General features: G+C 47.3%; 2 protein-coding genes across 2 annotated transcripts; both read left to right on the top strand.

The window, feature by feature from the left end:
* The first annotated feature begins 10,034 nt into the window (after positions 1–10,034).
* Positions 10,035–10,916, top strand: LOC146181374 (alpha-crystallin A chain-like). The gene has a single exon (XM_084576421.1). It carries the CDS (start codon positions 10,145–10,147, stop codon positions 10,679–10,681), a length of 537 nt encoding a protein of 178 aa, XP_084432547.1. The 5' UTR covers positions 10,035–10,144; the 3' UTR covers positions 10,682–10,916.
* A 36,226-nt stretch (positions 10,917–47,142) lies between these two features.
* On the top strand, positions 47,143–113,865 carry LOC146181373 (5'-3' exoribonuclease 2-like). The gene is made up of 28 exons (XM_084575775.1): positions 47,143–47,217; positions 49,115–49,242; positions 52,688–52,799; positions 53,476–53,640; positions 58,397–58,559; positions 62,746–62,796; positions 63,669–63,776; positions 65,026–65,075; positions 65,394–65,522; positions 66,477–66,556; positions 67,519–67,576; positions 68,142–68,199; positions 69,565–69,614; positions 69,695–69,739; positions 72,875–72,907; positions 73,085–73,153; positions 73,837–73,931; positions 76,703–76,787; positions 78,271–78,321; positions 79,072–79,179; positions 83,671–83,760; positions 101,706–101,778; positions 102,900–102,983; positions 103,094–103,197; positions 105,613–105,692; positions 108,089–108,145; positions 111,715–111,767; positions 113,550–113,865. Exons 1-27 carry the CDS (start codon positions 47,143–47,145, stop codon positions 111,737–111,739), a joined length of 2,226 nt encoding a protein of 741 aa, XP_084431901.1. The 3' UTR covers positions 111,740–111,767; positions 113,550–113,865.
* The last annotated feature ends 8,817 nt before the right edge of the window (positions 113,866–122,682 follow it).

The raw sequence follows: 122,682 nt of genomic DNA, 5'->3' as shown, positions 1-122,682 counted from the left end.
CACTTGGACTGAACATCGCACAGCAAGCGGACGCAATTGCGTTTCGCTTCCATCAAAACGCGGTCGGGTTCAAACCCGCAGGAACCCCGCTCATCCTTTCAATCGAGTCACATGCGCGTCGAAGTCGAAAGTTCTCGAAAGTTCCGCTCTCTCTCAAACTGGCTGACACGACACGGACGCCGCTTTTTATATTTTTTTTTTGCCGCCAAGGCCGGCACTAATTTAGGGGAGGGTTGCGAAAATAGAAAGCGCGGATGGCAGAAGTAAATAAACAAAGTGAAGCGATGCGTGGTGCGCGCCGTCAACTGTGCAGCGGCGCATTTAATTTGTTACTCGCGACCCAGCCGCTACGTGATTTATTATTTGTGCTGCGTAGAACACTCCAGAACACTACTTGTGCGTGCCTGAAACGCGCTATGCAAGAATAGTTTCGGCGTTTTCGGCACCAAGGATCCGGATATACCGCTCATTGACTTGCGCTCACATTTTCGAAAGTTATACAGTAAAATACCACTTGAATGAACCTCACTTAAACGAAGCATTCAGTTGTACAATCTTTAATAAATTCCCCCGCCGAAGCTCCATTGAACGCTCTGCAAGCGCCCTTCATTTTAACGAAATTAAATTGTTGCTCATTTCAGTTCTACAAACATTTTCTATAGTGTCATCCTGTCTCTCCCACGTCATACTGAGTATTTCAAACAGAACAACGTGTACTTTTTCCTGAATATTTTTACATTGAGAAACATATTTTATTAGTGTGTGACGAAAACTGGCCGTCATTTAGCTCTAAGTTTAACTGGCTATCTAAACAAGCTTGTATACAGCGGACTCACGAGCTAGCTTTGCATGCTTAATTGAATCCACAGTCATAACCACCCCTAGCCACAACTTCAGCCCTACAAAAGCCTCTTAGCTTCAAGAAAGGCGTGCGTATGCATGCTGGTTAATCGTGATTTGCTGAAAGAATGATCTGCTTGGAGGAAATGAATGCCTCTGCTGCCCAGTAGACCGCTGTGCCGGACGAGGTTCACATGAGCTTGCAAATAGTGACTGAGGCCAAGAACACTGCAGTCCCAAGTTCAAAAGTGCTGCAAAAGGCGACTGCATTACGAGTATAATATTTACCACAAAACGGCTTCATGGTGCTAATGGAAATACGCTTCCACACACCTATTTTAGTTCAGTGAACTTTCACTTCAATTTCCTAAGGTCCCTTGAAGTTCGTTCAACTGAAGTTTCACTGTAGTACTAAGGGGAAAGCCTTTAATGGCTCATGCTGTCGTGGACAAAGTGTGTCCCGCTTTTGCGGCGTTCTGATTGACCGAGGCGAGATGATGTCATAGAGGTCTAGACCAATCACAGAGCACCACCACAGTATGCGCGAATGCTTGCCTTATATGGCCATATGTCAATCAATAAATTATAATTAATAAATGACCAACTGACAACTAATTAAATAATTCACTAGATCATTAATTAATGATTATATGATTATGCAATCAATCATAATTACCTACTTGGCTAATAATTAATTGTTCACTAAACAATTAATTAATTACTAGTTAGTGCCCGATGCGTAGCAGAATGCGGCACTCAGGTTTTCGCCTTTCACTACTTTAGTCGCTAAAGCTCCTCATAATGAGTTTTTTATATCCAGAATGACGCTCACGCTATTTATATGGAGACAAAAGGTTGTCAGATGTATTTAATTATTATATCGATGGCGACAAATATCTTCCCATTTTTGTTGACCTGGCCGTCTCACCGGCGCGTAGGAAATATTTTTGGGTGGAAGCCGTTAACTTTGGTCGCGGTCGAAAGCTTCACAAACTATTTATATGCTCCATATATTATACCTGAATAATACGTGCAGTATATATGAAGTTTTTTTTTTTTTCGAAAAGAACCAAATCCACCCTTGCAGAAACCAAGCAAAATGCGCAAATTTTATTTGTCCACAGCAGCATACTGGAAGCTCAATTTTGATAGTTTATGAAAGCAAGAATATCTGGGCTAACAACGGTTACAACTCAACTTCACCTAAATTTTGGTGGGCGGATTTGGCACTTTCAGATAAAAAAAAAGAACGCTTTTCATATGTATATATTATCGGACAAAAAAAAAACTTGACACATTACTATGTACTGTAAGCTATACGTTATGTACCACAGAACGCGTTGTGAGGTTAGCTGCTGCATCACGATGTGTGCAATGAAAAAAAGTATATATATATATATATATATATATATATATATATATATATATATATATATATATATATATATATACACACAAACACGCACGGCCGTCAGCTTCCACGTTTTCACGCCGTGCTTAAAGAAAAAAATAACACATAAAGGAAAATGACAGCTCTGAATTTCTCTTCATTATCTACCTTTGTTTTAAAATCATTTATCAGACCTACCCCAGCTACAGCAGTGCAGTAAAGCTCTAATACCTCCAATGGAGTTCGGCCTCTCTAGTGTAGCTGGCACAAGTAAAGAGCGGCCGTAATTATTACCAAATTGTACCACCTTTCAAGAGTGGATTCAGGACCACGTTTCCTTAGAATGCCGAGATGACATTCTCGTTTGCGGCATATGTGACGCGTTGCTGTTTATCCATGAACTTAAAAACAAAATTGTATAATAAAACACATGCGGATAGTGCAGCCCCTGAACACTAAATGTTGGCGATGAATTACTGCAGCTACTCTGCTCTTCTTCTTATTCCAGGAGTTTCTCCAAAGAGGAAAACAGAGGAAACTTTACTACAATGGATTTTTAACTTCAAGGGCGGGCCACTTAAAACCAAGTTCTGGCTACAGCTATGGTTTCTTTTTTTTTTTTTTTGTATGTTACTCATCGCTATTCCTGAAAATGCTACTTTGATGGGTTAGTTTGTTTGGTTTATGGCTTACGGGCTTAACGTCTCAAAGCGACTCAGGCTATGAGAGACGCCGTAGTGGAGGGCTCTGAAAATGTAGACCACCTGGGGTTCTTTAACGTGCACTGACATCGCACAGCACACGGGCGCCTTGCTTTTCGCCTCCATATAGCGGCCGCCACAGCCGGTATATTGAACCAGCATCCTTTGGCTCGGTAACTGAGAGGTTGCCTGAACCCTTGAGTCCTGACCCATATACACCGTAGCGGTTGGTGGGTTAGTTGGGTTTATGGTATACATCTAGTGAACCAACACATGGACGAATAGGAAAGGAAAGTTCACTTTTCTTCTGCCAAGCTCTGACTGGCGAAACCTATACGCCTATTCATGCGAAGAATCGAGAGAGAAAGAAAAAAGAGAGAGATAAAGATAGATAGATAGATAGATAGATAGATAGATAGATAGATAGATAGATAGATAGATAGATAGATAGATAGATAGATAGATAGATAGATAGATAGATAGATAGATAGATAGATAGATAGATAGATAGATAGATAGATAGATAGATAGATAGATAGATAGATAGATAGATAGATAGATAGATAGATAGATAGATAGATAGATAGATAGATAGATAGATAGATAGATAGATAGATAGATAGATAGATAGATAGATAGATAGATAGATAGATAGATAGATAGATAGATAGATAGATAGATAGATAGATAGATAGATAGATAGATAGATAGATAGATAGATAGATAGATAGATAGATAGATAGATAGATAGATAGATAGATAGATAGAGAGAGAGAGAGAGAGAGAGAGAAAATGCAGAGTCCAGCCTGAGCTAATCGTTATCCAAACCGCAACTCCGCTGTGGGGTAAGTGAAAGAGAAGAACAAGCTTATATTGAATGCACTGCGCGGTATCTCTTTGGCCATGTGCGCAACTTGCGCTTGCAAAAACACGTTTCTCTTGAACGTTAATTATTAATTATTAATTAAAAGTTTTCTCTCTCTCTCTCTCTCTCTTGAACGCTATTCATGCAAGTGAGGTGGTGTAGGGCTGAACGAAGAAAATGTAAAGGAATGCGGATACTTAGTTATGCTGAATTCCATGCAATAATAATAGTAAAACATTTGCAACCGGTTCCATATATTAGCAGCGTAGCACTGGTGCCAGCCGTGGTTCATCGCCGTCGCTGAGAGCCGTGGCGTCTGGAGTGCAGAGGCATTGATTTGCTGAGCAAAACTGTAACAGCCTCTTGGGACGCATGACGCGGGCAAACCCTGCAAAGCGTCCTTGGCTGGCCCAGTATAGCAACAGTAGCAGCGACAAGGGAGCGCATTACTGTGCATTCCAACACTGTGGGCCAGGGGGTCGTAAAACAGTGAAGGAGCGATCCGTGACGTCCTTGAGCGTGAATACGTGTCGTCTGCTGCGAACACTGGCTCACTTTTCAGACCTACTGCTGCATGCGGAGAATTTAAAGTGATTTTAAAAAGCGAAAAAGAAAAAAAAAACACGTATACGCACCCGAATGAGATTAGGTTCCCGATATCTGCTCTTGCCAGCGCTGTCTGCAGTGAAACATGGCATACTTAATGTGGTGCACAGTTGAAGACATGGAATCCAACTTCCTGGTGGTGAAATTGTTTTGAAAAGGCGGTGTGAATGACGCTATTGCGGTGCGGACCCCCCCCCCCCCCCCCCCCCGCTATCTAGAAGCATTAAATCAAAACTCTCGCAGGAGGTAATAAATAGATAAAAAAAAATGCATCAACTAGTAGTGTTGATGGAAACCTTATATGCAAAGTCAGAGGGAAAGTCAGGCGAATGAGAGAGACATGCTTACATGCCGCCATTTGGAGGAACGGGTCGGAGCTCTCTGCTCCATATTTTCTATATTGTGATATAGCTTTCGGACAGCAACTCCACATGATGTCAGTGAGGTTGACTGCCTGAAGGCAGAATTTGCATACGCCCGTGAATCAATCTGGATAATGTGCGACCATAGTGGGAGGTGAGGTAGGATAGTTTGCTGCGCGCCGCTGGCTTTTCTGCGGATATGCATGTGTTCTACATTGCCTCATCCTATGGGATGCATATCTCTACTGCGCGCGCTAGCCTAATTCCGGAATATGGGCTTATCCCTTGAGTACACGAATCTTATCGGGAAAAAGCCGGGGGGGGGGGGGGGGCTGGAAAGATAATCTGTCGCCAGCTGTGAGCACTTTTGGTTGATTCGTAAGGTACGTCTATAGTGTGCGAATGTACATTTCATGACATAAAAAGTTTGTACAAAACAGAAAAACCAACTGTCGGTTTCTTGCGCTTGTCCAGATATCTTGCCTGCTACGTGCGCAGAATATTAGAACGTAGCCATAATACTTAGGGCGAAACCGAATTTTGCCTCGCTGGGTCCGAATGCCGTTGATATAATTGTCCACCGAAAAGTGAGACAGATACTGCGCCTTCCTTCCTCAAAAACAAACTTGAACAAAAATAACGTCTTTTATTAAAAATGTTTAAATATTTCAGGGCAGCACTTGTCACCTTACGTGCAGCAAAGCGAAAGCATTTTGGCCGCCCTGATGCGATCAAATCAAGATCCTTTTTCTTCGCTTTTCTTCTCCCTTTCCCCTTCACCAGTGCAGAGTAACAGGTCAAATTTTAATTGTCCCGGTTAACCTCTCTGTCTTTGCTATAATTAAACCCATATATCTATCTATCTGCTGCGATCCTTGGAATGCCCCTGATTCCGATATATATATATATATATATATATATATATATATATATATATATATAGAGAGAGAGAGAGAGAGAGAGAGTCTCTGTAATTCAGAGGGAGACTCTACCCTTCTCCGTACTCTCGAGAGAGCGAGAGATTCTTTTTTTCTAGAGAGGCCCTCTTCCTCTCTGTATGAGAGGTCTACCTAGAGTAGAGAGGGAGACTTTCTCTATTTCTCATCACTAACATTATCTATCATGCACTAGCTATAACTATCAGTCACTATAACCCACCGATATCCCGCGTAATCTCGCGGACACATCTCGAGCGCAGTTTCTGCGCACACTTTCTGCGATGCCATCCATGAGCTGTTAAAGGATTTTCCCTTAAAACTACGGTGCCGGAGTATCCGGGTTCGAACCGACCGCCAAAGGCTGCGTTTCGATGGAGGCGAAACGGAGAGGCGTCCGTGTGCTGTGCGATGTCAGTGCAAGTTAAAGAACCCCAGGTGGTCGAAATTTCCGGAGCCCTCCACTACGGGGTCTCTCATAGCCTGAGTTGCTTTGGGACGTTAAACCTTACAAACCAAACCAAAAATGTTTAAAATATCGCGGAATGAAAAGCGACATGGCCTTGACCCAATTAAGCATAGGTGTCGATCAAAATGTAAGGCAGATACTGCGCCTTCCTAATCACCCCCCCCCCCCCCACACACACACACAAAGAAAAAAAAAACAAAACTAGCTTAACTAAAGGCACTATCGCGTCTACTTTTCAGGCGAAGGCCAGCGCCCCCTAATTCAAAGCTCCATACCGTGCCCAACATTGCTAAACCATGCTTAATAGATATTTCGCTCGTATCACTAGTCAAACCATGCTAAAAACCCCCACCATTTTTTTTTTGCAGACTGTTCAAGACAACAAAACTGAAACTTCAAAAGAACAAAATTGATTGCGGCCAGAATAATGGTTTGATGTTATATTGAGCGATTTGCATAGTTTTTCTTTCCCCGCACGTTTGTGGATGTTGGAATTTTAACGGTGAACGGCAGCATACGAGCGGCTAGCAGTTTGAAGTACGACTGCCGCACCGGCTCACCCTAGTAACATAGGGCTCACCGAACTCGTGATCTTGGGATCCACAGCTGAACTACAGTGGCTGAACGCCAAAGCCACTGGGTCACTGCGGCTATGGATGAATGGAAAATAGGAGCGTCCCCTTTGAAACGGGGTGGTAGTAGTTGCTATCATGCTCATTTTTTTCTCCGTGTATCTTAATTATTATTTTAGATTGGTTAACTATACCATCATTCTATTTATTTAATTTTTCTTTCTACATTACTAACATTATGTCACTTTTCTGCTTTTAAGCCACCAATCTTCCAATCGTTTTTTGCTAGCTTCCACTGCAGGTTCATTCACCCGGCCACTGGTATCTCTAAACCATAGAGCTAATACACAGTCTTTGTATTAGCTCTATGCTCAAAACCACAGAGCTTCAGGAAGAGTGACTGCGCCTGCATCGACTTCCGGATGGATACCATTACAATCGAGTATAATATGAAGAATTGTTTCTGTGGATTTACCGCATACTGCACATGTGTCATCTTCCATGTTAAATTTCTTTTTGTTGCTGCGTGTTCTAAGACACCCTGATCTAGTTTCAAAAAGTAGGTCATTGTCTCTTGAGTTATCAAAGAAAGCTTCCTTCCTGGTCTGGCTTTTCCACTTTCGGTATAGTTCCACACTTAGTTTCTTTTCCATCGAATTTATCCAATTTTTACCTTCTGTGTTTTTCACCTGTTGCTTAATGCTCTTTATTTCTCCGTCCTTGTTACTAGCATACTTACTAGTTAGTTTCCTAGTTCTTGTCCTCCATTGTGAGGCAACGCTTTTTAGGTATAGGTATTTAAATACTTTAGCTGCCCATCTGTTACTGTCCAATTTCCTCAGGCGTTCCTCATATAATATTTTACTCTGAGCTTCCCGTACTTCGAAAGATGCCCAGCCCATATCTCCCTGTACCGCCTCATTTGTGGTTTTGCCGTGGGCACCCAGTGCTAATCGTCCGACGGCTCTCTGATTTATTTCTAATGTCGACTGTACCTCTGATTTTGGGCACAAAACCGCATTTCCGAAAGTAAGTCCGGGCACCATAATTCCTTTCCAAATGCCCCTCAAAACCTCATACCTGTTGTATCCCCACAATGCCCTATGCTTCATTATCCCTGCATTTTTTAACCATTTTGCCTTAAGTGATTGCTAATGCTTTTTAATGTATGCCAATCCTTCGTTTACCCATACCCCGAGATATTTATATTCTGCTACTCTGGGTATTTCATGGCCATGTATTTTAAGACCCTGATCAGTTGAACCGTTAAAACTCATTAAACCCGGCGTTGGATGGATGGAATATAGGAGCGTCCCCTTTGAAACGGGGTGGTAGCAGTAGCTCTCATGCTCATTTTTCTCCCTATATCTTAAATATTCTTTTAGATTTGTTAACTATACCATCATTCTATTTATTGAATTTTTCTGTTCTGTACTGTTCTGTGCTGCCACCTGTCGTGTAGTGTCGTAACGAGGCAACACAACGAGCTGGAGATCCGTGACGCGGCCGTCGCACCACCTCGTGTCACCGACGGCTCCGACTCGACTATTTAACTGTATAAGTTGGATCGCGTACGTAGGCGTCTATTGCAGCATCCAATGAAAGCTTTGCAGATACGTGACTTTTCATATATAATAGCGCGCTGACATGAAAAGGGGAAAAAAAAAGTATCATATAATTCTGGTATTATTTAAACAATGGACATGTCAAGCAGTGCAGATTCTAGAAAAGCTGACAAGACGACATGAGTTCATTTTTTTCCCAAGAGCAGACGGTCCTGAAGCCGCGCATGCCGGCGCATCGCCTGACGACCGCATAATAATACGACGGGAGTGGATTTGCCGCAATATACATCCACGGCGGTTGTCCATGGCGTGCGACCCAAGGTCATGCAGCCCGTTCTCGTTCCACATATAACTAGCGGGCCCAAGGAAAAAAAGAAAATGCACGGAGAAGACGCTTTCCTGCTGGCCTGCGAGACGGAGCGAGAATTTTCGGGGGAAAAAAAAAAGATGTAACTCACGACGGTTTCGGCTTTGTTCTATTTCGATTTGCTTTCGTGTGCACGAGAGTTCACTGCGGTAAAAATAATGGAAATAGTAATAAGTATTTACTTTTATTCCCCAGCTTGAAGTGAAGTGAAGCACAAATTTATTGTCAAAAAGAAAGGTGGGGGTTAAGGAAAGTGGTCAGAACGTGGTTCCGAGACCAGGAAGATCCCGGGCGACACAGGGCTGTGCCACGGCTCGGCATTAGATATCCGGGAAGCGCTGATCCGGGTCGCCGCTGGCTTAAAATTCATTCCACGCCCCTAGGTAGCTATCAGGTGTAAGTTCTCTGGGAAGTATATGGAGCCAACAACCTCAAACTAAAGGATTTAATGATGCTATTTCATAGAAACCTAAACATCTATGTTGAGAAGACCAAGGTGCACGTGCCCCGGATAAATCGATAATTCGTTACGAAATAAGTGTTTTGAAATCCTAGTGCGCAGCAAAGCGTCACGGGAGGACCATTTATAGAATGCGTGAGAAGCCTGGTCAACCCGATACACATTTCATAAACTATTTAGCCCATTATAGTGCTCCATCATTATTCGGCGCCTTAATCATCTGGTCTCACAGCTACACTGAAGGGCTCTGCTGCTACTCAACAAGCCTTTAAATGAAGCCACTGCACTCTCGACATGGAACGTTTTTACATGTTGACATGGCGGAGCTTGCAGACAACCAAATGAGGACACAGCTGCAGTGGAAACTCGTTTATTCCGAAAAAAAAAAAAAAAGAAGGAAAGAAATAAAATCCGCTTCGAAATAACGGCTTCAAACTGGTAAACACGTACCGCTTAGCGTTTCAGCAGTGACGGCTGCGCGTTCAGAGACGTAGCGATTGCGCCGATCTTGGCCAAGCCGGGAAGTCGTTCTCGGTCGTCGCCCTCGAAAATAACACGGGCGCCTTTTCACAGCGCGCTTCTCTCGATGTGTATGAGGAGCCCAGCTCTCTTCCCAACGTTAGGGTGCCATTAGCGGTAGCTGACGTGTAACCAGATACAAGTTAACAAGAACGAAGAATCGGCAAGGGAAGAAGCTCGAAATTTCCAGACGTCTAACCGCCGCAAGCCGGCCGTTATCCGTAGCAGACGACAAAAACAAAACTAGAGCGCATGCGTCACTCGCTATCACGTGGCGCGTCCCGTCCAATCCGCGCTGCACCCGCAATACCATCTCTCCCTTCACTGCTCTTTCCAACTCTCTCTCTTGCTCTCTCTGTTCCCAAAGCCCGGATGTTCGCGAAATTTCGCGGAGCAGACGACGCGCAGGTATAAAAGCAGACGACGCACTGCGGAAAGCCAGGTTTGGTGCTCACAATTGCGTGCTCTTCACAAACGCTACACAAGCTTGAGTATGGCGCTGTTCCCGCTTCTGTACCGAGACACCTGGGGTCCCTCGGAGTTCGCCCGGCGGTTCTTCAACGACGACTTCGGCCGCGCGCTTCTCGACGGTGAGTTGTTCGACCCTCCGTACTTCCACCAGCGGTTCTACCTAGTGCCCGATAGTCGCGGCCGCTTGGATTCCTCGCAAGCGGTTGCCCCACAACAGCAAGGCTCTGCTGTCGCCTGCACCCCGGACAAATTCTCCATCAACGTCGACGCCCGGCACTTCAAGCCCGAAGAGATCACCGTGAAGACCCAGGAAAACTGCGTCATCATCCACGGGAAGCACGAAGAGAAGTCGGACGATCGCGGATGCTACATCAAGCGAGAGTTCACAAGGCGCTACGTGCTCCCCGAGGACGTTGAACCCGAGTCCGTCAAGTGTCACCTGACCCCTAACGGACTTTTGGCTCTCGAAGCACCGCGTAAGAACGCTCCCAAGAAGGAAGACAACAAACCAGTTCCGATTGAAGTTAACCACGAGTCTAAAGCCGGAGGAGACAAGTGAACTGAGCTCATATACTTTTGTGTCATGAACAACTATGTGTGTCATTCCCAGGAAACTACTAGTCCCTGATTAAACAATACTAATGCCATTTATGAGGTGACAGCACCAATTATAGGCCTCAGCGAAACGGGGAAGATCGTCTGCGAGCCGGCTCTTGTATTCGATGTGAATGTTATTTTGTCCTTACATTACTGTTGATGTACTTGTGATATAGTCACTAATAAATTTATTCTTGTTTAATTACCTGTTACCCTTGTGACTACTTTCTACTACTGACCTGTAGCTACTCTCTACTAGTTACTACTACTGACCGTAGCTTGCGAGCTACGTTTACGAGTCATAGATCGAATCTTTCAAATTAATGTAAGTATATGTTGTGAAATGCTGTTGCAAATTCAACTGCTTCCCTGTTTCGAATCAAACTACACATAAGACACATACAGGATGTGACGGTGTGAAATCTGCAAGCATATGATTATATAGCCTTAAACATGTGCCGGGCACTGACAGTAAGGAAACATGGAACTTTTCATACAACATGCAGAGTAGTTATGGGAAGAAAAATGCCAAGAAAAGATGAAATCGGTGTCTGCCCTGGTTTGCAGAAAGACTTTTATGCGAGCTAGCAATAGCAAAGAGAAACCTGATATTTTGATCTCATAACAAGAAACTTTCATTAAGCTCCCCCTCTACCCTTGTTCAGTGCTCTTTCGTATTTAGAGATAAGGTAAATGTACAATGTTTGGTCGCACATTTTTGAAAACTTATATGGTATATGTTAGCAACATTGCAACTAATTACGTAACATAATTTGAATTAATATATGAAAACAAGATAAAGTATTATAGTATCATATAATCAAATTCTTGTTAATCTGCGACACTGAAACAAACTAAAAAAAAAAAAGATCTTGCACTAAGTAGTTCAGAACTGTGTTCATTTTGACACTTGCTCTATTATGAGAGTAATTGGGACTTATTATTATCAAGTGATGGTTAAACTACTTGTTCACCGTTTGTCAAAAGTCTAAAGCCTAGGGAGTTTGCTTGTGAGCCACACCGCGTGGCTTGTAATCCCTTCCAAATGTTCTCAATTTCTTCTGAAGGCAAGGTAATTATTCTTGGTGCTGCCCTCTTCAACTGGTAATGCTTCCAAAAATATGCTAGAAGAGCCCCACCATCAGCTAATTAGAATAAAACTACCTGCGCCCTTAAACCATTACCAAGTCTGCGTAAACAAGTCCCTCAAGATTTTCCAGCCAGAGAGTTGGAATCTCTGAACCTACAAAAATGAATTGTACAGCACACACAACGAGGGAAACTTCGGCTTCAAGCTGTGCTCAATAAAATTTGCAATCCTATAGAAACAGTGAATATAAATTTCAGTGTGCGTACTTTAAATGATGTGTGATTGCCAAGAATACTTTGAAGGCTGTTTGATCATAAATGTCGCCGCACCAGGTGCCCAACATTTCTAGATCGTGAATTTTGTGAATCTCAGGTAGTATAAAGCTAGATGAAATCTCTAACAAAATGACAAGTGTTTTCCACCAAAGCTTCATTTTCGCTGTGGTCAATAATTGTATGGATTATAATCATATGCACTTGCAACCAATCTATACCTATTTAGGTTCTAAACTTTGTTTAAGGTCATTTCACTACTGCATTAAATATTTTCGCATCAATTAATTCTTCCATCGTTTTGCACATATTTGACTCTTGGAGTGGTGGAAACCCATGAGCCCAATTTCGTACACTTTGAAACTGGCATACAGGCTGAATATAATTAACAAATAAAGTCATGACTATCTGTTAAGCAACCTTCATATGTTCATGCTTGAAACAGTTCGAACGAGCAAATGCGTCCGGTACTCCTCACCGTGGAAGTGCACGGTTTAACTATGCACCACATTTTACTGAATGAAATAACAGAGTAATACCTTTTTGCCTTCTTGGGTCGCTGAATGCGGCATTCAATCCTTTTACCAGGCCGCAAGAAAGCGAAAAGCTGGGTAGAAACTAATACTCCTATCGGCTTCTAGGAAATTGTAATGTTCGAAAAAGCAATAACTACAAAACAAGCAAAAAATGCAAAAGCCATTGAAAAGCCATTAAAGCTATGAGAACCACTCACATGCCATTATAAATACAAAGTGTTTAAGCCAAGCAGCGCAGAGAAAGTAAACAAACGCGTGCTTTGACACCGCGACCTCAAAAGATTCCATAAACGCTAAGACAAGAACAGCACAAATCGAGGACAGAGTCATGCACTAAGCGTAGTACGTTTCAAAAAATGTTCAGAAGTATGTAGCACAGCAGAAACAAAACATGCGTCCATGCATGCAACATGCAAATTTTGAACAATTTTAGAAAGCGATGTTATCGTATCAGAGAGTTGTCAAGGGAGATATTTGCACTCATACCTTCAGCACCTGTCCAATACATAAAAAGTAAATTAAGCGCAGTGACGAGGGACATATTTCTAGTCAACGCAACTGACTGAAGCAACACTTTTCATTCAGAATTCAACACATCAGTGACACCATTTTTAGGCGGCGGCACGCGGCGCGCATGTTTGCTGCTGTGGTTCCGCTGCGGGCTCTTCAAGAATCTTAGACTCGGTTTGCCCTAACGTTCTTAACTACATAGATTATTCATAGACAGAACGTTGGTTTGCACCAAAGGCCTTCTTGGCTTGTATGTTTGCTTCATTTGTTCGCTGCCTACATAGGAAAAGGGAAATAATAACACGTAATAACAAACCGGGCGGGCCGTATGCCGCTTGGACGCAGGGATCGCATCATCGTTCATTCCAAGACTTCATTACACCCTCTTTTTCATTTATTTGATCATACCCTTGATCCTTCATGCTTCGCAGAGCTTCGATTGCCTTGTTTGCTGCAGATAAACTCGGGAAAAGGAGGGATCGAAAGAAGCACGCTGCGGCGGAGGGCTCTTAAGCCTTGTATACACGAACTCGACAGTCGGGTGGAGTTGCCTGTCGAATGCGGTCGGGTCGAATAAAGTAGGCGCCGGAGCGGGTCGAGTTAACGCACCTGCAGGTGGTAGGTTTACTCTCTTAACTTGCGCCTAAAAGCACGTAGACGCTGTCGAGAAGAGTCGAGTTTGGGAACTCCGGGATCAAAAGTTCCCGGTTATGTGATCGCTAATCCATGAGCTCCCGCGCATTGGACTGATCGTGAAATTGAACGTTTTCTTGTTCTTATTTGCATTAAATATAGAACCTGTCGCAATGTATTTCGATTTGTATTTCGAGCGTTTCCACATTACGAACTAAACGCTTGTCGACGACCTGTATTTGGTTCACCACTTCTTATCCCCCTACATGAACGGCAGCGTCCCCGAAGAAGGCTACTTCAATTTAATGGCACTAGTTCATCTTTTTGATTCTTGAAACCCGTCTAGAATGATGATGTTCCGGATGCATGTCTTTGGGAAGCGAAAGCTCAAATGTCTCTTCCACTGTACAGTTATATCTTATCTCTGGTCGGGGAAAGGAAACGTTTAAATCTTTCAAGACCCTGCTTGTCTTGGTTGTGGCCAGTAGCATTACCTGGCCTGTAAGATGGGCGCTAACTCAACAGCTATATTGTGTACCGCCGGTTGTAGCTAATGCTATTGTTTGCATGAGTAGTCCGAGAAATTTCTTATAAGCAGTTTCAATGATAACGTCCAGGTGGTTTAAATCCGTCTTCCTCTTACGAAGGTGCGGGGAAATGCACACTATACTGCAGGTGACCAAGGCCTGTATTAGTCTTAGGGTATCCACTTCTTGCGTACCGTTCTTCTTGGATGATATCCTAAGGATGACTTACTCGCGCACCATTCTGAGCATGGCGATCGCTGCTGCCTTCACACTCCTATTGATAAGCACCCCCCAAAACAGTATCGTCTCCATCTGGTGGATAGGCGTATCGTGGATCCGACCGATATTTCCAGCGGTGCACTATACCCTTCCCCGCGTGTGACGGGGAGAAAACGTTTGCGAATTTCGGTTCGTCGATCTCGGCTGGCGTTGACGACTACGCTTATGTATTATGCACTGCCTCAGCAGGGAAGTACCGTTGTGAAACTTGCCACCATACAAAAGTTACCACAATACGAAAGCTGGATGCGCAGTTTCATCGCAAACAATCAGCGTTTCAGGGTGGAAATTATTTGAAACTGTTCATGATAAAGACACATAATACTGTATATTGTTAGATAGGTGCATGTAGGAATATGCGGTGGTTCTGCATTCTCTTCCACTACTAGCTTCGGCTACGTTTATTCGGCCTATGCCCCGTGCCCCCACACTACACTGGCGACGAGAGATTGTTAGACCTTGGATCAAGGCAGACCAGTAACGTACTAATGTTGTCTTTTCCGGATCTAAGTCGTTCAAAATAATTTCAAAAAATTCACGTGCTGCGCTTTATTTCGACTGCCAGTTTGGAGGCGGTGATGTCATAGGGTGTACAGCTCACAGCTGAGACTATTTGAGTCTTGTTCGGCGTATCCGTAATAAAATACAAGACTACATGAGACTTTCGGCTGCCCGTAAGGCATACCCAGAAATTTTGGTCAGAACATTCACCATTGGTTTTCTGTATTACGGTCTCACCAGAAAGCTGGATTGGTGATGTTCAATCCGGCTCAACCTAGTTAACAAGCGTAAGCTCCGTAAGCCTCGAGCCAGGCTGCAACAAGAGGATTGTCTGATTCAGCTTAGTACTTGCGACAGAGTGTAACATCGGTGGCCCAGGCGCTGCATCATCCATAGCCAGACTGAGGGAGACAGCTGCAATTAGGCAGCTGCCATGTGCCGGCGAGAGAACTATTTTGAGCAGCGCAAGATTGAGCGCACGGCGCAGCTGGTGGTCACGTGATGGCGAGGCTGACGTCACTCGTGGTTCGGCCAGCAGCGAGCCGAAGGAGCGAGTGCGCGGCGCAGCTGGGACGAGCGCAGATGAAACTGGCGCATACGCTTACGCGGAGGAATGACTTCGGTGGACGGTAGGAGCAATCTTACGCTCTAAAGCTGAACATGTCTGGAAATATTCCTTGCGGTCATACCCGAGCTAACTCGATCGTTCGCTTTACACATTCGTAACCGCTCGGCAGGAAGCGTCGGTCAGAGCCCCGACCCACGCATCGCAAGAGGTGAGCGCATTCAGTGTCAGCGGCCGCTCGCTGACTCGGCTGCAACGCGCAATGATCCTCCGTGCACGCATTGGTAGTGTGTGGCCTGGGGAACGACGGATGCGCCACAGACTTGCCACTAGTGACGTGTGTGACGGCTGTGGCGCGGTAGAAACTCTCGAACATCTTCTACTGCGCTGCACCGCGCTAGCCGAACCACGACGTGAGTTGCTGCCGGCTTACAGAGCGCAGGGGGTAATCCCGGACAGCGTAGCTGTGCTCCTGTGGCCGCCGGGCAGTGCGCGCGTACGCGAGCGAGCTCACGTGAGCCTGTGTGAGTACATCGAACAGGCGGGCTTGATGACCCGCCTATTTCACCTCGCCAGATAGTGCGCGCTGTGACTGAACGCTCCACGTGTGCTATTTCCCACAATAACGGCCGATCGCCCACGACAGCCGTCAGTGTTTTGTACAGTGTGCCAGTGCGTGCGTTGTGAACAGTTGCCTGGACGCAGAGCTATTGCTGAGGCCCGCCCGATGTGCCGAGTGCTCAGTGACCTTAGATATTTGCGGGTGGGCCTCAAGCAAACTACTGTATACTGTACCATGTTGTATATATTTCTTTTATTTTTACCTACCCTTATCTTTCTCCCTATCACTCACCTCTTTGATTTCCTCTACCTTCTCCTCGCTATCCCTTTATTTCCGCCGCCCCAGTTCAGGTGCTTCAGATATCAGATAGCAGATACCGGGGCTGGCAAACATCTTTTCTTTCCTTTTGTACATACAATAAATAACCCCTACAACAACAACAACAACAACAACAACAACAACAACAACAACAACAACAACAACAACAACAACAACAACAACAACAACAACAACAACAACAACAACAACAACAACAACAACAACAACAACAAGAGCCATTGCCAACTTGGGCAGAACTTTTGAAACGGGAATCGAACCCTCCGCAACTCTTGGATATGGAGTAATGCACGCAATAAGTGTAGGTCATGTATTCGTTTTTACGGCTTGGTTGAAGCGAGGCTTAATATCAATGCCGGGTGGTTTGTCACACAATGTATTAGACTAACACTGTTCAGTTCAGTTCAGTTCAACTGAACTGAACTGTAGGTAAATGTGTACGTGTATCTCGAAGCCGAAACATAAGCAAAACCAAAAGTGGGAGTGCACCTAACTCGAATTGCCTAATTACTCTAATCGGTGTATTTTGGCTGAAGCCTTGCGAATATAAGCAAACATTTTCCACCTACTGTACTCGTTTCTTTGCTTTCTTCCTTAACGCAGGAGTTCTGACCTGCTATGCGTCATTTGCGGACACATGACGATGACGAGGCTGGACGTCAGTGTGCGAGATCCTTTCTGTAATCGCTGAAAAAAGTTCCACATAGCGTTTTTGGAGATGATGATTCATGGCTCGCAGGAACGCTGGGCGCAAGGGGTGCAGGACGTGTGCAGCTTACATAAGAATTCTTTTAGAGATTTTTCCATTTAAGTGGGGATTGATATTGAAAATACATAAAAGAGAAAATGAAGTAAAATCACGTGCTCTCACTTGAATATTTACGAGGTAAGCGGCCTGCATCCCATCCAACCAAATTTCTTTTCTAACTTCGAGCATGTATACATTGTGCCCTATCCGCAGTCTTATCAAGAAAGAAGACATGATTGTCGTCTTTCTTGATGAATGTTAATGTTAATCATAATTTCAAGAACATACATCTAGGTGATCAGATAGGGTGTCGCCATATGCGCCGAGGAGAGAAGAAGAAACATGTCGCGCGTTGGGCACTCGTGAAGAAGAAGAAGATCATACTTCGAAGAGGCAGGAAGCAACATGAGAGGCTCCGCAAGGCAAGGCATCTCTTCACCTAGTTCGGGACCACTGTCCCCAGCATCGATATCTACACCATCGAGGCAGCCGTCCCCAGTGGTGCCCGTCACACAGGCCGCACAGCGACCTGACGTACCCCGCACCACGAATGTCCTCTCACCTGCATCTGTGCGAAACTTCCCGCCAACCAGTGAAAGGCAGCGTGGTGGAGTCAAGGAAACCTTGATGTCGCCTCGCCAGCGCTCTCCCAAGAAGGCTCACCCATGGCAGCTCATGTCTCCATCTGGTGCTGGTGGTCAGATTCCTTTGTCGCCCGCTGCCCTAGACGCGTCGCTGTACTATTCCGCAAACACAGAGAAGATACAGGTGTACTACGCAAACGAGGTAGGGGTAGGCAAGAGAGGGCGACGCTTTTTCTCAGGTATCTTCTCCGACGACGAAGGTGGCGCGGCATGGTACACCGTTTACCTTGCCACGTGCATGACGGGGATCTTCATGCTACTTCTCCTGGTCGATTCTACAGCGAACGCCTATTTCCAACACTGCGACAACCCTGTCAGCTGCTTCGACCTGGACACCGAGCTTAGGCGCAGCAGACTCGTAGATGTCGACCCATGCCGCAACATGTTTGATCATGTTTGCGGTCGCTGGACGACCATGTACCCAGATCAAGAAGATCAGTTCGAACTTCTAGAGAGCCGGCTGAACATGGTTCTGCTCGACAACGTCGACCGAGCGTCCATTGGCTCTGACAGCGCAACTGACAAGGCGGGCGCTGCTCTGTTTGCTTGTATGAAAGTAGGCGAAGAGGAGGTCGACGACATCAGCACGATTCGGGAGGTAGTGAAACACCACGGACTGAGCCTACCCGTTAAAGTTGCCCGGTCAAGCCGCGATGTGTTTCGAATCCTCGTCGGTTTGACATTGCAAGACCTCTTGGGCGTTTTTTTCCAGCTTAAGCCCTCGCCATACTTGCAAACCGACGACATGTTCGTTTTCGAGTTGAGATACGCCGAGACTATGAACAGGTACGTTGTCAACGAAGCAGCCACAGAAAGTTGCGTTCGTTCATACGACCCAGAATTAGAAGACGTGAAGTCCTTGGCAGGGGAACTCACCCAGGTTGAGAATGACGTCAGAGTCGTGAATATGTTATACCCCTTTAGTGGACCAGAGGAGCACTACCTTATGTTTGAGGAAATTGACAAAACTTATTACTACTCTGCTGACCTTGCACCTGTAATTAAGAATCAATGGTGGATCGAGGATATTAACATGAATCTCCCTGAGCAAATGCGCATACATCCTAAGTCGGAAATCCTTTTGAGAGATAGACATGCTCTCTTAATAACGGATGCTTTGTTAAGAGCCTACACCACGAGAAGCTTGACCTTCCAAAGTTACATTGCTTGGAAAGTCATAAAGTACCTCTCGCACGCAGCGTCCAGCAAGATGTTTCACTGCCACCTCTCCTCAGGACAAGCGGACTGGATGGAAACTTTAACCACCAACCTCCAACGTTGCGTAGCATACGTAAAGGTAGTTTTACCTTACGGTCTTCTTAGTCTCCAGCTCAAAAATATCCTCCACGATGAGACAGTAAACTACACGCTCACTGTCGCCAAGTATATCAGGCAGCAGATGGAGAAGTCCTACAATTCATCCCTGTCTGACCCTCAATCTGCAAAAAGCATCGTGCGGCGGCTGCGATCAGTTCATGAGGTCATCGGAACAGCCTCGAAGCTGAGAAATAACATAGCGTTGAACTCCTATTACAGTCACGTTCCAAGGTACGACGTGAAAGAAACATTCGTAAAGTGGCTGGTCAAAGCCCACAGCGCGACGGCGGCCCACACGAAGCGGTTCCTCCAGCCTACTCCGGACATCGCGGCTTCTATAAGCCGGGACGACTGGGAGCCCACGTCTGTGTCCCTGGGAGCCTTCTATATAATACTGGACCACCTGGTCTATTTGCCCGGGACCATGCTGATGTCCCCACTTCTGGTCCCCCACGCTCCCAACTCGTACAACTACGGCGCCATCGGGAAGGTCATAGGACATGAACTGTCGCACGCGCTCGAACCCAGGTTCCTGCATGTGCGCACTCGCCGCGATACGCAGGCCTATTACGCAGATTTCTACAGGAGGTTGGTGAGGGAGCAGGAAGAGTGTCTCGTAGTGCAGGCGAACAAGATGACGGAGAGTGCCATAGCCGGGAACAACTCCATCAGCGAGACGTTTGCCGACAATGCGGGCGTCGAGGCTGCGTACCTAGCGTACTCCAATCTGCCGTTCTTTGAACGACTGGAGGGAGTCGGTCTCTACACCGCCGACCAGGCCTTCTTTGCTGGCACCTGTTACATGTTCTGCCAGGCAAAACGGGCGGCTTGGGAAACGAGGATATACCTACCGCACAGCGTCCGCTGCAACCAGCCCTGCGTTAACAGCCAGCAGTTCGCAAAGGCCTATCGTTGCAAGGAGGACTCACCCATGTTCCCAGGACAGCGATGCAATATCCACGGTTTAGCCGCTCAAAGGTTCGCTAGAGGGTCTCCAGCTTTCTTCTAGTACCCGCCAGTGTTAGTGAAAATGCAGTGGTTTCTTTCAGTGTGGTTAAATTTTCTCCGTAGCATCTCCCTTCAAGGCACAATGTCGTGTAAGCAGTGTTGAACAAGTTAGGAAAACATTTGTTGCCGTGTTTGCGCTGTTGCTTCGCATGAGAATACATTTTTCATAAACGCTTGGCAAATGGACTATTGTATAGAATACGTTACTTTTTAAATAAGGCATATTGTGCTTGACTGATTTTTGTTTGTGCTTATGTGATAGCAGTTTGCATTTTATTGAACTATGTCTAGTATGGTAATATCAGTCACAAAGGCTGTGTTGGAATGGAGAACTGCTTATTTTTATTACATCCGTCCACATGTTAGGTTTACCGTGATTAAAGTTGACTTTATCAGTTATTGAGTTCTGAGGAATCGTTCTCAATTTGGTATTTTTGGGCGCATGTCTAAAAGTGTGAAATCGCGTTTCATTATTTTCACGTGTTACATTTTCTGCGCTGCTTCCGTCCTGCATATAATTCTAGGAGATTCAATTCTCATTACTAGTGCGAAAACTGAGGTGTAATTAGCCCAAGTCTTTACAGTTGCGGCTGGCCTTTTGCAACACAAATTGAAGTCTGTACCCCAGAGCTTAAGTGGCGTTTTCCGAAACTTCAATGGGCCCTTGCCTTGACGCTGGGCGAGTGATATGCGTTTTTTTATTTGCCCTTTGCTCTGGAAACGCTCTAAACCATCCTTTTCTATTGATGTAATGTGTGGCGCAATCATGCAAACATGAGCGCGTTCTCACCTACGCTTGGGACATTGGTGAGGACTTTCTTTTTGAGTTGTATGAGGACGTCCTGGGTAGAGAGGCGAGCTCGGAAGCCGAACATGCTCTAGAGGTACAGCTCTTCGTCCTCCATGTAATTTTGGAGCCTCCGAGTAACGACACACTCGTAGAGCTTGCCTAGGCAGGAGGTGAGTGAGATAGGTCGGAGATTTAGATCTAGAGTTTCTTACCCGGTTTTGGGATCATTACGACCTCTGCATGCTTCCACTCTTCAGGAACCGTTCCTGCGGCCCAGTGCCCATTGAGGAAGGTGGCCAATTGGTTGACCGCCTCGTCACTGAGGTTGCGTAAGTGCGTTTTGAATCTTGTACGCACCCGTCGAAAGTGTTGCGTGTGCATACCTTTATGGCAGCGAACACTTCTTTCCTGGCGATCGGCCTCTCCAGGTGGGTTTTCGGTCTCCTCAGGTATCTTTTCGCGTATGACACAGGCAAGGTCGGGCCGTAGCATTTCTCTTTGACTTTATCTAGCAGTTCCTCCTACGTATCCTCGAAGGTGTGGATGAGTCTGCGGATAGCTTTCCCGCTTTCGGCCCTGGTCTGGATAGGGTCGAGGAGGGTCGCGAGTATACGCCACTTTTTGGCCGGGCTGAGGGTGCCGTCCAGCGATCTACTGAACTGCTGCCAGCTCTGCCTAGCCAGTTGGGTCGCGTACTCTTCTGCTATCTTGGTGACTTCTGCAATCTTGAGTTTAAGTTGTTACCGTTTCGGTTCGTGTTGGTTCGTGGCGCCACCCTGTGCCTCCGCGATAGAACTTGCGAGGCTGCAAGACAATTAAAAGGACACGGCTCGGGGAGTCGTTGTTCGTTGCGCAGTGGAGCGCGGTGCATCATTGTCCGTTTCTTGGAGCCTAGCCTGTCCATTTTTTTGGAGCCTAGCCGTTGACGGCGACCGCTGAGCCGGTCCGCCTCTCGGCATTGCTCGGCCCACCAACTCGTAACAGTTTTCTGTCATAGCGTTGCTTCTTCAAGCGCTTGGTGAGCCCTCGGCGCGCCTCCCATAGCCCGAGGAGCCGAGGGTCCACCTTTAGTGTTTGCTCGGTGCGATCCACTTCCTCCCTGTACTACTTCTGGATGTCTGAGTTGCTGACATCAATCATCTATGGAAGTAATCCCCCCTTCCAGGTCCGTGTATGACTTGCGGAAGGCCGGCCAGTTGGTGATCTTGGCGGTGCCGAGCTTGCACTTGATGTTGGTGGCTGTTATCGTGATCTTCAGGATATAGTGGTCACTCGATCCCTAGATTATCCAGCAGATTTTCCCACGTTGCGTGTTTTGCCCTCCTGGCAAACGTTATGACCGGACACGTATCTTGGCAGACCGAATTGCTAAGTCGCGTGGGTTGTGTTTCGTCTGTTAAGAGAGTACATTGGATTGCATCCGCTGCGTCCTCGACCTCTATATCTTTTTGATTATTAGTGGGGTATCCCCATTGCTGTCCGCGAGTGTTAACGTAGCCTACAATGAGAAGCGTGTTGCTTTTAGCAAGCTTTCTGGCCCCTAGAAAGACGTTATGAAAATTCGCGTCCCGCTGGCGAGGCGGGCTATAGAGGATTGCGAGAAAGACACTCTTTTCCTTATGCTTCTTTTTGGGAATAATTTCCGCCACTAAGTGCTCAAATTTGGTGTTGGGAATTGGGTCATGGGCTATGGGTACCAATGTTTTGCTGACCAGGGTTGCCGTGCGTCCGGTGACGTAGCACGTATATCCCCTGAGTATCGGTGTCGTGTTAGTTTCCTGTAAAGCTATTATATCAGGTGTGGAGTCTTTCGTGTGTTGAAGCTGCATTAAGAGTCCTTGTTTTGGGCGGTACCCCCTGCAGTTCCATTGCCAGGTTTCTAGAAGTGTTTGTCTAGCCATTGCTTTGGGTATTCGGATTGGAGCCTTCAGTGCCGAAACGGCGCTCTTGTATGAGCCTGTCCTGGGCCTCGTTATTCGTTGCGTATTTTGGCTTTTGACGGGGTTGCGAAGAATTTGGTCCTGCCACGTAACGTTTTACTCTAGTAGCGTCACTTTCTGTTCTAACAGGTTGATTTGGACCTGTATAGCATCGAATCTTGCATGAATTTTGCGAAACTGTTCTTCGGTTCGAATCATGAAAGCTCCTGATACTTCGGGGCTCACGTCTAAGGGAGATGGGGATCGTTGCACTTCGACCGGCGGGGTCGGGGGCCACGGTACCTGCCCTGTTCTCTGAGCCTGCATCTCTTTAATGAGGTCATCGACTTTTTTACGAAGATATGCATTTTGCTGTCTTAGAGCTTTAATCTCTTCCGAGTTACGCGTAATATTCTTTTGATCCGAGTGCGGTAACAGTGAGTTTGGAGGGCCCGCTCCCCAGCTCACCTTAACGCCGCCCTTCTTCTGTTGTTGCTTCTGCGACTGCTGCTGTTGCGGCTTCAGCTTGGCCGTTGACCAGTTTAGCGGCGGGAAAGAGTCATCCCTGGATCGGCTCTGGCTGCGATCTTGCGCTATGCTACGGTCTTGGCTCGAGGAGCGGCCATGGTCCCGCTCCAAGCTAAGCCATCTGAGTCGACGATCTTGACTCAGGTTCCGGTTCCACTGCTGCTGCTGCGGCCAGTGTTGTTTCCGGGACTGCCGGCCGCCGGTCATGCTGCCCCGAAGCTCGTCAGTAGTCTTGAGGCGTCGACAGCACTCTCTGGTGACGTGGTCGTCTTAGCACACCATGTATTTGGCCTTGCACGGGTGCCCTTCTGGTGGGTCGTGTGTGCCGCAAGTCCTGCAGAGCTTGGTGTTTGGCGTTGGACAGACGTCCGAACGGTGGCCTTGCTCTCCGCATACGTAGCAGATCTGCCTCGTAGGACGATATGGGTAGGTCTTGAATTCTCCCGAATGGTAGAGGACCCACTGCGGAATATACGGGCCGTCGAATGTGATGAGCGCCGTTTCCGACTTGCCCAGCTTTCTCGCTTCGCGGATCTCCACTCCTTGAGATCGAAGCCGCAGCCTCGATTTCAGTAGAGCCGGTGATTGCCCCAGCATAACGCCGTGGATTACGGCACGCTTGAGGTCGTCCGGTCCGGAGAGAACGGATACACTTTATAATATAATATATTATTATATATTAGTATATTATAAATATTAGGTATAATAACATAATATAATGATTAATTAGATAGCATAACTGCTTATAATAGTGAACTCAACCCTGAATCCTTCAGAAACTTCAAGAGAGCTAGCTTTCACCGATTTCGATTGTGACGAAGATCCAAGGTCCTGAGATCTGTTCCTGGGTAAGAGGACGAGAGTCCAAGCGGTGCAATGTAGCAACCAAGAGGGCACGCTTTAGCTGGAACCAAGGGCACACAAAAAGTATGTGCCCGATGGTTTCCTCACATCCGCATTGTTCATACATTCGAGTCTTTCATTGCGACGAGATGGGAGTGGGCGTTACTCCGGCACAACAGCGTGACATCATAGCGGGGTACACCGATTGGTATTTGTCGTTAACGTAAGGGATGGAAGTGATGCGAACGTAATGACCACACTCCAGGAGTAGACCATGACTGATTGGTGACATTTGGGGCAAGCAGCTGAAGGCGTCTTGCTGCGTCGCCTCTTGTCAGTGAACCTGAACAATGTCGTCCGTATTGTGGGCCGATCGAGCACCCTCAACAACTAAGATGCTGACAACAACGCCACCATGACCTGGTAGCCAGTTGTAGATGATCTCGTGACCCTAGTCTATTGCCTGGTGATGTAGATGTCATACCTCGCTACAAGTTTCTCTTGGTCGCTATGGCTAAAGGCCGCTTGGAGACATTGTAGAGCAGTTTAACGGCCACGAACGCAGCCGGTTATTTTAGATGTTTGCTCAGATGTACTTTACAGCTGCACGAAGTGAGGCCAATTTTGCTTCAGTATAGGTCGTCCTGTGTTAAACTAGGTTAATCTTAGCGTGTCTCGCAGGAAGGACCACGGTACAAGCAGAACTAGTTGACGTACGGAACCAATTGTGTAAGCGATCCCAAATGTCAAATTATTGGAAACATAGGATATTGCTTAAGAAGATATGAAGCAGCAGAAGCGGACTCCGGTTGTTCGCGTGTGCGATCGACGAACTACAAATAAAGGGAACGAAACCGAAGCAGAAAAAAAGAAAATATGGAGGACGAGATGAATGGCTGCGCAAAGGATTTCCCGATCGCGTTCTGGACTCAACCTGTAGTCCTTTTACCATATACTGGAGACCAATACAATGTCGTTTGTTGTTTGTTTTGTGGATTGAATTTATACATTTATGTTTCTCTGTGTACATGGTCATTGGCATTTTGTGCTCATGTGAACTGAACCCTTCAGTGCGGTGCTCGCAAGTAAACGCGAGAGTCGTCCTATTTTTCGTCATGTACACTCACGACTGACTACCCAGCTCACTATTTTTGTTCTCAGCAACCGACACAGTACAGTCTGCACAAAGAAAGACGAAATCACGTGGTGGCAGACAGCGTGCCTCGCTCTCGTATCCATCGAGAAGCCCATTACGACTGACTACCCGGCTCTCTTCTTAATGGAGCATCGCTACACTCCTCCCTCACATCTAATGTTTGTCCCTGTAGGGCCGAAAGAGCACATCAGTTCCCCAGTTGTGAGCGCTACTGAAAATTCCCATTTCACTGTGCGGTTTGCTGCAAGCGATAAATCGCCATCAACATGGTGGAATGATGCGTGTGAGATAGCTTCCCGCCGCAAAAAATAGCATGGAGGAGCCTTTACCAGAGCCCAGCAAATTGGACGAATTGCAAATGTTGTTCGGCGTCATTTAGAAGAGCTATAGCTCGAGTACAACACAAATTTAAATACTTATTTGTCAAACTCAAGAAACAGGAAGGCTTTTTATGGTTTTATGAACGAAATAGGAACTCGCATGATTTTCAGTTATCAAGTTGGCAGTGTTGTCTCCACAGGGGGTAAAATAAGAGTTGGAACGCATTACACAAGGATAGCATTACGTTTCTAGGAGCAATGCAGAGTTACATTGCATGGTCGCATTCCCTGCTCCGACTATGTTGAGGTTGAAAAGTCAGAACTCCCAACTGTAACTTTTTCTGTGTAATCCTCAAGTTCAAGTTGGGACAAGACTACGGTAGGTATTCTCAATATTTAAGCACTAGAGTTCATTCACAACCTCCTGTATCTGGTCAATAAATCATTAGACACTACATGGATGCTGCGCGACTGGAAGGTGGCGAAAATTACATTACTTTTGAAAGACCCTAGGAAAAAAAATTCATGTTGAAAACATTCGGTCATTAGCTTTGACTTCAAGCCTGGTAAAATTAATAGAAAGAATTGTGCATGGTCACCTCTCAAGTCATATTTCAGAGATCAATGCTTTGAGCCCTGCCCAGATTGACTTCTGCCATGGATGCTCAATATGGTCTCATAATGTAGATTCAGAAAGCAGAATTCACCCTGCTGTGTGAAACATTGAGGTAGCAGCGTATAGAGTCGCTCAGTATTGCCAAGGCCTATTCTATTCTATTCAACGAGTTACCATTATTACGTCCACCGTTCTATATGTATGCGTGGATCGGTGAATGTTTAGACGGAAGAAAATGTTTTTGATCTAATGGCTCCTTTTCCTCAGGTACCCATGTACAGACAAGAGGGGTGCCCCAGGGTTCTTCTCTCGCCACTCCTTTTTAATACATTGATTTGTGATATTCCTGCTCATCCTAATATAACTGTACATGTATATGCAGATGACATAGCATTCTTCGCCCCCGCGAAATATATTCATGCCCTCTATCATTAACTGCAGGCTTACCTAAATGCACTTGAGGTCTGGTGGACAGAATTAAGTTGGTTCTAAATTTGGGCAAAAGTAATCTGTTTTTTAAATCAAAACCTCCTTATATGTTTCGTTAAACTACAGCTCAGACATCATACCTGAAGTGGAATCTGTGCGGTATTTAGGCATTACGTGTGATCCTAGCTTAGATTGGAGGCCTCACGTCAAGACTGATGTTCAGAAAGGTGAGCGTGCATTTGATAGGCTCATACGAAGTGTAACAGGGTATTTGGAATGCGCCGAGACACTCTTCTACTTTTGTACAAAGCCTATGTGAGACCGACTCTGGACTGGAATTTGGGTGCATTGTTTTTTCTGGTCCCCCAAATTATAAGCAGCATCCTTTGCTGCTTTTAGAGCGACGTGCGCTGCGTGTCCGCCTAGGTCTACCACAGTCAGTTTCCATGGCAGTTCTGTGCTTGAAGTCTCGTGTTCCGGACCCTCCTGTTTCCTCTGTCAGATCATTCTTGCGGTCATTAGAGTGTACTCGCGGGGTGGTATATCTATTTTTGTGTCCAACCCAACTCTATTTCTCACTCCTCGATCAGTGTCAAGATTTTGAATGCCTCAGGTTGTATCCACTCAGAGCAATTTAGTAAACGTTATGTGAACCTCGGTTTTGTGGGTCCTATTGGTTACACAACGTCAATTGTGAATATCAATTTGATTCGATATTTCTAAGTCTAATAATAGCCAGTTGCCTATATGATCACCTTGAAAAGTACACGGATCACACACTATCCACTGATGTGCCTGTGACTGCACAGAAAGCAGCGGATTGGGGTTTTTTCAGTTTTTACTGGAGTTTGTTGCGTCCGGACGGCGGCTTCAACGGGACATCTGGTCAAGTGCCTTTCCAAGAAGCCACAGTGAACGACTTCCTGTGCCACGCATTTTCTTCGGTCCTTGTTTCGACGTGTATCGGGAATTTATGACTGTCTGCGCCTTCTCCGCCCAAAAAGAGAAACACACAGAACAGTTGGCGCCGATCTCACAAGAACTGCGTTTACGCTGTGCTGTCTAACTGCTCTGTTTTCGTCACTTCGCGCCGCGGCCGAGACGCGACTCCGGGGCCATTTGCCGTGAAGCGGAGCGGACGGAGCCGGCGGCGCAGCCCTTTCCAAGGGTTTCGGATACCACCTCCAAGGAGTACCAAGGAGCGGCCGCTTCCGCCGCGGTCATAAATTTTAACCCGCGCCAAGCTGCCCTTTGACCCTGGGCGTTCCTCTGGACTCTCTCCCGCAGTTACGTCATGTGACGTGCGTGCCTAGGGACTCTTTGTGGGGACCTGGGAAACTTTTTCGCTAGATATACCGAGCTCCATCTTATGCGAACCCTCTCTCACTGTGAACCAGGAACATGTAACCTCTTGTATAAAGTCTCTTCGTCTTCTCCTCTCAACTGAGCCTCTCGCTTCTTCGAGCACGGCACCAACACCGGAGGAGCCGATGGCGTCGCTAACCAAGTCCCAACAAGGTTTTCGGTGCGTCTTCCGGATTACACACCGATATTTTTAGCTGGTTATGGCAATTAGGTTTGCACAATTAAAAGTTCCCTGCAATTAGTCAAATATATTTTTTTCTATCAAACTGTCTCACTGTTCTGTTGTCATTGAAGTCAGGACGGGAGGCTATTTTGAGTGCTCACTAAGGTATGTCACACCGGGACGGGTGAAAGAGATACGCTTCATCTGGGTCCCAGATCCTGCGGTATTTGCCAGAATGAAGCAGCATACTTTTATGCTCAATCAGCTTCTGATGCACCTGCCCTATCTATCATCCCTAATATAATCATTTTTGGACTGTACCATTTTCATCGCTATCAATACATAGTCGCTTCATGAAATGATCCCTTGTTATCTACAGCAGGCTACCAACACCCCATGTACTTACTCAGGGAAAGTTCTTTCATGCAAATCACGGCAATGTGAGGTTTTGTGGAAGAGCATCCACCTCGCATTCGGGAGGTAACAGGTTCGATCCCCGGTTCTACCGGGTACCCAATGGGTACAAGGTTGTTGGGGTGAAATGCTTGGGGAAATGGGCCATGGTCCAAAATGTTGGTTTAAAAGGCGAGATGGATTTATGGTTGTCCGGTGACGGAACAGATCACTGTTCCATCGGAGCAACTCGTATGCGATACAGGATCCTCAACCTAAATCTTTACTTATTCAGATGCGTGTTCAGTACCACAAACCTTTGTGATGTTTCCGGTGAGATTGAAAATATAGAGCATTTTTTTCTGGCTCGTCGTAGGTTTACACATTTGACAAGGGTACATTTAGAAATTACAATAGCACAATTGGGTGTTTAGTTTGTCATTCCAGCTTCTTCTCTCCCTCAGTGCGAGTGCAATAGGAGTTGCGTAGCCTCAAATGTGTCATTGTTTACATAACTAGATCACTGTTACGGACAGATTCTCTTGCTAATTGTATTCAAAATTTAGAAACTTCCGAAACTTTTCTTCCTTATTTTTTCTTTTCATTTATTTCTGTGATCTTAAATCCTAGGTTTTTTCTTTAGACGAAAGTTGATTTATTACAGTAATTCAGTGTCTGTAGAAAATTTGGCAGTCCACACTGAACCCTGGCCCATCCTCCCTCGTGAGCACGCGCCGTTTATCACGGTAGAAGAAGTTCATCCGTCGAAGAAGCAGGAAGCAGCATGAGAGGCTCCGCAAGACAAGGCATCTTTTCGCCTACTTCGGGGCCACTGTCCCCAGAGACAAGGTCTGTAGCGTCGCAAGCGTCGATGCTGCTGTCTCCAGTCGTGTCTGGCACAGCGGCCGCCCACCCTACCAACGTACCCCGCACCAGAAATGTCCACTCGCCCATTTCTGTGCGAAATCGTCCGCAGGCCTTCCGGCCAGCCAGTGAACAGCAGCCTACTGGAGTCACGGAAACCTTGCTGTCGCCTCACCAGCGCTATCCAAAGAAGGCTCACCCATGGCTTCTCCTGTCTCCGTCTGGTGCCGGTGGTCAGATTGCACTGTCGCACCCTTCCCTCGACGCGGCGTTCTACCATACAGCAGACACAGAGGAGATCGAAGTGTACTCCACTAGGGCAGCCGCAGACAAGAGAGAACGAGGCTTTTTCTTGCATATCTTCCCCAACGACAAAGCTGGCGCAGCGCGGTACTCCATTTACCTTGCCACGTGCATGGCGGGGATCTTCATGCTACTTCTCCTGGTCGATTCTACAGCGAACGCCTATTTCCAACACTGCGACAACCCTGTCAGCTGCTTCGACCTGGACACCGAGCTTCGGCGCAGCAGACTCGTAGACGTCGACCCATGTCACAACATGTTCGATCACGTTTGCGGTCTTTGGACAAGCATGTATCCAGATCAAAAAGATCAGTTCGAGCTTCTAGAGGACCGGCTGAACACGGTACTGCTTGAGAACATCGAACGAGCGTCCACTGGCTCTCAAAGTGCGACTGACAAGGCGGGTGCCGCTCTGTTAGCCTGTATGAAAGTAGGCGAAGACGAGGTCGACGGCGTCAGCACGATTAGGGAGGTAGTGAACCGTCACGGACTGAAACTGCCCGCTGAAGATATGCTTTCAAGCCGCGATGTGTTTCGAATCCTCGTCGGCTTGACCCTGCAAGACCTTTTGGGCGTTTTTTTCCAGCTTAAGCCCTCGCCCTACTTGCAAACAGACGACAGGTTCGTTTTCGAATTGAAATACGCCGAGACTATGTACAGCTATCTTACCAGCGAAGAAGCCATAGAGTATTGCGTTCGTTCATATGACCCAGAATTAGAAGACGTGAAGGCTTTGGCGGTGGCGCTTACCAAGGTAGAGAATGACGTCAGTGTGGTGAGTAGGTTATACTCCTTTAGTGCACCAGAGAAGCGCTACCTTATGTTTGAGGAAATTGAGAAAACTTCTTCCGAGTCTGCAGACCTTGCACCTGTAATTAAAACTCAATGGTGGGTCGAGGACATTAATAAGAATGTCCCTAAGCAAATGTTCATAAGCCCAAACTCGGAAATTCTCTTGACAGACAAACCTGCTCTATTAATAACGGAAGCTTTGTTAAGAACCTACAGCACGAGAAACTTGCCCTTCCAAAGTTACATTGCTTGGAAAGTCATAAAATACCTCTCGCACGCAGCGTCCAGCAAGATGTTTCACTGCCACCGCTCTTCAAGACAAGCACACTGGACGCAAAATTTTCTTTCCGAACTCGAACGTTGCATAACATACGTGCAGGTAGTTATGCCTTATGGTCTGCTTAGTGTGCAACTTAAGAATATTCTCCAAGATGAGACAGTAAAGTACACGCTAACTATCATCAAGAATATCAGGCAGCAGATGGAAAAGTCCTACAATTCCTCCCTCTCGGATCCCCAATCTTCAAAAAGCATCGTGCGGCGGCTGCGATCAGTTCATCAGGTCATCGGAACAGCCTCGAAGTTGAGAAATGCCGAAGCGCTTAACTCGTACTACTCACACGTTCCCAAGTACGACGCGAAACAAACATTCGTCAAGTGGCTGGTCAAAGCCTACAGCGCGGCAGCGGCCCACACGAAGCGGTTCCTGCAGCCCACTCCGGACATCGCGGCTTCTATCAACAGGGATGACTGGGAGCCCACGAGTGTGTCCCTGGGAGCCTTCTATATCATACTGTATCACCTTATCTTCTTGCCCGGGAACATGCTAATGTCCCCACTTCTGGTCCCTCACGCTCCGCACTCGTACAACTACGGCGCCATCGGGAAGGTCATAGGACATGAACTGTCGCACGCTCTCGAACCCAGGTTTCTAGAGGTGCACACTCGCCGCGATACGCAAGCCTTTTACGCAACTCCCTACAGGAAGTTGGTGGAGGGCCAGCAAGAGTGCCTCATACTGCAGGCGAACAAGATGACCGAGAGTGCCATAGCTGGGAACAACTCCATCAGCGAGACGTTTGCAGACAACGCGGCGGTCGAGGTGGCGTACCTAGCGTACTCCAGTCTGCCGCCTTCTGAACGACAGGAGGGAGTCGGTCCCTATACCGCCGACCAGGCGTTCTTTGCTGGCACCTGTTATATGTTCTGCGAGGCCGAACGCGAGGTTTGGGAAACGAGCATATACCTACCGCACCGCGTCCGCTGCAACCAGCCCTGTATCAACACTCAGCAGTTTGCGGAGGCCTATCACTGCGAGGAGGGTGCACCCATGTTCTCAGAACGTCGATGCGACATTCACGACATGGGAGGAATGAGCCGCTCGAAGGCTCGCTAGAGTATGTCCAGCTTTCAACCAGTGAGCGCCAGCCTGATATCAATGCATTGGTTTCTCTCTGTGCGGTTTTATATTGAACACAACTGCTATCTTAAGGCAGTGTCGTGACAGCACTGTTCAACAAACGAAGAAAACATTTGCTGCTGTGTTTATGCTGCTGTTTTGAATGATATTAACATTTTTTATACATACTTGTCCAATGGCTTAGTAGCCTATAGTAATATTTAAATCAAGTGTTATGTTGATTTAGGTGCATTTTTCGTGTGCTTTTGTGAGAGCAGTTTGTAATATCAAATATTTATGTAATATATGGGAATATCAAAACCACAAAGACATTGCCCTCATGCTTCGGGGCTGGAGAAATGGATCTGACGACTGCGTATTTGATTAGATCCATGTTTCTGCTAGCTTTATTTATTTATTTACAACACCTTACAGGCCTCCAGGGAGGTATTGTGCAAGGGGGGTACAAGAGGAAGTATAGATACATATAATAGTGCCTAAAAAAGCAGCAAAATCAGCAGGAATGAACAGTGTTAATCACGAAAATATATTAAGCAATCATTACAATCATTATCTTGGTTAATGTAACGTTCTTAATAGTTTGTACTTGTACGTCATTCCGCTTTCTTGGATACATCTACAATCGTGTGAAGCCGTTTTAATATGTGGCTGTTTTACGTTGTGGGATTCGGGCTTGCTGCGGCTGCCCTTTGCGCGGCCGCCGCCCGCTTCCCAGTTCTCCCCGTTCCCTTTCTCCCGCCTGAGGCGGCGGAGAGGGGCTCGAGCGACTTGTCACTGTCGTTCGGGCCACAGCTCCGCCCTGGCGTCCCAGTGGCTGTTCTCATTGGCGCCTTTTGGCGGGAACACGGCACCGCTTCGAGGGCCGCGCTCGCGCGACCCTCCGAGCGGAGCCCAGAGGGAGACCCCTCCGAGACATCGCAAGATGCGTACGCAACTGTTCTTGTCTGCCGGCCTTTGTCCGCGCAGACCAGTGTGTACTCGAGTTCGTCTGCTCCGGGTCGTACCTGAGAGCGCAACTCGAGCCTGTCGATCGTGATCCAACGATCCGCGACAGGCGTACCTTGCGGTGGTTACCCACACTCTCTCAAAGGAACCCTTTGGTCACTGCGAGAGAGAGATCACAGCACGCCCTTGCGTGCTTGCGGCGCGCACTCCGTGTCACTTCGTGCGCGCAGGGGAGCCTAGCTCCTCGCGCGCTCCCTTGACACGGTGACTGCGTATGTGTGTGTATGTGCGTTTTGTATATATGTGTATGTGTGTGCGTGCGTGTATGTGCGTTTGTAAATATGTGTGTGCGTATGTGCGTTTGTAAATCTGTGTATGTGTGTGCGTGTGTGTGTGTGTGTGTGCCGCTGGAGGATGGCGTTTCAATAAACGTCTCCTTTGTGAACTTGGAGGTTTGTGTCCTTGCTGCGCAGTGCTCTCCTCCCGGTGGAGGTTGAGTGCGCGCTGCAGTGTTTCAGTGCGCGCGCGGTGACGGCTGATCGGGGCTTCGGCTCGCGCGACGCTCGAACCCGCGGTGGTTGGTGGCCTATGTCCACGTAGAAACCACAACGTTTATGACGCTTAGAACACTACGCGGGCCTGATTTTGTGGCCCGGGCCCATCATTCGAAGTCCGAGCCCAGTCCAGGCCCGTGGCTCCAAGCCCAGGTCCGACCCAGCCCCGCGCTGGCGTGAACCGGGCCCACGCTACAAAGACGGCCCAGTCTAGGCGCGGCTGTCAGTTTGCGCCTAGTCCTCATTGACATGCAGTGGTATATACCAGAGTGCATATCCCGAATAACGCGGAGGTAGGAAAAACTTAGTTATTGCGATAGAAATACTGCGCCATGTTTCAAGTCGTCGCGCAGTCCCAGCGGAGGCCACGTCCCGGCGGAGGGCACAAGAAGTAGAAGAACGCTCGGTCACCGGCAGCTAATGCTTTCGCTCCACATTCGGTTCAGCAGCATTGAACCCTTCTCATTTATATGTGGGCTGGTAGCTTACGCTCTCGCGTCATACTCTTAAAGGAAGAGCTTAGGTGTCCCCAATAATGTAGCACCTTACACTGATAGGGCGTGATAGGTGAATAATGAAGCAGGCAAAAGAAGCTTCTGCCGTTGCTATCCCAATTCAACAAGGGTTAACCAGAGTTAAACCACAACGTATGTTTTGCCTGTTATTTTTCGGCGGTTTTGTGATGTTTCAGAGGTGTCCTTTTGCATCGCCTCGAGTTTTCTTCATCGACCTTGCCCACGTACCTCCAACCATTTATCGGTTGCCCTCAGTCCTAGGCTCCGCTGGTCACTGCCGACCGTTGAGCTCGCATTACCAGACCTAGCTTGTTTTCGCAGCGGTTGCTTGACAGCAGAGTTCACCATTGCTCCCCTACTCGGGTTTTGTATTTTTGGCAGCATGTCGATGTTTTCACAGACCTATGGGATGTGATATAGATTGGGATTTTGCGTCCCACCAGGGAAATGTCTCCGCGTATATCGCATTTGCGTTTTGTTTTGTATGTGTAGGTTTGGGTTTGAACCTGCCTGTAATTGCCTCCAAATAACAGCTTTTTCTGCGTTGAGATAATGTACGGCGGAGGATATCGCATTCTTTTGTCTTTATAGTTTTCTAGTATGGCCGAGTATTTCTTGGGTTGTGGCGAAAATTCCGTGTATCGTCGGATGGTGGAAAAGGAGTAAATGCTCGAACTATCTTATCGGCCTGTTAGCTCCCTGCCACCCACATATGCCTGGGTACCGACATAATTTTCTGTGGGGTCTCGTTGTTCTCTTCTTCGTGGTTTTTAATTTTGTCGCTCGCTTCGATCAGTGTACGGAGCGCGTGACGACCTGTCCTGTCATTCATGTAATTTCGACAGGCTGTTCGAAAGTGCATGAGCATTCCCCCCCCCCCCCTCCCTTGTTGCAATTCAGTCACCTCATTTTCCACACCCTCCTCCCATAACGTGGCGGGCTTGGTTAGCCTCTGACCAGCTGAAAGACAAGTTGGCCTTGGTGACCCTGGTCCAGGACATTCTCGACGCTTCTTCTTCTCGCCTCTATGCCCATGACACAAACCCACATTGGGGGATTGGTTAGAGTTCAGGGCATGTGTAAGAACTGAATCCATGATATTGACTTAGACTGTATGATATATACCTTATTAATTAGGAATATATAATCAGTAAAAGAAAAATATTTAAATAATCGAAATAAAATTTATAAGTAGCGCTAACAAAGAAATCTTCCGGTCGCAATATTATAGCTGTGGATTAACGCATACACCTGTATAAGGGCATGCCCTTTGATGGTCCTAAGCGAGCAAGAGGAATTTACAATTAATTTGTCCTCTGAGGAGCATACCTCCAGTAGGAGAGAATTTAATAGTTTCTACGTAATCGCATGACGCACACAAATTCGACGGCGTGAATCCAGAGCGACGTAAACAAAGATTGAGGCTTAATACTGAGTTTCATTCTTCCTACTCCTCCTTCTCCTGCATCTAAGGTATCCGTGGAGCACAGAATCAAGTCAATCGCGGCAGTTTTCGGTCTCCCAAAAAGGCTGCGCTGCCGTATCCAGCCCTAAGTTTGTATAGGCATAGGTCTGGCTTGGCGCTTACTCCTGTTTGCGCATTCTGCGGTGAACAGGAATCAATCGATCAATTATTGCTCTTCTGCGCCCCTCACCATGATGAGAGGGCTGTTTTTAGAGAAGACATTGAAAAAGCTTGGTCTTCGTTTAAGCAGCCCGATCTTATTGGTGTTTGGCGCCACCATACTTAGATACAACGACAGTTCGGTTCTTATCGCCGTCCAAATTTTCTTGCTGGAACTAAGAGTCTGCCTTAATAATATACATTTTTTACATTGTTCATCCCCTGCGTGCGTTATGATCTCTTTTTTATTTCAGTGATTCATTTTTTTGTTTTCTTTTCTCTTCCTTGGCAATCATTTTATTTTTGGCCATGTAAATATACATTTTAAAAATCTCTCTGAACCCCAAATCTTGGCCGATCCCCTGTAAGGGTAAGTGCCATCTGTTATGAAGTAATAACACTACGGCTATGTGTCATGTCATCACGAGGTAAGAAGAAGAAGAACCGTCGGAGCGCTGAGCCGTAGGCGATCACGGCTTCGCAGCCAACGGCTCGTTGGAGTCGTGGTCGGGACCGTCGAACTCGAACCCGGATCAGAACTCCCGAACCAGCGGGTAAGCGACTCGGCGCCAATGCAGTGGCAAACGAGCAGCCTCGTCCAATGTGCGTGTAGGCCTAGGGGCTAAAGCATTCAGCGATTCCGCCGCCACGGTAACTGAGGGGCTTTGTGTTCGACTTCTGAGAGTAAATATGTGGGATCGAATCCTGGTCGCAGCGCTTGCACGTTAGTCAAAATCCAAAAAAGTGTCTAATGTCTCCGGTTTTAATGCTCACATAAGACTGCCATCAAATAAAAAGAAACGATTGTACAAGTCGGCCAAGGTGTCTTCAAGTGAGGTATTGGAATGCTTACAAACTAGCTTGCAGCGAATATATCTTCATCAAAATCGCTAGGAAGATCTTTCTGTCATACGCTGCCATAAATGTTAGCAAGCGACGCAAAGCAATTCTGACGCATATTTAACCAAAAGGTGACACCCCTATAACCTTCGTTGACAACACTGGGAATGCTACCCCACTAGTTATATCGTGCCCATTCTCAATGAAGCGATCAGGCGGACATTTTCAGCAACTTCCAATGCTTCGCTCCCCACTGCACCTGTTATAATTACCATAATAGTGATGTTGCCATGATGTTGCCAATTACAATTCATCCTTGGGGTGTTGCAATTGTGTTGAAATCTTTCCCGCTATCCTCCTCGCCCGGTTGTGATCAAATTAATGTGAAATATTTGTGACGAATCGTTGTCTGTTCGTGTAATATATTAACAAAATTATTTCAGCAATCGCTTGAGGTTAGTGTCGGCATGGCCGCCATGAACGCCACGCCGCAGCACGTTGGGACACGCCGGGACGGCGGCCTTCAAAGGGTGACCCGGGCGCAACTGCGGAACGAGGATTAGAGAGCGTTTTATTCAGTGCGTGGCGATTTAAATACACACTAACGCAGCTAATACAGTGCCCCCTTGAGGCGAGTAAGTTTCGGTCTCGAAACCAAAACTGTAATACAACATGATCCCCCTCTTTTGGTTTTGAAAATAATGGTGGAAAAAGCCACCTTATACATTAGCTAAAGGCATTTGTTAACGGAATAATTATACAATGGCAATTGTTTTAAGGTAGGTCGAGGAAGAAAAGTCATTATACACTTGTTAATAATATACACTCCTCTGACATTCATTTGACCAACTCTCTTCCCCCATATGGAACAAAAAGCATGAAATAGCACTCGGTAAGCAAAATAAACATGTGACAACATAGTGAACTGCCAGTCCAAAACATATTTGAACACCTGACTAGGTGTGGCCCATGGAAATGCAAGTAATTTAACACATTACGCAGTCATGGAACAAAATCCGTTAGGTGGCGTGGTTTCTGGTCCCGCCTTTTTGACCGCCATGGCAACACCTGGGGCGGAGATAGCGGCTTGACATCTCAGCTTCCGAGCTCACTGAAGCGCCCCTCAGACGATTTTGAAAAGAAAGCACAATGTTAAGAAGAGTCCGCACATTCAGTGGCGTGCCCCTCGGGCACAGCTGTGAGCTGTCTTATGAAGAACAGCATGTGAGCACGAAGACTCAGCGTATAACGTTACATGTTACAGCGAAAACATGGGGACTGGGTACATAAATCATTCGTTGTGAAAGTGCCTGTATTGAACCATGGGGTTCAATCGCACATCTATCCGGCGAAAGAAATTCATGTTGGCTGGGGACCACAACCGGATTTGGAACTGGTGTCTTAATAGAATCGTCTGATCATATGAAGCGCTCAGCAGTCAGTACTATAAGCGCAGTATTTTGATTAGGCAAGCCAGTCGGCATTTGAATGCGTACCTCATTATCTCGCCTTCCTGCTGATGATGATTGCACTGCAGGAATGGGGATAGCTTGACCAAGGTAGGAATCTCATATTAAAAGGACTGAGAGTTCTGCTGTAATAAATGAGCATTGCATCAGAGGACCGTGTGTTCTTGTCACATTATTGTTGCTCTCTGCATGCACGAGGACTAACTTGGAAGCATTTCCATCACTTCCATCACTCAGCTTTAATTCATTATGCGATACGTGGGGACAGTACTGTAAAAGGACCTCTGTACTTATCGCGTTTGCCTGGAATGGGTACCATTACCCTACTTCTCAATCTGTAGAGGGAGCTTGGACGAAAAGCTGAGAGCGCCATTTTCCTGTTCAGTGCAGCAGTCGACCGTGGAGCGGGCCGCGTAAATAGTGTCAAAGCAATAGTCGACTGTGCGGCTGCGGGCTGTTATAGCCGAACGGAGACTAAAGTGCGAAAGGTGAAGTCCGGACAAGACGAATGCGGGTTTTTCAAAATACCAAAGATACACTTGCACGAATGCGACAAGACCAGCGATCGGAACGTTGCAGACGAGCATGGCTTATGCGTGCACCTCAAATGTTTGTACACTGAGGCACGGAGCTCACCATTCTAGCTTCACGTGTTCATTTTGCAGGTCGGCCGTCTAAATATTTCGATGACTGCAATCCTGAGACGAAATGGTGAGCGCACACTTGGTATTTGTCCAAACTGCTGAGAATGCCATGTCTGTTGATGCGTGCAAGCCACTCTCGTCTGTGACGCTCCGATAGCTCCCGGTATTGTCGCATTCGTGCAAGTGTACCTTTGGCATTTTGAAAAACCCGCAGTCGCCTCATTCGATCCTATTTCACCTTTTGCGCTTTAGTGTGCATTCGGCTATTACAGCCCACGACCATACAGTAGACCATCGCTTTGACACTTTGCGCATCCCGCTACACGGTAGACTGCTACACTGTACAGGAAAATGGCATTCTCCGCATTTCGTGCAAGCTCCCTATACAAGGAGGCTTTACGCCCGTCTTACATCCACGTGTTGTTTCACGTACTGCTGTCTTCGGAACACCCTAGTTCTTACAACAAGACTGCAAGAGGAGTTCCTACCTCCCGTGAAACCGGCCACACGTATACCGTCCGGTTGCTGAGTCTCCTGGTGCACCTAGACTTTTACCAGACCCAAGTCCGATGGGAAGAGATGACTGAATTCCAACGGTGTGTTGGGCGTAATTGTAGATATAAGAGTGATCTGTGAACAGGACAGAGTTTCACCGATGATGACGAGTTTCAGTGCCTTAATAGTGTCAAGTACCAGAAGTAATGAACCGCGTTCCGCGATATAGAAGTTCACCGTAGCCGACTTATCCTGGTGCTTGACGGTTGTAGAGAAAAATCGCAAGTTCTTCACCGCTTGCTCCAAGTAGTTCAGGATCACTAGATGCGATTGAAGCAAGCGGATATGGGAAAAGAACGTTTCGTAGTCCCGAACATTCATGAGAGAAACAACTGCCCCGGTGTCGATAACTAAGGAGAAGGTCACATTATCAACTTGAATGTGAAGGCGCATAAGTGACAGACCATTGCCTTCTGTGGTACTGAGGATAGTCATTGTATTTGTATTTGTACTTTACTTTCTTGAGTTTCCAGTTCGTTGAGGGTTCCGGTTATATCTTCTGCTGAACGGTGCACTTGGAAGAGATGTCCCTTTTCTCCACATGTCTGGCAGTATTTGTGGCGAGCAGGAAAAACTGAAAAATTCGCCCAGTGATCCGGCGAATCACAACGAAAGCAGGTGCCGGGTGACGCCGACGACACGGAGGCGCCCGGTTGTCTCCTTTCCCGCCGGGGACTCCGACCTCCTCGCTCTCGGCGTCCGCCATCGCTATTCGGACGGAGGGAACGCAGATTCGTTGGACGCCATCTTGAAGTGAAGCCGGGTGGAGAAGGAGAACCGCCATCTTGGACTGGAACAGGATGGAGAACACCTCCATTTTGAAAGCCTCGCCGAGGACGAGACAGGTCTCGTCCGTCGTGAACACCGAGCTGCTGAGTTATTCTAGCGATGTGCTCCGCGTCCTGAGCAATTTCGATTGCCTTCTTGATGGTAAAATTCTCATTCTCTCTGTCTAGCGACAAAGTGGACTGGCACAACTCGATCGGTGCGATGCAGGATTTGTTCGGCAGGGGCCAGTCGTAAGCAACACTTCTTGCACATGCCGGAACTGTGTAGGGATGTGATTCTAGGAAGAAACTTCCTCGTAGCATCAGACATGTGTATCCATATGGGCCATGGTGGGTGGACAGTCGGTACAGACCCGTTACCTCTTGTCAAGTTTCTGCGTCCGCTAGTGACTAGGCCTACACAGTCGGCCCCGACAAATGATGCGTATGCCCTGGACAGCCGCTTTCAAGAGCCAGAGCCACATCACACCAAGAGCAGAGTGAGCAGCCAGCCTGAGGACTTCGACAGACATGTGTTAACAGTGTTGGATGATTTTAAGGTGATCCTTAGTGCAAAGCTGGGAGTCACCACCCTCGTGGAGCACAAGATTGTGGAGGAAATCAGCGTACCGACACGTTGCAAGCTCCGCCCAGTGAATGCCTAGCTAGAAAAGAGAGGTTATGGATCAGCGCCTTCAAGACCTGCTCAAATAGGGACTAATAAAACTCAGTACAAGCCCTTGGGCAGGTGCGCCTGTCTTGGTCCCCAAAAATTCTGGTGTATACCGCCTCGCAATCGACTGCACAAGTCTGAATGACAATTCAAGGGTACCAGCGTACCATATGCCAAGAACAGACGGGGTGCTCGCCCAACTAGGAACAGCACAGAGGTTTACCAGCCTCGATTTGTCGCAGGGCTTCTTCCACTTACGTAGAATGAGATCATTCCTTCTTTCAAAAAGAAGGCATCTCCATAGCCGCATCTACCGCTCCACTGCAAAAAAATATGCAATGAAAGCTGGGACATTGTAGACTATCTCCTTGATTTCAACGTCACAAGGTTTTCTGCTTTGTTGGAAATTGTCTTCTTTGACTTGAATCTGAAAGTGCAGTTTATGGCGCAGAAGGAGAAATTCGATCTCTCTTCTGTTTTGTCCCATGTTCTAGCACCGCTTGGGTTAACGAATGAAGCTCCTGATAATGAATGCACCAAGTTCCTCTGTATATCATTGTATTTCGCTCCCCAACATAGGTTGCTGATTTTCTGAATTTAGGAGAGGAAAACCATTACTTCCATACGGTTTCTTTAATTCAAAACAGGTCAAACAAGGTATTGGCATGTCTTCCTGTAATAACGTCCTAAAGAAATCGTGTACGTATATGGTTGACAAGTTATAGATTGGATTGGTACTGAGGCTTTCCTTTTTTACCAGGTGGACCAGACAGGTCCTAGCCAAGTCAACTCCCTACTGTGACGGAGTCTGTCCCGCCCTGGCGCAACGCCACCAACACTATTTATCTAGTATGCCTTATCCAGTTTTCAAGGCGTCGTTTGGTCGTCTCCACAGCCACAGCCCTCTCATCTCTCTGTGTCGCATCACTGTCCACGGCAGCGTCTTCTTGCGGCTGTCCAGACGTGAACCCCAGCACCTGCGGCAAAGTTGACCCGCTAGGCTGATATGGCATGAGCACTTGGCAAGTCAACACAATATGTTCGATCGTTTCTGTCTCCCGCCCGCACACCGCACACAAGACCAGTTTTTCATGTCAGGTTGCCAGGCTGATTGCTTTTCAATATCCTCGCCATTTTCGCTCTTCTGTAACGGATGGAATGGTACAAAATTGCGTAGGTTTGTCTTGGTTAAACCTAGTTATCAGTGTGTAAGCTCTGTTTAGCATGTCTACATGGTAAACATTCGACCCGTGAAGACATCCGAATGGGCAGCGCCTGTCGTTCCCGCTGTAAAGCAGGATGGCAGTGTTGGCATGTGCGGCGACTTCAAGATTGCATCAATGCTGTGACGGTGTTGGAGTCGTAACCGATGCCTCGCACAGGGGAGCTGTTTGCGAGGCTGAAGGGGAAAACTAAGTTTACACACTGAATCTGAGACATGCGAAATGCCTATCAAAAGTTTGTCTCATCAACACTTCTAATGGTTTTATCAGTTCACCCGACTTCCGTTTGGAGTTTCGTCACTCCAAGCTTTGTTCTAACGCCAGATGGGGGTGAAGATTTGAGATGGAACATGTTACAGTGTACTTTGGCGACATACTAGTGGCCGACGATAATGAACGTTGGGCTAATATGTGGTCATGGAGTGGCTGAGGGAAGTCGTACTGCGGCTGAATATTTGCAAGTGTTCGTTAATGGCATCTAAAGTGGAATATCTAGAACATGTCGTCAGTGCCGCTGTTTTCCAATCGAATCCAGCCATGGTCGAAGTTGTGCTGGCAACACCAGTGCCTCCCAATGTGACAGAGCTACAGAACTCTTAGGCTTGATCAACATTTTATAGGTGGTTCATGCTAAACCTGTCTGGTGTATTGCATCCCCTGTAACGCTTGCCGGTGGCAAGGGCTCGGTGACATTGGATATCTGAAGAGGAGCAAGCATTTCGGAAAAGCAAATGGTTACACTCGTCCTCTAGAGATTTAGCACATGTCGACCTTGCAAGGCAAACTGTACTGATCACGGTTGGTTCTTATGGGCTTGGGGCGGTCCTGACACAGCGTGAGACATCGGGACAAGAGCGTCCCATTGCTTTTTCGTCTCGAAGTTTGGCCGCTGTAGAAAAGAACTACAGCCAGCTGAACAAAGAAGCGTTAGCCCTCATCTTTGGAGTCACAGAATCCAGAGAGTACTTATGGTGCCGACCGTTCGAATCCATGACTGACAACACTCCTGGAGTTATGCTCTCCTCGGATGCTATGATGGGCCGTGCTGTTGTATGGACACCAATATACACTGACCTAACGGTCTGGTAACCACATCGCACTGAGTCGTAGCCACATCGCACAACAGGCTTTCCCGTGGACTTCCCTGCTGACGTTTTCATGTTGGCTGGTGTATACCCGCGAGTGCTGTCGTCTGCTGCTGTTGCTCATGCTACTGCCAGGGACCCATTGGTTTCGCGAGCAAGGGAGCCCTTGTAGACTGGACGCCAGTTGCATATGTGGCCTGAGGGTAACCCTACTAAACACGGTTTACGGAAATGAGTGAGCAAGGCAATTGCGTGCAATGGGGCAACCGAGTTTTGATCCCTGTGTCCCTCCAAAGCGACGCGCTAAGGCTCCTTCATAAGGTCCATCCAGGGATATCCAAGTTGAAGCCTGTGGCGTGGAGCCAAATCGTGGCCCACAATTGATGATGATATTCTAGCGCAGTCTAGAGATGTCAAATCTGCAAGGAGCAGCAGCGAGCATCGCGGCCAATACCCGTCATGCCCTGCACTTTCCCAGACAGACCCTGGTCGAGACTTCATTGGGAACTTGCTGCGCCATACCGGAATATTTAGTTTTTATTGCAGTGGGTGCATTCGCGAAGTGGATTGAGGTTCTTCCGGTTTCGACGCCATCAGAGGCCACCATTACGTGCCTGCGAGTCATGTTTGCGAACCAGTGTTTGCCCGACATTGTGGTGTCGGACATGGGGCCAATATTTGTCAGTGACACGTATGCAACATTCTTGAAGAATGGCGTAAGACGAATGCTAGCCTAACGGTGCTGCAGGACGTACCGTTCAGACAATAAAGAGGAAGTTGCAGAAGGATAGTCCTGGAGACCTTCGTACACAGACTGCAGACATGTCGCTGACTTACAGGTCGACACCGAATTAAATCAAGGGAAGCAGTCCCTCAGAGCTACTCTACTGATGGGACATAAAATGAAGACTGGAATGGATCTGCTTCGGTCGGACCTGAGAACCACCGTGCAGAAAAAGCAGCGCAAGAAGATCAGATGTGACCAAGGAACGAAACCTCGGACTCAGGGGCAGCCAAGAGATAAGATATTAACCAGGAACTTCTGACCAGAGTCTACATGGGTGCCGTCTGTGGTCAAAGCTCAGAAAGCGTTCTCTACAGACGGCCGACGTTGTACTCGTCATCATGAACGTCTTCGGCACTTTAAGCCACTGTCTCAGGTTGAGCTTAGCCAAAAGCCTGGCGTAGTCAAGTATCCTGATTTTTCAGAAACACGTCCTTACTATTCAACTCAGGGGAAAATGCGGCAATTGTTAACCCCCCGCCTAGTCATGAGTACCACAGCGAAAAGCCTCCGATCTTGCGCCTCCCCGCACAGGTCGAGTGGAGTGACATCGCTGACTGGGTACATCTCAAGCTCCGAAATTGAAATCCGGCTCGTCTTTGTCTCGTATCAGTCGAAGTAATGGCCACGCCGTATGCGCATGTCACGCCACACAATTGAAAACGATTAAGAAGAAAGTCTCATTAGATGTTTCCTCTAGCCAGGCTTGATTCGGTATCATGGGCGCACGCGTAAATAGTTTGAAAAGAGGTGTTAAAACGCTTCCCATGTGCGCAAAGAGCACCCAAAAGGGGCTTGTATCTTGCAAGTAAAACCTTGTCTGTTCTCTCTTCTAGCCTTGCGACTACTTTGTTGAACAAACTAGTTATGTTAACGACAGGCTTTGAGAACATTGCAATAATTTGAGGGATGCTTCTCAGAAGATTGTAATTCGATTCCAGCGAATGGTGTTGCCATTACTTGGTTCAAAATTGCCGATTTGTAACCTTAACAATGGTAGCCATTAATTTGAATGCCTCAGATCATCAGAAATTATCAAGTTGGGCAAGATGTACACTAGCGCTGCTTTCAGTACTGTGCCAAAAAATAAAAGAACATGGGGATGTTGTGTTGTCCAAGTATTCGTTCCTGTTCATGGGTTTTGGGAGTTAGCAGATGTTGCATAGTTTTACCCCCGTTGTTATCCATTTTGTACTTCTGCTTTTTCAGTGTGTCCCGCGTTTACCTAAACTAAGGCGGTCTAAATAAAATCGTCAACTTTAAACGGTGCCTCATCTTGTTTTTCCTCGTTTTGGGATGGTGCGCTGTTTTTCGCTTATAATTCAAAATGTCTCGAAAAAAAAAATAGATTTTCCTTCTGTGACCTTTCAAGAACAGCGAAACTAATAATTTTACTTCAGACAGCATTCTCAGCGCTAAAAATAGACACGCGCACAGAAAGAAAAGGAAGGACACAGGACAGGCGCTACTAACATCTGCCTCATTCTTAAGAAACCTAACGACATCGATCGAACTCTTTGCCAAGAAGTGGTCCTAATAATTATAGGAAAAATTATAGTTGCGATGGCGTTAAATGATCCCATCTGCTGCTTTCCTTGCGGTTACTCGCTCACTTGCAGGCTGTTTCTGCTTGCTTAAGTTCCAGTTGTTTAATATGCGTGCTAATATCTCACATATTCTTATTAGCATACTGCACTAAGCTTCGATATTATTTAGTTACAGATCGTAAGCAATGACTCTGAACGCATAAAACCCCGCTTTAACCAAGCCGTATGAACGGGCCAGCGTAGCTTAGGAGTAGCGTTCGTGCCTCGGCCGCCAAGAGCCCTGGACGGCTCTTTCCTATTTCGTCTACCCATGTCACATGAGCAACCTGATTTGGTAGCTCCTGAAAGCTTTGTGGTGGCGTATGGTATACCGGTACCTCACACAACCCAATGACTAATCAATGCTTGGCCATGTAACCTAACCTACCAAAGCCATGTCAGTGCTTTATTGCCTTAGCAATACTGCGCCAGGTTTCAGCCCACCGCGTAGTCCCGGGAAGAGCCACGTTTGACCTTGAGCAGCAGCGGAGCTGAACACGGCTTTAGCCAAGCCGTATGAACGTGCTTTAGTGACCTATAGGGGTAACGTGATTGCCAGGGGCCTGGCAGGCTGAATCTGACATAACCTTCCCATGTGAAACGAGAGACCCAAGTTGGCAGCTCCTGCCAGCCCACATATAAAGCCTGGCTTTAACCATGCTGTATGAACGTGCCTTAGTGGCCTATAGGGGTAACGTGAATGCCAGTGTCCTGTCAGGCTGAGTCTGACATAACCTACCCATGTGAAACGAGAGACCCAAGTTGGCAGCTCCTGCCAGCCCACATATAAAGCCCGGCTTTAACCGAGCCCTATGAACGTGAACCAAATTCAGACCAAGTCTCATTACTTTACGGACCGCCGTAGTGTGTTCATTGGCATTAATAATAGCATAGAAGACTAGTCGTTCGTTTGTGCGCCATGTCTTTACTCATAGCTAAACATCTCAAGCTACACCTTGAGGTACACTACACGCTGAACCATAAGTGCAGTCATGGAGGTATCGCTAACGCAATTCAACCCGACTTAACAAGAGCTGAACGACAGCCAATGTTTTTTACTCCCAACTTTTACGCCGTAGTTTCTGCAGAAGGGAGACTTCAATGCTATCGCGTTGAAAATAAATACCCGCAGGCCACAGGAAAAGATATAGCGTGTTCCGAAAAGTTTCCGACTTTGTTTTGGTTTTGAATTATAAATTTTAATAATTCCACATTGAATTTTCTTGGAAGCAGACTTCAAAGGCAGACTAAAACACTAAACATGAATAAGCATATAAGGGAGTAAAAAAGGGAGTAAGGGAGCATGTCCTCTAGTGCATTCCGTTGCAGGGGCACGGTGTACTTTCCAAGCTCTCAGGTAGGTTTTCATCACAAATATAGGAAATTGTATGCTTTGGCAGCAGAAGTGCATTCCTTTCTTAAATACCTCTTAAATTTGATGTAATCGGCGAAGATGGGAGGCTTTTAACACTACATTATCAAGCTTCAGCGAAAACTGAATCCGATAACGCTCGACCAATAAGACTGAACACCAGGGAGCTGATATTCATGACCACTCTGCTACCGCATCCATTAGCGCTTATAATATTGGCATTCATAGTGTAGAAAGGTGCGTTAACTAATCATCCAGCTAATCAATCACGCCGTCGAGCAATCGGTAAAAAATTCAATAAATCAAATAAGTCAATACTAATGCCTTTCCTTTTTGGTGTTTTCTTCCTAGGTAAAAGATGGGAGTCTCGGGCCTATTCAAATGGCTCGTGAGGAAATATCCATCCATCATGACCCGCTGCGTCGAAGAGGCGGTGAGCATGGCTGCTGTTGATTTTTAAACCAAACTGTTCGATTGGGAGAATCGTTTATTCTTATCAAGCAGTTGTAGTGCTCGTGAAGACAAAAGCGTCAGATTCGTTTCGCTGCGTAGAACAAATTGTGAAGTACTTGTTGAAAGTGCTGTACGAATTGTAGAATAATACGAGGCATGTTTGGTGGTAATTGCAATGGGTTTGTTGCAAGAGCGAATGTTCAAGCTCTTCAGGACAGCGCAAAACACTAAGAACCTGGAAATACTGTCTTGCCTTGTTGATGCTCCGAATATCCGGCTTCTGGCGTTGTCAAGACGAGGCCGTAGACTCAAACAGGTCACACAGGGGAAATGTCGATCATGGGAGCTTGGGCGGAGTCTCGAGGGACCGAATCACTGTCACTGTACCAGACACGACAGTGAAAGAGTGTATCCCTCGTGTTGAACATTTATTGAAATTTCCCAGAGAGTTTAGCACTTTTTTCGGGAGCATAAAAATTCTAAAGATACTTGACCTTGCATGCTTTGAACATGTTATTGTTATGGCAGTGCTCCCGCTGAATGCTGGAATACAGAGGTCATTAAGTGTAGCATTTACTATGCAAGTAAGTGTGGCTGCTATTGCTTGCCAATGTTTCACAGCGTGGTAGTGACATATATTTTATTCGAGCGAGGCAGTCTCCTGCTTTCATCGGTCTCACCCACCACAGACAATCCTGTTTGGAGTAGACTTACACCGAAGAGACAAGCGGCCCGGGATATTGGCCGCCCAAGGAAATGCGCCACCTGGGAGTGTTTTTTAGAAGAGTCGAGTAATTGGACATGTCTCATTCGACTGGCAACAATTGCCTGCGAAGTGACGCCAGTCGACCGGTTATTTTTGTTACCTTGGCTGAAACTGTACTCAATAAATAATACAAATCATGCAGTAGAGTGCGATTTATTGAGCGAATGCGCCCAAAATACACTGGGAGGGGGTGCAATAATCAGTGCTCGGGACAGCTATAAACACATCTTTCGTGTTCGGTGTTGATTTGCCCCCAACAGCGCAAGAGTAAAGACGGCTGTGTGTGTGTTTGTGTGTTTGTGTGTGTGTGCATGTGCGTGCGTGTTGTGAGTGTGTGTGAGCGTGTGTGTGGTGTGCGCGAGCGCGTACTGTCAAGCGGCCCACACACAGACAGAATTCTCCCATTGAACAGTTCGGACCGGCAAAGAGGTCGGCTGGCTGGCGCTGGGCGGGCTGCCAGCTGATAAAGTACGAAGCTTGCGACACGAAAGAGTACCACTCTCAAAGGAACACCTGATCTTCCCGCAGCCATCTTCAAAGAGGCCAGCAGTTTGCGCACATAGCCGCGGTTTCCTAAAATTTGACGTGTGCCCGAGGCTGGCTGCAGGAGTACCTGCGACGAAAGGACAGCTCGGCAAAGGAACCTGTAGCAGAGCAGTCGGTAAAGATCCAGAGGGGACGACTTAGAAACAACAGAGAAAACAGAGTGACCAAGAGTACGGGGCAGAGAAGAGACCTATAGATGGATAAAAGTATCCGAAAAACATGGCTGGGAGTAGCGATATTGAAATTGGAGTGCCGACAGTGAGGCTGCACTCTGATGGAAGTGATGTAATCGGTGCAATGTAAATAGCGGAAATAATTATTACGTACCTTGAAATGGCCTCAAAGGCTCAAACTACGTCGGGAGGTGAAAGGGAGGTGCATAGGAGGAGCTGCCCCACTAAAACCTAAAAGCATAAAACATTACTTTCATGTGCAGGAGAGCGCATGGGTCGAAAGATATGCCTACCTGACGGCCTTTGAAGGCACGTGTGGCGCAGATATTGGTCCCGATGAAGGAGAGGTGTACCACAAATTGTCTCGCTCATTTCCTTGTTTTCGGTTGCAGGTGACAATAGTTGACGGAGTCGAGGTCCCCATCGACACGACCCAACCGAACCCGAATGGCGTGGAGTTCGACAACTTGTACCTGGACATGAACAACATAATACACCTCTGCACTCATCCCGAAAACAAGCAAGTCCGATTTACCGTTTATCTGTCAAGCATTATTTCGACCTTTATTGTTTCTGTCGTTACACTTCTACGCGAGTTAAGAGTAAAATGCGCTTGGCATATGGCAGCATTACTACCGTACCATACTCGCTTGAAGATCAGATTTTTGGGCCGAACATGCTTATGCATGAATGCGCAACACACAATTCCGTGAAGTTCGTGCTAAAGGGACTGCAAAATTAGAAAGTAATAAGAAAGTTAAGGAAGTTCTCGCGCTCTCCATTATTAAACACCACCGGCCCTATGTGGCGAATTCTTCAGCGCGGGCAATTTTGAATTTCATGCTCTCGCCTAGACATTGAGTTGTTGCCGTTTCTAGTTTTTAACAAGGGTAAACAACTAACTCTGCGTAATTTATTGATGGTTTTAACGAAGTTTTTTACATATAGTCCGCATCGTTGCCGATATAGGCGATAACAGATGCACGGCAATGCATTATGCAATGCGAAAGAGGTGAAAAGTATTTAGATGAATTAGAATAACGCATTTCCGGACCCGCATGCCACATTTACGTTTTGAAATCATGCGACGACGCAGTGTGCGTTACGTTTCAGGAGTAACCAAAGAAGGCTCGCCCTTGTGATTTTTAATGCCATAAAATGATATTTCAAAAATATAGATCATTGCTAAAGTAGCGGCGTAGTTCAAGCTTAAAGTCTGCTATGGTCGTCTAAAGCGTACGCGAGTCACGGACGCTCCGTAATGTCTGCTGAGTAACTCGACAGCAGCACTATCGAGAGGGAAGCGAGGACTAAACGAAGGCTCGTTGCGGGTGCACAAGACAACCAGCTATCAACCTTCTATTGGATCTAGGTGAGAGTTGTTTTTCGGAAGGATCAGCGTATATTACATGCTTATGGAAAGCAAGCCGAAATGCAGTCTGGGTGGCTGGTTCCCTACAATTTCCAATTCCTTGAATGGAAACTTAGCTCATATGCTAAATAAATGTTGAAAATGTTTCTCGAAAGAGCCATACGTTTCTCAATTCAACTAAGGGCATATACCAAGCCTTTTACACAAACTGAGCAGAATACGAACGAGTATGCTCTACAAATTATGGTAATATTTTCTTCACTGCCACTTGCACATTGCATCGCAGAGGTAACACGAAAACAGACCAAAATTTTAAAACTAAAACTAAATCTTGCGACAGTAGACATCTTCACCAGTGTCACAAGCTTGAAGCAGAATGGTCCAGATATATTTTATAAACCGAATTCCTAACAATAAAAACATTATTTTGCTGATAATATATGTTAGGAGGGCCACTACATGCCAGGTATCGAATTTTAGTAAGAACCAAAATCAGGGCTGTGGTGGTAAAACTTGGTTACAGAACTGGTGCAGGATAGGCGTCAGTGTATCCGCCTAAACAGCGGCCAGGAGGCATTGCATCCGGGAGGCATGTTCGGCCAGTTGGAATAAACTTAACTGAATCTGAGGGTTTCAATTTAACCGTAGATCCTCACAAAATTCTTCAGTTTTGTCTCTTGATCTATATCCTCAATTTCTTGACACGTTCATAGTACACGTATAAGAACTGCGCTATCTCGACCTAGTTTACATCTACCTGAGAATTGCTCCGGGAACCACTGGTGAAGGTTAGCCGGATTCAGAAAACTTCTTTTTTGTAAGCACCTTCAGCGCTTTCTTGGCTCTTAGGTGTCCTATTTGGCGGTGAGTATTCTACCCTGTTTAGCCGAGAGTGCCTAGTAATTTCATTATGGCTCACTAGCTTGTCCCTTCTCAGAGTGTACTGAGCGTTGCAGCCTAGCTGGAAGGTGAGACCGTGGGTGAGCTCATGAGCTCTTTTTGTCCATGAAGTTGCAAATGAGCTGGTGTCTTTACTAGCCTGAATAAACTGTCATCCTGGCGTGTTTTCAATATCCTTCGTGCCTGTGGAGATACCATTCACATGAGAAAATTGTTATTGCTGTTTTTAATCACGATTTTAGCAGCTATCGTCCATGGTATCGCAATGGCAATGACCACCGTTTCAGCCATGTCAGCTACGCTCGTCTTGGCCGAGCGGCATATTCTTAGATTTTGTTGACCATCTGTTACGGCCGAAACCTTAACATTCATGTCCTCATACTCGGCGGCATTGGCAGGGATCACGCTTTGTCTTCCTTTACATGATTTGTGAAGCGTTTCCGCCCTTTTCTTCCATCTTTGACGCTCTGGATGCATGTCCCGGGGCAGTAGGGGGAATTTCATCCGCCTTCTGACTTTAATTTGGAACGTCAGTATAGTGGTCTCCTTGACTTATTGGAATGCGTATAGTCTTAGAAGTATGCTTCGTCCAGTCAAGGACTTAGCCATTTTTTAGTATTGAGGTACTGAGAGAGTTGGTTGGCCTCTACCAGTTCTGCCAGCGTTTTGTGCACTACCAGCTTCATTAGCCGATCCATAGACGTGCTGATGGGGAGGCCAAGTGCTTCTTTTATGCTTTTGCTTCTTCTAACTTTAGTCCTCTCGCTGTTACCTAGGTGTAAATACAGAACAGCGTAAGCAATCCTGCTGATGACAGAGGCTTCTACAAAGGCTTCTATTTTCCTCTAGACACACACGCCAGCCTTTAGTTCGATTCCAGAATGTTATTCGTCCAATCTACTGCGTGGTGGCTGTTACACGAGAATCACGAACGTTTTAAAAGAGCATTCTTTCTGCCTCCTTCATGAGTGTGTAGGCCTTCCCCCAAGATCGAAGATGAGATGATGATTGCGATGTTTACTGCACCGACCACTTATTCAGCATCGTCCGTCCGAAGAGACTCCTCTACCTCCTTCAACAATTTTCAGAGCTGTCTGAAGGGTGATTTCAATTTGTCAACCCCTACCTCCCGTGGTCCAGAGTGTGGTGTCGTCCGCTTACAGGCTGTAGTTCAGGTCCTCAATATCTTCTTGCTTCGATAGAAGCTTAATCAATGCAACGTTGAAAAGCCGGGGTGAAAGGACGAAACCCTGGGGTGTTCCTCCTCTGCCCTACGCAAATTTTTCAGATTTGGGTTCTGCAATTTCGACGGCTGCTTCTCGTTTTGAGACAACGTCCCTTACGTAGTCGTAAGTTATTTCGCCTACTCCGATATCTTGTGGGTTTTTTAGTGTAGGTTTTTGTTCGACGTTATGGCCAGTCAAGACTTTCCTGAAATCTTACGTGTCTGATACCACGGTCGATGCCGTGTACAAGGTAAAATATGCAGCAGTAATAGCAACGCGTCGCACTACATGTCATCGTATATGTGATCATTGTCGCATTATAGTGTTGTGACACGCACTCTCAGTGACTACCTTCGACGAGACAAAATTTGGTGAATACAATGTCAAATTAGTTATCCTTGCTGCTCTCAGTAGATTATTTCATTGATAGAAGTCCTTGTTTCTTTGTCTCCTTCGTGATAGCGTAGGCCTTCCCCCAAGAGTGAAGATGAGATGATGACTGCGATGTTCGACTACATCGACCATGTCTTCAGCATCGTCCGACCGAGGAGACTTCTCTACCTCTCTGTTGACGGAGTGGTAAGTGCGTCCCTTCCGCTTGCAAGCTTCTGGCATGTTTTTCAATGCTTCTGCCATTTTCTGAACCGAGAGATTGCTGTGTGGAGATCCTGATATTTTGATGCCGGTGGTAAATCTTCTTAACCACAATTGTGGACGCATGATGCACTTTAGGAACGCTACGTAAACGCAATATAAACTTGGAAAGCGATAGGTCTGCGCTCGTCACATGTGTGGCTCCGGCCTCTTGATGCGGTATTGGCCTAACTATGAATCCTCCCGCTAGGCCAAAGTATGACAGATTCCACTGTAAAAGACACAGATTCTACTGTAAAAGACAATCTGTCCGAACGGTTCTCAAAAGCAAGTAAACCTTCATATATCAAAGAACACATTAAGTACTGAGGCCACTCAATTCGCCTTAAAGGTCTGCATTTCCTGCTTGAGCAATGAAAAATATTTCCAGCTTTGTCATTGTTTGGAATTTTTACTCAGGACGCAATAAAAAGGTGTAAATGAGATGCTCAAGAGTGTGAGTGAAGACTAACCACTCCAGTGTTCCTTCAATACTGCTAATGGAGCTAGCCTCGGGTTGTCTTTTACACAATTTTGGGTGTTCTAACTCTAAATGTGCACTTGTTACAGTACAACAGGGATAGCGCGAGATAGCTGAATATTTTCGTCTCTCTGCACACAGCCACCTCGTGCCAAGATCAACCAGCAGCGCGCCCGGAGGTTCTGCGCCTCCAGGCAGTTAACTGAGAAGGCGCTGCTGATAAAAGAAGTTCGTGCGGAGCTGACGGAACGTCGCGCCACTTTGCCACCCGAGCGAAAGCTCTTCGACAGCAACTGCATCACGCCGGTGAGATATTTCATGCTTGCAGAATTCATTAGCTAACACTGTAAGTGACGCTCTTCGTGACGGTCCAAATGGTTGCCCTTGGTCTTTAAACGCCTAAACCTTACCATATGACATCGCCGGCCAGTGCTAAGAAAGTAAAGAAGAGATCAATACAAGCAGCCGAGTCGAAAATGAATTAGAGTTGCCCTTAAGGCACGGCGAACATTGCATTGATGGCATCACTTTCTCAGCACTGTCGGATAGTGTCGTCGTCATGACAGCCAGTTCTGTCACGATGCCAGTCCGGTGAGGACAACTGAAAGTCTTGGCGTTACTTGACGAACTTTCATCGCGTTAACACTACCTAGCAAAGTTTGGAAAAAGTCGTCCTGCGTCTGGGTGTTCCCGGAAGCTGATACCCTCACAGGATTCTTACGTGACAATGTGGAAGAATTAAAATCGCATTGCGGAACATCCAAAACACGGCTGCTCCGGGAGCAGCCCAGAGGCCGGATGATGGAGGAGGCTCCGAAGTGCACAGGGGAATGGGCATCTTGTGGGCAGCTGACGTGGGAACGACCCGGTGAATAGGTACATTGATGAGGAGAGTGTTAGAAAAGTGGATATATCAGAGGCCTCGCAACACCGGATGACACTGCGTGCATTAAAGTGGGTATGAGCGAGGTTTCCTTGACGATTTAACGGGACAATGTGCGTTGCTTGTGAGCTGGTCTCATGTATGTGGGACTTTTAATGAGCGGAGTACAAAGCGTTAAAACCCTGGGGTGAGTCGAAGAGCAACGCCTTCGGAGAAAGCATCAGCGACAAACGGAAAATTCAGTTCCAGAAAGGAAAACTTACAGATGCAAACATTCCGTGAGTGATTTAGTTAGACATGGTTATTGATTGAAAATAAAAACACTAGCAGTTAGTGGGAGGTGCCCCTGTCCCACCGCCATTGCAGAGGTTACTGCCGCACTAGCACTGTCCACGAACGTTAGCTGGTCCTCCAGGCCGAGCTGGACAGCGCCACTTCCCAATGCTCCACGTGGGTTTAAAGAACTGCAAAGAAATTTAATTGTGCAATAAACTGAACATAAATAATTTAATCTGCTAAGTCAGTTCGTGCCAAATTAATAAAAGTTTCATCTACGCATTGCGGTCAGATTGCCCACGTAGCTCCGGTCAATATATTTTTTTTCACTTCAAGTTCACGTCCGAAGTGCTACACTATGAATTTCGGCAAAACTAATTATTTTGGCCATATTAGATTTATAACTTTCACAATTGTTGGAATTTCTAGGAGTGTTAATCAAAGAGTTTAGTGTTTATAACCGCTGATAACCCTTATCTCCTTCTGTTAGGCATTTTAAGTACTCCGCAGTTGCAGCTGCAGGATTTATTCTCGTCTGCAGTCATACTATAGTGCCTAGTATATTCTAGGCACTATAGTCATACTGTGTTTGGCGGCCAAGGTGCACAACCACCGCCAGGATTTTGCCTGTTTCCGAAACATTTACAGCATATTAACTCACACCTCAAGGTAGCATTAAAAAAAACCTCCTCTTATTTGTGGAAAGGGCGCACAACATTGAACTTTCCCGCCAAGCTCGTCGACTTTTTTGTCAGCCTGTCAGCCCCAGGAGCCTCTAACCCCCCCCCCCCCCTCCCCCCTCTTTTTTTCTCGCGCCAGAAGAGCAGCTTGAAGTATAATACCGCCCGACTACTGTCCGGAATTCCCGGGTTCGAACCCGACCTCGGCGGCTGCGTTTCGATGAAGGCGAAACGAAGAGGCGTCCGTGTGCTGTGCGATGTCAGCGCACGTTAAAGATCCCCAGGTGGTCGAAATTACTCCGTAGCCCTCCACTACGGCTCCCCTTTCTCTCTGTTCACTTTCACTCCCACCTTCCTCTCTTCCCTCACGGCGCGGTTCAGGTGTCCACAGAAAACGAGTGAGACAGTTACAGCGCCTTTCCCTTCCAGTGAACCAACCAATTATTATTAAGTATAATACCCGGCGACCTCCTCAGTGACTGTTATGGAGTCGTTCTGATACGGTATATGCGCTAGCTGCAATGCTACTCGTTAGGCTTTAGGATTAAACATTCTCTGGTGTGCGTATCCCCTAGAAGGTCTCGCACTTGGCTGAATTCAATCTCACTTCGCTAAGACCGTCACTCCAGCGACAAAATGTGCCTTTGGCAGTCATAATGCCCAGTAAACACAATCTGTAAACACAATGGCTTCTCCGTGCGTCCTCATCAAACGATTCAGCGTGTCTTAAGTCTTGGCGTTTCTGTAAGAACAGGGTCTCTTTTCTTCCGGGCAGAGGAAAAGTCCACTTGTCGAAACGTTGGCTCGGCTAGCGAACTGAGGTTCCTCCTCTACCTATGTTCAGTGCCCTATCTCACTGTGTAGCCATCTTCTTTCTCTTCTTCTACCACGGATCCTCAACAGAATTTGCATTGTTATGCTACAAGGAGTAATGGCCAGCCCATGCAAGCGTAGACGGCTGTCCATTGGCTGTTCCGCGAAAGCCTTTAATGCCTCTTCGTTGTCAGCAGAGGTGTAACGATTTCGAGAGCGAGAGTTAAAAACAAATTAAAATTGTCTCCACCGGCAATCGAACATCCATCCCTTGGATCACCAGATCAGCACTTTACCAATTGTGCCGCACCCCGGATCGTGAAACACACTTCATAATTTGCCTTGTATACCATTGTTGTTATTGCGACTGTAGGAAAAAGGAAAAGAAAATGCACGGGCCTGCTACTGACTGTCGCTGAGCCACTTTCACTGTCTCGTGCGGGAGATGGGAGGTCGTGAAGGGTGGCGGCTCCTGGCCCTACGGGCTGGGACGGTAGGTCAACGCCGCTTGTGGCGGGGGCTAGCCAGCCACCGAATTTTATCTGTTGTAGGCCGTCATTGCACCTGCCACTGCTTCGGTTGTGGACGACGGCTGTTTTTGCGGCGCGCGTCTTTCTCTCCCTCTTCGTTTTCCTAGCTTTCTTCTATATTTTCTCTTCTGTTGTTGTTATTGTTGTGGCTGTAGGAAGAAGAAAAACAAAATGCACGGGCCTGCTACTGGCTGTGTAGCTGAGCCACCTCCGCTGCCTCTTGTGGACAGAAGAGATTGACTGATTGATTAATAGGAAGGGAAATGCGCGGTAACTGTCTCACTTGTTTTCTGTGAACACTTCAACCACGCTATAAGAGAAGGAAGGAAGGCGGGAGTGAAAGCGGAAAGAGAGAAAGAGGAGCCGTAGTGGAGGGCTGCGGAGTAATTTAGACCACCTGGGGATCATTAACGTGCGCTGACATCGCACAGCACATGGATTTTGGATTGGATTGGAAAACATTTATTTCGTCGCTCAAGCAGGTCTAAGGAGAGACGTACTAGATGGCCGCTAGTCCATGGCTGGTGACGACATTATCCCACTCGATGGCCCTTAGTTGCATCTTCGAGTCCGTGTTGACCAGCACGGCTTCCCACTCCTCGGGGGAAAGGAGCTGTATTAATTCCACCGCAGGTGGTGCACACGGACGCCTCTTCGTTTCTCCTCCATCGAAACGCAGCCGCCGAGGTCGAGGACACAAGAGAAAATAGAGAAGAAAGAAGAAGAAGAGGGAGAGAAAACCGCGCGTCACAACAGCTATCGTCCACCACCTAAGCGGTGGTGGGTGCAATGACGGCCTACAACAGATAAAAATTCGGTGGCTGGCCAGCTCCCGCCGCAAGCGGCGCTGACCTACCGTCCCAACCCCGTAGGGCCAGGAACGCCATCATTCACCACGCTCCACTGGTTGGGTTGGTTGGTTGGTTCACAGGAAGGGAAAGGCGCAGTATCTGTCACACTTGCTCTGTGGACACCTGAACCGCGCCGTGAGGGAAGGGAGGAAGGTGGGAGTGAAAGTGAAAGAGAGAAAGGGGAGCCGTAGTGGGGGGCTACGGATAATTTCGACCACCTGGGGATCTTTAACGTGCGCTGACATCACACAGCACACGGACGCCACTTCGTTCGTGTGCTGTGCGATGTCAGCGCACGGTAAATATTCCCAGGTGGTCGAAATTACTCGTGCGGACAGAAGAGAAAATTGAGAAGAAAGGAAAAAGAAGAGGGATAGAAAGACGCGTTCCACAACAACAGCCGTTTTCCACCACCGAAGCAGTGGCGGGTGCAATGACGGCCTATAACAGATAAAGGTTGGTGGCTGGCTAGCCCCGCCGCTGGCTGGCTTGCCTGCCTCTAATCGCGGAAGTCCCCGCCACCGTCCCCTAGGCCTCCGTTCCGGGGGCGGGGAGTGGAGGGCCTCCATTCTGTTGAAAATAAAAGTTGTTCACGAAGCTGACCCCGCCGGGCGTCCGATCAAGTCATCCGTACGGCGCTTTTCATTTGCCGCTTCCTCGAACGCCGCACCACACAGCCAACAGAAGCAGACCCATATGTCTAGGATGCGTTGGTACAGCAAGCATCGGCATCGTTGAAATTGATTTACAGTATAGAAAAGGCGCAGTCACAGTTTTCCGCTGGCACACGCACCACGCCGTAAGGAAGGGAGGAAGGTGGGAGTGAAAGAAGAGAGGGAGATAGAGGTGCCGTAGTGGAGGGCTACGGTCAACTGCGCTGTAATGGCTTTCGCCTCATCTCACTTTGGTGGTTCAAAGTGCACTCTAGAATGTTTTTGGAAACCTGAGCACCCCTTTTCCCTTCCCTATGAATGGTAGTCCACAGCTTATATCAGGCGTCGTTCTTTGACGCCATACGTGGCAACGCAGGGCACGGAGTTCATGGAGCGGGTGACCAAGTGCCTGAACTTTTACATCCACCACCGACTCAACTTTGACCCCGGCTGGAAGAAGATAGAGGTCATATTGTCCGACGCAACCGTGCCAGGCGAAGGCGAACACAAGATCATGGATTTTATTCGGACGCAGAAAGGTCTGTCTGCTGCTCTTGAGTATGTGCGTGCGTGCTTTAGCGGGTTGTCATTCGGAATAGCAGGATAGTGTAACACAAGAATCTGTACGAAACAAAGCATGACACGTATTATGCTAACCGATCACACCCGCTATTTAGTAAACATCTCCAAGTTTCACTGTTTTGAACAAATCCGAAATTACCACGCTCTTGCGTTTATAGTTTTTAGTTGTACATATCTGTTCGTGTGGTTCTATAGTTCCAATAATAATTTAACTGGTACTCTAATTAGTTATCGAGGAGAAACAATGTGGGGCATTCTTGAATGGGAACTTATTCTACAAATGAGCACTTAGACGGACACAAAAAACGGCTTCGATAAACTCTCATTAAGGCAATTCTATGGCACTTTCCGGCTATACTGACGTCTGTCCGGCCACAAAAAGAACGACTAGTTTCCCAATAAGAATATAGAATTTAGAATACCCACTTGCCCAGTTGAAATGCCCCCGACGTTAAGAATTATGCGAACACTGTAATACCAGCTTGTAAATGACAGGCGATGTAGCCTGGTCGCCAGCGATGCACTTAGCAAAAATGTTGCTGTTGTGGCTGCAAGAAGAAGGAAAAGAAAATGCACGGGCCTGCTACTGGCTCTGCAGCTGATCCACCTCCGCTGCCTCGTGCGGACAGAAGAGATTTTTTTTATACTGATTTATTTATTTATAGGAAGGGAAAGGCGCGGTAACTGTCTCACTTGTTTTCTGTGGACACCGCAACCGCGCCGTAAGGGAATGGAGGAAGGTGGGAGTGAAAGTGGAAAGAGAGAAAGAGGAGCCGTAGTGGAGGGCTACGGAGTAATTTCGACCACCTGGGGATCTTTAACGTGCACTGACATCGTACAGCACACGGACGCCTCTTCGTTTCGCCTCCATCGAAACGCAGCCGCCGAGGTCGGGTTCGAACCCGCATACTCCGGCACAGTAGTCGGGCGTCTTACCACTGCACCACTCCGGCGGGGCAGGACAGATGAGAAAATACAGAAGAAAGAAAAAGAAGAGGGAGAGAAAGACGCACGCCGCAGCCGCCGTCGTCCATCACCGAAGCGCTGTTGGGTGCAATGACGGCCTTCAACAGATAAAATATGGTGGCATGCTAGCCCCCGCCGCAAGCGACGGTGACCTACTTGTCCCAGCCCCATCAGGGCCAGGAGCAGCCACCCTTCACCACCCGTACCGAGCAAACATTTCATGGCGTATTGCAATTTTGTGGAGATAACGTCTAATGGTAACTGTTTATTAACATCCTCAAACTTTTTCACTTAGTGTTGCCTTGTTTTTTTTTTATAAATTTCTAGCTGCAGCGAAAAATGTTTTCAAGTAATGGCAAGAATTTTTTTTTAGAAAACAAATACTTCTTCATGGTCTGAGGATGAACTGTCAAAGTAATGCAAATGAGAGTTACGAGAATAGAGAATGTCAAGCTGACCTCTCCTGAAAACTGCAACAGCCAAATAAAGCAGAAGTGCTCAAGTCACAGAAAAACAGTGAAATTGTTTAAGGAAATTCAGGGGCGAACATCAGCCTCCTTACGTGAGGCAGTGCGAAAGCATTTCTGTCCTGTTGTGGGCATGGTTGTGCGCCTGTGTCCACGTTTCTAATGTGTAGCGCTGTACATGGAGCTCCGCCAGGGCCTAGCGTGTTCAGGCATGTCTGGGCGTGCAGTGGCGCCATCTACACTGAGCTTTTATAACTTCAGACACTAACCACGATTATGAGTAATCATGGCTAAGACTATGAATAGAACTAATGAATCATTATAATTATGGTTTGATTAGTACGGTCATGGTTAGTCATAGTCGTGGTTAGTGTATGATGAATTTGTGATCACAAGTTTTGGCCCCGCTTGCTAGTCACAGGAAGCATGGGGAAAAAAAGGGCTTTCTCCTTTTAAAAAAACCTAGACCTGAAAGCACCCCTGAAGCTGCCCTTTCAGCACGTCAGTTTAACCCATTAAATGCTCGGATAAAAGCAACTGAATTCTTCTCAATTTGAAACTACAAAATACTTTAATTCAATGTGACGTCTTAAAACACTGAATCATTTAAAATGAACAGAGGGACACTCTGCCTTGGCTGTATTTACTAAGCATAAGTCAGCGTGTGCGCCATCTGATTCTCTCATACATCCGACATAAGTAATATGATCAGATGCACTGAACCCGGTGTATTTTGCATAAACGGCGCACTCTGAAAGTTTTTTCTTCGCGTACTTAGTAAAGGACAGTACAAATCTTTGCCTTAGTAGGTGTAGTACATTTTTTTTTGTTTATTTTGCCATGCTTCTTGCAGTATTGCTTTCTACTAGGACTGAAATGAGCCTGCCGGCCTTGGCTGCTGTTACAGCCCTGAAGTTTTACTAAACACTAAACAAATTAAGCATTTTATAAATATTCAATTCACTTGCCTTGATTTTTTCTATTCAGTTTATTCTGTGTCTGAATCTATTAATTTTTAAAAGAACTTGTAGACGGGCTAGATGGTTTTCAGCTTCAGACGGCATTCTTAACGCTAAAAAAACGCACAAATGCACACGAAAGAAAAGGAAGGACACGGGACAGTCGCTACTACATCTGGTTTACTGCACTGAAAAGACCTACAATGTATAGCAATGGCCACACATGCGCAGACCAACCAAACACGCTCCATTCGCCGAAACCGCTCAAGAAATCGCATTTCTGCCCCCAACAGAGCACCAGACGTGTCACTAACACACTCATCTTCCCTTTTCTTATATGAAATGCTTCAAGCAGTACGCGCGCCCTTTTATCAACGTTTCTGCTCAGAATCCGTATCTCGTTCAGCCACAGCTCACACCCCCTCCACCGAGCACAGTGTTCAGGGAGCCCAGCGCCCTTGTCGGAGTTCAAGGAGCGAAAATGTTCAGCCGCGCGGTCGTTAACACATTTGCCTGTCTGGCCTATGTAAACCCTCCCAGCAACGGGATCTCATACACAACCCCCGTGCGGCACTCTACAAATCGTTTTTCGTGCCTAACACCGCAGGCGGGCCTTCTGTCGTCACGCATGACACGTGAGCAGAGTCTTGAAAGCTTCTGAGGAGCGGAGAACACGACAGGAATACCATGTCTATTCGCCACCTTTTTAATGTTGTGGGATATCTTGTGGACATACGGCACCACTTCAGGTTTAACCGCAGTCCTACTCCGCTCTTTTGACCAGACTTTCTATTACCGAAGTGACGACCGCGCAGGGGAAGCTTGCTGTATGCAGCCGCTCGATCTGTCTCCTGAACCTCAAAGCCATGGCATGCGGGCATGACTTCACGAGTGCGGACTTTCGGATGTCCACAAGATATCCCACAACATTAAAGAGGTGGCGAATAGACATGGTGTTCCTGTCGTGTTCTCCGCTCCCCAGAAGCTTTCAAGACTGCTCACGTGCCATGCGTGACGATGGAAGGCCCGCCTGTGGTGTTAGGCACGAAAAACGATTCTTTGAGTGCCGCGCGGGGGTTGTCCATGAGGTCCCGTTGACTTGCGGGAAGGTTTACATATGCCAGACAGGCAAATGTGTTAACGACCGCGCGGCTGAACATTTTCGCTCCTTGAACTCCGACAAGGGCGCTGGGCTCCCTGAACACTGTGCTCGGTGGAGGGGGTGTGAGCTGTGGCTGAACGAGATACGGATTCTGAGCAGAAACGTTGATAAAAGGGCGCGCGTACTGCTTGAAGCATTTCATATAAGAAAAGGGAAGATGAGTGTGTTAGTGACACGTCTGGTGCTCTGTTGGGGGCAGAAATGCGATTTCTTGAGCGGTTTCGGCGAATGGGGCATGTTTGGTTGGTCTGCGCGTGTGTGGCCATTGCTATATAATGTAGGTATTTTCAGTGCAATAAACCAGATGTAGTAGGGTCTGTCCCGTGTCCTTCCTCTTCTTTAGCGTACGTGTGTGTTTTTTTAGCGCTAAGAATGTCGTCTGGAGCTATTAAGTTTTCCGCCCTTGATACCACCTCTTCTTCTCGGTTCTCTTATGTTGGCATATTTGGGTAAGGAGAAACAAACTAAAAAGAAGGCACTGAGAAGGGGAAGGAAGAAAGGATCAGTTGACGGAGCGATGACCTTTAGTGAAACTTTGAGCACAATGTCTGAATGCTTGGTTTAATTTTGTTTTTCTCTTAACCCGCAGCCATGCCGAACCATGACACCAGCATTCAACATTGCCTTTGTGGAGCAGACGGTGAGCCCTCCACAACGCCATGTATTAGCCAGGCTCAGCCCGGCAGGCCGCTTGACCGTCAATGAGTCAGAGGTCACATGTGCGGCTTTATAGCCTAATCGTGGTACAACCTATGGTGTACCACCACTTGACCTTTCGCGGCAGATATAGCATCTCGTATTCCCTCTTGTAGCTGACGGCGTCTTGGGATCCATAGTCTCCGCAGTTTAATCGCTGTGAAACCATATTTGTCCGTGTCTAAACTTAAGCCTAACCAAAGCAAAATCACGATTTCGCTTCTCCTAATTAGGTCTAGCATTTCTAAACATCAGCCATTTATGTTCCTAATTTGGTACCGTTATTTTCGCAAAAACTTCAAAACTATGAGTACGCACAAGCGCGAAAACGATCTTGTGTTTTTTCCTGTATGTGTATTTCTATACGCAACTTGTTCCTACAACAGTAGGCACCAACTCGCCCAACAAGAAGTTCTTCTAAACTAGACATAACGTAAAGTTGTCTCTTAATGTCCTGGCAGAACGTGTTCAAGTCACGGGGCAAACGAAAGGCTGGGGTCGCGACAGAGCCTTAGACGCAGGGGAATAGTTTATGTTGCCTTTGGCTATTCTGCATTTCCTTTATTAAACTACGTGTTGAACGCGCAAGATTTGCCACGACTCTGCAAACATCTTTCTATTCGCCTTGATAACCTTGCTACGCAGAATGTTTCACTTCAGTTCAGTTCAGTCGTTCAGTCATGTCCGACTCTTCGTGACCCTATGGACCATATCACGCCACGCTTTCCGGTCTCTCACTATCTTACGTCACGGAAATATTTCATTACTTTGGTTATGTAATCTGAGTAACATATGCGCTTATGCATTTTTCCACAGCCGACCTAATAATGCTTGGTTTGGCCTCGCACGAACCGAACTTCACTGTTATTCGGGAAGAACAGACCAGCAATTTAGGCAGTTTCTGCGACCTCTGCGAACAGCCCGGTGAGCTTTGTGGCCCGTCATAAATAAACCATATTTTTTTTTTGTCATCAATATTAAATTGCAGCCATTCGGCTCACTGCTGATGTACCCTGGCAGCTATCAGCCATGATTCCTAAACGTAAAAGCTAGACACACACACACACACACACACACACACACACACACACACACACACACACACACACACACACACACACACACACACACACACACACACACACACACACACACACACACACACACACACACACACACACACACACACACACACACACACACACACACACACACACACACACACACACACACACACACGCACACGCACACGCACACGCACACGCACACGCACACGCACACACACACACACACACACACACACACACACACACTTACTCACTCACTCACTCACTCACTCACACTCTCTCTCTCGCTCGGAGTTGTCCAAAACGCGCCGCGAAGCGTGCCGAGGGTTAAAACGAAGTGACGTCATTGGCAGAGCCAGCACGAAGTGTTGTTATCCTTCGTGAATATATTGCCGAGCTTTAGTGACTAGAGAGTGGCTTCACCAAGACTGCAGCTTTATTCTGCTAACAAACGTTACAAAATTATTTACAATCACACTGCCTCCTGGTGATTTCACAGGCGAATTGCAATGGCCTCAAGAACGCGGGTCTTTGAGGCAGGCTAATCTATGCCGCTATTCCCTTTAAAACTTCGATTCAGGACGTTTTTCCGGACTTCAAGCGGTTGTTTGATCTCGGTTCAAAAAAAAAAAAAAGACTGCTTCTGTAAAATTTGATTTTCTAAGCAATAAACAAGGCTCTTTAAGGCAAAAACATGCACATAGCCACACAACAGGTAATTCAATACCTTTTTGTCCGTATTATGGTACGGAGTTGTCTCCAGTCTAATATTATCAAAAAAGGACACTGTGGATTAAGGGACGAAAACGAGTTCATAATATCACGGCGTTTTAAATAACCCAGTTTTAATTCGTTCACGACTTGTAGGAAGGAAAACTCACGGCCGGTAGAATATTCCTGCAACAGAGCGGATGCCCGACAAGTTCGCCGAGAGTCGGGCGAGAAGAACGGCTTTAAATTCTGTTGATGGAAGACAGCCGGCAGGTGCCGCTGGTTAGGGTTAATTGGATACCAATGGGAGAAGGTTTAGCGCTAAAGCACAATTAGCCAGGCTAATCGTAATAATGGCGGTTTATAAATGATCTTTTGTCGGCATTTCTTGCTAGGACATTTAACGCAGGACTGCACTGGACTGCCGGACAAGAATCTAGAACAAGTAAGGTCCCACCTTTAATCGGACGTACAGTCTTTGTCAAAAGTATACGGTCCAAGGTTTTTTTTTTTTTTTTTTTTGTTCTAAGCCCAGTAACGAGGCTTGTGAAGTGACTCTAGCGTTTGAAATCTTGTAGATGGCAAATCTCGTCTTCATTCTCCTCTAGCTTGCATTCATATTCCAGTATTGCTGCCACCAGCCGCGTTACAGTGCTTAGAAGCGAACCTCTTGGCTCGTATAGCTTTGACAAAGACTGTATATACATTAAATGCACAACACTTGTCTAATTCGCGAGTGGAAAACAATTGTCTCTTTTTTTAGGATAACAATCTTATGGAGAAGCCTCGTTACAGCAAGCCGAGCTTCGTTTTTCTTCGCCTCCGTGTCTTGCGAGACCTCCTGACACGTGACCTCCAGCCATACAGACCAGACTTTGAGTACAAAACCGAGGTACGTTTGATGAACTTCATCATTCGGTCGAGCTTTCGGGGTGTTAATTCGCCTTTTTCACAATATTTTGTGCTCTCTGAGGAGTGTTTGAAAATTCGTCTGCTGCTGGTGTAAAACGTCCTCATGAGACGCAGCTGCCTGCGTAATTGAGAAATGTGCTTTTGACAACTACCGCCGTCTGTCGCATACGCCTATCACGAATGTGAACTGCGCATGGCACCCGAAATTAGCCCCTGCTGCGCCGATCGCGGAGGCCGAGAACTGCGCATGCGCAGGTAGGCCTGGTGGTACGTTTTCAACCAGGGGAGTAGCGCGCATGCTGCGCAGTGTGGCATTGTGAAAAAGGCGGATTAAGGCGAATGTATCGCAATAAGAAGCTATCAGGAAGCATGACGAATGTTGAGTAGGTCCGTGTGCTAAAGTAGTGGTTTCCTACCATTTTTCAACCTGTGTGCCACATAAAAATTTAAACAAGTAACTTCTCCATTTGGTTCTTGAGCAAACGTACTTCTTTGGCCCCACAACATTGTCCTTATCATTTTCGAAGCGGTCACTGACAGAATTCGTTTGTTTTTATTCATGTACATGCTTTGAGATTTCCTAACAGTGTAGCCTAACAAGAATCGGCAGGTGTGTATAACATTAAAGTTGCATTTGATAGTTGCCATATTGCTAACACTTTCATCGAGCATAAAGGCAGAACGTGTTTTAACAGAATAAAAGGAAACCTTTAGAACCACGAAAAAGAAAACAGCAAAAAAAAAAAAAAAACTTGATTGCAAATCTCAGCGAACAAAACTAAAAAGAGCAGGACACCAGAAACTCCTCTGTCACTTTCCTCCTTGTACCTCCTTGTACTTGTACCTCCTCCTCTTCCGCCGGCGTCTCTTCTCCCTCTGGATAGCACTAAAACATTGGCATGACGCATTCTTCTGCGGCCCATTTTATTTGCAGAGAGCCATCGACGACTGGTTGCTTTTGTGCTCCTTGGCAGGAAACGACTTCATTCCCAACATTCCATCGGTAAAGATATGGTAAATTTCTTTTTGATAGCAATATCAATGCTTTCTCTCAATTCCCGTTACTATAGGGGTGAGAAAATGGGACTTTTCCTTCGTACCCAGTTGAATACGACAGTTAAAGTTTGCATTAGAACTGAAAGGGTATGCAGTTTTGTCTAAAATAAAATCGAGTACAAATGGAATAATGTATTCACCGATATTCGCTGCATTCTTTATTACTTCTACAGAATGAGCCACTATCTGAAACAGCGAAGCCCTAAGGATGGCGCAGCGGTATGCTCCGGTATTACTTAAATAGTTATCTCTCTGTTAATATTCAGCTTTTATCTTTATAGGGAGTCGCAACGTGGTCAGTGCATTAGCTCAATTACTTCATCATACACGTAGGAAATTACCTTTTTTTTTTCTGTTTAGTACAGAAGGAGACGAACTAGCGATCCAATTTCTGCAGCACCAGGAAGGCGGGAATTGCTATAATGACATGACCTCCGAGATCGGGTATTAAGTAACGGTTCGCTGAGCCTTGTTGCGTCGTCAAATCTCAGAGGACATGTATGAGCAATAGACATAAGCTGCCACCGAAAAGAAGCGCGTCGTGGCGCTCAACCCGCCATCTCGCGCGTACCGCTCCCGGCATCCTGGCACGCCGCTTCGGCGCTGTCCTTTCTTGTATATAGGAACAATCATGGAAGGAAACACCCCGGGCTGGCTCTATTCGAAATACCTTGTAATTATTCAAAATATATCAAGAAATTTTGGCTATGCATTCATTTCGAAAAAAGATTGCGTGTTTGCAATTATTTACCGGACAAAATTAATAAAATGGCATCGATTCGCTGTTCCATCTTTTCGGGCATTCGAACACCACTATTCACGATAATTCCCACCAAGGGCGCAAATATGTGAGTTCTGCAAAAGAGTAACTTTTTCCTTGTACTATAAAGCGATAGCGAAGTTCTGCTTTCTCGTTTCAGGGAAAACGTACTCTTCAAGTTAATGGACGTGTACAGGCTTACCTTGAATACAAATAAGGTATGAAAATTGCAATATTTCTTGAGTCTTTCTGATATTACTGCACACCTAATGCGCAAACCAAGCAGTTCTCGGGAATAAAATGAGGTTGAGTTACAGTAACTGTACGCGGCGACAGCTTTCTGTAGCCATGCCACGAAGGCTGCGGCATCGGGGCTTTTCTCGCGGTGATACCCCAAGTATATCAGTCACACGCTGACTCAGTTAGGTATTGCTTTAAATTCTGCTTTGACATTAGTTTAGAAGTTTTCGAGCGCTTCACTGCTCAGATATGCGTTCCCTTAAGTCAATGAGGGTCTACGTGAAAGTAAGTTCAGGAATAATCAATAGCGTACACGACAGGAACCGGCGGGTACACGCGGAAGACTCTGACAGCTCACGTTTCGCGGATTTTCCAATAGAAGATACAGCATCGGCATGCACGTGCGAATAGCGTATTCTACTAATGCGACATAGAATCGGGGAATTTCTGTTGAACACCTCAACGACATGAGACTGCAGCTAAAGCTACAAAGAGCCCCATGTAAACGCTATCATTGTGTAGTAATATTATCGTCTTTCTCAGGGCTATCTCACAGAAAATGGAGGCGTTGATCTGAAGAGATTGGAACTTGTTCTTTCCGGTAAGTTTTAATGCGTTACTAACACCTGACGTAGTTTAGAAGACTGTTACATTCCATACACACAGTACGTGGCAACGTAGAATACCGTGCTCTAGATCTGTGTCTCTCACTGTTCGCGCTCCAATCATATTACTACGGAGTGCAACCTGTAATACCTGCTTTAGATGGCACGCTAATATTAGTCGCTTACAGCACCTTCTAGAAATATCTGGCGCAGACTCTTGATCACAATATTGTTCATTAAGCTAAGCGAAATAAATGTTTCCAACGTAATTGTTGTTTTAATCGGCAACACTGAATGAAAAAAGAAGTCCACGAGAGACTCCATCCAATCACGCTTATGGTACAGTGCCTAGAATATACTAGGCACTATACTTATGGGCTACTGTTTACTGAATAAGACACACAGTTGAACTTAGCGGTAATACATACTATATCTTCCGCTAAAGCGAGACACTGTGTCTCTCTATATAGGTGTATACCCTTTACCGTACGCTTGGGTCATATGTATATTAATCAAATCCTGTTACTCACTAAAGAAACATCATCTATGCTTTCCGTTCTGATAATGGCTTTTGGCTTCCTTTCATGTATCTTTTACCTGTCTGCTGATTATCTCTACGAGGGCTTCGAATCTGGCGGCCCTAACGTCATTAGCGCATAAGTCTTGTCACAGAGCTCCCACCCTCACTGGTAGATCACGTTCTACGTGAAACTCGCGGTATCACGTGACATTCCACGTCCGCAGCTCTCGATGAGGGTGGCGCTGGCGAACGCTCTCTATCATAGACTACACTCAATATGAATGCATAAGAAAGTAGAAGATTAAACAGCCCTCGCGCTGGGAGAGCACTGGACGCAAAATTTGGAAGTCGCGTGTTCGGATCCCATCGCTAACATGTGGTTCTTAATCCTAATTTCTTCTACTTTCTAATGAGATATCTCAGATGTTATATTGCGACGAATAACGACCGAAACGAGCACGAAGTTTTTGTGTGCGGCGCGCTCTCTATTGCCCAGAGTGTATTGTGGTGTGTTGTGTTTTTCCGCTGTGTGCTTTGCCTTGTGCGCTGGACCTAGCCACGAACCACATAACAATATTAATAGTTCTGACAATAGATCCCCTATAATTTTATTTATGTCCGTAACTGTTGCCTGCATCCTCATGTAATTAATATAAATGACATATCGAAGTTCCTTACATCAAATTATAACTACGTCAGACCACTGGAGCTGAAGTTTGTGTCTCATTACGGGAATCACCTTCAGCTATTTTTATAATTTTTGTTGTCATTACATCCTTGCCGTCTCGTACCACTCTGCCGTGCCGTCTGAAACTTATTCCTGTTAAATCCTTCCACACAGAGCTGGCCAAGTTGGAAAACGATGTCTTCTATAAACGTCTCCATGACACGGTAATTGTCCTGACTGCTTCTGTATTAATCGATGAGCAGTTGATCAATGCAACCATGTAATCTCGCTGTTCTCACTTCAGGAAAACGACAAGACGCGATCCCAAGAAAAGGCGCAAGCGAAGACTGTGAGTGACCTTTTCATCGACTTTTTGGCGATTTTACGAATTTTGACAAATTTTGACGCTATAGCCATAAGCCGCTTTTTCTTCCTTTGTTTTTTCGTTGTCATATTTCGAAGAAAAAAAACGAGGTTTGTCGGTAACAGTTTTCAGACTAACACGGCAACATCGAAATGGTGGATCAAAGCTTTAACGCCTCATTTTTGGAAACGTAGTGCAAAGAAAGCACGCAAGCACTTTTTTGTGCACTCCGAAATGCAAACCAACTCGCCCAGTGTAGCAATCCTTGTTAGGGTAATGAACTTCCATAGAAACCATTGTTCACCCATGACATGCTGGCGCCCATTCCTTTCACAGCGACCGGAAGAAAGCTTACTGAAGCGCTGTACTGTTGTCATGGCAACAGTATCAGGCAGAAAAAAATTCGTCTGGGATTGATTCGAACCTGCGATGGCGGAAAAGGTGATAGCACGTCCCAATCCTGGCGCTGTAGATATTTCTGTTACCCCCATAGCTTTTTTGTCTTTATTGCGAAATGTAAATAATGACAAAATATACAGCAAAAATATTTACAAGGTTTACTACACTGGGCGCGTGTGCGGGCACCCTCCTTTTAAACATTAGTTCATACTCCGGCCGCAAGGTGTGCTGAAGTAGCTGAAACCGGAAGAAGGTAAAAATTGGATAAATTCGATGGAAAAGAAAGAGTGTGGAATTATACCGTAAGTGGAAAATGCAGATCAGGAAGGAAGATTTCTTTGATAACTCAAGAGGCAGTGCCCTACTTTTCGAAGCTAGATCAGGGTGCCTTAGAACACGCAGCTACAAAAAGAAATTTAACAATGGAGATGACACATGTGCTGTATGTGGAAACTCCAGTGAAACAATTAACCATATTATACTCGAATGCAATGGTATCCACCCGGAAGTTGATGCAGGCGCAATCACTGTTCCTGAAGCTCTGGGGTTTAGAGATAACAGTGGCCGGGTGAATAAACCGACGGTGGAAACTAGCAAAAAACGGCTGGAAGATTGGTGGCTTAAAAGCAGAGAAGTGACATAATGTTAGTAATGTAGGAGCAAAATTTAATAAATAGAATGATGGTTTAGTTAACCATTCTAAATCAATAATTACGATATATGGAGAAAAATGAGCATGATAGCTACTGCTACCACCCCGTTTCAAAGGGGACGCTCCTATATTCCATCCATCCATCCATCCGGAACTAGCCCCAGTATCCTATCCCTGTCCCTGTGCTTTAGCGCACGCTTTTCTTCTGGCTTTACAGCGAAACCCTGTGCAGAACATCGCTCGCCGCTCTGGCAACCTGAAATACCGTGGTGCACCGAATGACCACACACCCCGTCGGTAAAGCGAAAGCCTTTATTGGCTCATGGGTGTGCGCAGAAACTGTCCGCCCGCAGAGAGTGACACACCGTCGCTGTCGAAGAACGACGTGATTCATGAGTAAAGGATTAGCTTATAGGTAGCGGGTGAATGAATGTCTCTATGCGCAAACGTTCGTTGATGAGAATTAGTTAATTAGAGACGAAAAGTTAATTCGATATCGATAGCCGCGGACATCGACATAGCGTTCAGACGTCAAAACAACTACGGACGTCGAAATTGTGCAGAAAACGTCCAAACACGCTGCAAATTTTTAATGTCAGGCATCGTCATTCCGTTACATCAAAAAGAGTCAGTCAAAGTAAAAGCAGCAAAAAAAAAAATTACATAACGACCAAAAAACAACAAGTGTAAAAAGTATAAAAGAGAAAAAAAGAGGAAGGGAGCAAAAAGAGGAGAAAAATGGAGCAAACGTTTCCCTTACCGCACTTAAGAGAGATATAAAAGCCTCCAACGAATTTTTGCTTCCCCGTTGATTATTTGACAGGCCGTTTAACAGCGTTAATGCTGATGCAGTAAAACGCTCGAGTCGAGTCAGCGCCAGTCCTATACATTGTCTTAGCTCTGTTGTTGCCATCAGGACGCTCGATTCTGATACTCGACTGATGCTCAAGCAGTGAAATACTCATGGTTAACACTGTTGTGCGCATGCGTGTACGTATCTGAACAGAGCAGCGCAGACGCAAACAACGAACATGGTAGATAGGATAGGCACGGCAATTATATACACAAATTAGTCAGCCTTTTTCCTTCCACCAGGAGTAAAATGAAGGTGCAACTGTATGTGTGTAAATTCGTAGCGGCGACCTCACGGCCTGCAGGAAACCTGTCCTCCCTGTTCTGCGAAAGGACACTCATACACAACCATGTATACATTTGCTCGTTACTGTGCGAGCGAGCGAGCGAATGAGTGAGTGTGTGTATGTGAGTGCGCGCGTGTGTATGTTGTATATAGTGTTTACTATCCTAGTTGTATACTATCCTTTTGTTGTCGACTCCGATCTGTCATAAAATGGCTGCGTTTGATATAGTGTACGGTGTGTTCGGTGGAGAATCCTGCAATTCCCGAGAGGAAAGATTTCCGCAGGTGAGTGGTGGTCGGTGCAGGGCGAGTCGAGGCGGCCGTAAGGTGGCTGAATTGTGGTGACGGAAAGCGATATCACCAATTACTGGGGATATGACTGATGCTGCTAAAAGACTGACAAAAAACGCAAGAATCTTGCACGGCCATGAAATTGTCTGTCTCGTTTCAATGTTGACACATTGTCTTCTAGTTTAAAATTGGACCCATTGTAGAACATAAGTAACCAGAAAATGCTTAGAGGCAAACTGAATGCTCAACAGATTCGTAATAAACGGCCAAAAGGAGAGCAGTACAGTATTCATACAAATTTGTGTTCTTGCGTTCGATTCCGGGACCAGCTTGAATTGTTTTCAACAATAGTGTTTATGTTGAAGTTGTTCATTTTTTTTCTGTGCAAGCGTATGGCTTCTCTTAGGTACAGGTCAAAGACTAATTATCCCTGTTTGCAATATAGACAGAATATATGCCCGTCATGTCACCATTTTGTATCCTTTCACTTATCTTCAACGTTGGTCAGAGTGTTCAGATTCCATCAGAGCCGGTGTGCATTCGTTTTACTTCGCACCCCTGCATTTTCTCTTGTCAATTAAAATCTTTTTCCTCCCTCCCGCTTTTCATTTTCTATTCTCTCTGTTTTCGACGGCTGCAGGCAAGGAGTTCGAAGTTCAAGGACCCGCCTCTGGCAAGCATTATTTCCTTTTCTTTTGTTGGTACTCACAGTTGCTGCAGGCACAGTTGCTGCAGGCACGGCAGCGTGCAAGGCTGCAGTAATCACTTGCGAAGGCTGCAAATATTGCACGAATCGTGCTAATATTTTATAACTGTATTGAACTCACCCGATCCACTTTGTAACTTTCAGAACGATGATGATGATGATGACTATAAATACGACAAATTGCTCAGCGTAGATGAACAACAAGCTCAAGTCGTAAGTTTGATTTTTTATTCATTTCTTTCAAATTCTGTATTGACAGTCCCGTTGCCATCAGCGCAAAAAAAAAAAAAAAGAATAAGAGAACGCTAGGCCAGAGTTGTTTGCTTCGTCTTATATTCTCACAGGCTTCTAAACTCCAACAATAAATAAGCAATATTGTAAGGCGGCGAACGCTTGTTGCCGCTTCAGATCTCGACCGCGCAGTTTAATAAGAAACCCCCGCCCACGGGACTGCTTTCGTGTCGGAGAGTGAAAGCGAGAAGAAACCCTACGCATTCAGCCGACGTGCCTATACGTAAGAAAGCGCCCCAAGATTAATTAATGTATCGGTGCAAAATGCCGCGAATAGATGGCACGACAATAGCAGGGCGGGGACGTAAGGAAGCTTAATCAAAACTAAACAAGAGTATTTAAAGACAACCCGGAAGCATAAAAAAGAAATGTTGAGCATTGTGATATCACCATGCCGTTTCAACGGGGACGCTCTTAACATCCGTCCGTCCATCCATGCCTATGCAACGAGAATTCATGAGAACTTGTAACCTCTTTGAGCTGTCCGCTTCCTTACCGCGGTCTGCATGTGTACAGCAGTCTGACATGCTGCTTCTATAAACGTTTTCCAAGAAAGCGTGTTAAAGATTTTTGAATTTTCTTCTGTAATGTACTACCTTGCACAGAAAAGGGATGAACTGGAACCACCTAAGGGCGTCAAGCGTAAGCTGGAGGATGACGACCTCTCCGACGATGACGCCGAACCTCACGACGAAGTGCGGTGAGCATCTTTCGTCTTTCATTTCACGAGCATTTTTGTAAATATACTGACAGCATTTGCCGGTTCATCGGAGACAACAGATCAGGCGAACGAGTAGCAAGAGTGCGTATCACGTAACTGCAAAGCTGTCTTCCTCATCTATAGTTAATCTCGGCTTCGGCCCGCCGTGACATCAGTGCGCATTTGGTAGATCGCATCAGCACGTCCCTTGCGGAGGTACTGAGGAAAAGTTTTTGATGATGCTATTAGTGAAGCTCCCCGTATAGAACACATGTAAAGTACAAGTAATGGGGACACCTAATTGTTATAGCGGCGTGTGCCGCAGATGTACACGGACTGACAAGCAACCAAGAAATCCCCCTTTATTTCAGCATGCAGTCACTTATATACACAAAGTGACACTGGTGCCTCTAGCGGCCGGTGATCACAAACTCGAACCGAAACAACTCGAACCGAAACCAAATATACAACACTAATGTCCAGCTTGGTGGACATGACTCCACATGACTCAATTTCATACAGTCGCAATATGCCATGTTATGTGCAAGAGTATCGATATGAATATAGAAGACATGATTTACTTAAGCCCGAACGTTGATGCTAATAAATAACTGATGGTTGTTTAATGTAACAACTGAGCAGACTCCAAGAGAAGACAAGCGTAGCAGGGGGTGTCAGAGTGTCAGGCGGAAAATGAGAATAGAAACATTGCAGTTGTACTAGGTCGTACCGGGCACAGATCGGAGTGAACTTTGGAGGGATGTGGCAGAGTACTTTGTTTTGCAGAAGATGTAGCTATGTTGACGATTATGCGCCATAAATAGCAGCAACCGATGAAACAATGAATGCATCCCGTTGTGTGACCACACGTAATTTATCGTAGAATGTGTGCTGTGTTACGCCATAGCTTTTCAAAACAAGCTCCAAACAAAAAGCCCCCTCATAACTTTTCTTAGATGATATACTGGATTTTTTTCTGCTCTACTCGTTTTACTTAAATATTTAGGGTAGCACTGCCATATTCCGCAGCCGGGCGGCAGTTTGTTTATAGCGGTTTTTGTGGACCTTAATCGGGAAACTTACACGCAACCTTGCTTGCGTGAAGTTATGAGCTGCACGCCCGTCATATGTTCTCTGCGTCTCGCGAAGAAACAAAAGTAAATCTTGTTTTCTGTCGCTTCAGACACAGGAATTCGAACAGTCAAATTGTAGTTAAGGTGATCAACGCTCGTAAGGCGAATTTTGTGAGAGTCTCCATGAGATTGTTTTGTTATGCCATATGACGTGAGATTTAAACCAAAGCACAGTCTCGGTCTCGCTTTCCCTGTGTTTGCTTAATTATTAACATTTTTCTAGTTATATTGAAAGCTAGTTATCTGAACTAATATAGATGTAGGAAACGTTATGAGATAGTGAACTGAAAATACTAAAATACCTTCAATGTTTTCCTAAAATTCCGTGGCAAATCACCTGCCTTCCTAAGGCTCTCTGCACATCTTTACCGTTATCATAAAGCCTGGAGAAATAAAGTGTGCTTCTGTATTTTGCCGCGATGTCTGTAAGCTAAAAGCAAAACAATCCGGCTCGAAGTTAAAGGTTGTCAGTGCGAATGTCATCAATTTGAACCTCCCTCTCTCTCATCCCTTCCACATTATTATAGACGTTACCTGCGAAAAATCATTGACCTTTATGCCTTAACACTTTATGCTCGCTTTACCTGCCTTTAGGCGCCGATGTTGCCCTGTTTTGTGCTATAGTGCCTAGAATATATTCTAGGCACTATATTGCTTTCACTCTGTATTGCGATGATATTCTTGTCACTACGTTTTTTTCTTCCACGTTGACTTGTCAATTGATTACTTTTGACTTTCTCTTGCCGCTGTTATGTTTGACGTCTGTGTGAAACCCACTCCTCTCTCTAATGCTTCGGTGATTGAGGTCATGCGAAATAAATATTACACTTTGTAGACATATACAGAAATGAGGACGTGAAGTGCACACATAGTTTCAGTCCGCGAATAGGAAAGCTAACATCCAAATGAGTATCATATTGACTTGCGAGGCTAAACGTGCAGATGTGGCATAGACTGTATAAAAGCGTAGTAACTAGGCACAAAAAGAGCCTAATAGCAAGCAGTAACCATACCATAGATGCTAAAAATCACGAAGTGAGTTAGGTAGAGTTTGCTGAATGAATTATTTACAAATCAAGAATAGCTTCTACTGCAAACCGAGGAAGGGGAAAATCAAAGAGAAGAGCTCGAACTTGAAGGCTCGAAATAAGACAGAATCTAGGCACGAAGCACAGAGTACACACTCTTGTTGAGAATGTGGAGGTCTCGAACTATGCCGGATTTAAGTAGGAAAAGACTCGAGACTATTAGAAAGAAATATTAGTGTTTGCTGCTTGACGGGAAGTTCCGAAGCTCGGGTTGTCGCTTGAGATCATATATTCTCATTTACTTTTTCATAAATGCCACGCAGTATACAGGCAATGATTAATACTTGTGAGCGAAGAGGGGATAGATGTGCTTAAGGAACTCGACAACTTGGAAGTTGGCATTCATGCTGTGTATAAGCCAGCCGACAGACGGCCAGTAGCGTACACGGGATAAATTTTCTTGGTAAGTTCTGTTGCCTTTTTTGATGTCGGAATGGATCTAACTTGGTACTTTGAAGTAAGGTGATCAGCACTTCTTCTGATAGCTTTCGCAGAACTTTGTTTTCCTGACAAAAACAGATGGGACGAAGAACGTCATTCTTTATTTCAGCCTTGGAGAGGACGGCTGGAAGGAACGCTACTATGTGTCCAAATTTGGCGTCAGCCCAGACAACCTAGCGTTTCGCCGTGATGTGGTAATCCTCGTCAGTTTTCTTTTGCCAGACTTAATGATGCTTTTAAGGTACACTAGACAGAGTTTTGAGCTTGTGTTTTTAACGTGGCAACACGATCTGTATACGCTCCAACCATTCTTATAAGCTTCGAACTATTATTACGTGCGGCCGATGGACTTACTCAAATCAAATCAAAGATGCCTGCCCACGTTTTATATTCTTTCTTTTTTCTTTTTTACCACAGAGAGCAGGGGGTCTCGACCAACGCACGTACTATCTTTCGGGCAATCGCATGAAGGCTTGTCGAGTTGCCTGTCGTCAGCGGAGTGACCCTGTAAACATAACCTGCTTAATGGGGCTTGTTTCGGAGACATGCAAGTGATTAATATCAAGTTACTATTTATGCAGTGCCCAAACAAATAATGAAGCTTTGTGTGGGTGCCTTCACTGATTATAGAATTTTTGTTGGCCGCCACAGGCTGATGAGGTGGGCTATCGAGAAAGAAAAATGTTCAGATGTTTAAATTGGTCTTGATTTGCGGACAAGTTCTCTTCGAGTGAAACTATCATTCACGGCAACCAAGAAAGCAAAATAGAAGCGAAACTAAAACTTGCCACAACAATCTTTAGAAAAATAGTGTGGCACTTTAAGTGCGCATCAGAGCAAGATCGTTGTGCAATGTGCGGTAGGAAAAAGGAGGTTTAGTAAGCTCTTGATGTGGTAGCCATCTCGGGCCGCCCCATTAGAAAGAGCTCTTATCTGTCCCCTCTAGTGCAGTGTGACTATCTGCGGATGCGTTAATCCAGGATTCCTATTACTTATTCCGTGCGTTACTCTCGGCCTTCATTTTTACCAGTTGATGAAGGAACCACAGCCACTGTTTCACAAAAAGGTTATATACGTCTATCATGCTTATCTACTTTTAAACTTTCATATTCACCCTCAGCACAGGAACAAGACTATCTAACCCTGATGTTGCCACCTTCTGCCTTCACTGGATATGTGTCATTAAAATACGTGCTCATCATCATCACACCTAGCGGTTACCGAGAAAACGATCAGTTATGTCGACGCTTTATTTCTACAACATTGCTGCGCCGAATTTGTCTAATCTGTGACGCTCCCTTCATTTTCAGCTGATTAGCCTTAGCTTGTGATTTCTGTTGTTTTTTCTTACCAAGGAAGGAGTCGAAATGGTTGAATTTTCTTATAGAGAAAATACCTTACTTGACGAGCAAGAAAGACGCAACGAATTTGAGCGATATAGGCCAGTCATTGGAAATTCAAACGGATGAACGGCAGCACAAAGAAAGTGACAAGGCAAGACAGAATTGAGTGCACTATAAAAGAAGGAGGGTGGGGCATATCACGCGATAACCTAAACAGTGGGGAGACCCGAAGGTGACTATGCACCTACATGCTTCTGTGTTTATCGGGTCGTTCGATAAACACGCCGAATTAACTAGAGACGTCGAAATAACGGGGTCATATTTGTTCGTGCAGGTCGCCGCGTACATCAAAGGGATCTGCTGGGTGCATCGGTACTACACCAAGGTCAGCTTTAAATCACGAAGCACTTAACGGAAGCAAACTTCTTCGCAAATATGTTTTTTTCTGAACTCTCAAAAAATGTCTTACTCAACTCTTATCCTTTTTCACGACTCGCTCACCGACAGGCCAAAAGCTGGGGCCTTCTCTCCCATCTTGAAGAAAGCGCATATGCTATTCGTCTAAGAATGAGTGTTTGCTTGAATACAGTTCTACCTTGAAGCCTTATTTGCACCCCTCCCTATTGAAGCTTGCTTAATGAGTTGCTCATGTAGAATTGTGGCAACAATGAATTCGCATGAGATGAAAAATATATAGAAATGTTAGTGCTTTCCATAATATTTCTGCAGTTTAGTCATAATGTAGATGTCGTCATACAATGTCTATGAATTTCGAAAATGCCGCGCATGTTGTCTGCATGTTGCTACAAACTCCTTGCATCTTTAAACAATTATGGCACCCTTCCCTTAGAACCTCTCACTCGCGATGTTTTTTGCCAATTCTTTCGGGCCGTCAGCCTTGTTATCTTCTTTCGGCGCGACACGAGATCTCGGCGCTCGGGACGATTGCACTCACACGCCCCAGCTTCTTGAACATTCGAAATTGTTATCGGTATTTACGCACAACCTACCTTGAAACCTTGCGGTCAAAATGTTCATCCGAATTTCATACGCATGACGTTCACGAATGAATTGAAAACGAAACCTCGCCTAGAAAGACATACAACTTTTTCTTCCTTACCTCTCTCCATTTCAGGGGTGCGCATCCTGGAAATGGTTCTTCCCCTATCACTACGCGCCCTTCGCGTCAGACTTTGTCGACGTGGGAGGCATGGAGATTACGTTCGAGGAGGGAACCCAACCTGTAAGTCCATGCCTCGCATAAGCTGCACCCACAAGAACACGTCACGTGACAGGAAACTAAGCCTATAGAGCGGCTTGCGATCGCCACTGTGTAATCAGGGAAAGCTCAATGATTTCCCCACGGAACCGTCGTTTAAAAGTAGCACGAGAAGTATTTATGCCGCGTTCACACTCACTAGCAGCGTTTTCAGAGTTCAGCACCATGCGCCTTTCGATCGGTTAAGCCGCCCCAGGCCGCACAAATCCAAATTGGCTCAATATATGTGTTGGCAGTACTATGTAAACGCATTGTCAATATTGGGCCGATGTTTGTGCCGCCTGGGGCGTCGCCGTCGGTAGCGTTACCGGTGTAACAGACTAAAAGAGAGTGATGATCTAAAGGGTAACCTCACCAAGCCCTATGCTATCCCATTTCATACCCTCTAGTTCCTATAACAGCACTTTTAAACTAGTCTCACTAGGTAGGGTTCAAGCATGGTCAGTTTCCAATGGTGGCGTGTCCAGCGGAGCCAGAAATTCTTAGCACTTTCCGCTGTGTCACAGGTTTGATCGCCGCCGTGGTCAATTGTTCCGGAGCCGCTGGTGACTGAGGGTCGGGGTTTTATAGGACTAATCATGGGAGGTTGTGGCCAATTACTGCATCAGGGTGGTCAACTCCTGTTCTGGTGAGGAAGTGCGTTGCCGGAGGTGATCACTGTGTTCATCGGCATCAGGTCGCACCCTAACCTGTTTTTGCAATTCCGCCAACACGCGTATTTGTTTTTACTCTTGTGGATAATTACGCGGCACCGGGATTCGAACCACGGTCCTCTTGCATGCGAGGCGGATACTCTACCTCCAGACACTGCTACCCTCATCCTTAGAATATTTTGTCTCATTAATTTCAGAAAGAAATAGGGGAACAAAATTAGTATTTTCCGACGCTTTGGCGTGCAATTTCTACACTTAAATCTTGGTGTATATTGTACAACGTATGAATAAATGGTAAAATTTTGCCTAGTGCAGATTGTCTCTGTGTGTGAATAGTTAAGTAGTTTTGTTCAGTTCTGTTTGCAAGGTCGCTTACTGTGGTGTACTACGCATAAAATTGTTTTTTTTTGCTATTTCCAAATTTTAATAGACATTCTTGCGCAGTGTTTTCGCTTGTGGCCATCACGAACTTTGAAGGTATTTAGAGTGACCAGCTCCAGTCCATGTTCTACATCCAATCGGCGCTGAAAAACAGCCGATTTATCAGTGTCGCCTTCATAAGCGGTGTTCTTGAAAGGTTCCCATGTTTATATTGCCTCTGATATATATTTTATCACAAAACATAAATAAAGTATACAGAAAGTGGACCCGTACTTAGAGACTACTGGGACCTCCTGCTTTATAATGAATACATGTGGTCTTGCTGGGGTCACAATCACCAAACGCAAAGTACTGCTGTGTGTTCCACCTTGCAGTCTTGGAGGCTGTGATATGCTACCGAGAAACATAGCAACAAAAAAGGCGATCACGTTCATTTTTCCGCACAAATAGATACAGAAACTATGTACTAGTGGGACTCATCGCCTTTGCCATCAGCTCATAAAAGGGAGTATAAAAGGCATAATTTTGTGTAGCGATTACGAAGTAGTAATGCGCATTTTTTAACTTATTAGGATCCTGGGCAATTTGTCGCTGAGCTTTGCAGCGTGGTGTGATGCGCACCTCCGCAGAACCAAACCTCCTGAATTTAAAACGAGCTGTGGGACTCCTCCTCTGTAGGTTACGACTCCCACTGACGGGACACAATCCCCACTATATCTTATAGCTAGGCCGTGTACTTTTCGGTGTTTATTTTTGAAAAATTCGGTGGATGCTTTTCGATGTTTATATACTTTTTGCAAATAGGGGTTTTTCGGCTACTTGCATGGTGGAAATTATTAAACGCGGCGATTATAGGTGACAAAAATTCTCAAAGCACGCAAGATTGTAGAAGCAAAGGTAAATTTTATTGACCTGGGAACAAAGGTAATTTACAATTGATTGCAGTAGATGCAAGCATTTATATATTTAGACACATTGTTAACAGCCATGTCAATAGGCTCCTTTGTGTTGACAGCACTTTGAGAATGGTCGCTCAAAATTAGGGCTTCACACAGGAAAAGCAAATATTTCCAAAGGCGGTTGAACATGTCAGATGTATGCAGCTTACAAAACAATTAAAGGAATGCCGACGATGACGGTCACCGTGTACACTCGATAACTGTGGAACTCTGACTCTAGATCCTTCATATTGCAGTCCTAGTGCAGTGTACAAGCATGTAGATCTGTTCATATCGATTGAATTCATCCCGCTGCTCTACCAAGTCACCTACTACCTCCGCGAAGCACGAAGTAGTGTCGTCTGGGACGGGTTGTTTTCGTTGGAAACAAGCCTTAGGGAGAAGTTAATTTAGAGATTTCTGAGATTGGCCCACTGCTACAACAAAGGAGATGCTAGGGTGTAACTAGGAAGGCGGCGTCGCAGAACCTCGCGCGTCGTAGTGTAGTCTGATGCCAGGCGACCAAATGACACCAAATGGAATGGCCGATTTGAAAGGCGCTACCAATTCGGGCTTCTCTGGTAAAATGAAGTCATAATCAGCCTTTCAGGATCCTTGAAATTTGTTTTAATCAAACGCCACCCCTAGTATTCACAGGCACGTCTAAACGGTTTGGTTGAAACAGGGGCTTATCTATATCGGGTGATATTTTCCTCAATACCGTAAGCTAGGGAGTATTTCCGCGTTAATAGAGGAGCACATTAAGTGATGAGTAATTACGCGAGTGAATTGGAACTCAAGAGACTTCTGATGCGCGTACAAGAAGAGAGTGAGAAGTTTGAGCTTAAACTGAACATTAAAAGACAAAGATCATGGCGTCTTGCCCTATCAAGTCCGGGAGCATCAAGGGACAAGAAGTGGAAGCTGTGACAGATTTTCTCTTCTTGGGCTCCAAGATTACCCCGGAAGGAGACTGCAGCCATGAAATTAGGAGACGCCTGCTTCTGGGAAAGAGAGCCATGGCTATAGCCTTGACCACCTAGTAAAGAGAAGAGACATTAGTCTGCCAACCAAGATCCGTATAACTCGTGCTATGGTCGTTCCAGTTCGGATGTATGGATACGAGAGTTGGACTGTGAAGAAGGTTGACCGCCGAAGAATTGACGCGTTTGAATTGTGGTGCTGGCGGAGACTCTTGAGAGTTCCTTGGACGGCTAGAAGATCAAATCAGTCGATATTGTCGACCATAAACCCTGACTGCTCATTGGAGGGTCAAATTCTAAAGTTAAAGCTCAGCTACTTTGGTATTCTGATGAGAAGAGAGGAGTCACTGGAGAAAGATTTGATGTTGGAAAAGGTTGAGGATCACCGCAGAAGGGGTAGGCAGCGAACGCGGTGGTTAGATGGCATCCTCGAGGCGCTGCAGATGAAGTTATGTGATGTTAGCAAGATAGTGAGAGACCGGAAAGACGAAGAGTCGGACACGACTGAACAACTGAACTGAACTGAACTCTGTCGTGTAACACCCTTAAAGGCGGTGCTTAAATATCCCCGACCCCTACTATCAAAAAACAGCTGGAGGACGCTTAAGCTTCTTCTTCAGGAGTTCAACGCGATAGAGTTTAAACCGCAGTGCTTAGAAAAAGGTAGATGGATGTATAAGGCTTTGATTCGGGTGGCGGCTGGCGCCATCTGTTGCAGCAGTGGCGCACGATCGAAGGAATTTATGTAAGCACGTCGCAAATGTTATTTGCTACTCGCCTAACTATTATATTAGTGATTAGTTATTCCAATGACCCACCGAAACATTAGCTGACAGCCATAAGGCAATGCATACATTAGCCCCATCTTTATTCGGAGAGAAGCAATGTGGTTCAGTGGCGGAGACACACAGACAGACAGAATATTACGCTACAAACACACAACATGGGTTAAAACCACGCGATTTGGGCTGCGTGATCAATTACAAATCAGGCATTTGCAGCAACACTTCCATTCTCGGAAGCCACTCAGGCACTTCGTCTTGTGTCTTGAAAACTTCAATAACACTCGCAACGGCTTCGCGAAACTACTGGCGTATTTTCCTCGCATCAACGTCTGCATGCATGAAAGCCATTCTGGATCGCCATATACTGTGCAGGCCCAATAACATGATCATGTCCAGCGGTAGCCCATCACCATTTTCAATTGGTAAAAATCAAATTTGGAATGCATCCACGGGTAGGTATTTTTTAGGAGTAATGTTTTTTTGGCAATAAATTTAGCAATAAAGAAAAAAAGTGGTTCAGTGGCGGAGAGGTTGCGTGCTCGCCTCGCACTACGAAGGAACCGTGTTCGACTCAGCTGGTTTCCGCAAAGCTTGTATTGTTTATTTACTTTGTTCTGAATTTCGCGTTACAACCACGACACCGACGCCGGCTTTTCTGCGATGCGGGGTCCTTAACGCTATCCCTTTAGAATTCTCTCTCATTCTTTCCACACAGCTGAAACCGATGGAGCAGCTGATGTGCGTCTTGCCTACGACCAGCAGCAATCTCCTGCCCGAGCCGTTTGCCGATCTCATGGAGGATCCGGTGCGTTCTTTTTTTTTTATGCATCCCTACCGGTGAGGCTGAGCATGCTACGATCATGGAAGCAAACTAGGAGCCGCCATTTTTACGGTTAACGGCCATTTCTGGCGCTAGAGCCGCACTCCGACAGTGGCAAGACAGCGTTCCACTGCTGCGATGGGTGAAGAACAGGGTCCCCTTTTTTAAGCGCTACAGCGTCTCTCGAAATTAATGGTTGGAAATAAACTGGGAAGAAAGCAGCCACGTATCTTAAACAAAAGAGTGCCCAATGTACAATAGGGCAGGACAAAGTAAAGACAGCGATAATTGGCCAAAACCCTGATAATTTAATCTTTTAGGGAAAAAGCAGAGGGCTATTAATATAGTTGGTTTCATGCAGAGTCAAGATTACCAGAGCCAACATCAGATAACACAGTACATATAATGGTGTGAACAATAGCACCTGGCGTTAAATTCAGGTAGACAGATGAAATAAGAAAGCTGGCCTGTTTATTGCCGCTCCGCCTAATGCCGGACGTGGCTAATTAAAAGTTATTCGAAAAAGCATTTGTACTCTAAGTATATGTAGCGGTAGTTGTTGAATAAGTCGACGTCTTGAACCCATCGAATGGCACTTTTTTACTGCACTTTTTTCACACACCTTGTGGTGATTGCATCAGTGATGTGAGGTCCTATTTTGGAACGCAAAGGTGTTCCTACTTACAGATAAAACATTACTGACAGAGGCGATAACGAGCACACCCGTTGTCACACCTTCATAGCCAATAAAAAGAGTTACTTACGTACCACGTCACGTGGCTTGTTGGGCATCCGTAGAATTCTATTTTTCTAAGACCAAAGGAATAACGATGATCCCTCCTAATGAAAGTTATGATTCCCGTGTAGATACAAAGGTTCCTCCCTAAAGCATATAAGTAGAACTCCCGGCCTCTCATCTTTTGAAAAACACTGCACGGGTCAAGAGACAGCTGTTTATGGTGCCAGATGTAAATTAAAATCGCCACTCACCAGCGTACCAGAGATCACAAAACGACGTGCGATTTGGAACTTTGAGAAGTCGTGTTGTTTGAAGCAGTGCGAATAATTTCTGCAGCCGAATTTCATTTCATTTCATTTCATTTTTATTTCCTTAAGGACCCCTTTTGAGGGGCATTACATAAGGGGTGGATACAAATTTTGGATGAAATGGTACAAAGTCATGTGCTATGATGATAAATAACTGTAGGCTTTTTGTGCGAAGATTATTGGACAGGTTGTTGTTGCAATCTCTTCGGGAAGGCCATTCCAGTCCGCAGCAGCGCGTGAAAAAAATGAGTTTGCGAAGGTGACGGTTTGTGCACGTTGACGGCTGATCTGGAGATGGTGGAGAGTGCGGTGAGATATGCGTGCTGGTGGGACCATATAGGGTGCAGTTTGTAGATGGCTGTACAAAAACTTGTGAAACAGTGAAAGACTGGCTATGCGGCGGCGTATCTCGAGTGGCTGTAAACCTGAAAGGGATTTCAGATATGATACACTTTGCAGATATGATACTCGGTGCCTTTGATTTCGAAGCAGACGACGACCCAAGAAAATTAGCCATTCACCTACTTGAGCTACCCTATGGCAGCTAAACTCCAATGGAAGTGTTAGAATTTTGTGCATCGGTATATCTGATGTATGTAAATAAAATTAACAAGGTTTTAACAAAGGTTCATCCGAGTTAGAAGTGCACAACTTAGCGGCACCGGCAGGAGCAAGCGGCAATCGCAATAGGCATGCGTGTCTGAGCTCTTGCCAATCTCCGCCTTCAATGAAAGAGCAACCACTGTCACTGCCGCTCGGTCTTCACTGGAAATAGCAGCCGCGAGCCTTGGAAAAACTGAATGCGGATAAGTGTTGCCTAACAGTGTGCACATTCATCCAAACCCACAACTTCAATGAGATCAAAATACTCTCTTTAACTGCTTGCGGGGTTTCGAGGATTAGATAAAAAACAGCTTGTAGTTTTAATGGCATCTCTTGCAAAGCTTGCGTAGAGTCCAACTCATCCACTTTCACTCCCACCTTCCTCCCTTCCCTTACGGGAGAGAGAGAAAAAACTTCATTTGCTCCAGATGTCGTGAATTAGGACAGGTGGGTCCTGTGTGGCCCCCAGGTGGGAGCGACATTCTGGGCCGACGAAATAAGGGAATGTTGTGTGTTCTTGTCTGGCTTGGTAAGGAGTTGGTGCCAGCTTTCCGCAGAGGGAGCTGGCAGAAGGGCCCTTGGAGGCGGGTTATTTTCGCATCCCCAGAGGATGTGCGCCTGAGTGGCGGGTTCTCTGTTGTTGCAATTTGGACATGCGCGGTCGTATTCCCCGTTAGTAATCAGTGATAGCCTGGAGTGACTAAGAATTGAGTGTGTCTGTAATCTGCGGAGCAGGGTGGCTTGTGCTCGGTCGAGGTCGGGTTGGGGAGGCGGGAAAAGGCGTCGCGTCTCTTTATGAAAATTGGTAATTTCAGCGAAAGTCTGGGGGGCTTCAGCGAGTGTGTCTGGATGCGTGAGACCGACTGCCCGGATTGTTAATCCTCGGGCAAGTTGGTCGGCCCCATCGTTTCCAGAGTTGCCCGCATGGGCTGGTACCCCGACTAGGTTAATTTTGTGGTAGGAGTGCAGCCGCGCATAATGCGTGCAGCAGGAAGGCAGATGTAGCCTGCCGAGAAATTTAGAATTGCTCTTTTTAAGTCCCTGAGGACTGTACGCGTACGCGGGTCAGCGATGGCCAACGCTATCGCTGTTTCTTCCGCCACGGGGGGGGGGGGGGGGGGGGAGGAGGCGCTCACCATGGCGGCGGAGATAAGGACAGATTGCGGTGTGGTAGCTCAGGCCACATAGGTTGTTGCATCTTGCCTTGCCGCGTCCACGTGTTCGTCGGTATGGTAGGTGCCATCGAGTGATCTGGCGTTGTGCTGACGGCGCGCGTCGTGTCGGCCAGGGAGCATGTTTTTGGTAGCGGTTTGGCAACGAGGCGGCTGTGTACACATGTCGGGAGGGGGGCTGTGGGATGGGGATCGCCTATTGGGTTGAAGTTTAACCGGCCCAGGATCAGACGGCCTTGTTTTGTCCTTCAAAGGCGATGAATTTGGGTTATCTTGTGTGCCTCTATAAGTTCGGAAAGAGTGTTGTAAATGCCCAGTTGGAGGAGGTGTCGTGTGCTAGCGTATTGTGGCAATCCTAGGGCAGCCTTGTACACCGAGCAGATAGTGCTGTTAACTGCCTCCTCATCTTTTCGGCGAAGGTGATAGTAGGTATAGAGTATACTATCCTGCTAACGAGGAATGCCTGTGTTAGCCGGAAGAGGTCATCCTCCATCATGCCTCTACGACGTGGGGAGATGCGACGGATAAGGCCGATTATTTGGTTAGCTGTGGTGCGGAGACGTTGTATTGCTACCGACTTCTGTGTATTGTTCTGTATTAGCATGCCCAGGACACGAATGGTCTGGACGGAAGGTATAGGGTGTGTGTCGATGTGGAGCGTGATGAGCTCAAGAGCTGCGGGAGTGGGTCGGCGCACCCTCCTGTCGCGGATGACAAGCAGCTCCAATTTTGTTGGGGAGCATGTGAGGCCGTTCGCCTGTACATAGGTGTGGACGGTGTCAATTGCTGTCTGGACGGAGCTCTGGACGTCCCGTCTGAAACAGAGTTAGTCCAGAGGGTGATATCGTCGGCGTATAGGGAGTGTTTTACGTCAGGTATGGCGTTTAAAAGTAGGGGAAGGCCCCTCATATTGACATTAAAGAGGAAAGGGGAGAGGACTGCATCTTGTGGGGTTCCTCTGGTGCCCAGGGTAATCTCACTGATGAGTTCGCCAATGTAGAGTTCTGCGGTGCGGTTGTGCAGGAAGTTTGCGATGTAATTGTAGGTACGGGTGCCCACATTCTTCTGTGCGAGATTTGTCAAAATGGAGGCATGTGATACGTTGTCAAATGCTTTGCTAATATCGAGGCCGAGAATTGACCGTGTGGCCCGGATGGGACCTGGGTCGAGTATACCATGTTGTATTTGCCACATGATGTCTTGAGTGGAGAGTCCGGCTCTGAACCCGATCATAGTGGGCGGAAGGAGATCTTCTTTGTCTGTGGTGTTTTTAAGTCTATTAAGGATAATGTGTTCCATGACCTTACCGAGACAAGATGCAAGGGAAATAGGTCGGAGATTGCCCAGCTCAAGTTTTTTTTCCGGTTTAGGTGTAAAGATCACTTTGGCATGCTTCCAGGTATCCGGAAGGCGACCATCATGCCAATGAGTGTTGAAAAGTTCCGTGAGTGCTTCGATGGACTGGTCATCGAGGTTACGGAGCATTTTGTTAGTTATATGATCGTTACCTGCGGCGGCGGTGGTCTTGATGTGATTGAGGGCTGCATGAACTTCGGCTGTTGTGATGTCCCTGCCATATCGGTGTTTGGAGGTCCCGTGTATGCCGCGGGGGTGGGGATTTCGGTCGAGGTGTTAATGTACTTGTCTGTCAGAGTGTCGAGCAGTTCCTCATTTGTGCCCTGAAAAGCGTGCATTACTCAGGCGAGGTTCTTGGGGGATGTGGCCTTAGTGTGGGTCGGATCAAGGAGATGTTTAAGCAGATACCATGAATTGTACAGCCTAGCTGTCCGTTTAGGCGGGCGCATGTTTGATGCCATTGTTCCCTGCTAAGCTTGGTGGCGTAAGTTTCGATTTCTCGCTCGAGGCGTGCGAGGAGAAGTTTAAGAGGGCGGTTATGTTTACGTCGCAGCCGGCGAGCGTGAAGGCTATGCTGTGCTTCGCACATGTGGATGAGTTTGGTATCAGGGTTAATCCATCCTCCTCCTGTGTAGTCGTGGAGGTGGCATTTTCGGCATCCTGGAGTAGTGAGGCAGTCCAGGCGTCCAGGTCTTCGACAGGGATGGATGCACTTTTAGTATGCACGTATCTGAACGCGTCCCAGTTGGTGTGCGTGACTGTGCGGCCAGGGGCTTTGCAGTGTGTGGCTGTGAATGTCGTGCTGAGAACATAATGGTCGCTGCCTAGGTTCATGCCAATATTTTCCCATCGCGCATCTGTGATGTTTCGAGCAAAAGTGAGGTTAGGACAGCTGTCCCCCGTGATGCTGTTACCTATGCGGGTGGGTATCTCGGGGTAGGTGAGCAGTGCAAGTCCCAGTGTCTGGGTGGTCTCCCACACTTTAGTCCCTTACGGCCTCATGTTTTGTGAGGATATTCCCACTGCTCGTGCGGCGCGTTAAAGTTAAGGAGCATTCCTGTACTTGCGACCATGCAGGCCTTGCGGATAAGGGTGGCTACTCGTGTGGTCTTGCCGCTGGGGGGGGGGGGGGGGGGGGCTATAGACATTTAGGATATGAATAGGGGCGTGTGATTGGGTATTCGGGAGGACCTGTATGAAGGTATGCGGGACTTCAGCGTAGTTCAAATCCAGTTGATTAGCGGTTAGATTTCTATGGACCAGTACGGCGGTATTGGGTCTTTGGCTTTGGGTTTTTTGCTGGTTGTATGCGGCGTAACTGACAGGCTTAGTGTCAGTGTATGTTTTTTGGAGTGCTATTATGTGAGGGGTATGCGGCTGAGCCTACAGGGTGTGCTCCAAGGCCCGTCGCTTTGCATTGAAGCCCCTGAACTTCCATTGGCAGACTATGATGGGGGAATTAGCCATCGCGTTTGGAGTACGGTTCGGGGCGCTGCGAGAGCGCCATATGTGATTTTAAAATACCTCCTGCATAGATGCGCAAGGCTGCACGGAATTGGTGTTTTAAAAATTGCGACGCTAAGCAAACACACACCGCCGCCACGTCCTCAGCTTTTCTTACACCCTGTTCAGTGGTTCTTATTACAAATGAACGAAATAGGTACACTGTATTGCATCCCTCTTTGGAATGCACTGCTCTGCACCCCAAAGGTCTGTGTGGGATCATCGAAACGTAGCCGCCGTGGTCGGGTTCGAACCCGGGAGCTCCGGCACAGTAGTCGGGCGTCTTACCACTACGCCACCCCGGCGGGGCGCCGCTTGCGGCTTGCGGCGGGGCGAAAATGATGCGCTGTGACGCTATTCTGAAGCCCGTCATGATTTGGCTCAACACCGCTAACCGTCAATGCAGGGTTTTTGTTTTATCGCCTGTAAAGCGTGCTTTACCATGAACAGAAGTGTGTATGGAAGAAGCAGCACTCTCAGATGAATAGGAAGTGTGCTGAGAAAGGCTCTAGGGGCATCCGCCTGTAGAGAAATAAGCCAGCTCGTTTGGCGGCTGCGCTTCGATAGAGGCGAAACGAAGTGGCGTCCGTGTGCTGCGCGATGTTGTTGTTGTAGCTATAGGTAGAATGAAAAGAAAATGCATGGGCGTGCTAATGGCTTTGTAGCTGAGCCACCTACGCTGCCTCGTGCAGACAGAAGAGAAAACGGGATTGATCTTTCTCTCTTTCCACTTTCATTCCTACCCTCCTCCCTTCCCTTACGGCGCGGTCGGGTGTCCACAAAGCAAGTGTGACAGTTACTGCGCCTTTCCCTTCCTGTGAACCAAATTACATTTATAGGAAGGGAAATGCGCGGTAACTCACTTGTTTCTGTAGACACCTCAACCGTGCCGTAAGGGAGAGGAACGTGAGAGTGAAAGTGAAAACAGAGAAAGAGGAGCCGTAGTGGAGGGCTACGAAGTATTTTCGACCACCTGGGGATATTTAACGTGCGCTGACATCGCACAGCACACGGACGCCTCTTCGTTTCGCCTCCATCGAAACGCAGCTGCCAAAGTGCGGACAGAAGGTAGGCCGTCATTGCACCCGCCACCGTTTCAGTGGTGGACGACGGCTGTTGTGGCGGCGCGCGTCTTTCTCTCCCTCTTCCTTTTCTTTCTTTGCGGACAGAAGAGAAAATAGAGAAGAAAGAAAAGGAAGAGGGAAAGAAAGACGCGCGCCGCAACAACAGCCATCGTCCACCACCGAAGCGGTGGCGGGTGCAATGACGGTCTACAACAGACAAAATTCTGTGGCAGGCTAGCCCCCGCCGCAAGCCGCAAGCGGCGCCCCGCCGGGGTGGCGCTGTGTTAAGACGCCCGACTATTGTGCCGGAGTTTCCGGGTTCGAACCCGACCATGGCGGCTGCGTTTCGATGGAGGCGAAACGAAGTGGCGTCCGTGCGCTGTACGATGTCAGCGCACGTTAATTTCTTTTAGAGCGCAGCTCTTTGGCGTCCGTTCCTGGGTTTCGCGTCGGCGTCGTCGTCGGCCTCGTAACCAGCTCCGCCCCCCTTTCATCCTCCCAGCGCTAGCAGCGACCGACTGATACCGCTGGATGCCGCTGACGCCGCTAGAGAGTCAAGATAACGTGACTGCATATTTAAATTATTGGTTCACAGGAAGGGAAAGGCGCAGTAACTGTCACACTTGCTCTGTGGACACCCGAACCGCGCCGTAAGGGAAGGGAGGAAGGTGGGAATGAAAGTGGACAGAGAGAAAGAGGAGCCGTAGTGGAGGGCTACGGAGTAATTTCGACCACCTGGGGATCTTTAACGTGCGCTGACATCGCACAGCACACGACGCCTCTTCGTTTCGCCTCCATCGAAACGCAGCCGCCGCGGTCGGGTTCGAACCCGGGAACTCCGGCACAGTAGTCGGGCGTACGTGACTGCATAGAACACCGTCGCCGCCATGCAGAAAGAGGAGGGGAGGGTCCCCCCTCCCTCCCTGTTCCTGTGTGGCGGATAGGGTGCTCTTCAGTTGCCGACGCGCCGGTTATTTCACGTAGGCCCCGGTACGTCGACCAATACGTGACCACCTTCCCACGGCTAGACCTGGTTCTTGGCGCTGCGGATTCGAGGGTATCATATTGTTTGTGTCGGCATCGGCGGCGTTGTCCCTGAAACCAACTCCGCAGCTGGGGTTGACTCACTATCGGCGTCAGCAGCATCGGTCAGTCGCTGCTATCTCTTCCCTCCTCCCTTTATCGCGTTGTCCGCTTGCTGCGCGCGCTTCTGCCCCCCTTGTTTGCCGCTGGGTGTACACGCCGCCCCCCTCCCCCCTCTTCCTGCGAGTCTCCGGTTGTCAAAGCGCCGGCTCGAACTTAATTCCTTTCTTCGCTCCTCCTCCAATGCAACCCCTGTGCGGTGGCAATCAGAGAGCCAGATCGGTGGCGGCGGATCTGTATATGTGCCCGAGCCGAAATTGCCGCTGCCGTTCGCCACTGCGAAATTATCTGCCAGTTCTTTCTGAGCCATGAGCGAGACGACCGGTGGAAGTCCTCCGTCTGCTGCTGCCGCCGCTGCTGCTGCTGCTGCTGCTGCTTGCTGCTGCTTGCTGCTGCTGCTGCTGCTGCTGCTGCTGCTGCTGCTGCTGCTGCTGCTGCTGCTGCTGCTGCTGCTGCTGCTGCTGGTGCTGCTGGTGCTGCTGGTGCTGCTGCTGCTGGTGCTGGTGCTGCTGCTGCTGCTGCTGCTGCTGCTGCTGCTGCTGCTGCTGCTGCTGCTGCTGCTGCTGCTGCTGCTGCTGCTGCTGCTGCTGCTGCTGCTGCTGCTGCTGCTGCTGCTGCTGCTGCTGGTGCTGGTGCTGGTGCTGGTGCCGCTGCCGCTGCCGCCGCCGCTGCCGCCGCCGCCGCCGCTGCCGCCGCCGCCGCCGCCGCTGCCGCCGCCGCCGCCGCCGCTGCCGCCGCCGCCGCCGCTGCCGCCGCCGCCGCTGCCGCCGCCGCCGCTGCCGCTGCCGCCGCTGCCGCCGCTGCCGCTGCCGCCGCCGCCGCCGCCGCCGCCGCCGCCGCCGCCGCCGCCGCCGCCGCCGCCGCCGCCGCCGCCGCCGCCAGAGCAGAGGCCCAGCGCCGTCGCCGCCAGAATCCAGAGCAGTAAGCGAGGCTGAAGCAGAAGCTCATCGCCGCCGTCGAGAAGACCCTGCCGTTCGCACCGCCGAAGCGGAGGCTCATCGCCTCCGTCGAGAGCAACCAGGTGTAAGCGAGGCTGAAGCAGAAGCTCATCGCCGCCGCCGAGAAGGGAGTCTTTGTTAAAGGAATACGTGTGAAAAATAAAAAATGACGACGATTACGGTACTTTCTAATGCGAAATTTGAGCGCAGCTCGTCAGCTGTTTCAGCTTTTCTATAGATTTAGGCAACTAATTCGAGCAAGACATATATGTACAATTACAGACAACTGGTTACGAGGGACAATGGCGACGACGACGCGAAACCCAGGAACAGGCGCCAAAGAGCTTAATGCTGGAACGATGCCATTCGAGACATATTTTGAAAAGCGAAGTTCTTTTTTTTTACCGTGGTGAATTAGGTGTATAAAAGCAAGCTACATAAAAATATGATGCTTTTCTCTGTCAGTGTGTGAATTCTCGGTTACTGCACATGTTACCATGCAGTTCGGTGTGGGCGCTCGCATTATTCATGAATTATCTTTGCAGTGTGCACCATTTGTGGTCGCGTCTTCCACTTGAGCTGTGAAGCGTGCCTTTTATAATTGTTTCACACGAATGTAAAGGCGAAGTGTTGGTCACTTGTTTCTGTGGACACCTGAATCGCGCCGGAAGGGGAGGAAGGAAGGTGAGAGTGAAAGTCCACTTGAGCTCTGAGGCGTGTCTTTCAAAGTTGGTTCACATGAATGGAAAGGCGCAGTATCTGTCACACTTGTTTCTGTGGACACCTGGATCGCGCCGTAAGGGGAGGAAGGAAGGTGAGAGTGAAAGTCTACTTGAGCTGTGAAGCGTGCCTTTCATAATTGGTTCACATGAATGGAAAGGCGCAGTATCTGTCTCACTCGTTTTCTGTGGGCACAGCAACCGCGCCGTAAGGGAAGGAAGGAAGGTAGGGAGTGAAAGTGGAGCTGGTTACGAAGGACAACGCCGACGCCGCCGCGAAACCCAAGAATGGGCGCCAAAGAGCTGCGCTCTAAAAAAAATTCTGTGATAGCGCATACATGTGTTGCTCGATTTCTTTGCCTCAATCTATCGAAAAGGTGAAACAGCTTCTTTGCTGCGCTCAAATTTCGCATTAGGAAGTAACGTAATCGTCGGTAATTTTTCTTAATTCTTAATTGATTAACAGGAAGGGAAAAGAGCAGTATCTGTCACACTTGTTTCTGTGGACACCTGAACCGCGCCGTAAAGTAAGGGAGGAAGGTGGAAGTGAAAGTGGATAGAGAGAAAGAGGAGCCGTAATGGAGTGCGACGGAGTAATTTCGACCACCTGGGGATCTTTAACGTGCGCTGACATCGCACAGCACACGGACGCCTCTTCGTTTCGCCTCCATCGAAACGCAGACGCCGCGGTCGGGTTCGAACCCGGGTACTCCGGTACAGTAGTCGGGCGGCTTACCACTGCACCACCCCGGTGGGGCGTTCAAGATCCCCAGGTGGTCGAAATTACTCCGCAGCCCTCCACTACGACTCCCCTTTTTCTCTTTCCACTTTCACTCCCACCTTCCTGCCTTCCCTTACTGCGCGGTTCAGGTGTCTACAGAGCAAGTGTGACAGATACTGCGCCTTTCCTTTCCTGTGAACCAACCAAACAACCCGCCGCTAGCGGCGGTGGCCCGCCTGTTCCAGCCCCATCAGGGGAGTACCAGTCCCAGCCCCGTAGGGCCAGCTCCGCAGTGTACGTTAAAGATCCCCAGGTTGTCGCAATTACTCCGCAGCCCTACGGCTTCTCTTCCTCTCTTTTCACTTCCTCTCCCACGTTCATTCCTTCCTTCCCTTACGGCGCTGCTCAGGTGTGCACAGAACAAGTGTGACAGATACTGGGCCTTTCCTTTCATGTTGTAGTGACTCGCGTGGCATGCGTCCGGCACGTGCCGAAGAGAAGGAAGCAGCACTGGCACGGAACTTAGGAACGCTCGGGACCTTCGCCTCAGCCGGACGCTGCCGTCATCACCTCTTCAGCTTTTCCGCAAATAAATGTGGCCGCGGTCACCCCTGCCTGGCGATCTCTACATTTGTTCTCTTCCGCCTGCTGCGAAGGTCGGCTGACAGAGTGATTTTGAACGGGGCGGGCTAGTTGTGGTAAATTCACCAGGGTGTCGGTGGTGCATGTGACGGCGCTGAAGGCAGGCTTTGTGCTCACAACGAACTGGCCGAATGGATACTGCAAAGCACTGCGGCGAGCCCGTTTTGGGGAGGGAACTTGACGAAGAGCTATGTACCGTCCTAAGCTTGCAGCACGAGAGGGCAAAATTAACCGTGATGAAGACAGCGGCTGTGGGCTGCGATGTAGTACGTACGCACGGGCCACTTGCGGTAGGCATAAGCTGACATGTTGTTGCCGCCTGATAGGGGCTTGGAAAAGTGGGAGGTGCACAACAAATGCAAAATGAGTGGCCATAGGCTCTGTGACACGAACCAGAGATGTTGCGTCGCATAGCGCGTGGTGTTCGAGCGAGGTGGCTGCGGAGCCCACTAATGCGCAATCGCGATGGAGGGCAATTGCAGACGATGAGCAGGACGCTTGGTGCGAGAAATCGAGGCACGTGCTCAAGTCCGGTGCTGCTGCCTCACACGACTCGCATGCCAGCACTTGAATGACGGCAAAGCTTGCCACTTGTATAATGGGAGTGTAAGTGACGGCACAGGAGGACGGAACAGCTGGGGCTGCGATTATTGTGTCGTAGACTATAGATACGTGTGGGAGAGTAGCCGGGCCGGATGCGCTAGGCAGGAGTGGCAGGGAGCTGGTCGGAGACAGCTGCGGCGTGCTGTGCCCCGAGGATGCAGCCGTATACGAGAGTGATGCTGGTGAGGTTGCGGATGCTGGCGGCGGCGAAAGCGGGTCTACCGCGTCGTAGAGCGGCAGCGGGCAGTAGCTTTCGTTGAAGTACGCCAGGACGGCAGCACGCAGCTCATCGTATGGCCGGCCACTCGAGGCAGGGCAGGCAAGCCGGCAGAGGATGTCAGGTGGTAAGATTTCGGTGAGGACAGCGTGCTTAAGTGCTGGATGGTGATGCAGTTCTGGTACATCGCAGCCTCCAGTTGAGCGAACCACCCGCCGACGCCTGCAGGCCGGAACATCGGAAGTGGCGGGTCGAAAGCCGGGCCTTGCCAATATGCCATCCTAGGACGCCACCGGGGTGAAGGCACGGTTCTCCGGGTCACCACAAATGTAGAGATCGCCAGGCAGGGGCGACCACGGTCACATTTATTTGCGGAGAAGCTGAAGAGGTGACGACGGCATCGTCCGGCCGAGGCGAAGGTCGCGCGCGTTCCTAAGCTCTCGCGCCGGCGCTGCTTCCTTCTCTTCGCCTCGGCCGGACGCTGCCGTCGTCACCTCTTCAGCTTCTCCTCAAATAAATGTGGCCGCGGTCGCCCCTGCCTGGCGATCTCTACAATGTAAACCAAATTTATTATGAAATATCGTCACCAGTCATTGTTTTACAGCGAAATTGTATACCCTTATTGTCGAAGAAAAGTTCGTGTCGTAGTGAGCAAAAAAGGCATAACCGTAAAACTGGTCTAATTGCTGGTCACCCGAGGTTCAGACCGGTGTTGAACGGTTCATTGGGTTAATGTACACAGAATTGTTATTCGAGTCGAGCTTTTACCACGTGTCGGGGAGTCATACCGACGACATCTGGTCCTTGAAACCGTAACGGGAGTGTAAGAAAAGGCCCATGTATCGGTCTCAATTCTTGGTGGACATCTGGACCGCACTGTAAGGGAAGGGAGGGAGGCGGAAGTAAAAGTGAATGGGAACACCGTCCGACACGTTCCGGTAAAGATTAGGTTTTCAGCTGCTTCGAAAGATATTGACGTCATTCGAAGCCCTCGTTTGAAGTGCGAACCACACAATGTATGAAAACAATGCGGAGCACGTTCCTGCTTCCCGCGTGTGCTTCCCGGTAAAGATTAAGGTTACGTGAGATACTCTGGGGGGGGGGGGGGGGGAGAAGGGTGGCTGCTCCTGGCTCTACGGGGCTGGGGCTGGTAGGTCCCCATTGTTTACGGCAGGAGATAGCCTGCCACCGGTGGTTGCATTTGCTGTAAGCCGTCATTGCACCCGTCCCCGCTTCGTTAGCGGATGACGGCTCTTGCAACGCGCGTCATTCTCCCTCCCTCTTCTTTTTCTTCTTTTCTTCTCTATTTTCTCCTCTGTCCGCACGAGGCAGCGGAGCCGACCTCGGCGGCTGCGTTTCGATGGAGGCGAAACGAAGAGGCGTCCGTGTGCTGTGCGATGTCAGCGGACGGTAAAGATCCCCAGGTGGTCGAAATTACTCCGGAGCCCTCCACTACGGCTCCTCTTTCTCTCTTTCCACTTTCACTCCCACCTTCCTCCCTTCCCTTACGGCGCGGTTGAGGTGCCCACAGAGAACAAGTGAGACAGTTACCGCGCCTTTCCCTTCCTATAAATCAATCAGGCAGTGGAGGTGGCTCAGCTACACAGCCAGTAACAGGCCCGTGCAGTTTCTTTTCCTTCTTTGTACAGTCGCAACAACAACAGCTACTTTGAGTGAAAAAGTACCCAACAGCATAGAAATCACGTAGTGCCATCACCACGCTGTCATATAAAACAGGGAGGCCGATATAGCAACCCATTCAGTTCATTCCAAGCTACCATGGGTACACCATAGGCGAAAAGCAAGGCGCCCGTGTGCTGTGCGATGTCAGTGCACGTTAAAGAACCCCAGGTGGTCGAAATTTCCGGAGTCCTCCACTACGGCGTCTCTCATAGCCTGAGTCGCTTTGGGACGTTAAACCCCACAAAACCAACCAACCAACCAAAGTAAAGACGCCAGAATTTGTATAGTCACGTGTGTGAATTTTCAAGTGACGTCGCAATGGGTAACTGGGTGTCGTTTTAGAGCTCCGCGTCCAGCCGCCTTCACAGCGTGGATTGGTGCTACATTTTTATCCCATTAATTTGCATGGATTGTTTTTATCAGTATTTGTTGTTAATTACCATCATCACTATCATTTTACATACTCTACTAATGCTTTCATTAGTAATCGGTTTACAAGAAAGGAAACGTGCAGTATCGGTCATGCTCCCTGGGGATGTCTGAATAATATAATAATAACTGATTACAGGAAAAGAAACGCGCAGTATCTGTGGCGTACATCCTGACGGCTCGTTTAGACCTCATGAAATATGGCAGTCGCACTAAAAATTGCCCTAGTAACATTAGTGCGTCTTCGTACAGCTGCTCCTGCTCGGGCTTCTCAGTTATAATGAAACAGAACGCTCGGCTATCTCTTCTGTTGCATGATCGAAGAAAGAACATATGAGGCATTGCAGAGACACCTGGCAGGTTAACGCTCTAAATTAAAAAAGTATAGTGGCAGACCGCATAAATCAGTATGCGCCCCTGATATGAGTTGCGATAGTTTTATAGAATGAGTAGACAAAGTTAGAATAGAACTTTAGCCTAAGTGACTGTATATACGTTAGACGCGTTTGAAGAGGGGTTTATTGGGGTTGCTCGGAGGACTAGAGACGGTGACCGGTGATGCGAGGCGATCGTGTTGCGAAGCGCAATCTCGGGTCAGAACAATGCAGCTCTAGCTTCCAGTGCGTGCGACAGCTGATCGCCGAAGAACCCATCAGCCTTCATCGCCGTTTGAGTCAGCGCAGTGTCATCTTTACACGTTCAAGTTTAACTCGGGTGAGGTCAGTGATTTGGTTTGGTTCGGTTTGTGGGGTTTTACGTCCTAAAGCGACTCAGGCTATGAGAGACGCCGTAGTTGAGGTCTCCGAAAATTTCGACCACCTGGGGTTCTTTAACGTGCACTGACATCGCACAGCACACGGGCGCCACTCCGTTTCGCCTCCATCGAAACGCAGCTGCCGAGGTCGGGTTCGAACCCGGGTACTCCGGCACAGTAGTTAGGCGTATTACCACTGCCCCGCCGGGGTGGTGCAGTGGTAAGACGCCCGACTACTGTCCGGAATACCCGAGGGCACTGAGGCATCAGCTCGTAATATTGAAGTAAAAAGCTTCACTACGCTAGTCAACACCGCGCTTTGCGTGAGCCAGCGTATATCAGAGCACGAGTGAAGTCACTGATTTATTTATAGGAAGGGAAAGGCGCGGTAACTGTCTCACTTGATTTCTGTGGACACCGCAACCGCGCCGTAAGGGAAGGGAGGAAGATGGGAGTGAAAGTGGAAAGAGAGAAAGAGGAGCCGTAGTGGAGGGCTACGGAGTAATTTCGACCACCTGGGGATCTTTAACGTGCGCTGACATCGCACAGCACACGGACGCCTCTTCGTTTCGCCTCCATCGAAACGCAGCCGCCGAGGTCGGGTTCGAACCCGGGTACTCCGGCACAGTAGTCGGGCGTCTTACCACTGCACCACCCCGGCGGGGCACGAGTGAAGTCAGGAACGTGCAGGTTGTTGCTACTGAAGGAAGAAGGAAAATAAAATGATCGGGCCTACTACTGGCACTGCAGCTAGCTGAGCCACCTCCGCTGCCTCGTGCGGACAGAGTAGAAAATAGACAAGAAAGAAAAAGAAAAGTAGTAAGTTTGAAAGTTGGGCGAGTTGAATCTGGTTCATGCCGTCGTCCACCACCGAATCGTGTGACTGCCGCCAACTCTGTCACAAGAAGGGAATGACGCAGTATCTGATGAGGTCCCCTGATGGGGTGGGGGCAGGTGGGTCACCGCCGCTTGCGGCGGGGGCTGGCCTGCCACCGAATTTTTGTCTGTTGTGGGCCGTCATTACACCCGCCACCGCTTCGCTGGTGGACGACGGCTGTTGTTGCGGCGCGCGTCTTTCTTTCCCTCTTCCTTTTCTTCCTTCTTTATTTTCTCTTCTGTCTGCACGAGGAGAAAATAGAGAAGAAAGAAAAGTAAGAGGGAAAGAAAGACGCGCGCCGCAACAACAGCCGTCGGCACGAGGGCCCCGCCGGGGTGGTGCAGTGGTAAGACGCCCGACTACTGTGCCGGAGTACCCGGGTTCGAACCCGACCTCGGCGGCTGCGTTTCGATGGAGGAGAAACGAAGAGGCGTCCGTGTGCTGTGCGATGTCAGCGTACGTTAAAGATCCCCAGGTGGTCGAAATTACTCCGTAGCCCTCCACTACGGCTCCTCTTTCTCTCTGTCCACTTTCACTCCCACCTTCCTCCCTTCCCTTACGGCGCGGTTGCGGTGTCCACAAAAAAAAAACAAGTAAGACAGTTACCGTGCCTTTCCCTTCCTTTAAATAAATCAATAAAAAGGCAGTGGAGGTGGCTCAGCTACAGAGCCAGTAGCAGGCCCGTGCATTTCCTTTTCGTTCTTTCTACAGCCACAACAACAACAACAACAACAACAACAACAACAACACTTGCTCTGTGGACACCTGAACCGCGCCGTGAGGGAAGGGAGAAATGTGGGAGTGAAAGTGGAAAGAGAGAAAGAAGAGTCGTAGAGGAGGGCTGCGGAGGAATTCGGCCATCTGGGGATCTTGAACGTGCGCTGACATCGTACACCACACGTTAAGGATCCCCAGGTGGTCAAAATTACTCCGAAGCCCTTCACTACGACTCCCCTTTCTCCCTTTCCCCTTTCGCTCTCAAGCATCCACAGTTTTTAAACATGACATTGAAATAAGAGTATCAATTTAACATGCAGCCGATACATACTATCGATACAGAAGTGCTACCACGAGAGTTGGCTGAAAAGGAGCAAAGAAATGAAAGGTGAAAGTTCAACGAGCGTCCGAGACACCCACACAACGAGAAGAACTTCTCGCTAAACGACGCAGCAAAGCCGAGTCTGAAACGCCTAAAGCATAACCATAATCTAAAGCGTAAGCATATTCATAGGCTAAATCATAAAACAACCATAAGCTAAACCATAAGCATCATCCAAGCTTTTCGCTTCGAGATATCCACGCTTAACCTTAGCTAAACCCAAGCCATTTTTTTATTCTTTCTGAAATTCATTTAACAGAGCAAATATGATAGCATCTCAACCGAAGAAAAGGAAGAAAAAAAAATCTTTATTTGGCCTTGTTATTTTTCGGCAGTTTTGAGGCATCTTCAGAGGTGCCTCCTTGTTGCATCCCCAGGAGCCTTCTCCGTAGACTTCGTCCACCTCCAACCAATGGTCGGTTGCTCTCCTTCCAGGGCTCCGCTGGCCACTGCCGGCCGTTAAGTTCGTGTACCAGACCTTGCTGGTCTTCGCAGCGATCGCTGGACTGCACTCTTTCCCATTGCTCCGCACTCGCGTTTCGTATTTTGCAGATCACATATATGTTTTTGACAGGCCCGTGTGATGCGATATAGTGTGGGTTTTTCGTCGCACCACGGACATGTGTCCGCGTATATCGTAGGGTGCTTTTTGTTTAGTATATGAAGGTTTTGGTATGAAATTCGGCAACAGGGCCTATCGGCACTGTTGCAGGTTATTAGACAGGTAATCACACTTCCATTACGGTTCTTTAGTTTGCCTGTTGTTTTTCTCGTCACCTTAATTCAGTTCAAGCTCGCGACGTATGTGATGACCTCGAGTTATGTGAATTTAGTTTGCTCACATTTACATTTTTCGTCTTTGTTTACATGCCAAATAAAATGGAAAATATTCTCTTCAGGATAAACGAGCTGCTTGTGCCCATTCGTCTCGTGGCTAGAGTTTCTTGCCATAATATTAAAGAAGGGCGCCGTCATAACTATTAAATGGCGATGACCACACTCTTACGCATGCCGCCTTCAGCGCGCTCAGAGTGAAATGTTATGGGGCAGGGAAAATACGTGCTTCTGTTGGTTATTTCTAACGTTTGGTCACGGGAGATTGGGAATGAATTTTTTAATTTTGAAAGCCACACGTGACTACTGTTCTTTAAAGCATACATAAAAGGCCTATAACATAGCTACATTACAAAAATAGCGCAAGTTAGTGTGCCTCCATTCCAGTGCTCTGCCGCGTACAACGAGGCTACCTATAGCGTGAGTACGTCAAAAGGGAATGTGACGCATGTTTATCTCGTGACTTCACCTGTGTTGATCACGTACCGTGGCTGGCCAATACTCACAACTAGAGTCTTTTCTTCAGGCGTCCCCCATCATCGATTTCTACCCGTGTTCCTTCATGGTCGACCTGAACGGCAACAGACACGAATGGCAAGGTAGGTGCCTTCCTGCTTCCACCAGCCAAGGTAATTGTACTGGTTAGGGCACTCGGCTACTGTTACCAAGAATGCAGGATCAAATCCCGGCCTCTACGGCCTTTTTTCGATGGAGACGAAAAGCTAGGCGCCCGTGTGCTGTGCGATCTCAGTGCACGTTAAACAAACCCAGGTTGTCGAAATATCCGGAGTCCTCCGCTACGGCGTTTCTCAAAGCCTGAGTCGCTTTCGGGCGTGGAACTCCACAAACCCAACCAGCCAATCCCTTTTAGACACGTTTGAGGCGGCATTAGCCTAATTTGCGCCCTAATTGGGCAGCAACCCCGCCCCCCCCCCCCCCCCCAAACTCCCTACCCTTGCATATGCGAGCAATGAATATAAACAACTGCTCCCATTCTGTTCGAATGAATGATGAGAGAATATACAGCTGGGCTATAAGAAAAGGATTTTTTGTTTTAGCATTCGATTATTAGCAGGCATGCAAGTATGCTTGTACTCAACTGCATAGTGTGTTATTCTGCAGTTATGTTTTGCAAGCATAAATTACTGTGGCGTACATTCTTCTTAGCGCTCGGACCCGTACTTTGGGAACGGCTGACAAGCTCAACTACCGCATAATCCTCGTCGGCCACACCCCTTTCTGTTCAAGCATTCCAGACTTCTTTTATGTGTAAGAGCTGTGCGGATAAGAAATAAAAAACGCAGCCGACATGAAAACTTCATTCCTACTCCGTACGATTTCATCCCAATGGTGTGGTGATCATTTCATTTCATTTCATTTTATTTCCTTAAAGGCCCCTGAAAGGGGTGTTACATAGGGGTGGGAAACATTATAAAAACATTGTTATAGTACATATTTTTTTAACTTTCAAAGAACTTTGATGAGCAGATGATAGCAGCGATGGTACCTGGAAGTCCGTTCCAGTTTGGAAGAGGGAAGGGGAGTTTTTTTTTATTGATACTGTGCCATTCTTTAAGTGCACCTAGCTCTGACAAGGCCAAATCGTGCGGTAAGGAATAGAGTTTAGAACAAAGCGAGTTGCATCGTAATGAAGATGAACAGCGTGCACTGGTCAGCAGCCTGAACAAGGGTGTAGACAGTGAACAAATGCTGCTCGCAGGTACTGTCATGCTGCCCTTCGTCGACGAGAAACGGCTGCTCGACACCATGCAGTTGGTCTACCCTCTCCTTAAGAAAGATGAAAGTGAGCGAACTTGGTCGCTCATTTTTTTTTTTTTCCTTCTAAAACGTGCAAACTCTTGCTCATTACTTGGTAGCTTTATGCTTCCCCCTCGCACTCACTTTGTTTTCCAGTGAACCGGAACACTGGTGGCGACGACATTCTGTACGTCCGCGATGGCAACCCTGGTTACGACTACGTCTCCGCTCTCTACGATGGCAATGAAGACTACGACGAGGTAGGACGCGTATGAATAGCCCCTTGCTGCCATTTCTGCTGTGTGAAATGGCCGAAAGCCGCGCCTCCAGCGTGCCCTCGAATCACCCAGAATGTTCTGACGTTCAGGAGGTCTACTAGTGTACAGCTTCTGGGAATGAGGGCCTTCCATCATTGACCACAATTTCAACTAGAGGTATTTTCGTTTGGGCAGGTAAAGTGAATATGCACAGTCTTCTTTGAGGTTCACTGAGGGCCACTCGCTGCTTAAGTATTCGACAATTAAGGATTCGACTATACACTCTAAACACGCATAAGCCTAAAAAGAAGCAAAAAGGGAGTAACATGCCCTTAGCGCACTCCCTTCTAGCGGCATGGTATTCTCTTCAAGATCTCATTTAGACTTTCCCCACTAACCAAATGGAATGCTATGTTTGATAGGAGAAGCATATTCTCTTCTTAAATAGTACTTATTTGATGCAGTTAGCAATAAAAGGAGGCAGTGGACCACTGCACCAGAGGTTTACACGTTCGTAATTAGAGGACACAGAAAAGTCATTAAATAATTTTAATTGCAAGAACTTCACATCTTTCCAGTGATAATTGGCTCCCATATTTCTAGTGCTGAAAATCTACACAGAGCTCAGATAGCATGCCTTGACTTTAGTAGGGAATGCGCTAGAGGACAAACTATACTCCCTTTTCACTCCACTATAGGCTTATTCGTGTTTAGAGTGACTCTTCTGGTTCCTGTTGAGATTATTTTGTTTTAAGTTATAAGAAGCAATGTATGTTTTAATGTGGTCACATATTTATCGTGGAGTACAAGGCTAGCTTTATCCATATGCTATCAGTGTTTGAACATGTGTTACGAATGTTCTGCCCGCGGAAAGGGGGGCGGAGCTGGTCGGAACTTTCAGTCATTTCGCCAAAGATTTGACAAGAACGCTTGCCTTCAAGAAGACACAGGAGCGCAAGAAAAGGAACACGGTCGTAAAAAGGGAACAGAACGAGCCTGTTGAACTTCGCGCTCGTCGTGTTTCCTTTCTAAATCCGAATACTTTATTTTTGTGCTCCTTTGTCTTCCTGAATACCAGGCTAAGCAGTTCTCTTCAGATTTCTCTATTTGGCTTCCACAGGCACAGAATGTTATTTTTTGGAGGGTAACATAAATTCTTTTGAGCTTGAGGACCTTCTGCCACTGACCAGACTTTCAACTAGGGAGCTTTTGATTTGGGCAATTGAACTGAGCCCTTTTATTAATGCTGCTGGCTGTAGAGTCTTCTTTTAGGGGCACTGGTTTCTGGGCCGTTCTCCGACGCCGGGTTAGAATAAGAAATAAACAACAAAATATTTACAAAAATTAGGTTGACACTTAAGCTTTGCCTTAAAAATAAACGCGAAGCGCTTTTCATATCGCCTTTTCGCTGCTCGAATTTTTTAAAGCATCTTCTTGTGTAAATAATTTTTCTTTTCAATTATTAAAACTGAACATGAGTACACATCCCAAAAGGAGACTGCAGCCATGAAATTAGCAGCCATGAAATTAGGAGACGTCTGCTTCTGGGAAAGAGAGCAATGGTTAGCCTTGACCGCCTAGTAAAGAGCAGAGACATTAGTCTGCCAACCAAGATCCATATAACTGGTGCCATGGTCTTTCCAGTTGTGATGTATGGATGCGAGAGTTGGACTGTGAAAAAGGCTGACCGCCGAAGAATTGACGCGTTTGAATTGTGGTGCTGGCGAAGACTCTTGAGAGTTCCTTGGACTGCCAGAAGATCAAATCAGTCGATATTGTCGACCATAAACCCTGACTGCTCTTTGGAGGGTCAAATTCTAAAGTTAAAGCTCAGCTACTTTGGTCATCTGATGAGAAGAGAGGAGTCGCTGGAGAAAGATTTGATGTTGGGAAAGGTTGAGGGTCGCCGGAGAAGGGGTAGGCAGCGAACGCGATGGTTAGATGGCATCCTCGAGGCACTTCAGATGAAGTTATGTGATGTTAGGAAGATAGTGAGAGACCGGAAAGCGTGGCGTGACATGGTCCATAGGGTCACGAAGAGTCGGACACGACTGAACGACCGAACTGAACTGACACATCCCAAACGCAGATTAGTAATACGCACCTCACTTCGTTCACTAGGTGTCTCTCTAACAAGCTTGGTACCAACGACCCTTCGTCCCCTAATGCCCGTCTGGCATGCACAAGACCTGGGTTCGAACTCCAATGGCTTCAAATGTATTCATTCATTTACTTCAAATTTCTGAAATACCTCCCGCCAATTTTGGCTTAATTTGTACCCTTCACTATTTGGTTATAAAGCTTCATACTGAATGCAGTGTGTTTGAAGTTCTCGCACGAGGTTATGTGGTTGTGACATCGTAATCTTGACGATCAATCAGCATTTTTCCGCAACAGAATTTTTCCGCACGGCTGCAGGAGTTCGACCTGCGGCCAGAGCACTTCGGTGGTACTGGAGGCAAAATTCTTCGGAGTCGCAATGCAGTCTCGCCTGGGAGGTAAGTAGTAGACAATTTTAGATTACCATGTGATAGATGTCACGATGCGGTGAAAAGGCCGTTGTCACCAAATGAGAAGACATGCGCAAAAACACTGATATGATGCGCGAAAACACTCTTTACTGGGCTGAATTGCGCCCGCAGAACAATAAAGCAACACGGTGGCGTCTAAAGCAGCAATCGCACTCGTCGGTCGTCGATACTCGTTGCATTCATCGGCGCTCGATTTAAAGTGGGCGAACATGGAGAAAAGAATGTGGTTGAAGAACCGTCTAGATAACCACTGGCCAAAGGAACCCGGAAACGTCTGGAACGACACGGAAACAGTTGCGTTTCGCTGCGACCAATCGGGAAAAATGTCAGTGGATCTGGAGCTACAAAGGTATAAAGCCACGTCTCGAGACAACAAGCTTGAGCAAGGCCGTTCCATGCGCTACACTCACAGTGATAAGGCCACGTGCTGGCGACTGTTGAAACCAACTGGAAATAAGGCTTCCAATGGTTCGCGGAAATATCTTTTAATGTTTCTCGTCATGTTGCTCAGTACGGTAATTAGTCGTTACGGCTTTTGCCTATACCATGATTGTATGGGGACATATGCTTGATTAGAGCCTGCTCGCCATCTACAATACGTTTTAAATTAGTTCAATTTAGCTGGTTCGTCGTTCGCTTGAAGATTTTAGATAATATTCACGTATAGTCTTTTGCAGGGAAGGTGATTTCGTGTGTGTCTGTTGGGGGGGGGGGGGGTTAGAGAGATGAGATCCTGCGGTAGAGACATACCTTCTGCGGCATTGGAACACATCAGAGAACAGCGAACTGTGACTACTAATAATTTGGTACACAATTTATGATACTAATTTTATCAACTATCCAGCTGGTCAACATAATGCGTCTTTGAAGCGCGTTCTGGAACGTCATTCAGTTAAAGCCGTTCACTGGCGCAAGTGTCACGTGACCGTCACTCTCCCGTTACTTCGGAAGACGTGAACAGCGGATAGCCCCGCAGCGCGGACAGGGGAGAGAAGCTTGTCACGTGGCGCGAGCTCCACATAGTGAAGCCCATCAATGAAAAGTGGGCTGACGCTCTCCGAACGTACGGGGCGTTTGGAACATTCCTGCCAAGGCCAAAATTCTTTACCTCGAAACTCTGAGGGCTCTAGCTTGAAAGGGAGCTCAATAAATGGCATGGCTCTTACTAACGGCCGGATTCAAGTCTCTAATGCAGCTTGGCGGCTATTGTAAGTAAAAATTTATTATTACACGTTGAGCAACCATCTTTGTAGTTAAATTACATGTCATTTTCTGATGCCCATCAGCACTAGATATATTACAATGCACAAAAATGATGCCTAGAAGCCTCGAAGGGCATGTGTCTGTAAATGGTATTAACCTTCTCAGGAACAGTCTGTGCATCGTCGGATTATTTGATATTCGTCGTCACATGGTACGGAAAGCCCGAAGAACAAAAAATAGCTACAGGCCAGCTTTACAGGGCCGCAGTCACTTACCCCCCCCCCCCCCCTGTTTTTTTTTTCAAGAATGCTTGTTACTCCTTTTAAACACGAATAGCAAAATTTATATCGAGGTTTATGGTGGCCGCAAAAAATATAAGTACAATGTACGCGAATTTCGCAGTCACACTGCTTAGCAATGTGATCATATCACTCAACATTAGACTCCTTAAATGAGAAGTTTCCGCTTTTGATAAAAAATAACTGCGGTTTGCACTAACCGGATGGCTATGTGGTTAAAGCACTCGACAGCTGAACCGGGGTTTCTATCCCTGCTGCGGTGGCGACACTTCGACAAAAGCAAAAAACAAGCACACGTATTCTTCTCGAAGTCATAATGTGTTCCAGGTGATTAAGATGAACCCTCCACAACGGCGGTTCGTAATAGTCGATGTATGTTTGGGAGATAAACCCAAAAACCAAAACATGTTTCCCATTTTAATCGTATTCTTGGCTGCAGCCAGTCACATAGAATGCAAGACATCGTTCGCGGTAACTCTTTTCTTGAGATTGCTATTGATCAGTTTGTTTTCAGGTGTCAACAAGTTGAACAATCAGTATCTGTTCATTTTGTTGCGGCTAACATTCTACTTTGTTAGTTTACGCGTGGAATAGGACACTGGTATTTTAAGGCATCTTCAAAACTCTTTTCCAATAAAGCAGCCTTGCTATATCACTTATGGTTTGGGAACCTGAACTGCGACATAAATTCACTTACTGCAGTACAAAATTGATATTCGTACTTAGTGTTAGTATAAGCTAACATCGCAGCTACAATATATAATTTCTGCTCGCGTTACCTGTCAGTTTTATTCGTTGTACACATAAACCGTCAGTGCGCACTCACGGTGCCCGTTTCGTTATCTCACAACCCTTTTGCAGTGACGTGCAGTCCGTGGTTCAAGGCATGGATGACATTCGTGGATGCAGGGTTACATGGTAAAATTATCTTCATCGCTTCATGACACTTTGACGTCCAGTCACGAGCACAGAGGCAATTCGATTTACAATTCGAAATGGATGCAAAAACGCTACATCTGCCCGGCGCTTTTCCTTGCGCGTACTCAGCATTTAAAACATTGTTTCTCAATTGTTGCTGAGACATTATTATAACAAGAACAACGAAAACAATGTTAGGAGCAACACAAAGATTTTTACGTTTCTTTAAATTAATGTCAGCTTAGTCCTTGAGTGAGTGAGTGAAAAAACTTTATTGAGGTCTTTTGGTTAGTCTCGGAGAGTCTTCCTGCAGCCGCTTCTTCGCCACCGTTGGAGACTCCTTAGCACGGGTGGTTCCCTCATTCCAGGGCTCCACTGGTCCTGGCTACCTCGCATGCGTGCTGCACCAATGCCCTTTGGGCGGTGAGCTCGCAGCTGGTTAGCAGGCCCTCCCATTGCTCCGCACTCGGGTTAGTTTGTTTGTGGAAAGTGTAGTTGTGTTTACATTCCCATGTGACGTGGTATAGGGTCGGACTGTCTCCGCACCAGGGGCAGCTATCTCTATACTGTGTGGGAAACATTTTGTTTAGAATGTATAAGTTGTGGAAGGTGCCAGTCTGCAGTCTTCTCCAGCTGGTCGCTTGTGTGAGTCGCTTGTGGGGCGGAGGGTATTTTAACCTGGTGCCTCTGTAGTGATTTAAAATATCTGCGTACGTCGGGTCCACCATCACGGGGTCCACGAGGTCTTCTGTCAGCAAGGCTCGGTGCGTGATTTCGCGAACCAGGCTGTCTGCCCTCATGTTGCCCTCTATGTTGGTGTGCGCCGGTGCCCAGAAAACTACTTGTGTTGCTGTATAGCCCGAGGCTCCTGCGCCGAGGAGAATGCGTAGGGCCTCCCTGCAGATCCTTCCTTGTTGGAACCTTCTGCAGGCTGTCTTGGAGTCTGCTATTATAACCTGTGATTCGTTTCTTCGATAGCCCTCGGCCGCTGCGAGTGCCACAGCGATCTCCTCTCCGTCTACTACCGATCTTCCTCTCGCGGATGCGCAGCTGATCGTGTTGCCTGAGCAGTCAACCACCGCTGCTGCTATCCTCGTGTTGGTGCTGTATCTGTCTCTCGGGTATAGCCCTGCGTCTGTATATACTGTATATGCCTTTTTAGCTAGGTGGTTCTCCACGTATTCTGCTCTTGCCTGTCTTCTGGTCGCGTGTAGGTTGGGATCCATATTTCGTGGTATCGGGCGAATTCTGAGGGTTCGCCGGATTTCGTCTGGAATGTTTTCGTTTGGGTCTGGCGTGTTTTCCGCCTGGTAGCCTAGTCTTCTCAGTAGTCTTCTGCCTGTTTCCGTGAGTTTAGAAGTAGAGAGCGAGGATGGCGAAATAATGATGAAAGTGGAATAGGAGAAACAAAAATTTTTACAGTCCATTAATGTATTCTCTGTTCTGCTCCGACGTAAAACTGTCGTTGCAATGCAAAATCTGAGCCTAGTGAAAGAATGCCACCTTCGCGTGAAGATGGCGCTTTCGGCATTCTGTCGTGGGTCGTGCTTTCAAAGCACTGTACCAGGGCGCTCTAAATCCGAAACGTTCATATTTACCAAGCCCGTCATTCTTCTTTGTACTATGATAGCTGCCTTTGTTACGATGCGTAAACAAGCCGCATTCTAGCGGCAGAAATTCCAAGCTAGGAGGCACCATAGTATTCTGTTTGAAGATGTTTTAATGCTTGCTGAAGCATTGAGTCGCTGAGGTATCTCTAGTGCGATCATTATCAGCAGCGCCATAATGGCATCTCAAAATGCTTGCAGAACCCTTTTCGCACGCTTTACTCCACTCATTTAAACAATGAGCAGAGGAAGCAAACTGTGCTAATTGTTACGTACTCAGTACGTAACAGGGGTGTTTATTTGTTGTCTAAGCGCTGCGAGTCCCCCAAGGAACAGCAGCACACACCACTGTGGCTTCTGTTTCTTCTTCTTTTCTCCAGCCTCTTCTTCCTTCCCTTGACGCCCCGAAGCGCTATATTAACCACTATATTATCCTTAATTAGGTTATCATTATCACCACTACATAACTCACTCTGTCTCTTCGTGCCCCCTTTACCGCTTCAAAGCGGAACAAAGCGGAATAAGAGAGGCTGATCTTCAAAGCATATCAAATTAAAAAAGAAAGAAGCGCAGAACAAGTCGGGATAGGTCCGTGGTAGCAGTTATTTAATAACACCGTTGTGGGCGTAGTTAGGTGGCATAGAAAATTTTCAAAGGCTTACCGTTGTGGTGATGTGAATATTAGCAGCAGCTAGTGTGATGGAAAATACTGACGCAGTTTGGTGTAATAAGAGAGTAGACACTCATTAGCGGCCATCCAAGCAGAGCCGCACAGCTACGAAAAGGCTCTTTCGCACTGAAAGTTTGTAGTTAAAGGTGACCCTTAAGCTCCCATCTTTATGGTATGACGCGACAGAGTTAATAGAGAGATAGTCCGTATATACCTTGATCCGATGTCCGCCACCGTGGCCCTCTATCGCTAGTGGGCAGGGCGCACAAGCTGATTGGTCCCGACGCGGCAGGTCTATGATCCGACATCTAGTATGTGGCGCCCTCTTTCGGTGTCAACGGGATCTGAGCATGCGCAGTGGAACACTCGGTGGCGGATTACAGTAGCAGATCGCAGATCACGGTAAACTAAAGCTCTTTAATGGCACACGCTAGTCAGCTTCCCTTGCAAATGCTGTGTGAAGGAAGGGGAAATGGGGGTCGCAAGGCAGGGCAGGGTAGCGTGTGTCACATTAACTATCGCTCATTCATCTGCATTGGATGGTCTTCTGTAGTAATATGCTGCAGAGTGCTGTAAAAGAAGCAAGGGAGCGTTGAAGTAGTTTCGAAAAGGGGAGAGTGCAAACGACGCTGATAAAGACACGATTTCACTAAGCGTGATATACACAAACCTGGCTCTAAAGGGGTACTAATCATCTACTAAATGTGCTGGACAGGATGTTAACGTGTACCTATACTTCATTTCATCACACTCATCTGCAGCGTGCAACTTGTACCGAAGCGTTCCCACGCTTCTGTGATGGTGCAAGAGTTGTTGTCGGGCTAGTTAGCGTCGATTTTGTAATGCCATGAAAGATAACGCGCAAAAAGCACGACACGAAGGTAAAAAACACGACAGGACGAGCGCAATACTGTCGTGCCTTCTACGGTTGCCTTCATTCTAATGATGTCTTGCTTTTCTTTGTCATCCATAGGCTTTATAATGTAGAGTTATTTATGCACTCGCGAACCTAATATCTGTCTTCTGTCTACTCCTGATGGTGCGTTTTCTTTGAGCGAAAAGGCATTTGCACGTTTCGCAATAATAACGCATTTTTCTGTCTTCAGTGTTTCAGAAATGTGTATGATTATCGCGAAACCCTGTACATAATGGTGCAATAGTATCTGTTATACGGTCGATATGTGTCCTTTAATTATCACCTGAGTGCTTGAGAACACTTCGTCTTTCGGATGTGTATTTCGAGATTAGAGTCATCGTAAATGTTTTTTTTTTTCTCTGCCTCCTTCGGTTAGTGCACGCCACAGGAGCACCCGGTAGCAGCAGTAACGCACATTCAGGAACAAAGGTGAGCTCATTTGCCTCTCGACCAAAAGGAGTTAAATCACTTAATTTTTTTATTTTTCGTTAATCAAGGTGGAATTCATCGGCGTTCGGTTAATTGTTAATAATTGCATTTCCTGTCCTGATGCTTAGATTTTGTTTTGCAAAATGGTACAGTAGATATAATGTAAAAGCTGATGCCATGCCTCATAAGATATCGTAAAAAATTGGGATATTCAAGCTGTTGCTTTATTCGTTGTAAAAGAAAAACAGCTTCTTCGTATACGCTGGTGAAAGAGGTGAGTGTAAAAAAAACTCCTTTCTTTAATAAGTGCGTCTTGTGTCCTGACCTTTTGGCTTCGTAGCCATCATGCGGCTATAGGGACAAAGTGACATGAGATATGAACTTAAATTAAAGATTACCTTGTAAGGTAATGGCTTTCGCAACGTTCCAGATGTAAGAATACACAATCAAAAAGCGCACTCATGTAAACTTCTATTCGTGTTAGCCTTTCAGCCGTTATAGATTGACGGGGTATTGATCTTTTCCTTGCATGGTTTTCTTTGGAACATGTTCACAACGTGGAAATTTTTTCGCCAACTAAATATATAACTAATCTTTCTTGGAGTCTTGATGACATCACACTAGAGTCAGGGTCACGTGAGGCAAAAAACACCACAGTATCGATTTTGCGAGCCTGACCTTCCCCATCAATCCTCGTTAAACTGATGTAAACATTCGCCTTTTTTACACTTATTCTACCGTGCCAATGTCACCTACACACACAAGCTCAGTGAGAACATATGGTCATTCCGAAAGCGTCAGAGTGTGACGCGAAGACACGATGAAGAGCGCCTAGTTTTAGCGCACCTACTACCGCCTCATTTGTGAGGAAATGTGGCGAAGTCCAGGCTTAAACGGCGTGCAGCCGTTATTTGTTCGAGCGTTATCATTTCGCGTTTTAGGAGTAAATGGCGGTTAAGTGTTTGGATCTTTTAAAGCGACAAACCAGAGCTTCGCCTGAATGTAGGTGACGCTTCGTTCCTTCAAACATATGCGGTCTTAGGCTTGACTTATCATAACTCAACATTCATGTCCACTAAGACAGGTAGAAATTTAATCAGCGTGCTGCAGAGAAAGTTCTCTTTTATGCCACATCTTAAACTCTTCCAGCTCCCTCTACTTTAATTTATGGAAAGAAAAATAAAATGAAACTGGAGAAAGAATAAACAATTATCGCAGGTATTTATTATTTTTCTTTCTGTCTAGATGCGATGCACTGTTACGATGTTCAATAGAGAGTCCTCTGTAGTTCAGCTACTTAGAACCTCGCTGAATTTCAAACCAGACACGGTTACTATATGATCGTAGCGCTTGATTGCTAAGCACGGGATGCGGGACCGAGTCCTGCCCACGTCGATATCTGACTAATCAGAATAAACACGGTGAGATCGACGATGGCATCTCATTATTCACCCTTTTTTATCTTCTCGTTCACGCATTATTCATTTATTAATTCTCTGTGAGGCAGTCGCTTGGTCATCGCTTTCCTCGTAAGCGGTCATTATTATCACAGTCCAATATTTTCGAAGGATTCGTATGTATTAACAAGCGCATTGATCATGCAGCATGCTGATCCTGGGACATGCCTGGGACCACTGTCAAATGAACTAACATTCAGTCTTGGCTTGCACTCCTGCTGTTTTTTCCTTCAATGTATTTGAGATAACGCTGCATAACCACAGCGTAATTATTATTTAATTATTATTAATGCCTACTTTGCATTCGCTTCTTCTTTAAACGCAGGACCGAGGCTGCCTCTTCCGAAATGCTTACCATCTACAAACAGGAGAGCCGAAGCCGAAGTCGTCACGCGTGTACAGCTGCTTCAGCAGCAAAGCGTTTCGGACGAGACGGCAGGGTTGCCTGTTGTATGGAGCAAAGCATTTATTTACTCGGTACCTTCAAAAACGAGAGAAAATGAAAAATATTATTGGCTCATACCCAATGCCAGTCAAGGCCTCAATCAGTTTTCACGTTCTACCACAAGGATAACATACTTCTGCTTCTAAGTGTTAGAGGAACGCTGTGTATACTCATTCAAAAGACAATAAAGTTCATACCAGACGAGCGTCACTGCACGCACTTCGTTTTTCAGGAGAGTATGTCGGTCAAAAAGTGTACTGACTAACGAGACGGAGAACGAGGAAACACAAGATCCTCGACATTGTAATATTGTCGTCTGACCCTTCCTTATAGAAGGAGGTACCTGAGCACGAAGCTCATTCCAACCAGACCATGCAGTCTGGTTTCATGACGTCACCAAAACCCGCTGTCCAATCAGTTCCCGACCTTGTCACTTGCCAACTACCACTGCGAAATGCATGGTCGTGATTTTTTGAGACTGCGAGCCTCAAACGAAGGTTGCTAGGTTCTCGGTAGTTGCTATGACAACCAATTGGTGCAGATTCCAAGGGCGTAGGTTGCTATGGCAATGACTAATGACGCTATTCGTATTAATGACGTCATGAAACTGCTCATCCAATCAGAGCGAGGCAAACAAAATTGAGATGCTCGGCTTGGGTGATCCTACTGTACTTGTAAGCGCATAAAAAATTAATGCCGCCTTCGATTGGTCGCTTTAGGTAGTTCCAGAGAACCTTGATAGGCACACACACATTCGGCGTGTTGAAATCAGACGCTCCGAACACATTCGGCTGGCTCTTTCCGAGCGTTCGCAGCTCTCGTATCTCAACCAGAGAATCTGAAGGCGCTCGGACGTTTTTTTAAAGGCGAAAGCCTTTCTAGGTTCAGGGAATGAAATCCCGTGCGCAAGAGTTGTGCGCTGATGTGTCAGTTGCAAATAACAGATGTATGAGGAGGGAAAATAGTTGTCAGTCATCCTGATCACGTCATCAGAAAAATAAAAAAAAGTTCTTCCTCTACCTTGAATTGAACTTCCATCCCTCGGATCCCCAGCCGAACGCTTTAAACAACTACGCCACGGCCGGGATATTTTTCAGCATCATATTTATTACATGCCTTTAAATGCAAGAAAGAGCTATATATATTGTTACCTGGAAACGCGGTACCAAAGTGATGTGCTCACTGACGAAGACGACGACGACAAAGCGTTGAGAAAGAGGACGACGCTCACAGAGTGGACACTGCACGGCTACTGAAGTCTCAGCGCCGAGTTCAGCCCATCGCAGTGCTGTTACATTAAGTGCATCCCCGTAACATCTTGGTGGAGGTCGCGGGTTCGACACAATCTGACGCTGGATCTCCGCAGTGGCCGTCACCTCGGAACCGTCACGATGACAACCGACGCGGCTCCATCTACCTCCGCAACCCCAACTGTCGTCGTAGCCCACCCCCGTGACCCTGGCTCATTCTGCGGTACAGATGAGGTCGACGTCGAGGACTGGCTTTCGCTTTATGAGCGTGTTAGCCAGCACAACAGGTGGGACGCCACGCTGATGCTGGCCAATGTCATCTTCTACCTTACTGGCACGGCACGCGTTTGGTTCGAAACGCATGAAGCAGAAATACCCTCCTGGGATATTTGCAAACAAAAACTCCGTGACCTGTTCGGAAAACCGGTTGGCCGTTAACTCGCCGCCCGCTAAGAGGGACCTCGCCAAACGTGCCCAGACATCTACCGAGCCTTATATTACGTATATACAAGACGTTCTGGCCCTCTGCCGAAAAGTTGATAAAGACATGCCAGAACCTGATAAGGTGGGGCACATCCTGAAAGGCATAGCCGACGATGCCTTCAATCTTCTACTCTGTCGGGACTGTACTACGGTTGACTCCGTTTTGCAAGTTTGTCGACATTTCGAGCAGGCCAAACACAGACGCATTGCACATCGCTTCGATCGGCTCCCCAATACTGCCCCTACCTCCACGTGCGAGGATCTGCCGACCCTAAGGCAACCTTCCAACACTGAAAATGTGACACGCATTGTGCGTCGTGAACTAGAAGCGCTCGCCCCTGCTGCATCCAACCCGCCCTCCTCGGACAGCAACCTAGCGACGATATCCCTCATTCAAGCCGTCGTTCGTCAAGAGGTTGCCAACTTGGGCGTCCCCTGTAGCCACACTGTAGAACAACACAGTTCGAGCTCCGTCCCTGCCATGGTCGCCACCGCTACACCCCGCAACACCTACGCGCCACGCTACCGATACCGCAATCCTGATGAGTGGCGCACCCCTGACGACAGGCCGATCTGTTTCACGTGCTCGCGTATTGGCCACATCGCTCGCCACTGCCGCAGCCGCTGGACATCACCACCTCGACGTTTTCCTTGCGTTGACCGCTACTCCAATTACGGTCACCCCCGTTTCACGCCTCGTTATGAGCCGCCCCGCACCGATACTACTCCGCCTCCTCCTGTGTCCAGTCGGTCTCCTTCCCCGCCAGCCCGCCGTTCCCGTTCACCTCTTCCTGGCTGCAGTTCCTCGCCGTCCTCTGCCGGCCGCTTCACGGGAAACTAGCCAATGCAGCTCCCGGAGGTGACGCTGCATTGGTACCCCGACCTGGAAATCCTCTACTGCCCATTTCTTCGCCCTGTAACCTCCTGTCCCTGTTCGTGGATGGTGTTCCCGTCTCTGCCCTCATTGACACTGGTTCCCAAGTCTCGATCATGAGCTCATCGTTTTGCCGCCGCGTCAAGAAAGTACAGACCCCCGCCGCTTCGCCCACCGTTCGTGTTGCCGATGGCAGTACTGCTGCCGTCACTGGACAGTGCACTGCCCGAGTCACCCTTGCCGGTCATCACATCCCTGTTTTGTTCACTGTCCTCAACCAGTGCCCTCACAATGTGATCCTCGGCCTTGACTTTTTAACGGCCCACTCTGCCCTTATCGACTGCTCCAGCGGCCTTCTTCGTTTGGACCTACCTGTCTGCTCAGAACATCCTCCATCTGCACCCCGCCTTCGCTCCACTGAGTTCGCTCGCCTGCCCCCTGACTCTGCTGTTTACCTACCTCTGTCACCTTTCCCGCCTATGCCTGACGGTGACTATCTTGCTTGCCCTATCACCGAGGTCTTTCTTGACCGCAACGTCGTTCTTCCTCATCTCATCGTACGCGTTACACAGAACAGCACCTACCTTCCTATCCTGAACTTCAGTCTGTCACCCCAAGTTCTTCCCGAAGGAATATCCCTTGCTACCTTGTCCCCTCTCACAGACTGCACCATTTGTGCACTCACTCCTGGCCCACATTCAAGCGTCCTTCCAACACCTGTACTCTCCACCACAATTACCGACCCTATTTCCGCAATGATTGCCTCTGACCTCAGCCCCGAACACGCTCAGGACCTGCGCAACCTTTTGTTATCCTTCTCCGACATTTTTGACTTTGCTGCCGGTTCTCTGGGCCAAACATCAGTTGTGACTCACCGCATTGACACCGGCGATGCAAAGCCTGTACATCGGAGGCCTTATCGTGTGTCCCTTTCTGAGCGCCAAGTCATCCAGCAGGAGGTCGACAAGATGTTGGGCAACGATATAATCGAACCTTCGAACAGCCCCTGGGCATCTCCTGTCGTGCTCGTTAGAAAGAAAGACGACAGTTGGCGCTTTTGTGTCGACTATCGACATCTGAACAAGATTACAAGGAAAGATGTTTACCCGCTGCCGCGAATAGACGATGCCTTGGACTGTTTACATGGAGCCCGCTACTTTTCCTCCATCGACCTTCGTAGCGGCTACTGGCAGATCTCTGTTGACGAACAAGACCGCGAGAAGACAGCTTTTGTCACACCCGATGGACTTTACCAATTTAAGGTTATGCCTTTTGGACTTTGCAACGCCCCTGCTACGTTTGAACGCATGATGGACTCCTTACTCCGCGGCTTCAAATGGACGACTTGTCTATGTTACTTGGATGACGTGATTGTCTTCTCGCCCTCGTTCGAAAGCCATCTTAGTCGCCTTTCTTCCATCTTGGCACTTTTCCGCCGTGCCGGACTTCAACTGAACTCAAAGAAGTGCAGTTTTGGTCGCCGCGAATTTAAAGTGCTTGGCCATTTGGTGAATGCCACCGGCGTGCAACCCGATCCCGACAAAGTTCGCGCTGTCAGTGCGTTTCCATGTCCCCGTTCACCCCGTGATGTCCGCAGCTTTATAGGACTGTGTTCTTATTTTCGCCGGTTCGTCCCAAACTTTGCCGCTGTTGCTCGTCCTCTCACCAATCTGCTGAAGAAAGGCGTTCCTTTCTCATGGGGACCAGAACAGGCTAACGCATTCTCCACCCTCATCGCTATTCTCACCAATCCTCCTGTGTTGGCCCATTTCAACCCGTCTGCCCCGACGGAACTTCGCACCGACGCCAGTGGCCACGGGATTGGTGCCATTCTTGCACAGCGACAACGCGGCCAACATTGCGTTATTGCCTACGCCAGTCGTCTCCTGTCATCAGCAGAACAGAACTATTCTATTACGGAACGGGAGTGCCTGGCTCTCGTTTGGGCCGTTGGAAAATTCAGACCCTATTTGTTTGGCCGACCCTTCACTGTAATTACCGATCACCACGCCTTATGTTGGCTCTCTTCCCTGAAGGATCCTGCTGGCCGCCTCGGCCGCTGGGCACTGCGCTTGCAGGAGTATACCTTTTCCGTTGTATACAAATCCGGTCGGCTTCACCAGGATGCAGACTGTCTGTCCCGTTATCCCGTCGATCCCCCTTCCTCTACTGACCATGAGTCGGACCCCTGGGTCTTCTCTATATCGGACTTTTCCCACATAGCCGACGAACAGCGGTTGGACCCAACCCTCAGTTCTCTTATCGACCGCCTCCGCACACACAGCCGTGACTCTTCCCTCGCCCTGTTCTTCCTTCATGGGAATACGGTATACCGCCGCAACATGCGACCTGATGGTGCTGAGCACTTGCTGGTCGTTCCCCAACACCTACGCTCCGCCGTTCTCGAACAAATGCACGACGCTCCTACAGCTGGTCATCTTGGCCTCTCACGCACATACGACCGCGTGCGCCGGCGTTTCTTCTGGCCTGGACTCTACCGCTCTGTCCAACGTTATGTAGCCGCTTGCGACCTCTGTAAACGCCGGAAGAAACCCCCTGTGCTACCACCTGGACACCTGCAGCCGATTGCTATCCCGACTGAGCCATTTTCTCGTGTTGGCCTTGACCTCCTAGGGCCCTTCCCCGAGTTCTTGTCGGGAAACAAATGGATCGCTGTGGCCACCGATTATGCCACGCGGTACGTGATCACTCGCGCCATTCCAACCAGCTGCGCCACAGACGTTGCTGACTTCCTTTTGTACGACGTCATACTACACCATGGTGCTCCCCGTCAACTCCTTACCGACCGTGGCCGCTGTTTCCTTTCCCGAGTTGTTGAGAAAATACTTCGTTCTTGCTCCGTTCGGCACAAGTTCACTACTGCGTATCACCCTCAGACGAACGGCCTTACGGAGCGTCTTAACCGCACACTCACCGACATGCTCGCAATGTACGTATCCGACAGTCATCGCGACTGGGATATTAGTCTGCCATTTGTCACCTTTGCATATAACTCTTCGCGTCATGACACTGCTGGGTACTCTCCATTCTATCTTCTCTTTGGAAGAGACCCCTTACTGCCCTTCGACACTTTGCTCTCCGCCGCTAGCCCCGTCACAACCTATGCCCGCGATACCATCGCCCGAGCCGACGCTGCTCGCCAGATTGCTCGTCAGAATCTCACCATCTGTCAAGAAACTCAAAAACGCCGCTACGACGCTCACCACCGCGATGTGCACTACCCTCCCTGATCTCTGGTGTTGCTCTGGCTTCCGTGCCGTCGTGTGGGGTTGTGTCAAAAACTTCTGCCCCACTACACAGGTCCTTACCGTGTACTACGCCCAGTGACCGACGTTACCTATGAGATTTCACCGCTCCACCCAAAGTCACCGACTGCTACACCCACTTCCGAAATCGTACATGTCGCCCGCCTAAAGCCATATTACTCCCCCTCCACATCGCACGCCTAATCCACACCGGGACTTTGCCTTTTGCCGAGGGGGGTAGTGTTACCTGGAAACGCGGTACCAAAGTGATGTGCTCACTGACGAAGACGACGACGACAAAGCGTTGAGAAAGAGGACGACGCTCACAGAGTGGACACTGCACGGCTACTGAAGTCTCAGCGCCGAGTTCAGCCCATCGCAGTGCTGTTACATTAAGTGCATCCCCGTAACAATATTATTTACAAAGTAATCTACCTGTAGCTGAAAAGTCGAATTTGAACACACAGCACAACACCGCACAATTACAATACTTCTTAGCATAGCTTTATTAAAATGGTGGCAAGGAAAGACAACACATCAATATGCCAGTTGATAGCCACCATTTTCATGTGTCTCAGCTGGTGCACCATCTGGCCGAAATGAGTACCGGGGGAAACGAGAGGCCGATCCAACATACGTGTTTTCCACAGGCTGTGCAGTCCAAGGCGGAAATTCATGTCAAAGGGTTCTTGGTCATATTCGGGGGCCATTAAGTAAATCACACGGTGAGAATTCAAAATAAAGTATTTCTTCAGTTGTTTGCAGAACGTCCCAAAATATTATCGCATCTGTGCAGGCAATAAAACAGTGTTCGATGATTTTACGTGTATCACATAGCCGACAATTACCTGAAGAAACAAAAATAGTTTTTTGTTCAGCCACACTTTATTAGGTGATACTTCGACATGAAGTTTAATAAAAAACGTTTTATTTGATGGCGAGATCGTCATTTTACTTAAGGCGGTATATTTCTCCTTGTTTACCGTGAGGATCATAGTAATGATGACATTAATGACACTTCAATTAGTGATAATGACAATAGCACTAGAGATGATAATGACGGTGCATTTAGTTGATAATGGTAATGAAAGCGAACGTGATGCACCGTGTGCAGCGGCAACGCTCAGGCTGTCGCATTTCTGCAGAGTAGATTCCACAGTGGGGGGGGGGGGGGGGGGGGGGGGAAGGGGGGGCTCGCAATTTTTTTCGCAGAGTGGCTAGAGCACGCTTGATGATATAGGAGCTCCTAACAATCCTAGTGCCACGCCTACACCATCTTCACGGCACCACGAGGTGAGGCGGCTTGGCTTTGGCAACGTTTAGATGTCTTAAGCATGAAGGAAATTTATTTCCATATAAAACGTACAGTTTTATGGTGGAATTAAGAAAACAACTTGCACGCGGTAACTTGACTAGTCCTCAACCGTCTTATAGCAGAGGCAGAAGTACAATTATATGCTTCTATAAAATGCAATGTTATGTTCAAAGAGATGTAGGAACAACAAAACATCTTATTTGCACGTTCTCAAAATAAAGAATACAGTTGATAGAAAAATAAAACACCCTGCTCTTTGCTTTTATTTCACGTTGTCGGCGACGTTGAATTGACGTCGGAAAAAAACCGAGAGCCAGCATCAGGGCACCGAATTCCCATCGCCCAGGCACTGATTTCCATTCATCCGGGCCCTGAATGAGATTTAACGAGATTAGTTCTCCGCTCTCTAAGCCTCGTACAGAGCCGCTATGTGTACCGGAGAGCGTCTTTCCGCCCCGCCAAAATGTGGCTCTCTTGACCGTCAAACCTGATTACCTACCTCTTCCAAATTTGGCCCTAAATTGGCATCCAACCTAATTTGATTGGTTGGTTTGGTTGGTTTGTGGGGTTTAACGTCCCAAGTGACTCAGGCTATGAGAGACGCCGTAGTGGAGGACTCCAGAAATTGCGACCACATGGGGTTTTTTACCGTGCACTGACATCGCACAGCACACGGTCGCCACTCTGTTTCGCCCCGATCGAAGCGCAGCCGCCGAGGCCGGGATTCGATCCCGCTTCCCCAACCTAGTTTGAATATGGCCAGTTCAGTGGTCATTTGCAAATGCATGCGAGCCACCTTTATAATTTGTTTCCCTCCACCCATGAATTTGGTGGCGCAGTGGTTACGGCGTTCGACTACTGTTCCCAAGGATGCGGGATCAAATCCCGGCCTCTGCGGCCACTTTTCGATGGACGCGAAAAGCAAGGCGCCAGTGTGCTGTGCGATGTCAGTGCACGTTAAAGAACCACAGGTGGTCGAAATTTCCGGAGTCCTCCACTACGGCGTCGCTCATAGCCTGAGTCGCTTTGGGACGTTAAACCCCACAAACCAACCAAACGTATTCGGTCGATTTTGACCATACTGATGCCCAACCATTTCGACTTTGGCCAATTCAGTGCTGCTTTGCACACTTGCGTGGGCCGCCCACAAACTTTGGACCCCGCGGACCCCCAACAAAAGTTGGTGTGCAACGTAATTTGACTATTGCTGACTGCGGACCTACAAACCCAGTCAGAAAAAGCTACAGAAAATTTTCGGATGTTACGACAAAATTTCTGTGCGGTTTTTGACGGGAAACCTGTTGTGACAACAGAACTTTCTGTAGTAACATCAGGAATTTCTGTAGTTACGACAGAAAAGTACTACAGAACTACAGACAACAGAAATATACTACAGAAAAACTACAGAACTACAGAAAAGTACTACAGAACTACAGAAAAATCTGATGGTTACAACAGAACTACAGAATATTTTGTCGTATTTTTGACAAAGTTCTGTAGTTTTTTTCGACTGGGAATCTAGGCAGGCCACCCCCACATTTGGCACAACGGACCCCTAAAAAGTTTAGAGGCATTAAATTCGCCTTTTATGGCATGACGCGACAGCGTATAGGCTACCAGCTCGCATATCAAGCCCCTGCGTCTCCTAGTAGTAGCGCAAATGAAGGGTCCTGGCAGGCTGATTCTGATATCATCCTCCCAAAAAAAGGAGAGACCCGATTGGGCAGCTTCTGCCAAACGTAAAATTGGGTAACGCTAAGTCCAGTTAGTTCTCGGACATGTCAGCTGCAAACTACCACTTAACAGCACTATGCTCGAAATTTGA

The sequence above is a fragment of the Amblyomma maculatum genome, chromosome 8 (assembly GCF_055883805.1).
Source record: "Amblyomma maculatum isolate TAMU_Amacu chromosome 8, ASM5588380v1, whole genome shotgun sequence".
Taxonomy (NCBI): Eukaryota; Metazoa; Arthropoda; class Arachnida; order Ixodida; family Ixodidae; genus Amblyomma; species Amblyomma maculatum.
Note: the sequence above shows the minus strand (reverse complement) of the source record. Positions and strands in the feature narration are given on the sequence as shown.

What these genes read in the sequence shown, in the direction of transcription:
- LOC146181374 (XM_084576421.1), top strand. Translation starts at nt 10,145, where the DNA reads ATGGCGCTGTTCCCGCTTCTGTACCGAGACACCTGGGGTCCCTCGGAG.
- LOC146181373 (XM_084575775.1), top strand. Translation starts at nt 47,143, where the DNA reads ATGGGAGTCTCGGGCCTATTCAAATGGCTCGTGAGGAAATATCCATCC. An exon ending in ACTTTGAGTACAAAACCGAG is followed by an intron (nt 65,523 to 66,476) that starts GTACGTTTGATG and finishes TTTTATTTGCAG; the next exon opens with AGAGCCATCGACGACTGGTT. An exon ending in TCTCCTTAAGAAAGATGAAA is followed by an intron (nt 102,984 to 103,093) that starts GTGAGCGAACTT and finishes TTTGTTTTCCAG; the next exon opens with TGAACCGGAACACTGGTGGC.